Here is a 143,397-nt window from a genome sequence, read left to right as displayed (position 1 = left end):
AATGTAGCATACCAGTTAAACTACATTGCAGAAGAAAAAATCTTTATAGTACAAATGAAGTAAAACTAAAGGTAAGTTTGTTAAGAAAATACATGGATTTAGTACCAAAGGTTTTTGTAAGCAAATTGGAAGTCTTTCTTAATGTATATTAGAATGGTTACCTGCTCAGTTTCAGCATGTTAGTTACAAAGAATTCAGTACTTACAAAGATGTAAGAAAGTTTTTATATCCTTGTACTAATCACAGTGTTAGGATAAATAGTAGAATTTTTCTATGTTCTCTGGTTTTCTGTCCATTCTTGTTCTTTCTTCTAACTTTTTTATCATTTTAGATGTACATAATTTATAGTTATACAAGTAGTTAGTATATATTGATATGTATTGTTTTCCATTGCTTCATATCATAAAGAAAGCTTTCCCAACAGCTGCTGTGTTTTTTGTCACTTACAAGACACCCTTTAACTCAAATACTGAACTCAGATTGTGCAATCAAAATGCAAAGATTTGGGAACTATTTATCATTACTTAACTATAAAAATATTTAGATCCATTATGTGTATTCAAAGCAAGGCTTGATTGAATTTGTTTTAGAATTTCCTTAAGCAAGGTCCTAGAGCAATCTCTGAACAATTAGCATCTGTCTTTCAGAACTCAGAGTGAGATAGCTCTCAGGGGCTGGATAAACAGGGGCACACAACCTATTTACAAGCATCACAATAATATTTAAGTGATTTAAAAATAGAAATACACGAAATACAGAGCTGATCAAAGAGAAACTGTTTCAGACCAGTCTGATTTGTTTCTTTGACTTGAGCACTTACCTAATGTGGTGGATACAAAATAAATCATGTATTCTGACTTCAGGAAGTATTTTCACGTCCTATATGTTGTTCTCACAACTTAATTAATAAAATCTGTTCCAGATGGTAGTACCTATAAAATGCATGCACAACTGGCTGGAAAAAAGAAATAGCTAGAGGCAGCAGCTGTCAAATATTTGCGCTTGAACTCGGAAAGCATTTAATTAAAATTCTGTATGAGAATTTTATGCATTTGATTTAGGTTGGTATTTTCATTAACAGTGTAAATGATGGATTAGAGAATACTTTCAGAGTTTGCATAGGATACCAAGCTGACATGAATTAAGTTAAAATCAGAGGATGTGAGTATAGAATTATGAAAAAATGGAGAAATGTTCCAGAATCAACACATAATTGTTCACTAAGCACAGTGGCAAGTTACTGCTCTTGAGAAGAAATCAAATGCATAAATACAAGTTGCTAACCAACTGGCTGAGTAATCACTACCGTAGAAACAGACTTGAAGGATATAGTAAAAAATCGGTCAACAATTAAGATGCTAATTCTGACAAGGCAGTGTAATTCTTGGTTATATTGACAGTATTAACAAGCATATTGTATATCAGAAAGAGGAGCTAAATTACTCAGTCTTACCAAACACTGGCGAATCCTCAGCTAGACAGTGATATGCAACCAACCTGTGCACTGCATTTTAAGGACAATATAGTCAAATTGGATGGAATTCAGAAGACAGAGAGAATAACAAGAATGAGAGGATTGAAAAAGAGAAGAATGAGATGAAAATTTGATCAATCATTAAAACTGAAAAGGTAGTTATGTATGGGAAAACAGTGCATTGTTCATCATGCTTACTAGGAGAAGGATAAGAGAAGATTGCTTAGTTTATAGGAAAAAGTGTTTTGAGATTTAATATTAGGAAAAGTTGAGGATGTTGCGGTATTTCCTTCTGAATTTTAAAAATAGATAGCTGAGGTATTCTATGTTCAGCTTCAAAACGTGTAACACAAATCTCTTGAAGTTTGTTTTAGCCCACGATTTCTGTGATTTATGTTTGCAACCGATTCTCTCAGTTTCATTAAGTGTATGGAAATAGAGGTTTAATGTATAGAGAACCTGTGTGATTGAATTATAGTGATTCTGTTCAGGAGAGGTTCTAAGTTTGACTCTTTGAATTCTGTTTTACTTGGTGCACTGGACAGCTGTTGACTCATGGTTGGTTTGTTTGCTTCTGCCCAGGAAGAGAAATTTGTGCGATGATTTGGGACTCTTATTGCTTTGTTTTATAATTGCACATATTGATTTATATTAAAGGAAGTGAAATCAAAAACACATAGAGAAGGAAACTCACAAAGTTTGAAAGAGACCTTAGTTTCTCTGATAGCTCAGACTGTTTAGTCAAGTTGTGTGGAAATTCTTCAAAAAGGACTGGCTCAGTTCTCCCTCAATCAAAGGAGGAAGATTTTTAACTATAATCCTCACCTTGTAACAATTATTTTTTATTTCCTGTGTTGGAATTGTAGCACTTAGACTCCACAGAACTGGCAACAGAAATTTTGTTTGTGACAGTCTCTTATTTTCTCTTTTCCAAAGCCTAATCTTCATCTGTAATTTTGCAGCTTTTCTAATACTTGTCTTGTTCATCTTCACAGTTGCTTCAGAATTTTGAGATCAAAATTTCTCCCAAAACTGAACCAGTTCGTGCCAAAACCCATGGACTTTTGACTCCTGGAAACTCCATCAATGTGAGATTTTCTGACAGAAAGTGAGACCCAAATGTTTTGGAAATACTTAAGTGATTTTCATGGGAACAGACTTGCATCTTATGGATGTTTAATCATGCTTTTTCTCTGGTTTGTAGGTATTCGGCAAACTGATGAAGTATTATGTTCTGCCTTAGTTCTAGCAGTACATAAGAGAAATTACCTCTCCTATAATAGATAATTACACATATGAAAATATATACTGAAAAAATTCCTTCTTGCACTGGGAATCTCCTTTTACCTGGAAAGATTTCTAGTAATAACAACACATTCATTGAAAAAAACAAATCAAATTCAGACACCATTGGTACCATTCAGCGGTTTTGTTAGACTGCTTTATCATAGAAGTCAACTACTCCGTGAGTCTGTATGAGAGCAAGAGGATTGCTATATAGTATGTGAAAATTAGATGCATTTATGAGTTTGTGTTTTCCTGTTTCTTGTCCTCCAGTGTTTTTGAAAAGTTTCCATCTAACAATGAAATTATGAGATCATTTTTCTCTTGTCTGTAAAAATATTTACTCTGCATGTATTAAAAAGATGATACAGTAATATGAAAAGTAAAGATAGACAAAATACAATTTATGTCACTTTGTTTAGACTCAAAATACAGAACCATTAAAAATTTATCCAAACGTAATTGCCATAAAATGTTTCTATATAATTTTTTTTAAAAATTAAAAATCTTAAAAATAGAAGTTTAAATGTCACATTGTAGAGTTATGAACCCAGACATTGTCCTCATCACCAAAGCATAAGCTGAGTGGAATAGCACAAGCCACTTTCACTGTTCTAGCTAGTATTATGCCAAAACCAAATGTAGATAATAAAAATTAAGTAGTTGTTACATTTTTAACATTAATTAAAATACTACTATTAACTATCTTCACAGTTCTTCAACAGTAAGAACTGGAAACTTCCCATCGTAACATGCTGAACCCATAGGCAGGTTCACAGTTGCCTTCTGTAGGATAGAAATGTGACTACTGAAGTATTTGGAGATTTTTTTACGATCTAGTGTCTAATACTAAGAGTGGACACCCAAGAGTGTTTTTTTTTTTTAATTATTATTTTATTTGTCCTATGACAACTAACAGAAAAGTCTCACTTGCATGATACTTTAGTCTTTGGGTAACTTCAGTATCATTGCACTAACCTTACATTCTCATTTTTGAGAGAAACCTTATATCTTGGGTCCATGTTATGCCTTGAACAATGTTCAAACCTGCATATTCTAATATGAAATTAGCTATTTAGTTATGTATGGTTAACTGTTTACATGTCAGGCTCTGACTGTTGTCTGTGTGGTAGTTTACATACTGATGATAATTGTAAATTTTTGAGCCATATGCAGAGTTAGAAAAAGTTGTGCAACTCAGTTTTTAAAATGACAGCATTTTGCTTTGCTCATCTAGCTATAAGAAGTCAAAGACAGGTTACAAATTAGATAACACATTGTAGTTTTAATTGTGTACATGAAATTCCACATAGTATCTACTACAGTCACGTTGTAGTATTTTGGTTCCTTTTTGTAGTGCCTTTTCAAGGTCTCGACAAAAGAAAAAAAAAACGTCTCCTTTGTATGGATCTCGTATGTAAAATAATAACACTAAACAAAATTGATCTGATCTGTGAGATTAAATGTTTACATGATGACTTTAAAATGTTAATCCTGTATTGAGCATATGTAAGAAAAAGAGGTAGTCTGTGGAGGATTCACTCTCCTTGAATGAGCTTGCCTTCTGGTGCTGTTTTCCAGGGCTTCAGATTATTCCCTTTATTTTTCTTTCCCATTCTTATTTCCGATTGTCCTGATCATAAATAGAATGAAGAGAGTTGTATTTCCCAGAGCCAGCTGACAACCTAAAGGAGATATTTTACAAAGGTCTCTTTAAAAGTCTGCGGATTGAGTATTTGACTCCGTAACTCTGCCTTTTTTTGTTGACTTGGGGATGAAAGAGCCCAAGCCTTGAATCGAAATTTGGATTCTCTATGGTGCCTTCCTTTTGCATTGTCAATAGCATCATTAGAAACACCATCCATTGCTATGTTGCAGTACATTTGCTACTTGGTATCAATCCCTAAAATACATCTCTGTAGAAGAAGGAAGAGGCATTTTGAAATGCTCTTTGAAGCATTTGAATCTTTTCATGAAAACAGAAAGCCTGTGATTTGTTTTATCCATGTAAGTTGTCTTTTATACATAATAAAATATTTATACAGAATTTACAAGTCCTGGTTCTTATTTTAATTGCTGTTTATAATTGCATTTTTCTTTAGTATCTTAAAGTTTTTAACTTGTTGGATAGAACTGGAAGACTCACTGCTACATGGGAAATTACTAGTTCAGCTCGAAAAGATGGGGATTCATACAAGAATTTAAGGTGTGTAATGACCTGGCTGAAGGAGATATAATATGTGAAGAGTACTGTCATTCTGGAGGAAAGTTACTGGAAAATGTTACCCAAGAAATACTTCAGCACTGATTCTAATGTAATGTTTTGATTAATGATAATTGCTTATACATAGAAAAGTATTAATGATACAAAGAGTGAGGGCATAAAGTATAAAAAGAACTCACCAATCCAATAGAGATGGGCTGGAATTTAATAGCGAAAGAAAGACATGTATGTAGGGAGTAAAAAGAATTTATTTGAGCTCACCAGTTGAAAATAAAATGTGTAGAGAAAGACCTAGGTAATCACAGATGACTAGAAATTGCAAGTGTGTTGGCATAATGAAAAATACAGCCTAGAATGTATGCAATGAAGTATCTCTGATAGAGATTGGGGAAGAATGGGTGAGACTGCATCTGAAGTGCTATGTACAGTGTGGTTATGTGTTCAAGAAAGATGGGGTTTTATTTGAACAGGTAAGGCAACTACTAAGACTATCAGGTTAATAAAGTTCCTGCAAGTGGAGAAAGGCTTATCCTACAGTGCTTTTTGCTCTGCCTCCCTGTGGTTTAAGCAGACCACAAGCTTGCAGACCAAGCCCTGGCACATCTGGAAGCTAATGTAACCAAGGACTTAGAACTTGTTTCTTTGGACACAAAACTGTGCTGACTTGATCGCGCTCCTTCCAGTTGGATTAGATAGCAGGTAGTGGGAACATGGATGTCTGCAAGAGATTAAATGTATTCTCAAAAATATTCAGTCAGACTATTCTCTGTTTTTTCTTACTCTGTTGTAGGTATGTAGGTGTGGAAGGAATCTATGAGGTCAATGGTGAAGTAGTCACAACTCCAGCTAAACTGTATGCCGTGAAACTTACAAGCTCCTTAAATAACCCCAGCATTGATGTGGCTGTGAAGATGGAGAGTAGCATGCCTGGCAGCTGGGAACACAGAAGAAGTAGGCACTGGGGGTGTCTGGAGCTAGAAAGAAGAGTTGTGCTGTCATACACAGGGCTGGGGAAGGGGAGTGGGAGTGCCACACAGAGTGGAGGCTTTGAGGCTATACCAAATAATGTAATGGAAGCGTACATGAGATCGAAGTTAAGGAACTGGAGAGTTGAGCTGTGGACTGCATGTACGATGGGGGATGACAAGAGAAATGGGATGAGGCAAGAGCAGTTTGAGCACCTGATGTGTGTGCTATTTGCACCATATACCAAAAAGAAAAAGGCCACTAAGGCGTTTGATCATTGAGACTTTTCCTTCCTATGTTATGTTGTCACATAATAACTTCAAAAAATGCTATCATAGAATTACTAAATATTTACATCTTTGGTAATACCAAACTTCCCTTGTGTGTGCCCAGAGAAAGACTCTGAAGCGATATAAAAAAAATCACTAATTCTTGGTGTGAACAGTGTCGGTTTGCACTGGCAGGTTCCCATGGAGGCAGATGCTTTGAGGGTTTTTCACCTCCTAAAGTGTCAATATGGGATTTACAGCGTCATGTGAAAAGTAGATGTTAAGATGATTTAAAATGCTACCAAGTTATAGTCACAGCGCTGTACAGCTGCTTAGGACAGATGTAAATACATATGCCAGTACAATCACTATGGAAGACAAATCCAACTGGTCTTACACATTGGATCTGGTTTTTGCAAGGTGTGATCATCTGTGTCATGGACTGTATATACTGAAGCAAGATAAACTACACTTCACTGGAATGTGTATTGGAAAATATTACAGAAGAGGTACAAAGTTGCTGGTGTTTCTTATTCATATATAGATTTTCACCTGAATTTGACACCGGCAGTAGTAAATAATAAAGTTAGAGAGCAAGGTTTGAGTAGTAGCTATTTTAATACCTCATCATTTTAAAAATATGTTTATATATATCTATACACAATAAAAGAAAAATATTTTATCCTCTGTCATTAATACACACATTCACATACCTTTTTCCCTTTCAAAGGGTATTAACACAGAAAATAAGTAAGTGTATACCCAGAACTTGCAAATATTATTTATTCACATGAATTAAAAAAATTCACATGAATTAAAAAAAAAAAAAAAAAAAAAAACAAAACCAAAACAAAACATGCGGATGTCATGTGGGTATTTTAAAAAGAATTTCATGAGAGAGTTTTCCCCTATGGTTTCCAAAGCTGCTTCAAGGAAACCACTGAAAATACTACACTGTTTTTGGTACCACTAGGTGGTGCTGCTTTTATAGTATTCCTTAGTAAAAGTCTGTCATTATGCATCTATGGGGAAAAAAAATTACAGGTAAAAGCAATGTACTTACTATAGCTTCCTAAAGATAAAGGAGTTTTGTTATACTTGTTTGACAAGGACTCTTAGCCCTTGTATATGTAAATGTATTCAATTTGTGTTCACGTTTTGCATGTGCTTGCTTAAAATGGGAATTTGCATGTGACAAATAGCACAGTGTGTCCAAAGTATCATGTAGGTCGCGTTAAAGAAAATCCAGCCTGTGCAGTCCGGTGTGCCATCTGCTGAGTTTTATCTTTTACAGCGCTTGTTAATCATTGAGCTTTGACACCCTACCTGTTATCATGCAAAATTCAAATAAAGACAGTTCCTACTCTGAAGAGACTGCAGTCTAGGTGAGATAAGAGTAAAGAAGGTAGGAAATAATTGAGGGGGATATTTGTTGTATTTCGGGCACTATTGTAAATTTCAGTCCTGCATTGCAGTAAACAGCAGATCTTTTGATGCTATTTAAAGGGTATTGTTTGGAACATACTGTTTGCTGCAAAGTGTTTATCTAGTTGGGAAACAGTTAAATTGAAGTGTAAACTCACTGAAGCAGCCCACTTTACTCAGATAAAAGGAAGGCTGGAGTCAGGGATTTTGCAAGGAAGTGTCTAAGGGATAAACAACTGCAAGAGAATATTTGCCAGTTAAATTTCAGGATAAGATCTACCTTTTCCATTTTATTGTTTCAAATCAGTCAAATGTAGAATTGGTGTCTAAACCTGAAGCTGAAAGGTGTGAGCATATTGTTCAGTTTGCACTGCTTCTATATTTTTGAGAGGAAAAAAATGGAAAAATTTGTAAGTGTGAATGAAACATTTTTCTTAAAGGCAAAAACTTGTGTCCTTTCACCTGTGCAGGTCATGAGGTATGAAATTACCCAACTTTGCTCAAGTTAACTATTTTTCTTTCAGAAAGCAAGTTGCTCAGGCATCTTCAAGAAACCAGTAAGCAATAGTAGCTGTTTGAGAAACATTTAAAGTAGGTTAAATTTCTTTGTCTGCAAAATGCAGAAAAGGATTTGCATTCAGGTTGCCACTTGTCAGCTGAACTGCAGAAAGTTTGTGGGGGCTCTTAGCTCCTGAAAAATACAAAATAATGCAAGTAACCTGCAATAAAGAGTATTAAAGTGCAGTTGTCATGAGCCAGGAGTATGCATGTAGGCGATTACCAAACTGACCTGATATGCATTATCTTAATCATTTGCCAGAGTATTAGCATTTATGGGAGATTTGTACAGTTTAAAGTGCATGCTGGGACACAAACTGGGAAAGGTATAATAATATAAGATAAAGAGATGCCCATATGAAAGTATTTCAAATAGCACATCATACATAAAGAAAAACTCAAAACCATACAGAAGCAAGTAATTATTACAAGCGGTCTGGGAAATAGCACCATGTGGTATCTTTCCCAATAGCAAATGTTGATGTTCTTAAAATTAGAAAGCATGCCAACATATGAAGGCCATTTTTTTTGACGTGTTTATGGGAAATGTCACAGAGCTGCAGACAGAGAACATGATTAACATGATAAAGGAACTGTTGATGGAGAAATGTATAATACATCAATGTTGACACATCCACAATTTTGGCAATCTAGTCTGAAACAAAAAATGAGTTTATCTAGGGTGAAAGAAATTGTAATGTGGAAAATCAAGGGTGTGCAATTAAGTAAAACACCTATAACGTACAGCAAAGGTGCTAATTTATGATAAAAGAGAAATCTTTGACCTGGGTCTAAGGGAAGCTGATGAAACGCTTAAGAACTTTACTCAAAGGAGTTCTTAGGTAATGTCATAAGATTTCAGCCATGTTTACACTAGCAGCTAGGTTCCTTTTGGCAATTGATTATCAGCTGTTTGTTTTTCTAACTGAATTAGCGCTTACTTTGGTTTAGAATTGCAGGTGTAGACAAAGAGAAGATTAAAAAACATTTAGACAAGATTTTTTTACTCTCAGTAGCTCAGCTTGTGAAGGTCTTTGTCTCCTTTATGCAGATAGGGTTAACCACTTGAATTTGCTTGAAGATTCCCAAATACTGCAGAGACAGTCTCATCCCAGATGGAAAAAGGAAGCATTAACTCTAGATGATTAGAGAATCCAAAAGGTATGTGGGGAATTAGCTGCCCATATCTGGAAGGGCTTGGTTAAAATTTTTTATCTAAGATACCACTGAAAAAGCAATCAATATTTCACTATCACATTTACAGATGCTTCTTTTATGTTATTGTCACAAATTCAGAGATAATAAATGCACAGTAAACGTGATAACTATCAAACACCAGTTTTTTCAGATAAAGTTGTGTGAAATAGCATACAGTTCTTTTGAAACAGAAGGTAAGCACCAAATTCATCCAAGAAATGATCCCTTAGTAGTTGCTAGTCAGCTTAGTTTTCTAATATAAATAGGTATTAGCACCAGAAAGTGTAGGCAGCGATTTGTCTCACTTCTATCCTACGTTGTATTTTAAAGGTGGTTACAAAAAATCCCAACTGTTGCAGATTTCTGAGACGTTAGTCTTAGCTGGCTCATGAGCAGTGGATCAGTCACCTTCTCACCAGCTAAGACTGCAGGGAATGGACACGTTTGTCCGTTCGCTGGCTGTGTGAGATTAAGTTGGAACAGGAAAGGTCTAATTCAGCCATGCTACTCTACCAAAGCAAATGTCTCTAATGTTTGTGTGTTTGCAAGACTGTAGACTTTAGGCCCACAGTGAACAGTTTCAGTGTGTTGATTTCCACTTTCTGCATCTTCTGATGTAGGGTCATCTTGATTGATATGGCATTATTAGCAAATGTATAGTAGAGATTAATGTTTTAATCTGTCATGACACTGGGTCACACTGGAATGCAAGAGTAGTACTTGTAGTTATTGCAATTATGATGAAGTATAATTTGGTATGATGTACATTTATAAAAATTTTTTGATGTTGGCATTTCACTACCTAATACTATGAGAAAGGGGGAGAGCAAATGAAATTTATGCAATTATTTGTGCTAGAAAGAAGTTACAAATAGCACACTATCCTCATTCTACTGGCACAGGAAATAGTGGTCTGTTAATGAATTTCTGTCACAAGAAATAATAAAATATCAATTGTTCAATTTAGGGAGAATTAAGATTAATTAAATTACAGAAAAAATATATGGTGGGGAATAATCTTATGTTTCCCAGATGATGGATTAGGTCAGGGTACTAAGGTTTTTCCACTGTATCAGCTACATCTCAGTGGAGAAAATCTTTCCTAGCCCACTTTGCTTCACTTTTATGACTAGTAGTACAACTGCATAGTGTTAGAAAAAAGTTAAGAGAAAAGAGTTCATTATTTTTTAGGTGTCTTTAAGATAATGCAATAAGGAACCAATTCTTTATTCGTTATCAACATGTAATTGGCATCTAAATTTTGGAAGTTTAATGTTGGACAATTTGACTGGAAGAGTAATGTTTAGCCTCAGGACCAGGGAATAATGAAAATCCATTATTTATTTCTCAGGGATTTGTAAAGAAGGGCTAAACCAAGCCTATTGTGTCATGCTTTAATGTTTTTATGGAGTATTTTTTAAGAGGATGGCAAATCAAAAAAGGGTAAGAACTGCTAGCTAGAAGATATTTTCCTTGGTTGGTTTCTGCGATTCTGATTGGTGTTTTTAGTGACTAGTGTTTTTGTAATCAAGAGGCTAAGAGAAGCAGATATCAAAGACAGCACGATTCAGTATATTCATGATCAGCTGGACATTCCTACAGGATGGAGAGGAAACTAATTGCAAGAGAATGGGGGACTAGTACTTGTTGTGTCCAAAGAACTGTCTCTACTCTTCCATATCAATGAGCAGAGCCTGTAAAATGTTTTTTAAAAAAAGAGCATCGCCAATCTGATTAGCTTTATCAAAACACGTCTAGGGCACAGTTCCATCCCATATGGTATAAAACCAAAATCGTGTGTATTTATATATATCTTTTCTGACATTTATGTAAGATGATGAAGACTTGTTTGCTGTGAGTTTTGTGGATAGGGTAATTAATTAAATACCTCAAGGAAACATTGCATTAACGGCAAGGTCAAACCTTCTTCTTCTCCCCCCCCCCCCCCAAAAGCTTACTATATAGAATGGGAATACATAATTTCAGTAGGAAAGAATTGTGTGGTCTCTAGGATTATCACATCCTATGAGGCTATATGCAGAGGTAGGTTGGTAGGATTTGCAACTAACTCATGCCTATTTGTTGCTCCGTCTCAATGCTAGCTCAATTGCTTGCCTTGCTAGATGTTTACCATCTAAGTCTTGGTAAACCTGGAGCATATTGGCATGCTAGGAAGGAATATTCTTTTTTAAAATCTATGCTCTCAGAAGATCTGTCAGCACGTATACACCCAAGGAATAATGCTGTGCACGATTATTCTTATGAAAGCAGTTTGCTTTGTCTTGCTGTAATGGGGCTGACTAGCGTTATGTAGACCAAAAATACTATTCTCTTACAATAGTTGCCTTTTGGGTTTCTGTTGGCTGCCAATTTCTGGAAGCTAAATATGAGTAGCTACGGTATGCAGTGGCTTATTTTCTCATATCTATTTGTGGGTATGAAGTCTACTATGGCTCACAGTAGTGTGACAACAGTATTAGAGGTATAAGTAAGCTAATGACCTCAGTGAAGCAGGAGTAGATGAGGAACAGTCTCTTCCAAATCCCCAGAGCTAGAATATAGAACTAAATCCTTTGGATTTGAAAAGATCAGATCATAACAGAGATTTTGATTCCTTTTTTTTTTTTTTTAATAAGACATTCAAAATTTCTAAAATTGCAACACTGGTCTAAATGGTATCTGGGAAAAAAAATGTGTAAATGCAAAAGCCATACAGACAGAGTAGGAGAAATTAGATGAGTTTATGATTTTGATTTTTCTTTTTTTTAACAACAGACTTTATTGGATGTTTGTTTGAAATAAAATATTTGCAATAAGCAGTTTTTCTTTCATTTCTCTCTTTGCATAAGAGGGAATTACTGGGTGGAAAAACATCCTTTTAAGAAAGAGGAGCGGAACGTTAGCAGTAGCTGGAAATTTTAGCTTGTTTCAGGTTCCCATTTCAAGCAAGAATTTATCTGATGTATTTTCATGCAGGTTTCTTTGTTTCCTCAAAGGTATCAGATGGTGTCAGGGAATGGAAACATCAAAGCCTTTCCTTCATGGAAAGTGGAGTTCCTCTATTTGGATATTTCTGGTTATTTTCAGTTTGTTATTTAGATTGAAATGTGTATGTGAACATTGCAACCCATGAAATTTTCTTCCTGTATAGGGACTGGTCTTTGGGAAGCCCAGCAAACTTCCAACTAGTCAAACTCTCTCCCTTTGGCTGAAGTGTTAGAGGCTCAAGCTTCTAGCATAGACACATACAGTTTTAGTTCATGCATTCAGCCCGGGGCTGTGCACAGGAAGTTTGATCTGGTTTATCAGAATTAGCTGGTTAAATGAGATTAGTCTGGCACCATGCACTTATTTTGGACCAGGAAACTTAAGTTCTGTGAAACATCTGCCTGGATGTGGAGATGTGAGACTGCCTCTTCACTTTGTGCTGCTCTTTCTCATCTTTCTCATCACTGTATTGTTTTTTGTCAAGTTTTTGCCAAATACCAAACCAGGTGATGCTGATTGTGACCACATTCCTCTGTCACTCTTAGGCAGGAAAGAGATCCTCACTCCTTGTACACTGTCAGGGCTGTGCTTGCAATAACTATAGGAAGTCTGCATGAAGGGAGATAAATGGGGAGAACAAAGCATTTAAAGATTTCATACAGTAAAGGGACCAGCGTCTCACGTGTGCAAGGGAAGGCGCTTACTGCTCCTATTCAACACATTAGGAGCAGTGCGGGGAAGAGTAGGAGGTTCTCTGGTTGTTTTCCAAGCAATATATTTTTGCAATATAGAAACTAAATTTATCTTTACCTCCATATCCGAGAGAGAAGTATCACATCTCATGTCTTCCCTTAGCTTATGACTCAATGTCACTATCATCAAAGTATGCAGGGAAAGAAATGACCGTGAATGCCTTAAAATAAATGAACATGTTGAAGCGATGCCTTAATTCTCCCTGCCCTTCTTTGGTTTTGGGGATTCAGATTTTGAAGTTATCTTCCTGTCTGGAAACCTATTCATGTGATTCCGAAAGGTGGGGTTTTGAGAGAACATCCTGTATTGCAAAATTCCTAGTAAAGACGTTGAGATGCTGCAACATTTCCAGACTTGTTCTTTGGCTTTCAAAGTAAAGTAGTAGAAATAGCATGAGTTTCCATCATTCATACAGTGACATGTTAAGGAAAAGTTTCACAATTTAAGATGTTTGGTTAGTTTATCTGGTAGAGTTGCCTTGTTTCAAAACAGAGTTTGGAAACAGACCAGAAATTTAGCTTGACATTTATGTTTATTCCTTCTAGCATGCTGATGACCCTGATATCTGTATACACAAGGCTGTGACTCATTCAACCATCGAGGAAGCTTACTTTACCACTCTGTAAATGTTTTCTGCTAAATTTGGCAGGGAGACTTCAAGATGTCAGAGCATTGAATGATGTGTAAAAATGTCACATAATCTGTGAAGAGAAATATATCAATTCTAACTAGGTGACCCTCAATTCTAAGTCTCTATATTATTCCATTGTCAATCATGGATCAAATATTTGTCTATGAATGAAAGAAAACTGGTAATTTACCAAAGTTAGAAACAGCTAAGTATCTGCAGCAACTGAGTACGGTATTCAGACTGTAGGTAAGAATTCAGGCTGGAATGGCAAAGAGCTGTTCACATTAAAAACCATTTTGATGGGATCATCTGCTCTTTTCCTTCAGAATGGCTTACGCTTCATTCTCGGTTTTCTAAGCATGTACTATCACAACACATGGACTCAGATAAGGTGGAATATTTGAGTGATGCAGCTGGCATCTAGGTAATAGAAATTATTCCAATGCACGAAGGCTTACATACAGTAAACATATACTTTAATTCTCTTGAGACTGTTCTTTTCGTTCCACTAGAAATTAACCCTTTGGTGTGCATCAAATAATGGTATCAAGAATAAATCACAAGCGCAGTTTGACAAATTCATTAAAGTCCATATAATATCCAGAAGCATTGTTTTCTTGTATCAGATTTTTTCACTAGGAATACAAACATTTGTATTGATTTACCTTTAATAAAAACTAGTGATTCCGAAAGTGTTTTCTGGAAAGATGTATGGTTAACTTTTAAATTACTTACTGTGGTTCTTTAATTGTATTGAGGTCTTCACTGTTTTTCACTAAATCTTTATGAAATTCTTTAACAGAGTTGATAAAGCCAGCTGCTGGAAATGACTGAGCTGGTACAGGTAAAAACCATTTTTTTGCATTTGTCTGTGTTGTATTTTCTGCAGTTCAGTCCTGGTCCAGGACTATGAAAACACTATTATAAATGTCAGTAACTATTAATTAGACTAGATTGTATAGTAATGGTGTATTGAATACGTGCAGAAAACCGCACTTGCCCAAACTGGAAAGTTACCATCCTCATTTTCTGAAAAATCAAATCCCAAACACCAAAAGCAAAGAGTTGAATAATTTTGAAAACTGAACAAATCTGAAGTGATAGTTATCTTACAGTAAAGGAAGGTGAGATAGCTCTCGTAAATAATTTGTAGTGAATGAGTCACTCAATGTCGTTACCAAGGAAATGAAATGAGGATATCGGTAAAGGGAAGCAAGGAGGAAAACACTGCAACTGGGGCAACTCTTACCATTACATAAGTCTACCTGGTATGGTTATCACCAGCATGAAACCTTGTGGAGGTATGTTTTATAGACAATATTTTCTGGATTTCACTGATGTTTTGTGCTGGTATCCTGATAATATGATATCCTTTGTGTGATTCTACCAGATGGGCCACATATTCTACCATAGCTATAGATGGGGATAAACTGGCCTGTCTATTTGAATATATAATTAATTTCCATTTTTTTAATATTTTAATAAATAATAGAAGGCTTCCAGAATTCTCAGAATAATTTCCAAAGCAAGCACACGATTCACTTACCTGTTCCCTTGCTGACTGTCGATAATGAAAAACTAAAAAAATTTGTTTCATATGTGCCAAATCCCTTCTTTTCCTGCATGATGGGGCACATAGAAATTTTGGTAAACTTCTTGGAAATATATTTTTGCAAAGCTTACAGACCATTCCCATTCTTTACTCACTTCATTTCAAACCTGATCTCCTTCTATGACAAGGTGACCCACTTGGTGGACGAGGGAAAAGCTGTGGATGTTATCTACCTGGATTTTTGCAAGGCTTTTGACACCGTTTCCCATAGCATTCTCCTGGAGAAACTGGCTGCTCATGGCCTGGACAGGTATACTCTTCGTTGGGTAAAAAACTGGCTGGATGGCCGTGTCCAGAGAGTGGTGGTAAATGGAGTTAAATCCAGTTGGTGTCCAGTCACGAGTGGTGTCCCCCAGGGATCGGTGCTGGGGCCCGTTCTCTTTAATATCTTTATCAACGATCTGGATGAGGGGATCGAATGCACCCTCAGTAAGTTCGCAGACGACACTAAACTAGGGGGGCGTGTTGATCTGCTTGAGGGTAGATTGGCTCTGCAGAGGGATCTGGACAGGCTGGACAGATGGGCTGAGGCCAATGGTATGAGGTTCAACAAGGCCAAGTGTCGGGTCCTGCACTTGGGTCACAACAACCCCATGCAGCACTACAGACTGGGGGCGGAGTGGCTCGAAAGCTGCCTGGCAGAAAAGGACCTGGGGGTGTTGGTGGACAGCCGGCTGAGCATGAGCCAGCAGTGTGCCCAGGCAGCCAAGAAGGCTAACACCATCCTGGCCTGCATCAGGAATAGTGTGGTGAGCCGGACTAGGGAAGTAATCATCCCCCTGTACTCGGCACTGGTGAGGCCTCACCTCGAGTACTGTGTTCAGTTTTGGGCCCCTCACTACAAGAAGGACATTGAGGTGTTGGAGCATGTCCAGAGAAGGGCTACAAAGCTGGTGAAGGGTCTGGAGGACAAACCTTATGAGGAACGACTGAGGGATCTGGGGTTGTTTAGCCTGGAGAAGAGGAGGCTGAGGGGAGACCTTATCACCCTCTACAACTACCTGAAAGGAGGTTTTAGAGAGATGGGAGCTGACCTCTTCTCCCTGGCGACAAGTGATAGGACAAGAGGAAACGGGTTCAAGTTATGTCAGGGCAGGTTTAGATTGGATATTAGGAAGCATTTTTTCACTGAAAGGGTTATTAAACATTGGAATAAGCTGCCCAGAGAGGTGGTGGATTCACCATCCCTGGAGGTGTTTAAGAAAAGGGTAGATGAGGTGCTTAGGGACATGGTTTAGGAGTGGTGGTGTTTTTATCAGGGTAGGTTAATGGTTGGACTTGATGATCTTAAAGGTCCCTTCCAACCTCACTGATTCTATGATTCTATGATTCATTTATTAGTGAAGGGTAGCTAATTTGTTAAAAATTCGGGGCCTAAGATGACTTTGTGGTGGCCAAATGCCCACAGGCGTAAACAGAAAATAGGTACATGCAGCTGAATCAAGCATCCAAAATGGCATGTGGATGGAAAAGAAATTTGATCTGAATTTTGAAATTCAGTGAAAAACCTGCCAAATTTTTGAGGCCCCAGTAGGATGTACCATGAACACTCCATAATTATCAAAAAGTCAAGCAAGGTTGCAATCAAAGGACAATCTTCAGTGTGATATGAGATGAAGTTTTAATGTCATTTTATTTCCTGCCTCTAACCCTTTCTGAGTGAGTGAGTCTTCCTGAACTAGACTGGCCAAGCTCTCAGCTTTGAAGCCTTCCCTGTGCTCTGGTGTTAGGTATTTTTTTGTGGTTTTGGCCATGAGAATAGTCACTTACCTATCATCTCCTGTTTCTCATATAATGAGATAGTGAAGAGATTCAATGGAAGTTGTGAGTTTGAGAGATGTAGGAGAGAACACTTTCTGAACACTATTTCTGAACCAAGGATGTTTCATCTTGCTTTTGTTTAGGGGACAGAACACAAAATTATCAAGGTTTTATCTGTTATTTTTATGGCAGAAACTTCCTAAACCTTCCCAGCACCTTTTGTGGGAGAACAAAGGGAGAGTTTGCATGAGAATATAGTCAGTCAGAAAGGAATGCTAAGGCAAACTAGATAATAGTGAGACTGATGTCTGAATTACCCTTGATAATGTTATCAGGTTAAAAGGAAAGATAGAAGTCACCTTTGCAAGGTCTTCCTGAATGTAGTCCCAGAAGAATGCATGGTCCACAATGGAAAGAAAAAAGCGAGCAGGCTGTTTAAGGCAAGCAAGGTTCGAGTCCGAACTCAACTAGATTTTGCGATGTAATATGTTTTGCGTAATTTGTTGTTTTCAAGGTGTTGGATTTACTGTCTTAAATTAATCCTTCTCCTGACATCACTAAAGCAAGGGAGTGGTGCTGGCAATGAGTGAGGCCAACTGACTTGTAGTGTTATGGCTAGAGTTAGAGCTGGAACAAGACTATAGATCCAAACAACCAGAGGCTTTGGGGTTGTTTAAAATGTGAACCTCAGCTTTGAATACAAACGAGAAATCATGATTGAAATAGACCCATCTTGTGTTATATTAGTACTTGGGTGGAGAAGGGCTTTAGAGTTCTTGGAATAATTTATTGAAAATAACATTGTTTAGTATGAATAAAAACATTTTAAGAATTCAATAATGATATATTTATACTTACCATAAACATATTTAATCAACTGAGATCTACTAAATATTTAAAAACCTAAATAATTATAAACTTAAAATCAGAACTCACTGAAAAGAAACAAAAATAATTTTTTATTGAGTTTTAATCTCTGTAACTGGAACAGAGAATATACACTTCTAGTTCCATGAATAGTGAAAACCACTACTATTGTCATTTTAAAATGATTTTATTTAAATGAATTGGATTATACATGAAAGATTTTGCCACCAGTAGCAGGGAAGCAGATACATTTTGATTATCACAACTTGTAGCTCTAAACGCAAGCTACAATTAAAGGTCCTAGTCAGAAAAAGTAAAGCTATGTTAACAGACACATTGCTGAAATGACTCTTTAAAAAAAAAAAATTTATACTGATTTAAATTAGTAATCATGAAGAAAACATTCTGCTCCCAGGTGGACAAACTTGGCAAAACAGGAATAATAATTAAAAAAATAGAGAGATGTAACAACAATTTATGCAACAAAGGGAATAAATTGTACCTAAACTACAAAGTAATAGACTCCAACCCAGCAAGCACTTAAGCATATGCTTAATTGTAAACAGGTGAACAGTTCATATCTCTTTAATGAGACAATTGAGAAGTGAATGCAGTTATGGGGCTGAGACCTAAAATAGGTGGTATTGACTGGAGTATTAATCAAGTAAGAAAGCAATAAAAAAGCAATGGTAGGTATGTACACATTAAATACGTGTGTTTGTGCTATTGTGTTTGACAGATTTGCTTCTTCCCTGTGAGATGTGTAAATGAATCATACTGTCACCGGGGAGATGGACTGCAGGTGGGTTTCACAACGCACCTGGCTTTCTTAACTGTAGCTGTTTAAGCTATTCATCTAATCTCCCTTTGTAGTCAAGGGGGAAGGGAAGTGTTTCTGGAAGCTGTTTTAGCTTTTATCATCCTTTGGAAGTACTGATTTCTCTCTTTTTTACTATAAAAGGAGCCTAGGTGACTCAGCTTAAATTGAACTAGATATGTTTAGCTGGTTACAATTACATGAAATGAAGTGTCCTAGGGTTTAGTGTTAGAATAAATGAGACAACTATGCACATATTGGATCTAATGAATCTCATTGCAGGAGATGGGTATGAGCATCAAGTTCTATTTCTTTTAAATCCAGTTGTGCAGAATCTGTCACTAACTGTTTCTAAAAGGTTAGCCAGCTCTGCCTCACAATGATACAAAGCACAAATGAATACCAGCATTAAGTTGCTAGTCTGTATGTTTATTACTATGTGCAGTGCTATTGACATACAGAAGTATTTACGTTTATAAGATTGTAAAAAAACTGTAAGCTTGAGATCAGAACAATGGTGGATTGATGAAACCTCTCCTGTCCACAAAGCAGCAGCCTTCAGCATGTATCACCTGGCTAAAACAGCTTATAAGTCCATTCAGTGCATAGGCACTCATAGTATGTGATGTTCACTGGGTCACCCTAGGGGAATACCTTTTACAACACACCTGGAGGCCCACAAATGCTTTGCAGCTTTGGTGCTGATCCAATCAAGCACAGAAATAACTGGGAAATGAGTCATGCTGAGAGGTGGAATCTTGCTGTTAATCCCAGCTTTTAAAATGTACATGGTTTGTCATCATTTTTCATTGTGGTGAACTGTGTGTGTGTCTGGCCATTTTTGCTTCACAATTGTCTGATGTTTGCCATGGACTCTCTTTTCAGCTCATGTGCTGCAGTCATTTGCTTTTCACTTGGAAGGACGTAATCAGACAAAAATCCTTTCAAAACCAGTTTCACTGAAGAGAAGACCTAAGCAGGAGAAGCAAATATGGTAGGATGGAGAGGAATGCGTTCTGACCCTGAAACATCTGCTCTTTTAAACATGATGTTACAAATGTTTAACCACATGTGTATCCTTCACTCTGAAAAGCTCAGCTAAGGAGGAGGAGATGTGGAGTAAGAGACAAAGAAAATGGGATAGTAATTATGTTTCCAGATCATACTGAGCAGTGAGTATGGATGATACTGGACAAGAAAAGTAGTACCTAGTAAGGCTGAAATTGTGGGCAAAATTACATGCTTTTGGGACAAATACGCAGTTGTGTATCTACAGAAAAACACACATATGAATACTAAATGTAAAGTTAGAAAGGAATTGAATAAAACTGCAGTTTGCAATAGTGTGGCATCACAGGTATGCACACGCTTGAGTCTGAATGTGTCTTGTATCACTACGCCTTTCTGATATACAACTGAAGCACATGCCTAATATTTAATAGGAATAGTATGCCTACTAACATAATTGAAGTCTACCATGGATTTAAAACAGTTTCTGAATGAGGGCTTTTGTCATTAAAAAAAAAAAAAGCCATTGCCATTGTCATAACAGGCAAGAAATGCAGAGGCACTATCTATGAAGCCTCACAAAGAGGTGTTGACAGGTTCTCTGCCCACAGTTTCTAAGGGCTCTGGCAAGAAAATTGTTTTTATTCTAAGTTCTGAATTAACAGAAGTAGTTCTGAAGCAGAAATGGGAAACAACAAATGAAATATAAGATGAAAAATCTGGCCTAGCTCTCTCAAGTAATTACCTTCAATGTTTTTCTGTTGCTTTAGATCACAATAGAGAGTGCTACGCTATTCCCTATGTGTGTGCAACTCTGGAGATAACAGTCTTCATCTGGCAAAATAAAGACTGTGTGAAATTGTCTTGAAACACAGGTAGGTTTTGGAACCATCCTTCAATTAAAATGGGTGTAAGAGATGCAAGTCTCCATCTTAAACCAAGGCAAATGCAAGTTCCTTCTAAATATCTAAGTTGCCTGCAGAGCATTGGTTTGGTTGATACTGTACTAGGTCCTGTAAGCTCCCACAAAGAAGAAATAAGATGAGCAGGCTAGGAGGAAAGCTTCCCCACCACCTGACTGAGCCCTAGCCTGTGGAACCAACGGAAGCTTTGGGGTTGAGTATTGGGATATGAATAACGGCACTGAGGTGGCTTCCTGTATTCCAGGAAGCAGAACTTTGTCCTAACTTGTAAAGGAATAGAAATTCAGGAAAGGTATTTGCACAGTAGGTGTAGCAAAGCATGACCAAAGCCCTCTTGGGATGAATGTGGTGGCATAACTGCTGTGTACACAGTCAGGAGGTCCAGGCTCACTGAAGGAGACAAGGGCAGGCAAGGGGCAGGGTGCATATTTAGGCCAGGAGCAACAACATTGAAAAACAGTTGATTTACAAATGAAGAATAATACCATACAGACTAAGGTAGCAGGAATTTGGGGGAAGTTAGGCATATAAAGTGCTCTCTGCAGTCACGGTTGGTTTTCTTCTGGTAAATGCTCCATCACTGCAATGTCTTCTGCAGTGGAGACACACAAAGAACCTCACTCCACTGTCACCATTACTCCCTAAATGGAATAGCCATCATGTGCAGCCATGCTGAATCCAAATGCTTGTGGAAATCAAAAAACATGTAAAAAGCTGCTACCACAGCACACTCAGAGTTCTGTACAAACATTAACTAATTAGCCATCCTAATGTTCCTGCGGACAAGCTGGTCAATTGATTATTCCAGTGTTCAAAAAGACAGGGCAGAGGTGAAGGCATTTATTTACCTGGGTCCCATAATAGGTTGGTATATTAAAGGATGAAATCTTTGGAAATTTCAGCTTGCTTTTTAAAATCAGGGTTTTGATTCACTTACAGATACCCTCCCTCCCTCCCTGCTCCCCCCCCCCCCCCCCGAATGTAAATTTCTCACTTTGTGTTTGTAAAGATCTAGGAATAATTTGAAAAGTACCTTTGTTGTATACATTTAGGAGTATGGACAATCAGCATTAGCAGTTACTGGTACAAATACTCTTAAAACAGGTAAGAATGCTGTTTTGCTGCAGGATGAAAGACTACAGCAAACTCTTGCTGTCACCTATCTAAGATTAATCGCTTGTTACTGTACAGCAGTCTGTAATTGTGACTACTAATGAAGGCTGATCAGCATCTCTACGTAATGTTCCTCACTTAGCTGTTTTTAAGTGTTGGTGACTTACTGAGGGGCACAGCTCCTTTTCACCAGGAGGGCCCGCGGCATCTCTTCTGCCATCCCATCTCCATCCTTACGATGCTTTCCACCCCCTCCGCCTGCCTCCTCTGGGCCAGGCGGGGGTGGTGGTGGTGGTAAGCTGTCAGACACTCCCCTGGCTTCTTGTCGTCGTCCCCCCGTTCCAGCAGCAGCATCGCAGCCGAGATGCCCAACCGTGCTGCTGCTGCCACCTCCCGGGGCGACGCGCGGCCCCTTTAAGGCGGCGCGGAGGTTGCACTGTCCCTTTAAAAGGCGGCGGGCGGGAGGCGGTGGCCACCGGGGGCCATCGCCTGCCCGCCGGGTTTTCCCCCCCTTTTCCTGCCGGCCCGTCGTTCGCCGCCGCCCGTTAAAAAGAGGAGGCAAGATGGCCGAGCTGGGCAGCAAAGGGGTCACCGCTGGGAAGATCGCTAGTAACGTCCAGAAGAAGCTGACCCGAGCGCAGGAGAAGGTAGGGGAGAAGGAAAAAGAGGAGGAGGTGGTGTTGGCGGTGGTGTGTGTGCTGCTGCTGCCGCCGCCGCCGCCTTCCCGGGATGCGGGGGACGATGCGGGTACCGGGGATGACACCCCTCCCCAAAGCAGAGATGCGTCTGGCAGCGGGGGGGCTGGCAGCCGCCGTCTCTGCCTGCGGATTTTAGGGCCCCTTCGCATCCCGAGAATGCAGAATACCGCCGATGTGAGCTGTAAGGGTTTTACCATCCGTCTGCACGCTCAGGATAAGCAGAAACATGGCATCGGATTCAGCTGGGAGAGGGGAGGGAGGACGGAGCGCCGCACGTTTGTTTTAAATATGTAGATGCTTATTGTTTCAGCAGGAGGAGACTGTCTTTCTGTGGTGTTTAGGTTCCGCTTTATGCGGCAATTTCAAGAGCAGTACTGTATTTTGCGAGAGCGCTAAATATGTAACCTCAAAGGCGGTGAGGAAAAGGAGATGGGTACTTGCTTCCTTATCTTCTAACAGCATAACATGATAGTCTCTACTTGCTTTACTGACCTTGAGCTCCAGATTTTGGAATGGTGGTAAGGCAAGAACCATACTGTGTAACCACACTGTCGATGTAACCACATTGTGCCGATGTCTGCTGAGGGAGGGGTGTTTTTTGAATCCCGGGAGCCCTTTCGCTGCTCTCCACCCACCCCTGTGCCAGCGAAAGGTGCCAGGAATATGCAACGGATACTTTTGGTGTTCATCTCTCTGGCATGCTGCATCTGATGCCAGATGCCTGCTCTGTGTAGGGATTATCGGATGTTTTACGCAGGGACATTGATCAGCTGCTTTTATCTCAGGCACGCTCATCTTGGTTTTCAGTGATTTGCTGTGGGATGACATTGACTGAATAAGGACTGGTGCATCTTCGAGGGAGGGAGGGTGATCTGCCCACTGCTGCTCTTGTTCCCTGGGAGTTATCTTTAGCAGCTAGATTTAATCTAGGAGGTTTGGGATTGGATGCAGTGCTGGCCTGAGCCTTGTACCAATCGCTGACACTGTTACAAAATGCTGCTGGGTCAGAATAGCAACCCAAACCTGTTGGGCCTAACGTTGCATGTGCTGCTTCCACTGATTTAAGCTCATTTACTGAGATTAGAAGCATGTTTTGAACTTGCCTAACTGTTTAGAAAAAAACCCCAGGTGAACAGCAGATCCAGTATGGAACTGGCTGCAGCCACAAGGTCCTGGCTTTGCTCTGTTCACCGGAGTGAGCGTGGCCACATCTGTGGTTTTTCCCCTTGCTGCAATTCTGGGGAGGGACAGGACGGGGAATCTGGCTCCTGGTATCTGGTCTACCCTGAACTTATCATAGATGCTTAATTCATTCTGTTCTAGCCACCAGATGGCAACCATATTAATAGTTAATATTAGGTAGGTGGTAAAGACTGAGCTCCTGGCCTGCTGATGAAGTTATTGTATTTATTGGTGCAGCTTGGAGCCAAGAGTGGCTGGCCAGGCCCTTCCCCAGCTTCTTATCTGAACACACACAGGTTCTTTTCCTAGGGAGAGAGTTTTCCACAAATTCCTCTCAACTGGTGATCCAATTCACTTCCTTTCTTATTCCCTGATGGTGACTGGGGATGTGTGAACAACAATAATAATCAAGACCTTAGCTGGTAATTTGCACGATCTGAAATCAGTTGTCTCTTTACGCAGGAAAAAGCACAGCTCCCTTTCCCTCTAAGAAGAAAAGGAAAACAAAACCCAAAGGACTTTCTTAATAAGTTAACACAAATTCTAGGCCCTTCCTCTGTTACCCTAATGCAAATGAAACAACTTTGCTCTCTGAGCTCTCAAAAAAGAAAAAAAATGTCATCGCTTGCTTCGTCGTCTGACTGGGCCCTTCGTACTGCTACAGCTTCATCTCTAGCAATTCCTCTTTTGTGGAGTGACGGGTGTTTTAGCCTTGTCTTGAAGGGACAGACTTTCACTGAGGCAAGCATGTGAATGTGAATTTTCAGCTTGTGAGAAAAGATACAGCTGAATACGAAGTGAAGAGGAAGACACCAGTGGTTATGGCACTATACTGGTGTTAGTCTTGTGGTATTTTGTTTTAAACTGTGATAGGTGATATGTGTAGCAGGAAGGGTAAACCACAGGTCTGGAGATAAGGACTAGGTGTTTTAAAAAAAAAAAAAGTGAGCAGTAGCATGCAGAGGTAGATCTGGGTACACAACAGACCAAGCACTTAAAAATGTATTAGATTTTGGTGGAGGGATGCTGACTGGGGTTGAACTTTCCATTTTGAGGCAAGTGTAATTTGAGGCTTAAACAAGCTGACAGTGTTCCTTTGACGTATCCTCTTTTGATTTGAATCTAGGATAAGAATTCTTCCCTTCAGAGTGGTATCTCCCTCCCAACTTGAGCCCTGAGGCTTTGACTTCAGCAATTTCCTTCATGGTGAATTTAAGCCTTGTGTTAAGCAAAGAATGATGTCTTTTTGTTCAATGCAGAATTTGCACTGAAACACTGTACACATCCTTTTTTCCCTTCTGAGATGGCTATTATGTAAAGTATGTAAGATATTCCTTCAGAAGTACTGTTTGTTTTGAGCCTTTCAGCAAAACTATTGGCTATTTTTGGAAGACACTTTCTCATTTCTGGAGGAAATATGGGGCAGAATGGTTGATTATACTGTTTGCAAATGGCCTGTGCACACTCTTAACCTCTCTCTCTATTCAAAGATAGCCTCAAGTACAATTCTTGGCAATAATTTGCCCATTGTCCAGTGAAATGTATCAAATAAGTTGATGCCTCTGTCCAGAGGAACCCACCTAGCAGAAAGTACCCATACAACTGTTGCTAACTCGTATATCATCCTTTGCAACTATTAGGAGATTTAGGCTGGAAGTCATGCTTTGTGCATCCTGTAATTAACTGAAGGATTTTCAGACCAAGAAGTTGAGATCTGAACCTTTCATAATTCTAAACTTCTTAAAATGGAGTAAAACTGTAATGCCTCCAATGCCGTGGTGTCTTGGAGAGAGCCTAGTGTTTGCAAGCTCTTTTTAATATTGCCAGTAAGAATTTGAAGGTTTTTTCTTTATGTCTGTAATCTATCACCTCAGTTAAATTTTCTGTTTCTGCTATGTGGTCAATTTTTATCTTACATTTTTTATTTTTTTTTTTAAATCTCCCCAGTTTCCACAGTTCTTATTTTGCTCGCAGAGTGGTCCTGTTTCCAGATGTGTCAAGTCTACACATTCACAAACATTTCTGCTTTGAACAACTTAAAACAGTGTCTCAGTGACTTGATGCAATCCTGGTGCAAGGGTAACTCCTCTGCAAGGTTCCAGGAGGGGGTTGAGTTCAGGGAGCAAATGGATTGGGGTTTTGTTGCTTGACTGACAGTGAGGGTCCTTGTCACAGGATCAAGCTCTTTATTTTCCTCGAGCAGGTTCGTCAGAGATTCAGAGTGGAAAGAAGGTATTGGCTGTGCAGGCGCCAACTGAGGATTTAAATTGCATGCAGATTAATAGGCATGTCTGAGGAGATGAACTGTAAAATTGACATTGGAAAAAAAGGTTTTTCTTTGGGAGCTGTTTTTGTGTGGAGAGTAGAAAGGGATGAACTTTTTTTTCCCTTTCTAGACTTCAACTGAGCATGGGAAGTTCCTATCCTGTAGGAGTAGTGGTCTCTTGCTCTCTTAATTACAAAGCTGGGCAAAATGAGTCTGTGTTCTGTGACATGAATAGGCTGTCATAGTTTTTCATGTTTTACCCTGATGTACCAACAAACCAAGGCATCCCCTCTTCTCCCTCTGTGTCCCTAACCAAAGGGGAAGGCTTTATTTCAAGACCTGTCAAAGTTTAGTTTGGACATCCGAACTCCCATGCATTAGAGGGTATCTTTTAGGTTGTAAACTCTGTCACTAACTTGCTGTGTTGCTATGAGATGTCACTTCTGCTTTCTGTTCCTGGCTTACTTTGTTTATCTCACCAGTGTTTACCCACATCTTTCTTTGCAAAGTTTCCCTGATTAAAACTTCTGTCAGAGCAAAGTTCTGCTCTACTCTTGCTGCACAGTCTGAGGAGGCTGGTCTTTATTCCTGGTCTCACAGGGCTAGTATGACCATAGCTGTTGGTAGTCAGGCCTGCTGATGCTTATTCCCTGCCTACTGCAGTGCCAAAAAAGATTTATATGTCAGTAAACCAAAGGCTTTGCTAAAGAATTTGCAGCCTAGCAAGGAGAAATGACCAAGGACACTGGCCCTAAAAAGAACAGTGGAAAACTGCTTTTGGCAGGCTGTTATGACCTGATGTCCCAATGCTTTTTCCAATTAACTTTTTTCATGTAACAATTGTAGCAGCACAGGCTGTGTCCAGCAAGGATCTTTTCCTTTCCCAGAACCTGAGGCTTTGTTTCTTTCCCCTTATAATTCCTCAATGGACATGAGGAGGTTGTGATTTGGGTGGAACAGAGTTTGCTGAAGGCATGGCTTGCATTTTGAGTTTGCCCTGGTAAGACATGTTCCAATAAGCGGACCATAGCAGGTGAGAACAGCTAGAATGAAATCTCAGCTCTGTTAAAGCAAGTGGTAGTCTATACCAATGAGCAGCACCCAAGAACCTTAAACCAAATTTAAATACAGCTGTCTTCAGGATTCGGCTGTCAGACGCTGCCTGATCTGTAGAACCTCTGCAGATAGGGAGGGAAGCTTTATATAAAAAATGATAGATGTGGAAAGCTCTCTTACTGAGAAGGAAGTACTATATCTACCTTCTTGGAAGGGGGGAACTTCATTACTGCTTTTCCTTTGGGATCCTTCTGTTTCTTCAAAGCTTCTATGTTTTTTGCTTGGCTTTGCCATCAAACTGTCCTACCCTGTGCAATTTGCCTTGTGCCAGTGAAGTACAAAAAGCCCAAAGAGTTATAAGTGCTATTCTCTCACTGATCCGGCATGAAACTGTTGTTTGTTTGTTTGTGTCTTGTCTCTTTTTTTTTTTTTTTTTTTTTTTTTTTTTCCTGGAGAACTCCCCAGAAGACAAGGAAAGGGCCTCTTACTTTATATCTGTTAGCTTGCTTTCTCAAGAAGGCAGAGCTTAGGCAGCAGGTAGAGTCTCAAAGGTACTATGTGCCTACAGGTTGCTGGAAAACAGGCACTGGATAGAGGAGGGAGATCTGAATGAATGCCCCTAATGTACAGATGATTCCAGTGTGAGCTCAGACTGTATTACTGGGTATCAGATAATCTGCATGGGGCAGGGAGGAGGTGAAATAGGAAACCAGGCTCCACATGTGTCCTTGCCCATGGAATGGTTTGATTGGCAGGGCGCTTACAGTGCCCTGCTGAAGGTGCCCCTCTGTCTGGGTGTTGGCGACAGATTTCTTTTAAGAAGCAAAATCTCACAGATGCATGAATTTTCTGATTGGAAAAGTCCCAGTCCACTTTATCTTCTCTGTAAGTTTGAGTCTTACAGCCAGTCTTCTTCAGTGCAGTTCTTATGAGACCAGGTCCATAAAGTAGGATCTGTAAAGACCTCTTTTTAATGAATACTTTTGGTGAGGCTTTAGGCAGGCTAGAGTTACCCTTCCCAACAGACGAGTTCTGTAATGCTGCCATCAAAACTGTCTGTCCTCTCCCTCCATTGTGCATGCTGATTGTTAAGCGACGTTTTGTGTTTCCAGGCACAAATGTTTTTTGCAACATCACAAATGCTCTTGGCATGTGAGTAGCAAATGACGTGGCTAGTCAAGCCATTCAGGAAAGCTGTGTGCAGCTTGAGGTGTTCAGCATCAAGCTGGTCTGGGGTCTTTGGGAGTAATGCAAGTTTTCTTTTGTTCCTGACTCTTTGGACAGAGACACAAGACCCTGTTGCTTGGGACAAAATGTGTCATAAAGCTCTGGTTTTAGACATTTTGGAGTGAGAAGAGGGTATCTTGGGTTGACAGGTATTAGAGTGGCTATTTTTTTCCACTGTTGTGATGGTGACCAGACACCTGAGCCCACTGTATAAGTTCTGCAACTTTGCAAGGATCGTCTTACAGTCCTGGCTGTCTACCTGTACATGCGGGGATCAGACTCTCTTCCCAGAAGTGCTGTAATGACAATTTGACATTATCATGAAGATAGGCTCAATTTGCCCAAGCAGAACAGACTTGTGTCCCTGTTTTCTTCAGCTTGGCACAGCTCAGCATGCAGGGCTCCCTAAGTAGGGTGGCAAAGCCAGGGTGTGCAGACCAGCCGCTTCTGCCATGGGATAAGGCTTTATTAATGTTGACCAGGAGACTGCATTCTCTACCCCAGAGCAATGAGATGGGAACAAATATGAAGAAGGCTTCCTCTGAGAGCTGCTGGCAGGTGGAATAGAGCATCAAGGTCCATTTTGATGTCAGCCTGTGTTTTTAGCCTTCTTTTGAGGGACTGTGTATTTGCTTTTTTTCAACACCTGCAATATTGAATGCATGAGTGCCAGCAAACCTGTACTGTTGACAGTCATACTGCTGAGCTAAAAGAGGGCATCTCTCACAGGAAGGTGTTGGAAGAAAGAAGAAAGTAATTTACATTGTCTTGCTATTTAGAATCAACTTAAAATATGGTATTAGTTGCCTATTTAATATTGTCAGAACAGGAGTGAGGAACCTCTGCAGAATTGCCTGAACTGTTGGCAGCGGTGCAAGGGATGAATAAATTTGGCAGGTGTTTTTTTCAGCAGGTGCATGCAAATGACTGATGGACCTCAGACAGTTCAGGTTTCCCTTGGAACACCTCCTGGCTTTGCTAGCCACTGAAGCTTCTTGATCTTCACAAAGCTGGCAAGCACTGTAGGGCAGGTCCCCGTCCCTTGTTCCTAGAGAAAAATTTGAAATAGGTAATTATTAGCAGAAAATTGGATTAATGAATCCCTTTTTCGGTTTAGGTTAAACTTTTATTATGACAGCTTGCTGGTGTGGTTTTGTTTCTTAGCTGCTACTCATAAAGTGCTCTCTTTAGTTTGTAGTTCTGTGGTCTGAAGGAACAGCCCTGGTAAATAGGAATAGAAGCTATCCAAACTGAATAGGTTGTACAGTTGTTTAAGTTGTTTAATTACCCCCCCCCCCCTTTATTTTTTTTCTAAGTTTCTCCTTGATTATGTTGGGAGCTTAGTTTCAGGAAGGGTTTGGATGCTAGTTATATTTTGAGGAAGACTTGGAAGCCGGAGCTTGGGGCATTACACAGACCTAGACAGAGGTCTTGCAGAATCATCATGAAGCAGCTTTATGAAATTGAGGAATAGGTGCTGTGTTTACTCAGATCTCTGCAAGTACCTGTATATAACACAGATTTTTCTACTATTTAGGCTGTGCTGGAGTAAACTTTGCTCAGACCCGTGGCTGGCAGGTTAAAGTTTTTGAAAGTCAGCATTTCCAGAGGGGTGCAGTTAGGAGAGTCATAAAAGCCAGACAGTGTTGCCTTTCTTTTTGTCTCTTTCCTTAGAAGAAAGGAGAAGTCTGGGTGGCAGTTTGTTCTTAATATAGGCTGCCAGGCAGGATGGAGAGTGCAAACTTTACCAATAAGGAGGAAAGCAGTATTTAACAACAACTAATCCCTGTGTGAAAACCACTGGCTGCATTTAATCTCTTGATGATACACAGGTATCAAAGTCTGAAGTACTGTCCTCTTTGCAAGGACTTGTGGTGCAGATTCAGAAAGCTGGTAGCCTGTTCTGAAATTATTTATTTTTTGGTAATTCTTCATTGATTGTGTTTGTTTTGTGATTTTAAGTAGGTTTAGAACTCTTTGTTAAACTTGCTTTAAGAGCCACCATGGTTTCTCAGTTCTTTTCAAAGTTACCTTTTCAGGAGGGAGATTAGAGGCTGATATGGCTGAAGTAGAAACATTTTTCAAGGGACAGTTGCTAATACTCTGCTTTGAAACTGTGTTAGACAGAACTGCAATGCTTGTTTGCCAGCAGGGAGGGAAGGGGAGCTTCAATGGTACAGTAACTACAGTGTTTGAAAACACAGCTAAAAGCGTTTATGCGTTTTTTTTTCATGTTACTTGGCTTGATTGCAGATTGTATCAGGCCAGAAACAATAATGCCTGACTTAACCAACTCAGAGCTGAATTTGAAGGTATTTGCAGAGTGAATATGCAATGATCTCCTATTGGATTTATTTGGAATGGTGCCAGTGACAGATGTGAACATATACTGAATAAGGTATAAAGACTGACTTTTGAAGAAAATGTAGATCTCTGCATCTTTTTCCTTAACAGAAATCCTGGTCCTGTAGCTCTCTAGTACCATTGTAACTAATGTTACCCATTCTGTAGGTTATAGTAAGTCTTTTGATCCTACCGGCTCGGGAGTTTGAGGGTGGAAGGACCAACCTTATTTCCACTCCTACTTCCTCAGCCATTGTGGGGGGAAAAAAGGGCAAAAACTTGAGGGTAAAAAATTGTATATTTACAATATTCCTTTCTTTCAATTTGAATGTTCAGCTCATTAATTTTGAATTTTCAGGCACTTGAGCGGTGTCTTGGGGAGATACTTTCTTTCCTGTCCATCTGTGGGTAGAACATGACCCCTCTGGTCCAAGTGTTGATTCTGACACAAGAGACCAAAAAGAAAATTGAGCTATTGTGTCAGAGGACAGCATGTTTCAAAGGGTGCTTTGAAAATACATTTTGGAAAAATTCTTGTGAGAGGGATGACAGGTTCTGTGAGAGAAACAGTGCTTGGGAACAGTTTAAATTAATTCCGATAGACAAATATACTTTTTGGGTTTTGCATTGAAACACTCTGTAAGGTATAGGTTCCTCAGCGGAAGAGTGAAATGACCATTCTTCTATGTGTTGAAAGAATGTACCCACTCTGATAATATTTCCCTTGTCATGCATATGGACAGTATGATTATTTGTTGGTATCTGCAGTGTTATTGTATCATATATTACCAAAAAAGGCCATTCCCTATCCTGAAACAATTCCAATGTAAATATTGGACAGTCTCAGATAATTAAGGTACTTCTTGTCTGTTTCGGTGAAATTCTGTATTCCAGAAGACTTAACAGAGTTTTCAGATATTTTTGGAGAGGTTTGGTAAGGATGGTTTTGTAGTCAAGGGTGCAAGGTTATTTTTGAACAGCAAAATTTTATGAAAATACATAAGCTGAAGAAATTGGAAAAAGAGGTTGGCTTGCTTTGGAGAGGAACAGCAGGAGAAGCAGAGTATGTGCAGGGCTGGGAGGGGGCGGTTTGGAGACTCTGGTGGGGTGTCGGGGAAAGTCAGAGGGGTGATGTGATCAGTTAATCGTAGAGCCCTGGAGTGGTACACTACATCCAATTGCTCATGGTCTGGGACTTGTGTGTTAATGGGTAGTTGTTAGACCAGAACTTTTTGCCAAGCTGGAGGCTTCTGCTCTCTTTATTCCCAGACCCTTGGTTAACATAAATAATTCAAGGACGAAGTGTGCATTATCAGGGCTGGATGCCCTTACAATGAGGCTGTGCGTACAGTAGGTTGTAAGAGCTGTGTTGCTGTGCTGGATGAAGGTGATTGACTTAGAGATGGGGTGGTTTTAGCTGGAATATCTTCTAAGCTGTCAGTCCCAAGTCTCTGGTTGAGGTCTTAATTTTTCAGGAGGCTCTTTGGGGAGTGCATTGTTGTGCTTTTCCTTTCCAGAGACAGTGTGACCCAGATTCTCAGCAAGTACTGTGGCAAAGCAGCTGGTGGGCTTAACCCATTCACAGCAGGAGAACTTGGCGCAACAAGCCAGTTCTCAAATTTGCTGTTACTTATCCTTCAGCTCTTCTGAGGTAGGAGCAGTCCTGTCGGGCGGAAAGGAAAAAAAAGCTGTTCAAAACCAACAAGAACCGATCATCTGTGTTGCTCCATATGTTCCCACTTCGATGGGACAAGCCATGCTCTGTAACCCAACCTGGCCATGGAAGGCACCATTCTGAAGTCTTTTCCCCCATGTCTGATCCCTTGTGGCTATTGCTGTCTGGCCAAGGGAGTCCCAACTGCTGATCCAAATGTCAGTGTCTTTCCCTTTGCCCCATCATGCGTGTTACATGTTCCAGATCTGTCCTGGATTTGAGAAGTTCCCATTCTTGTTTCCGTAAGGTGGTCGTGAACCCATACAGGAGCTTTCCTAGCCTCTTCAGGGCTCTGCATCCAGCCTGTCCCTTCTGGAGTTCCCCTCTCACATCGTTCTGCCTTATAAGAGCTCCTCTGCCCCTCTTCCTCCTAGCACACACCTGCTCCTTTATCTCTTTCCCCAGCTCAGGCATGACCCCAAATGCCTTTTATGGTTGCTTCATTTTGCATTAGGGCCTGCATAAAAATAAAAATACTTCTTGCAAATGTATCAGTATTTATAATGACTGTTGCAGGGGAGGAGGCGGAGGACTTGAGAAGGGGGATTTGTGCAAACAGCACTATTTATGCTATCTATTCCTCTTACTAGTGTTACTGTTGGCTATAGATAGGGTTTAATTAAGCTATGTTAAATGCCTACCCAAGTAATAGATGTTGATGTTGCTGAAGTACTGTTGCCTGGAATGTCACATTGATGCCAGCTGAATTAAGTGATGCCATTTGGCCTTATTAACTACAGAGCTACAATGTAGCTACTAACCAACTCCAGGGTTGTGCCCACTTTTTTTTGGTCTCTGATTTGGTATCTGCTTAAGTCTGGGGCAGACAGAAAGTAGGGTGGAAATTTACCTGCTTTCTTGGAGACCTTTTGACATTTCCTGCTGCTTTATTTTCAGCGTATTGATAGGTACGTATTCTCCCCAGTCTCTGGCTTGCTGAAAAGCAGGGACTCTGGAGAATTCAGTGTTTTTACCTGCCTGCTTTGAATAAGAGCAAACCAAGTGGGAAAAAAATTGCCCAGAAATTTGTGAATTAGGCATACAACTGCATATGGCCAAGATGGCTTGGTTGCACAAGCACACCTAACAGCTGTGTGTTCAGTGGTTTGTCTCTTGGGCAGTTATGCGGTAGAATTGTAGACATGCAGCCTGTGCACCCCAGACTACAAACCAAGGCTAAATGGTGAAGATGACCCCAATAGAGCCTATATGTCCTCTGGTGAAGCTGTGAGTTTTCAGCACCTTGTGGTGTCAGGCCACCTGATTAAGGTGTCAAGGTTGAAGCATTCAAAGTCTGAAAACTCTGGCTTAAGCTTTTAAGATTCTTAATCTCCCACACTTCTTGAGGGAGGTGCCTGCTTTTGTCTCTGTGTTTGTTCTGGTGGAAGAATTCTCTACTGCTGAATGGTTATCCCGCTGTCCTGTTTTCTGCTCTGCATACCTGCTGCTGGAGCACTTTATATGAGTCTCCATCTGCTTGCTTCTAGATAAAATCTTGTCTTTGTCAGACCAACAGTTTGAACCGACCCAACTACTCTGACTGGGGCAGCAGTTTCACATCACGCTTAAACCACATCTGCCACCGAGATGTGTCGTCTCTAGCTGCTGCTTGTGTCCTCCTTTCTGCAGGCTACTGCCCCACTACCATCCCTCTGATTGTGCTGCTTTACCTGTTCTTCTCTGAAGCCTGTCCTCACAAATAGTTGCATTTGATAGTAAGTTCTGGATGGGGGGACTAGAGGGGCAGCAGCAAGCACAGATATGGGGGAAAGACTAGCAATCCAGGGTGCTCAAGCTGAGGGTCTACGCTGAGGTAAGGGTAGAGTGGAAGTAAGCCCAAGCTTGACCCAATGCAAGTATGACTGAATGAGCAGGAGCATGGGGCAGTGGCCTCTGTCCCAGCTCAGCTCAACTAGACCTATAGCTAGCACCTGATTTCTTATTTTTACGTTTTCTTTCCTTTATATTCTGACTTTCTGAAACCCCCGACTGAAGGATATAAAATAGATGAGGACAAAATTGAAAGTGAAGTCCAAATGAAGTTTGCAAGGGTTTGTTTTTATTCTCAGAAGCTTTGGTGGTGAAAAAGCAAAATGTTTCTGTGTTATTCTTAAAGATAATAGGGGGCTGAAGAGTAAAGGGTAAGAGTGGGAGATATTTGTGTTTTCTTTTTAACTGCTAGAATCTGTCAAGCAAAAGCAAAGATAAATAAGACCCAATATGTTTTCCTAATAAACTTTCATAAAGCAAGACAAACTCATGCATTTATAGAAGGGGGAAAAAATGTCCATTTAATAACACAGTGAGTTAGACCTGGAGGGAAGATTGAATGTTTTGGTGTGGGAACATAGATAAACGTAAGGAAGAAAAGAGCAAGAAATAATTTATGTTTCAGTTTCTTGTATACTGTTGGTTATACCTGAGAACCAACCCTTGAATTATGCTCGTGTACAAGCTTAGTTCATGGGTTGTACCTATCATACAGGCCAGGCATAATGTAAAATTACCTAAGGAAATGAGAGAAGAGGTATAGGTGTAACATAACAAGACTGAATCGGCTAATGCAGCAGGAGCCTTTAATACAAACCTGGTTTTGAAGGTGCTTGGATGGCCTAGGGGTAGGCAGACACTGCATGCAAGTATGTGAGCACAGCACAGGGTGACTGCAGAGACCAAGCTATGGTGTCATGTCAGCGAGAAAATAGTTTGCTTTTCTATACTGTCTGTCACAGCACCACTCCTGCTGTATCGTGATTTAATTTAGACTTGAATGATGCTGGAAGCTAAACTGCATCAACTGTGGGTGGGAGGGGGATGGACGAACAACCTAAAAATACTGAAAAGAGCCAAGGGGCTAAAATCTTCATATAAAAAGTTCTGGAATGTCAGGATTTGGGTCAGTGCTTTATGCGCACCGGGGGCCCCAGCCAGTTCACCTGCTCAAGACTGTCCCTCTTCTAAGTGCCCTCTGTAGGAGGGGAGATGGTTGATTTGAGCCCATGGTTTTGTACTTAAGAGAACTGTTTTGCTTAACTGGTTTGCCATGTGCAAAGGTGGTGAGAGATAATGCTTGCAAAACATCCGGAGAACTGAGGATTTATTTGTGTATTTTTGTAAACATGCTGTAGAATTGCCTTGAGGAAAATAGCTCTTGCATCCTGGAGATGTACTGTGTGTTTTCCCAAACTGCTAGTATGGCTTTTTTCTTGTGGAAAGCAGTCCTTCTAAAAGCTGATATTAGAAATATAGAATGTGCATTAATTTTCTCTTGCAACAACGAATACAGATTCTTAAGCTAGATCTTTGTTTCTACTCAGATGTCAGTTTCTATCAAATAACTAATATTCACCTATTTCCGCAGCTGGCTTTTTGTTGCGGTGGTGTGGGGCCAGTCTTCTGCTTGTACTGGCCTTTTTGTTGCTGTGAGAGCAATTTCAAAGAGGTTCATGCTATGTCTTGGTCATTTCTGAAAGTCACTTGAGGGATTTTTATCTGTGTTTAAGTAACCACAACCTTAATGTTAGTGCCCTACCATAACAAGTAAGGCTCTCCTATTACCCTTGTTTCTTGTTTCGTGGTTTTGTTTTTTTTTTTTTTTTTTTTTTTTTAACATGTGGCAGCAAAAATTGGTTGTTACTGTCAAATGAAAAAACTTTCTTTGTCTTGACCCTTGATTGCCAGACTGAATTCAGGGTAAATCTCAGAGCTGGAGCTGGCAGGCGTGGGTGAAAAAGCTCCCCCTCCCAGCCCGTTCATATGCATGGTAAGCTGACTGTGACACTGCACGTAAAGGGGAATGAGAAGTGAGGCTACGGCTGCACAGATTAACTAAATCTAACTGTTTCTCTTTCTGGGACAAAAGAAAAAGCAAAATGATGTCGCAGTTCCTTGCCACCTTAATTTAATTTTGTGGTATTTGATGGGTGCCAAGAGCAGCTTTCCTTTTCTGCTGGTTCGTGTTGCACCTGTGTGGTTATCCTGCAATGGATGCCAAAGCCTCTTTTTCAGTTCCCACTCAAAGGTGATTGCTACCAGGGAGTGGTTAATGCTCAAAAAAAAAAACCCAGTCTGTTTTGATGGTAAAGAGTCTGAGTGGCTTCTCCTTCAGTATCCCAATGTATGGACTTTGACCTCTGCAGTACAGTATGGATGCCAATGACCTGAACAACTTCCCAGGGAAGGAGGAGAAAATGATGCTGCTAGAAGATCTCAAGATGCTTTTTCTTCCACACAGGGATAAATGATTCATCCAAAGTCACTCTTAAATTAGGTGTGAAGATGCCCAGGGCGGTTGGGGGAGGGGACGGAACGGAACGGAACACTTCAATTCAGGACTGCAGTAAGTTGCTATCCAGCCAGGTATCCCTTGGTATGCCAGGAAACTCTTTCAGCAAAAGTGCCTTTTCTGCAGTGCTCATGTCCTATTCTGGGGAGCTGACTCCATAAACAGACTATTTTGGAGGCTCTGGAGCGTAATATTCCCAATTACATTACCTGCAGGGTCACCATGCCCTCTAACGCAGCTTGCAGCCAGACAGTGGCTTTGCCCTGTCATAGTTATATGCTTAAAGAGCATTACTCTGATTATCCAGGAGGGCGGATTAATGGGAGTTGATGGATAATTGGAGGAAGGGAGAGGTGCTCGGGAGGTGAATTTGAGTTGACAGACTTGTTATGCAGAACAGTGCAGTCTGCTTGTGAAAAAGTAAACCAAAGAAACAGGTCTGGGGGAACTGTCCCACCATGAAGAGCTTGAGGAGGCAGATAGTAAGGTGCTTGTGTGGGAAGTCGGATCATTAAAATCGTCACTAATGAGTTGTGGTTGAGATACCCAGTAAAGTCTTCTGGAATAAAATGTGGAAAAAAGAAAAGATCCTTCTGTCCCTCCAGATCTTGGCTGCTAAATTGGAATTGCTTGAAAACCTCTGTGTTCCAGCCCTCTCCCATGACGTAAGAGGAGCAGAGTCCTACCCGGTGGGATCATAAATGGGAGTCGGTTAGATGTTGCACAGCAGCCATGAGTGGCCAGTGTTGGTGAGGAGTTGCCCATCTCCATGGTGGATGGAGGAGGCCATGTGGCAGAAGAGAATGAAGGAATGACCTGGCCATCAGGAAACCTTTTGACGTCCAGTGGATGAGAACAGCACTGTGTTGGGAGTTGTACAAGCTGTTTGACGAGGAAGGGAATGGAAGTGTTCTTCTGGTCACAGGAGAAGATCTGATTGTGTAGAAGGAACAATTGTGTAGGGAGCTGAACAGGATCCAACTGCACTCAGGGTAATGAAGAATGGGAGAGACCGAGGGTTAGAGTGGGGTTTCCAGAGGAAAGAGGAAATGAGACTTTCTGTGGGGGAAGTGACATTAGTGCCAGTTCTTACCTAAAATCTGCTACTTTAGAAGGACAGGAAAAAAGTGATTGCCAAAGAAATCCCTAGAGAGGGATGGTCTGCCTTGTCTTTCTGGAGTATGTGCTTGTAGGGACTGAGTCCTAGCCTTGAACAGGTTCGTAACACCACTGCTGACCTTGGCAGGGGCTGCATGTGCAATGCTAACTGTGTCTGTTCTTAAAGCCCTGGAGACACAGATACACGTGGCCCCTGGTCCAGCGGAGTAACAGTAACACAAGTTGGTTTCCTGGGTGAGTTAAAGTTTCACCATCATGAATGGGGCTGTGAATGAAAACCAGGATAGGACAGTGGAGTGGCAGGTCTTGGAAATGAACTCCTTCCTGAGAGCCTGCAGTACCTGCCTGCCAACCTCCCGTGATGGGCAGGTGGAGGCAAAGGGACAGCTGATGGCTCTGTTGAGGGAGGCACCCTGCAGCATGTTCTTCAGGCTTGGGGATGGCACAGGTCCGAAACCAGTCACGCTGTAGATGCAGAAGGGTATTGAAAGCATTGATGGATATTTTTAGCCAGAATGAGTTAGGGGCAAGGGTTGAAGGGGACAGAAAAAAAATAGCTATTCATGTGTTTTCAGTCTTCTGATGCTAAGGAACCAGGTGTCCTCTTCAGGGGATGACTAATTCCTTGTTTCATGGAGTGGAGGACAGAAAGCAAAGCGTTTTTTATTTTTTTTTTTCTTTTCCTCATCAGATGAAACAAGTACTTGCTTTTAGAGGTGAATTTGTCATGCTTGGAATTTGTTGCCTTCAGAGGTTTCTTCTCTGTTCCTCCTTGAGCTGTTAATGGATCTGTGGTACTAAGACCTGTCGTTTTAATGTAAAACGACATTCACACATTGTAAAATCGGGCTTGACTAATGTCCCTTTCTCTTTAAATAAAAGTTAGAGTGGGGGGAACCCTGTTTAGGCAGACTGTATTGTTCAATTGCTCTGGTTTGTTATTGTAGGTTTACTTATCAGAACTGGGCTGTGAGTATTTATCTATGCCCTTCCCGTTCCTCTCCTCCCCCCCCCCCCCCCCCCCCCCCCCCCCCCCCGATCTTTTCTGTGGTCAAGCAGCAGGGGAAGATATGGGAATGGGGAAACCTAGGGTCCAAAAGATGTGTAAACTCTTGTGCCATGTTTAAGTGCTCACTTGTAAAGAGTCTCTGGATGATGAAGACTGAAAAATAGAAAAGGGGATGTGTGGCAAGAAAACAAATTCTTCCTTCATTTCTTCTACCTGCAGCCACCTTCCTTAATTTTCTGACTCTGATGATATTTTTAATCATAGAATATTGTCCTCAGTGGTAATGGTAGCTCTTCTACTTACTAACTGCGTGCACATGTACCAACCTGGATAGATTTTTTTTTTTGATTTTTTTTTTTTATTTTTAGTGTGTTATCCTTAAGCTGTGGCCAGGATAAGCAGGGATGTTAACAAGTGGCTGGAAACTTGAGGAAGATGTATGAAAACAGAATCTGTTTTTGTGGTGACAGGCTGAGAGATGAAAATTCATGTCTAATGCTCTCTGCTGCCTTTGCTGTCTGGCTGTACTGCTTCCTTACTAAAATCCCTTGATCTGCTTTCTATTTGTTACAATCATTGTCTCTAGTGTTTCTTCTAGCTGTCAGTCAGTGGTGGCTTGGATTGATTTTGCCATTTGTGTAAAGGGGGGGGGAAAAAAAAGGTGCAAGTTGGCGTATCCTCTGCTGAAGTCAGCTGTGGCTGCTCTGTGAGAGTCTTTCAGGGAGGAGAAGAGGAGGAGGACATGATGTGAGGTCAGTCTGTTCCCCTATCCTTGTGCTTTGCCTATGAGGCATGCTGGACCGATGCAACTCATTTCTTTGGGCTTCAGAACTAGTTCTAGCTAGTGACACACGGAGAGCACATGGCAGAAAAAATGAGAGGCTTGGAGAAACTGTTGTGTTAGTATATCCTGGGACTAATATTTGTGCATCCTGGATGCTTCAATCCTGTCTGTCTCAAGCAGTAAATCTCACTTTGTCTGAGAATTACTATGTGGGAATGTTCTTTTGAACCCTTTAGAATGGCTTTCACTGTGCAGCTGGTGTCTTTGCTTTTCAGAAGGAAAAGACCCTGTATGGCTGATATTCAGACTATGCAAAGCTGACTCAAGGTTGCAAATGTAAACAACAGTTTTTCATCCTGATTTCACCATCACCCAGTTCTTCAAACCTGGAAGGCTGAAAGAGAGCCAGGAACACAGTATCTTTGTCTCCTCCAGCAATAGCTATTGGGCTTGCCTATGTGTCAGAAATCTTACCTTGCAAGTGTGTACTGATAACACAATGGTCTCAACAATGGTAAGGAACAATGTTCAGGAGTTGTGAAATCATGCGCTTGATTTTTATCATGCCTCCTCAGGGTCTATGTGAGAATACTAGCCCCACTACCATAGAAAGGAAAGGTAATGATATGGAAAGGCATCATGATTTGTACAAAACCAAACAGACCATCTGTGACCAAGGCAATTTTTTCAGTGCAGCTTTTCCTGGGTTTGAGGTGAACTGTGACAGTTTCTCTGTTCCTTCAGTAATAAAGGTTAATGTTTAGTATTGACCTACATGTAATTTAGGGTTCTTCATAACACTATTGTGGACACCTTGTACAGCTGTGGGCAAGTTAGTTCTTCTCTAGAGGTCTAATTCTGACATCTGCAAATGATGAAGAGGAAACCACTCTGGGTTGGAGTGAAAAAAAAATCTTTGAATACATGCAACAAGCCATCGCATGTAGCCTGCTGTCCTGACAACGCTGTTATGATGCGGATAAGACTGTCCTGCCCTACGTAGCAGAAATCTATTAGGCTTGTGTTGTCTGTGGTGGTGAAGATTGGCAGAGACAGGCTGCCTTCGTCTTTGGCTTATGTCCCTGCTCTGGAGTCTGAGATAAGAAAGTGTTCTGTGCTTGCAGTGCACTGGGGCAGTACCAGTGCTTTTGTGTGATGAACTTGTTCCTTTTGATACAGAATAAGGTTCTGTATTTGTTTCAGGGGAAGATGTCCTAGCATTTTAAAAACACCAGCAGGTGCATGTGGAATAATAGCTGCAGCTGGATACTTGTGCTTCACAAGATATTGGTGATCAGATCTGATTCTGCATACATTTCTGTTCTTTCATCTGCTTAGCAAAGAACCTAACTTCTTGATAGCATCAGCTGTGGATCATTAAAGTTCCTCCTTCCAATCACACCTTCCTTTGAATCCCACACCATAATCTCCAGGCTTCACCGCACTTGGCAGGAAGCCAAGTGCTTAATAGCCTGGATGCCCTCATCTCACAGCTACCAAGAATAAGGGCTTTCCCCCAGTGAGATCCAGGGGAAGCCCTGGGAGCCAGCTCCTTTTTGTTGTTGGAAAAAGCGCCCCTGCTTTGACTGTATTTTCCTGCTCTTGGAAAAACTTTGGCTTACACATCCAACAACTCACTCTTTGGATTTTTTGTCCTCTGATTCTAGACCAGCCAAAACACAGGCAATCCTTCCTCTTCCAAGCTAAGACTTCTTTCTCAGGATCCATGTTGTTCCACAGTAATATCTATTTAGTTGTTCTAGATCATTCCTGCTGTAATTTTTCTTTCTCTTCTCATCATCTTTAACTTTTGCCTGTGGCAGCTGTGCAATCAGACCACAATCCAAATGAAGCTGCCTCTTTGATCCTAGCCTGCATTTAATACTAGGGCTGTGGTTGTTATTGAGGAAAGAATGTATCAAGGTGCTTTGGCTCTTCTTTCATCCAAAAGTTTAATTAGAGATTTGGGCAATATACAATAGTCTCTATTCTATGCTCTGGAGTGGTTCTATGGAATTAGGGACCCAGGATACTCAGGAGTGCATGTCCTTCTCAGTTATACCTGTTACTCTTGGTACTTACTATACCTAAATAAAAGGCACGTGGTAGATATGACACTGAGTTCATGATACCTGTGAAACCTCTGGATTTTGAGTTTTGCCTTCCCGTAAGTTATTCTGTTTTCCTGGGAGTATTCAATACATTGCGGTACACAATCCAGCCAGTTTTGGCTGCCCCAGAGCTGGATGTTGTTTCTGTGGAGTGGCTAGATGGAAGCTGGGCACACGGAAATGCTTTGGAGCTTTGCCATTACAGACTTATCCCCATAATTTTGGGTGATACTGTATGTGGCTTAGAATAGGAGATTCACACTTTTTTTTTTTTTTAAATGCTTGAGTCTCAGTGAAACCTTGAAGCGTTATAGAAAGTGTGCAAAAACTGAGGTTTGGAAATGACTCTTGGTGAGTGAAGCCAAAGTTTTCAGTAAATAAACTAGTTCCTAAAACACTTTGAATTTGAATGAGCTTGTCTGAAAACGGGGCTGACTTATCTGCATCTCCCTTGTACAATTAAGAGTTTAAAAAAATTTGAAATGCCAAGACCAGAATTTGCCAGCTTATCTTGAAATAGAAAAAGGCTTGGCTGTGATTCTTCCTCTTTAGAAATGGGAGTGAATTTTTAGTTCTGTTGGAATACAAGTTTGGCAAGTCTAAACCTCTGTTTTCTGGGGACTTCGAATAGAAATGGTACACAATTCTGTTCAAACCCAGCCACTGAATCTACTCCTTTAGCCAAAGATCCGCCCTCACAGTTGGTGTGACTTAGTGAAAACAATGGCTCAACACTTTGTAAGAGTGCATAAGTAGGCACTGCTGCTAAGAAAATAATTTCTGCCCCTTTTGAGCCAGGCTGGGACATCAGAAACCATTGGTTACTTTTAACCCTATCTGTATTGCTATTTCTAATTGAGGCTGTTTAGCATATGGCCACTCAAATTCTTCAGTTAGCACAAGAGGAGACAGTGATATAGGGTCAGGAAAGAGTGGGAAATGAGACTTTTTCAGTGGCCTTGTTGGGAAAGCTTTAAGTATTCATGAAACTCTGGCCTCTCCAAAGATTCCTCTGTGCTTTGAGGAATTCTCCAGTCCAAGGGAAATTTTCCTTTCATCGCCCGCCCTAAGCAGGATAGTTCTGTTCTGGAAATGAGGGTGGAGGAGATGCTCTGTCCATCTGTGCTGGAGAATGTACTTCAAAGGAAGGTGCTATTGTTTCTTGCAGGAGATGAATTGGAGCAGAGCTTTTGCACTTGAAGCTGTAACCATCAGATCTCTCACCTGGAAGTGATTAGGTGGTAGTACTCTTGAATGCTTTGTATATATAAGCTGTCTACAGAAGATGGCTTCCGCATCTAGCCAGTGCTGGAAGGTTTTTAGAATGGTACCCTTAAGAGCCCAGGTCCCTTCGACATGCAGCTCCCACTCAGTGCAAGTCAGAGGTGCACAGAAGGTAGGAGCAGCCCAGCCTATTCTTTCCTGCCCCATCCTGTTTCCTAGCGCTGCTGGAATCGACCCCTGTTGATTCTGGCTCAGCCATGCTAAAAGCCACAGGGGACAAAGGCTCCTTTTGTTGGGAGCTGCAGCCAGGCGCATGGACGTGCTTCTCAGCACTTGCCTCTTTCTCTGGGTATCACGCAGTGATTTCGCTGCCTCCTGGGATGCGTGTCCCTCAGCTTGGTATTGCTGCACTGGCCAGGGAGTGTTTCCCACTGTCGCATTCTGGGAGACGGAGGAGAGAAAAGGAGTGAGTGAAGTGGCAGTTAAGGTTTGCACAAGAGGAAACCAAATATTGCATGAACATGACCCTTTATAGCCAGGTCCAGGTAACAAACAGTGAATCAATAGGGACAAATAGACCTTGTTTCTTGTTCTTTTCTATCTTCACCCTTAAAGATACTTTATGCAGCTAAATCACAGTTGTGTGGGTTTGGGTTTTTTTTTGTGTTTTTCTAGAACCTGTCTTTGTTCAGGCAGTACTAGCATTTAATACTTTCAAAGCTCTGCAGGCTGCATATCATCAATACAAAAGTGCAATGGTTGCTGGGGAGAGGAGTTGGAGGAGCAGGTTGGGATGGGGAGCATGAGCTGGGGAACGCCCACCTGGTACAAGAAGTTCTCCTCCCTTCTCAGGTTTCTCTTCCCCTTGGTGGGAGCACTCCAGTTCCTGTCCTTGCTTGGCTATGGTCACAGAGCTGTTTAAGGAGGGGGAAGCGAAACCTGTGGTAGGATAGTATCCAGCAGGGAGGTTTTATTCTGTGTCCATGACTGGTGGGAAAGGGAGGTGGCAGAGGATGTCTCTTGCCAACGAGATCTCAAAATCTTACATTTAATTTTTGAAACAGCATCTCCCATGCCCAGCAGGTATCTACAGCATCATCCAGTGTGGTGGGGAATTGGGCAGCTGCTGCAGCAACTGTTGATGGCAGCCTCAGTGCATACACCTCTTTCTCTCAGGTGGTAGTAGAAGTATTTAGGTGATGGCACTTGCCTCATGGGAATGAGGACACCGAGCGGTGTGCACATGCCATGTTTGTTTTCCTGAGCTATTAGTGTGGATAGCAGCAGCCGTGGAACACTTGCTGGTTGCTGTCATGATTCATTTTTATTAGAATCATGCCAAGCCAAAATTAGTGTGTAGGAGCTGCCCAGGAGGCTGATGTGACTGTACTGGAAAGACATCTGTGTGGGTTAGCACGCGTCACGCTGACGCCCTCTGTACTGAGGAGGGAGGTATGTTTTTGCCTGCTTGCAGCAGTTTGCTGCAGTCACAACACATGTGTTGCTGAACATGAAGGTTAGTGGCTGGGTTAGGAGCCTTACTGGATGTATAACATGGGATGTGCCATGTTTGGACAGCTGTATTGGCAGACCTGGCATGGCTCTGTGTTTGGGGATCAAGAAAGGGATGTTACTCAATTCCCCTGACTTCTGCTTGGGAATTATAGAAAACAGGGAAACCTTTATATGGTTTTTGGAAAGAAAACTCCTTATCATTATGGGTTTTTTGTTTTTTACCCCACTCGCTCCAGGTTTAAGTCTTTATTCATAATTGGAGTAAATTTTTTTGTGTTAGTCTAATGAGGTGCTTGTCCTTTTGTCAGACGCACCAGGTACTGACTCCTGTTGGAGGGATTAGATCTGACAGACTGTGAGTTGTGTCTAAGGTGAAGTGTGGTGGTTTTTTTTTCTCATCCCCTTAGCTGGGTGGTTTGCGAATGTGTCAGAGGGATTGAATGAGGCTCCCTTAAAACCACAAAGAGGAATACACCTCATGAAAAAAATCACATCCGTGCTGTAGCTGAACTAGAGCGGGGCTTCAAACCTTTTCTTGAATCATGGGTCCTTAATTTTCTTTCCCAGGAGTTTGGCTTTCTCTGTAAAAGCCAAATATACAGCTTGCTTTCTATGGTTCTTCTTCATGGGCCTTGAAGTCTGCAGACCACATGCTAAAAATCACGCAACCTTCTCTTGTGTTTATTACCAGATTTGTAATTTCAGCCCAGTATCTTCTGCTCTTGCTGTGTGTTTAACTCCCTGTTCTGTTTACACTTTGAGATTCTAAGCAAATAGCAATGTGTAGGCAGGCACCTACAGTCAGTCCTTCCACACGTGTTTGAGTTGTCCTCAGCTGCTTTTCTGAGCAAAGAGTTTTCAACTTGTGTCTTTTGAAAGGGGATTTAATTTAAAAAACAAAATCTGTGCTTATGGTGCTAATTCTGTGGGCCTCCACTTGAGCTCTCTCCTGCTGCTACTCCAAGCCTGGATCTTCAGAGTAGCTCTTAGTGCACAAAACTATTCTTCCATTTCACGCAGGTTGGCTAGTAGGTACGAGCTTTTCCTTCCCTTCACCCTGCTCCCCTCCCACCTACCTCTTGTTTCAGGTGGCCTGTCACCTTGTGATTAGGACTCAGTGGAAGCAGTAGCTTACCTCCTTTTTGTTAATGTTACAGGCAATTCTTTGAACATTACCAGGCTGGGAGCAGCAGCACTTGATGGCTTCTGTAGCACATACAATGTCTGGTTACTCATTGTGCAGGGGGATCTCAAGGACAGGCAGCCTTTCTTTCCACTGCTGCTTCCATCCCTGATATTTCTCCACTCCTTTCCCTTAAATTCTTCCTTCCTAGTTCAGCTAAAAAGGAAGGAGAGAACAATGGAAGTGTCAGCTTTGCTGTCCTCTCGTTGGCAGGAGGTTTGGGGATATAGAGGTGGGCATGGCTGTAACTCTTGGCAGCAATAGTTCTTCAGAATAGCCTGATCCCTAGACAATGGTGTCTCAGAGGCGTTATCCTGACAGAGCCATGGGTGCTGAGCTGGCCAGGGATTGGGGTGAAGGCAGACATAGAGCAGGATGCGAAAGTGGCATGTGACAGCCCTGAGCATGACACATGGGGCAATGTCCCTGCTTTTGGCCTCCTTCACAAACTCTGCCATTTGGTGTGGCTTCCTTGGTCCAGGCATAAAGGTCCCTATGCTGTTCACTCCAGTGGACTTGCTTTTCTTTGCTTGCCAAATTTCTATGTACAGGAAAATTCTGGAGAGTCTGTACCCTCATGGAAAAATATTTTTAGGGGGTTGCAGTCTGGAAAAGGTTAAACCATCATCCCAAAACCTAGCATGACTGTTGCAGAGTGAGCTCATACCTTTATTTGGTTCCTAACATGGTTTCCTGCATCTGGAATCCTCTTGGCCCAGTCCTAAGGTGATCAGCACCTGATGTAGCAGATTTGTTTGTGATGATGGTCTAAAAGCTCAGTGGTTTGTGGTGGTTTTTTTTTTTCGGGGTTCCCCCCCACTCCCACTCTGGAGATGTTAGAAGAATGTTGAGAGTGTACCTTTCAAGTGTCCTTTAAGTGTCCTTTGTATTCTTGGAGATACTTGCTTTATTTAAAACCTGGTGACCCTCATTCAGGCTGTGTTGAACCGCTTGTCACTGTGCCCATCCAAACATGGGGAAAGCTAAATTGCCTGCTCAGATCTGGCTGCCAGAGTGGTGAGATGGCTTTGCACCAAACCTCATTGATCCCATCATCTCTGCTGGGCAGGATGCTTTTTTGGCAATGCATGGTGAAGGTTGCTTGGCTGATACCTATGTCTTCCTGGCTGTCTCAGTTCATCTCACCTCCTGCCTGATAATTGCTTTCAGAGACAATCAGAGAAGCAGTAACTTCCTTCTATGGCAAATCCCATGTGTCAACTGTTTCAACTTTCTGATGCTCCCTGCAGTGCCAGATCATCTGTTGCTGTTTCTGCCTTATTTCATGTGTTCAACCACTGCCCTCCCTTTTCCCCTTCAGAATAGATCTGGACTCTACTCTGTGGGGTTCATTCTCTGGGAATTTAATTTTCTGAGTACGTGAACAAAACCTTAAATCACTCTAGTCATTGAAATCTTAGTTCCCTTCTTTTTCTGGTTCTGCCTCTTCCCTGACTTCAGCAGCAGCTTGAGCAGGAACAGAATGGGGAACCACCAGGGTAAGGGCAACTGTGTCAAAACAAAAGTCAATCTCAGGCTAATGATGGAGCAAATCCACTGCCAGGAACTGGGCAAGTGCAAAAGGTCCCTGTTGTATTTCATGTATGGGACAAGGGAGGACAAACTGACTTGCACATAACATTCTGGAATAATAAATGCTTAAAATGTTGACTTTATAGTAAAGATTCAAACATGGTACTCCCTGTTCCAGAGGCAGAAGTGTTTCAAAAAGCTGTTTTGGAGACTGATTGTTGCTCAGAGTTGTACATGACTGTCTGGAGACAGTTAATGTTTAAATGAGGCAAGTTTTAAAATAGATTACTTGCCCTGTTAGGTGTAGCAAAGTGTTTAAACACATTCTGCTGGATAGCACAAAAGCTTGTCTGTTCCTTTCTTGTTATTTGGATTTCACGTTAAAACTTTGTGACGATGATCATGCAGCAGAGCGAGTCGAATGGAATGCTGTCATTTTAAGTGCTCTGATGGTGAATCTAAATCAAGGTCACAGCTTGGTGCTTTTGTCACTGTGGTGGTGAATTGGCTTTTTTTTTTTTTTTCAGTGTTGAAGATGAGCTGGTTTTAGGGCACAGCCTAGCTGGATAGTAGATATGATTGTAACATACCAAATACAAGGTAAAATGTATCCTACACTGTTTGGTCTTGTTCCAGTGTGCACAGTCAGGTCCTTGTGTTTTCCTTACAGCACCATCATGTCTTGTGGCAGCACTGAACAGAAAAGGAGTCTGGCCACCTTCCTCTTGGGGCTAACTAGCTGCAAGGCTCTGTGGGTGGCTTGGACGTAAGTGTCCATATTGCTGCAGAGTGAGTCAGGCACTAGAGATGTATTAGCAGATTCCTTGATCTGACTTCTTAAGTAGATTGCGTACCTGAATCCTTGGTCATCCAGTGTAGTGCAAGGTGTCTATTGCATGTCAATTTGACTATGTTGAATATGAAAGGAAATGAGAGGCTGTGAATGCTCTTAGATATAGAATCATAGAATTGTCTAGGTTGGAAGGGACCTTCAAAGATCATCAAGCCCAACCATTAATTTAATACTGCCAACTCCACCATTAAACCATGTCCCTAAGCACCATGTCTACCTGTCTTTTAAACACCTCCAGGGATGGTGAGTCAACCACTTTCCTGGGCAGCCTATTCCAGTGCTTGAGAACCCTTTTGGTGAAGAAAGTTTTCCTAATATTCATCCTAAGCTTTCCCTGGCACAACCTGAGGCCATTTCTTCTTGTCCTATCACATGTTACTTGGGAGAAGAGACCAACATCCACCTAGTTATAACCTCCTTTCAGGCAGTTGTAGAGAGTGATGAGGTCCTCCCTCAGCCCCCTTTTCTCCAGGCTAAACAACCCTATTCCCTCAGCCGCTCCTCATAAGACTTGTGCTCTAGACCCCTCGCCAGCTTCGTTCCCCTTCTCTGGACATGCTCCAGCACCTCAATGTCCCCCCTATAGTGAGGGGCCCAAAACTGAACACAGTATTTAAGGTGCAGCTTCACCAGTGCTGAGTACAGCGGGACAATCACTTCCCCAGTCCTTCTTGCCACGTCATTCCTGATACAGGCCAGGATGCTGTTGGCTGCCTTGGCCACCTGGGCACACTGCTGGCTCATATTCAGCTGGCCGTCAACCAATACCCCCAGGTCCTTTTCTGCTGGGCAGCTTTCCAACCACTCTTCCCCAAGACTGTAGTGGCTGCATGGGGTTGTTGTGACCCAAGTGCAGGACCCGGCACTTGGCCTTGTTGAACCTCATACCATTGGCCTCAGCCCATCGATCCAGCCTGTCCAGATCCCTCAAGCAGATCCAACACTCCCACCTAACTTGGTGTCATCTGCAACCTTACTGATCCCCTCATCCAGATCATTGATAAAGGTATTAAACAGAACCGCCCCCAGTACTGAGCCCTGGGGAGCACCATGGAGCACCTGGAGACTGCCCACCAACTGGATTTAACTCCATTCACCACCACTCTTTGGGCCTGGCCTGCCTTCCAGCTAATTTTTTACCCAGCAAAGCATATGCTCATCCCAGCCGTAAGCAGCTAATTTCTCCATGAGAAATCTGTGGGAAATGGTGTTGAAGGCTCTACTGACGTCCGGGCAAACAACATCCACAGCCTTTCCCTCATCTATTAAGCGGGTCACCTTGTTGTTAAAGGACATCAGGTTTGTCAAGCAGGACCTGCCTTTCATGAACCCACGCTGGCTAATGGCACTCAAGATGGTCTGCTCCATAATCTTCCCAGGCACTGAAGTCAGACTGACAGGCCTGTAGTTCCCTGGATCCTCCTTCTGGCTCTTCTTGTGGATGGGTGTCAAATTCACTAGCCTCCAGTCAACTGGGATGTCCTCGGTTAGCCAGGACTGCTGATAAATGATGGAAAGTGGTTTGGTGAGCACTTCTGCCGGCTCCCTCAGTACCCGTGGGTGGATCCCATCTGGGCCCATAGACTTGTATGTGTCTGAGTGGTGTAGCAGCTCACTCCCCATTTCCTCTTGGATTATGGGTGCTTCATTCTGCTCCCCATCCCTATCTACTAGCTGGGTGTTCAAGGAACAACTGGTCCTACTACTAAGGGCTGAGGTAAAGAAGGCATTAAGTACATCAGCTTTTTCCTCATCCTTGGTCACTATGTTTCTACCCTTGTCTAATAAAGGATGAAGATTGTCCTTAGTCCTCCTTTTATTGCTAATGTATTTATAGAAACTTTTTTTATTGTCCTTAATAGTAGAAGCCAGATTAAGTTTTAGTTGGGCTTTGGCCCGTCTAATTAGTTTCCTACATAGTCTCACAAAATCTTCGTAATCCTGTATGGGGAGGGCTTCTCTGGTTCAAGCACTGTTTCTGTTCTTGAGGCTTTTGGGTGTTGTTTTATGGCTGGCAGCTCCATGATTCCATGATCTTAGGATCAAAGGCAGATTTAGTCACTGGAGATAAAGATACCCTTCTGGTAGTGCTCTCACAGCCCATGTTGAGTAATAAAGGGGACATCACGCAGCGGTGCAGGTGGTGGTGATATAACTAAGGGAGGGCAACAGCGAATGGGCGTGACATCTACTGAACAGCAGTAAAGTGGTTAGAGTCTTGCTGTGATCCAGAGATGAGCTTGAGTTTTACCTGGATTTGCTCTGGCTGCCTCCTGCTAACCCTTTGTAAACAAGCTCTTGGGCAAGAGGAGATAAAAGCAACTAGATGCAGTTCTGGCCTTCCTTCTCCCATGAGTGCTGCTAGTTATAGAAACAAGCATGCTTTAACCGCAGAAGGTCAGCAAGGCCTTTAGGCTCTGGACAGACGTCTGATTTTATTGTTAGCCTGTATAACAAGATTAGCACCAAATGACTCACAAAACAAATCAGGTGGTCTTTAATCTTCTGTAACTGGGTTGGTATGAAGGCATTTTCATTATCATGACAGTGTGGCTGGAAACTTTGACAAAATCAGGTCTTCAGTGACAAGTGTTTTCTGTAGGAACTCTTAACTTTAATCAAAACTAAACACTGAAGGGGTGGGGTTTTGGCAGGGGGTGCGTGTGTGTTCAAACAAAAAGCTGAAAATTCCCACAGAGAACCCACGAGAACAATTTTGTTGTTGAAGTTTTTGGTGGGAGAGAGTGGTGCTTTCTCCTTAGCTCTGCGGCAAACCCGGGGTGGCCCTATGGCCTGAGCTTCTGGATTGAAGGGACAATGGACATCACAACTGAAGCAAATAGAGTGTGTGTTACAACACAGACATTCGCCTTTCTCTTAACTGTCTCTGTGATCATGGCTGGCCTTTATGCCCCAAGTACAGAGCGCACAGCAGTTTGTTCCCATTCTAGGCACAGGCTAGGATTCAGACTAGAATGCCTTTATTTTGTCTCCATTTCAAGCTTCCTGTGGATAACACAACTGGCAGAATCAAAGGAATAAAATGAGCCACCCTGCAAATACCAGTTTATATGTCATCTTGAAAATGTTCAGGAGTTTTCCCTATGTTGAAATAAAGCTAATCCTTTTTTTTTTTTTTTTTTTTTAATGAGAAATGTTAACCTATGTAAATACCAGGTGGCTTTAACTTATCAGGTCGTATGATGGGATGGGAAAAGGAGTTGTATTTTAAAAGGTGGAGATCCTGGCTTGTTAATGAAAATGTGACTGGAGTTAACTTCTGGCAAGGTAACTTATCCTCCTTGTAACTTTACATTTCTCCTCCCTTGTTTATTATCTGGCTGTGATTTTTACAGTTCTCCTTCATAACAGCTCAAGAGGTTTAAAAAGGACTTTGATTTGCACAACTACTGCAGGAGGGAACAGAGAAGGCCAGACTCTGTTCCCTGAATTTCCAAGAGGCTCCTTGAACCACTTCTGAAAATGTGCTGAGGGTGAAGTCAGCCATGTAGGAAGGATGTGAACTGCGTGCTTTACTCTCTTTGCAGGAGCTGGGACCACTTATAACTGTGGTGCTACTTCTGTGCACCAGGTGTGTAATAAAAGCATGTGAGGATGGTGAACAGAAGGTCATAAAAGAAAGGTTTTTGTCTGCAAGCACTGTCACAAAGCTGGAATCATTCAGCCAAAGGCGATGGGGTTTGCTTCCAAATCACCAAGAATCCATTTCCCAAAGAATTTTTTATTCTCAGAGAGCCCTTTAGAGAGACAAAAGATTGCAGGTACAAGGCTGCCTCCCTCCCACTCTGCAATAGGTTGCAGTTGCGGGGACAGGATGGTGAAAAGCAAGTGTTGGTTCTTTGCGGCACATACCTGAGTGATGGTGCAGGCTCAGCTCGATCTGCTTGTGTGTGCATTCATTCATATAGAAAACATTTTTGTTTTCCCTGAGTAATGCAGGTCTGCTTACAATTTCAAGCCTTTCTGAGTGAGGCTGTAACATGAAGTGGTGGTGTGTAGAGTAGGGCCTTGGGAGAGCTGCAGGTTGCTGACAGTTCTCTTGGTTATTAATGGCCACAGCAAGGGCTCACAGGTTCTGAGAATAGACTCCACATTTGCTTTAGAGGAGACAGCTGACAACGGTGTTTGATACAGCAATATGTCTCTGCCTGACTTTTGACTGACAGTGACACAAACTCGCTCTCCTCCTAGCCATGGCTTGAACCTGGTGACATTTACAGCAGAGCTAACTTCTCCAGTCTAAGTTTAGATGGTGATTTTTGTGTTTGTCTACATGTGTGTTCATAACAAGATAGAAAAGCAGGAGAGGGCTTCCACAAATAAAAGTGGAACAGGAATTTCAAACCATGGCTGAATATGAGAGAGGGAAGCCTTCACCCTGCATGGATTTTCATGGTCTATTTGCTGTGGATACTTGTTCAAGATATCCGAGTTCTGGAGAGTTATTACCTACTTTGGCACTTTTGGTTTGCTCTCATGAAATATGTGGTAAATATTTCTAACTATGGGGCTGTCTGCTTGACAGGTTGGTTTTGGGTTTGTGGTTTGTTTGTTGTTTTTGGTGTGGTTTTGTTTTTTTTTTTTTAGCAAGCTGCACTTGGAATTGGCTGGTAGCCTTAGCCCCACCTGTGCACAGCTATTGACATGTATTACAAGTGCATGTCCATAAGCCATCTGGAAATAGCATGTGATCTTAGCTGACTGCTGAGACTTCATTTCTTTCCATGTATCCATGTTACTCTTTCAAAAGCTTTTCCTGTTAATGACCCCCCTGACAAGAGAAAAATCCTCCTCCCTCGCGCAGCAGCCAAGCCCAGGAGACCAGAGCTGGCACCATCCTTCTCAGCCTGGCCTTGAAGGATGAGGAGTGCCAGGGGAGCCTGTCGCTGTCCTGTTTGATCCTCAAGCAAGAAGTGCTGAAGTGTAGTGTGAGTGAGAGAGCAGATCCATGCCTAGTGATGGCCGAGCAAGAGGTGTCCTGAGTTTATGCATAACTTTACGCTGTTAAATGGTGGTTGAGTGGGAATAGCTTTTGGTCACTATCACTTAGAAGCCTATTTCAGATGAATGACCTAAAAGGTAATGGTTTTGTCTCCCATTACAGACCCTCGGTAAGCCCTCATTCTTTCAGGAACATGACTTTCTTCTGATACCGTCTTCTCCAAGGCCTGGTCTGGCAGCAGGTCATATAACCCAAATAGAAATAACTGCCTTTGAGGCTTGGCTGCGAGGGCTAGACACTCTATCCTCCACTAGATGCATGAAGGATTTGCACCTACGTTCCCCTGGCATTATGATGAAAAATGGACTATGAAAGCTGTTGGAACTAAACCCTTTGTGAACATCATGAACAACTTACTGGCCATGTGTTTCTGGAGAGTTCTCCTATGACTTCAGACAGTGCTAACAGAGTTACTTAAAGAGGTCTGATGGCAAGTAGTGTCCAGAGTAAACCAGATGAACCCATTTCAAAACAACACTAGCGTTTAGAAAAGTGGTTTCGACCATCCATTGTAGGGAAGGAAAGCTCCTGGCTTTCGCTCCTTTTTCATCTAAAGTGAAGTTGCAATATATGTATGGTCAGGGCAGCAGTCCTTATGTCTTTGTGTCTACCTTACCTCACTTCTGAGTTCGATGTCAGGAACAATTGGCTACTGATGGGTGGGAAAAGATTTGCTGGAAAGGGTTTTCTTTTACTATTTTTCTTCTCTGTTTCTACTTCATTCACTTCCTGTCTTAAAGTTTGCCAAACTACACTTACGTAAGCAGTGCTAGCAGTGTTTTACACTGTCACTTGATATTTGTTGAGCTGCACCTTTTGTCTGCAGGAGACTTGGGCGTTTTCAGTTCCATGTCCTGTGCAACCCTCCTGCCCTTTGCTAAGCCAGGCACGTGGTCCGGATTCATTCTTGTTAGTGTGGTAATGCATTAGTACTCCAGCACTTCCGAAGGGTAAAACCCTGGGGTCGGGATCCCACTGTAATCAAACAAATCTGGAACAAGAAATGCCTCTTGCCTTGAGGCTGCATAGAATGAGCAATGATGCAAAGCAGACCGAGCTTGCAACTGCACTGGTGCTGTAATCAGCAATCCTGGCTGCCTGCATTTGGGATTTTCTGGAGCATAGTGTACAGGTGCAGGGAGAGATTCACTCCTGTGAATGAAAGTTGCAGAGCTCTGCTGATCTGATGAATCTTATTATTTCAGTAGCTAATCATGGAATAGTACCAAAATCCCAAGCTATTCTGTGTGACATCTATAGAGATATGCGTGGTAGATTGGTACTGCCTTTCTTGGAGGAAGATGGAATGGGAAACTTTTTTTATTCCCACACCCCATCAGATTAATGACATTTCTGAGCCATTTCACAGTAGCTGCGTACCTCCCTAATGCTGTCCTTGAGATCTTTTGCAGCAGTTTTAAACAATCACCCCTGTATTGTTTCATGGCCCCCTTTTTAACGTTGATGAATGTATGGTCAGTAGCAGGAATAAAAGCAGCCTGAAGGTCTTTTTAACAGACCCCCTTCCAACTGATTTACACTGACAAAGTTTCCTCAGTGTGCCTTTTCCTTCTGAGAGTGACAGCTCATGTCCACTTGTTTGTAATATATTCAGCATCTGTCGACACCCTTCCAGCCTGGAGTTGAGCAGAGAACCTTCTTGTCCACAGCTGATAACTGAGCTCTGAGACTGCTGTCAAAAATAAAAGCTGCTGAGCTTGAATCAGATCTGGTTATTTGAGAACTGGAAACTGTGTGAAGGACAAGCGACTGAGTTGATTAGCAGCACTTAATGTTTTGCCTTAGCTGGGAGGTCTTGATGTGAAGGTTTTGAGAGAGGATAAGCATGAAAAACTTTCCTTGAATTGCTGTCTGTGCCCTGTTTAAGAACTTTGCAAACCCTGAAGTACCTCTTCTACTCTCTGACTTCATATGCCAAACTCGTAGACACTCATGAAACCCTGTTGTTCCCTGCAAGTGTGGCAGAACTTTAGCACAGCATCCTTTCTGCCCTGGGGTGATGTTTTTAGCTGAGCTGGGCTCTCTGGGCTGCCTTTTTGCATCTTCGGTCATGTAAGAAAAAGACACTTGAAGTCTGCACAGCACTGGGTAGAGGATGTAGTCTTGATCAGCTGGGAAGAGGGGGCAACTGACCTCCTTGTGTCATTGCCTGCTGTGGGATCACATTTGTGACTGGTAACATGGGGTAGAATCCCCTTTCACACTGCTGGTAAATCCATGCCTGATGTAGGCAGGACAGTGAGGTGTGAAAGGGCCCTGTTCTCCACAAAAGGTGATATCAAGCAATGTGTCATTTATAGTGTACCTGATATGGATATGTCAGGTGTCCTTGTGCCATGTGGAGTGATGGAAGTGTTTGCTGCCAGGCCAGCCAGGTGGCCCTTGCTTAGTCTTTCCATAGTACCTTCCCTCTAAAGATGTCCAAGTTCAGTGTCCATCTTGCTGGCAGCTAATAGAACAAACCTGCCTGATGCGGATGTGTTCACAGTAGTTGGAAGGAGAGGGCTTGTGCTTGGCAACCTGTTCTTAAACTCTGAAGAAAATCTAGGGACTGGTTATATGACTTAAAAAACCTGCTGATTTGTTCAGAAATGTCTTTTCGCTGTTTGCCACTGAGATGGTGTTACTGTAGGGTCTCTCGTAAAAGAAAGCTCCAAAACTGCCAGTTTTTATCAGTCCTTGCAAGTGCATTTTGGACTTTTTTTTTTTTTAAAGACAGTTAATGAAAAATACTGGACATACTACTGTTAGGGGAGCAATTCAATTTGTGACTGTTTTCTAAAAAAAAAAAAAAAAAGATAAATTACCTTATATAACATTTTAGGTGGAACATTGTGCTTGTGGTGTAGCTTTTAATTATATCACAGTGATGTTGGGAAGATCTGGATTTGAGGGCCTGGGGATTCTGGTTTTGTATTGGTTTTGTTTGTTTGATTTTTTTTTTTTTTTTTTTTTCCCTTCTTTAAAACTCAGCTGGATCCATTCAAAAGTACTATGAATGAGTTAGGGTGTGTTTTTTTTTTTTTTTTTTCCACTTAAAGTGCTTTCTGGAGTAAAAGCTAGGGAGCGCATATAGAGCTTGCTTCTTTCTTCAAAGATCTTGTTATTTATAGGCTTTTTGCCAAAGCTGATGCCACAAAAAAAATAACAGCCCCTGGGCTTTGTGTATGCTTGAATGTCATCTTTCTCTCTTTCCTTATTTACTTGGTATGAGGATGGAATTAGCACAGATTAGCTGCATGGTACTTCCTGTGCCTGTTGGTTTCAGAACTCTGATTTGTAGAACAAGTCCCACTGCTGTTTTGTGGAAAGCCAAGAATCAACCCATCAAAGTTGCTGAGATTTTGACATTGTAGCCCAGTTGTGTAGGAAGTAGCGGTAAGCCTTCAGAATACAGTGAAGGACTATGAACATTTTTTTAAAGCCTCTCTGTACTGGCTGGGTATCTGTACTACACTCATTAAACTATCTATCTGGATGCCAGCATGTTGTGAATCTGATATAAGAGGTATAGATTAAACCATCTGTTAGTTCAGGTTCCTGATTATACCCTGGGAACTTGGAGGAAGTACTGAAAATAAGAGTAGATCAGTAAATGACCATTCTGCATTAAAGCAAAAAAAATACCCCAAAATACCAAACACTACGCTGCTCTTTGAACCCATACTTATTGGAATAAAAGCAAATTTCAGAAATCTCTGTGCGTTATGCATGTTTTCACAGATCAGATGCTTCTCATGTGTAATGCAAAACTGTTCATAAAGTAGCAGCCAGAAGCTGCAGGGGTGTTGCAGGGAGTAGTTGGCCACTGGAGGCAGGACAGGTAGGTGATAGGTTTAACCTTGGTTTCCTGCTTACTTGTGTAAAGCTTGCTAAATAGCATTGGATATAAGGTACTTTTATGGTCAAAGGTGGGAGGATAAAAAGGACTGCCTGAGAGATACTCCTATTAGGATGAAGTTTTCCAAGAAAGGGGAGAGAGAGAAATTCTTGGCTTGTCGCTTAAGAGTGCTCCAGGTGGTGTGGTAGATTAAAGAAGTAAAGGAGTACTCAAGCCTATGCCTAGGATAGAAGAGGATCATTGAAATCAGTCAGCAGACAGCTATTCTGGAACCAATCCAATTCCTGACAAAAACCCCGTTCTCTAGTGGGTACTAGCTAAATTGTGAATTGCAGCCATGTCTTGTTTTCGATTTTTCAAATGTACAAGCCTTGGACAGTTCATTCCCTGTGCTCAGACCTGTAGGCATGTGGGCTGCCAGGCTTTCCATAAGTAACAGCCCATATTTACATGCAAAGAGAGGGGGGGAAAAAGTTAAGATATCTGGAGGCTGGAGATTTTAGGCTTTTCAGTGGGTTTTTAACCTACTGTTTTTAATATATCACTCTATTTCTAGATCATGAGGATTTGCCAGGATCTGCCTTCTTTTGGAGGATTTGTCTTTCTGAAAACTGTAAACTGGCTGAATAAAATAAATAAGTAGCAATATTTTGGATGTGCAGAAGTCAGAATTACTCTGTATAATGTGCTGGAATATTATGGCTTTGCCTTCAGTAACAGTTTGCATAACCTTTCATGGGTTCATCAGAGTGTTAATAAATGCTGACAAGCCTTCTTCAATGCAGCTGGCATAGTCTGTGAACAGACTAGGTTCATATGATGCTTTGTGCGTGAGTTACTACAGGCCTCTAGACTGCTTCCTCTTCAGCATCTTCTGTTAGCAGTCACCTGGCTCAGATTGGTTAGAGCCCTTAAGTCTTGGTGAGTTCTATAGAAATGTACAAGAATTGTGTATGTGAATACTGTATAGGTGAATATATGTGCATTTAGAGAAGTTGAGCAACATGGGCACCCGTGCAGTAACTCTTGCAGCATACAGGTTTTTGCCTTAAGATAGGGGAAGAGACTACCTATGCACAGAACCTCAGCTCCCATCTTTGCTGTTTGAAGTGGTTATACTTTATCATCTGAACAATGTGACTTGAGCTTGCAAAAAATCATTTCACTTGTCCTGTAGGCAACATGTGTAAAGGCTATATAGGCAGAATGTCATAGTTTTTGGTGATGGAAGAGAAACCTCCAACCTGGATAAGTATCCAAGAATGGGTTTCTGGAATGACTCTCCTGACTTGGGGGAGCAGGAAGCAGAATGAGGCAAAATTAGGCTCTCCACCCTCTGCAGTCCTCATACTTTGTCTCTCAATAAGGAAATTTCAACTTTTGGAGGAAAATGCTCTGCTCAGGAGGTGGTGTTCTTCAACAGACTCCTTCCTCTAAGAGGGAGGGATTTTGCAAAGACACTTGTGGCAGCCAGGTATGGAGCTTTTAGCCTGTCTTATTGTGCTGCTCCTTTTCTTTCCTTCTTACTTCATTCCTTTAGTTTACTTGTTGACAATATGCTGCTATAGTTAGAGACAATGTTAGCAGATCCTGATAGTGAAGGCTTCCCAGAGTGAGTGGCATTAAGGCAGGGAAATGTCAAAAGCCCAATTTAGAAAAGTGATTTCATCACAGGGTGGAAGTTGAAAGTGAAGTGCTGAGTACTTCCCTCAGATCTGAGTACTGTCAGTAGGGTAGGAATGGGCCAGGGGAGAACCTACTACTGATTCTACTCCAGAAACAAAGAGGCTTTTTATGCTGGTCCTCAGAGATGTTGGTCTTGCTGAGACAGGGAGTGGGGTCAGCAGATATTTTTGTAGATGCTGAGAGCAGTAGAAACAGAGGAAGAGATAACCCGGGTAATGAAAATCATCCTGGCCTTTTTCCTAGGGCACAAGATTAACTGAGGTTCTAGCCTCATGTGTAGGAGGGTTCTTTATCTTGGGCTTGCAAAGCAAGACAGCAATTCTCCTAGCACAGCACGGGAGCCAGCTTCTTGAGCTCCAGGTGCAGGAACAGCTTGAGATTTGCTAGACTTGTAGAGGTAGCATGAGAGGAATGCGAGTCTCTGGGCCTTGGGCACACTTCACAATTTTGCTACCCCTGTGTGGTGCCTCAGTGCCATTCCTTATCTTTAGGCTGTGGAGTGGATGCGGGAGACTGACCGATATGCAGAGCTAAAGTACCCAGAGCTTCTCCCTCCCTTTGCTGGATGTCCTGGGCTGAACAAGTCTGAAGGTTCAGGCCCAATTCTTCTCATTGTGTTTACCTTTAGTCTTAGGACACTCAATAATGATTTACTATGTGTAATGATACACTGTTTGATAACCAGCATATGAGTGATGTGAATCCCTTGTTCGATAGCCTGTAACTTGAGATAAGTGTTTCAAAGGAGCCAAGCACAGGAGGAAGCATCTTAAGAGCGAAAGATTTCACAAGCTGGCTCCAATTAGTCTTCATAGTGAATATCCTGAAGTAATGTGTAAGTACCTTTACAGAACAGAGAATGCAAATACGAAAGTGATATCCTCCCTGTAGTAGTATTGATTAACATGTTTCTACATGTTTTTGGTTTTGTGATGTTTGTGTGGCAGCTAGCTGAGTTTTTGCATCCATTTATGGCGGATACTGGCTGCTCCGCACCATGGGGAGAAACTGAGCTCAGTAACTTTGATTTGCTTGAGGTCTTGGGTGAAAGTGAAGCACATGGTACAGTTAGGAATAGCTTGTTCCCATAGGGCTATCGCTACAGGCTTGTACCCTGCAGTTCCTTTAAGGAAGGCTTCTGAGTTTGGAACGAGGATGGCGACTGTTATAGAAGAATCTGCTGCAGCCAAACAATCGTCTTTTTATGCTTCATAGAAAAAGGGGAGTCTTCAGCAGTGTTATTCAAAGGAAAATGCTCAAATAAAGCAGTCATTCCTAGATGAGCGTGGTGCAACACACAGCTTCAAAAGTGGGACAGGTCCTTTGTGTACTCCCTTCTTGGGGATATTACTCACTATGTATGACTCAGCCTTAGGAATAAGTGACCATCATTCCAAGCCACCAGACTCAAAAGCCCTGCACCTGCTGTCCTTATTTCTATATCTCGTCTTATACCTGGCATGATCAGAAACAGGGGTATAATCTTAAGATGCTAACTTCAGCCTGGTGAAACTTGTTGCTGTAAACTCCCTCTGACCCCATTATGGGGAAGCAGGTTTCTCCAGGAATTAATTCAGGATGAGAAAGTGGAGCTCTTGTTTTTTTTCCCTGTTGACTACAGACTGAGGGAGAAGGATGAACCTTGTAAGGCAACCCAGTGTGACCACACTGAGTCATGTTAAACTTGAGAGGTGTGTCCTGAAGTTGCAGATCACGGTGAGGCTGCTCTTTAGTAGCTGTCAGAGGCAGATATTTGAGTTGAGCCTTCAAGGTGATGCAGCATGACTCTTGCTTCTACAGGAATTTTGCAATATAGTGCCATTTAGGGAAGGTGGCAGTGACGTGTTTCTTTGACGATTTGCTATACATGCCATTATTATCTAGTCACACTTGGATGTGTGTTACACTTCCAACTGTGATATGGAGGAATGAGTGAGGCCTTTTTGCAGAGGATATTTGTTCTGGAAGAAAGTAATTTACCTTCTGGTGCTGTCGTTTTCAGGATTTGGGAAGACTGGCTTTGGAAGGGACTTACAAGTACCATCCCCTATGTGCAGTGGGATCTGGCTTAAATCACACTTGAGATGCTTGTCTAACTTTTTAAAAAGTCTTTCATTAGCAAAGGATTTCTATGCAATCTATTCTAATGATTTAATTTCTTCATTGTTAGCATATTTTTGAGGGATATTCTGAGACTTCAACACTGCACTGTGACCAGAAAATTATGTTTTCAGGGTTTTTTTTGTATTTTTTTTTTGTTCCCCTCCCCCCAGTCAGTTTGGGTTTTAAAATATGGGTAAGCATGCAAACTCTCATGGACTGTAATTGGAGGGACACCTGTGAAAATCAAACGCAATGTGTCTCAAGCAGAGCACTCAAAAGTGGTCATGTCCTCTCTCTGTAACTCTCTTTCTCATTTGCCAGCTGGGGATGCCAGGGATAAATTTGGTGACTCTGTGACACACCGATCAAACACTCCTCTTTACAGATGGATGGATGTGACATTGGACATGGATTTTCCAGGTCATTCAGGAAGTCTCTAACAAAATGCCATATTGAACCCTGATTTCCCAACTCTTGCCTAGTGATTGAGGAAATGTCCTGTCTCTGCAGGATCTATTGAACCCTGTTAGTAAGTAAGAAGCAAACAAGAACCACTCTGTCTGCGCCAAGTGCGACATTGCCCTTTCCCATCTTCCAGTGATCTGAGGGTCTTGCCGATTGCTTAGCCATGGGAATAATTTTCTCAATTTAAAATAAAGCCTTAATATGTTTGCAGTTTCTTCCTCTCCACCCCCATCCTCCTTTGTCCCATTGTTTCAAAGAAAGACTTAATTGTGCCAGGCTTGCATGAGGAAAGCCAGGCTGTCCCCAAAACCAGCCTAGAGGCAGGCGCAGAGGGCAGGAGGAGGTGCCCTGCTCCTGGGGAGGGCCAGAGGGGGATCAGCACTCCCACTGCTGCTCTTGCTTTTCTCCCTGGACCTGAGTGCAAAACCAGAATTATTTCATAAGCACAAATCTACTTTGAGCAAGTCACATTTAATTTGGGCAGAAAAGAAACCGGGCTTTAAAAAAGCTTATGAAACTTTCTTTGTACCTTATTAAGTTGTGTGGCTTTGTGCTTTCCATCTGACTTGGACTATTTTCTTCTCCCTCTCTTCCAAGTGTTATGACTTCCATGGAAGAATAGGCAGCGGCCTGAGATCAAAGATTTGTTTGTTCTGTTGCTAGTTGACCCATTGGCACATGCCAATTTGTTGCAATTCAAAATTAGTCACAGTATTTACTGGCTCTGTGCCTAGTTGGTAGTTGGATATAATGCATTGGAATTGGCAGATACAGCAAAAGTCAGAGACCTCATTTAGGAGGGGAGGAGGGGGTCAGGAAATTGAGTGATTTAGGAGCATCGGGCCCATATCAGTAAGATGTAACCACAGCCCCTTTTCTGATACAGTGGGGAGTAAGATGTGGACCTGCAGGGCTCCAGATCTCTGGCGTGGGCTTAATGACTCCGCTTTCATCAGGGATGGAACACCCTAAATTCAGATGTTTCAAATGCAGATTTAGCTCTGTTAGGGACTGACAAACTACATTTATTTTTGCCTTCCTACTCATTACCTGCTTTCTCTAAACTGGTCTTTGGCCTGGGTGACCCATGTGCCATGAAAAGTAGGGGTTTATTAGGTTACTGCTTCACATAATGGGTCTACGTGGGATTTGCTGAGAATATTTGGGTTTTCAGGTGTTTTCTTGTGGCATTGATATTTCAGAAGAGAATGAGGGAGGGTGCTGAGTGAGAACTGTGGATGCATTAAGCAGCTGGCATATATTTCTCCATTAGAAAGCATAAATGTGAATCTCTTGCAGTTTTTTTTCAGAGCAAAGCAGAACTTCATTTTAGTTGGTCTGAAACTGCTTCTTGATGCTAGCTGCTGCTGCTGCACTGCTGGCAAGTGTTTATCTTTAATGGTGACTTGTGTTCCTCAGAGTGTTCAGTGGTCACATGGCTGATCTCCGGGTCTCCATTTGCTTCATGCCCAGTGCAGACCATGAGAAACCTTGTGCTAAGCAGTGTGGGTGTTTGCCCTTCAGGAATGCTTCCTCCTGTACACCTGGAAAAAAGAGGGTAAACCGCAGCCAGATGAGATGCTTCCTTTTGAGTCCCACAAAGCTGTGACATTTAGGTAATGCTCAGTCATCGAGTGAATCTTATGGTCTTGCCTTTGAGGAGAGCCTGCAGCTCAGATTTCCCTAAGTAAACCAACAATTTTGCTAGGAAAAGTTGCTGGTTTTAAAGGTGATTTCATACCTTTACTTCTCTGACCATTGCTAGCAGAATGCCAGATGTCTGATATAGAGGGTTTCCAGATTTCTCTGTTGCTTCTTCTGTGTTATCTCACTTCTCAAAGTGTATCAACTCAAAGCTTCCTGCAAATAGTTCTGCCTGCAACAGCAGATTACAAATAAGTCCATGATATGAGAGGAATGTAATCATTTACTTATTTGTTAATAGCATCTTGTCTCCTAGGATCTTAAATTGCTTTTAAAGCTTCAGTCAGGCTCTGAATCTCCTTGTTCCTTGTTGATTTTTTTCAAACACAGGGAAAACTGAGACTCCATGGGCAGAATTTGGCTCTGGAGATGCTGAAGTAGCTGGTCAAGTGCCTGTGGTCCTGGTTTATGAGAAACTCAGAGCATCTGCCGATCTGGCTAATTGTTGGAAGAGACCTGTTTCTGAGCAACACTAGAAAATGGTGTCCAGTGCTGAGGCCAAAAACTCTGGCTGGGATGACATACCCATCTTGTCATAGTGAATCCCTAGTGAGCCATGACAGGAATGCTGGAGCTCCCTCTGAAATCCATCCCACAAGGTGTTCTGTGGGATTCGTACAAAGTATTCCCTCCTTCACCCTAGCTTGCACTGTCTTGAAATGGTCCCTGTCTTTATGCAGGGCCAGGACTTCTCAGGTCAAGGGCAGACCAAGGAGCCTACCCACGGTTGCTTCTTAATCTTTTAAATGCCAGATCCATGCCTGCTGCCTGGTGTGGTTTGCCTCCAGACAGCAGCTGACAGATCACACCATCACTGATCTGCCCTGAGATTTGGGAGCTGCGGTGGGGTCCTGACTCCTATCCTGGTAAATCTGCTCCATTAATAGCTATCAAAGAGCCTGAAGTTTCCATCCGAACTTTATCTGGCTTTGCAGTGAGCTGGAGGATTAAAGACTGTCGCAGGGGAAGGGAGGGAGCAGCCGTGGCTCACTCGGAATAGCCTGACCTATGACGGCACGTACCAGCCTGGGGAGGGGAGTTGTCCTGTGAGCTCACGGGTTATTAGCAGTGAGCACAGACATGCCTGCAGTCAGCCGCACACCCAGAGCCATCTGCTCCATCCCTGGCTGATTTGGGGGGTCCAGAGGGATTTGTTAGTACAGCTTGGCTGGGAGAGCTGGGAGCAGGCTTGAGGGCCAGCCTTGTAAACCCATTGTTTTATGCTGCTCAAAGGGCTTAGAGTTTGACCGCTGGGCTGTTGGTATGGGACAGATCTGTTTCTGAGGGAGAGCAGTATGAGAAGATAACCTCTGCCCTGCTGCAGCCCAGGGCTGTTGTCTCTCTGCTGTGTCATAGCAAGTCATAAAGGGATCAGAGAGGTCTGTATGGCTGGGACTCACCTATAGGGCCAGCAGGTGTGGGGCACAAGCCTTCATCTACCAGATGGGGGAATAGCATAGGAAGCAAGAACAGTTTTGTTGGTGTAGCCAGGGATTCACTTGTCATAGCCTCTCTCTTATAACTGGCTTTGTTTTCCTTGCCTTGTTCCTCTGCTGGTGTCCTCGAGTCCTCTGTTTCACCTGCCCCATGTCAGCACTGTGGAACAATGCAGGGTTTCTTCTGACTTCCTCCCCCCTCATTCAGAGCTGCTCCTCAGCTGCACATTGCTGTTGCACCAGTTTTTTCCTTATAGATAGGCTATAAGTTAGAGCCCTTCCCAGTGCCCAGCGTTTGCAGGACTTCTGCAGAGCACCTCATTGTAGTGGAACAAGATATTCCCAGATGGCTGGATGACTCCAGACGCAGTGTGCTTGTGCCCCAAGGAGCAGTGGAACTGCATATTAGCTTCTTGGACATTGGGAAGCAGGCATGTGGCCACTGCAATGAATAATCTGTGGGTGCTGCTCAGTGTTTTACACCAGGAAGCACTGAGGCTGTTCTAAACCTTTGACCCCTGGTGACATACTCCAGATTCCTCCCAGTTAAAGGGTCTCCTTCACTCCCCTCCAGGCCTGAAAGCACTGTGTCTCCTGACTAGCCAGACAGATGCATTGCCCCATAAAAAGCTCCTTTATATCCCAAACAATTCTATTGATCTGCACATTGGGAACTTCAGTCTGCTTTGGAATTTGCAACTCCTCTACTTTATCATTGCTGGTGTTGGATGCTACTGTTGTGATGGCTCTTTGGACATCTAGGAAGTCACCCAGTAGGTGGGAAATCCATGCTCCATAGATCTGGTAGCCTGATGGAGTACAACTGAACACAAGGCCTTTGAGCAGCATCCATTCTGCAAGAGGTTCACCATACTACCTGATGAGAAAGATGAGGCCATACCAAATCCTTCTCTCCTGCTGGCATGGCAAAGAAATGTGTAGCCTCAGCAGTAGTGTTGCTATGGCATGTGCTCCCCTTCACTGGAACAGATAGAGAGGCATCAGTGACTGGTGTACGGGACTCTGCCTGTCCAACCAATGTTGCTACTTCTGCTCTCCGACAAGCTATTCTGTGCCAAGGGTTTGAGAGGAAGAAGGGAATATTTGTGCTCTCTACATCCTGCTGTGTAGACAGGTTTACCAAGCACATTAGGCACTTGTAGCTGCAGTGTTTGCTGCTGTCGCTTGAGCTGTAGAAAGTTGTACTTCTAACTATGGAGGTTTTTAGTCCAGCCCTTGGTCACAAAGAAGGGTAATCTTCATCTGTATGTGTCCTTTCCCCAACTTTTGCTGATGCTTGAATACCTCAGTGATTCCTAGAGGTGAAGAGGCTGTTGAACAGAGGGAAAATGAAAAACAGTGATTCCCTCCTAGACATTCAATCCCAGCCTAAATAAAGGGACTTACAAGCTGGGTGCTGAATGACTGCACTGATATATCGTGTCTAACGCTAGAGTCAGTTACTGCGGTCAGGGGTGAGCTGAGAATATGTGTGCTTATATGGGAGAGAGTGGAACTGAGATTAGCCAAATAGACATAACACAAATGTCCTCCACCTTGGCTGTGTAAAAAGACGAGAGTGGGCAGTTGTACTAGGGGATCGTTGTATGTCCCTTCCAACTGAAAATATTCTATTCTACATCCTGTTGCATGGACCTTCTCGATGTCATTTTGGGAGCCGAACATGAAAGGCTGATCCCTGTCCTGCAGGGAAAAAAATCCTCTTTACATTCTCTGAGAAGATTTGCAGGTAGCAAAGGGAGCTGGAGGAAGCTGATTTGGGTGGCTGTCATGGCTGACTGGCAGTCACTGAGAGCAGTGGGTCTGGAGACACTAGTGGCCTTCCTGTACACCTGATGGCAGTAACATGCACCTGCTTTTCCACCTTGACCCTTGTCTCCCCAAGAGGGGCTGAACATGAAGGCTGAGATCTGTGATTAAAGGACTGCTGTGCTCAGGACAGCAAGAGAGGCTTCAGCTTTCCAGTGCTTTCTGCCTCTTGGACAGTCATATTGTTCCTGGCCAGGGCTCCCTTGCATTTCAAGGTGTTCCCTCAGCACCCTTTCTAGCTGAACTCTGGCTCCCCAAAACCTCTTGTGATTGAGGACTGGCTGGTCTTTTCTGTTTTTATTGGCCCTGTGAGACAAGGCTGCTTTTTTTTCCTTTTTTTTTTTTTTTCCGCACAGTCAGGTTCTATTTTTGATTAATAAAGATACTGTAATCTAGCTTAACCAGATATAGTTTACATCCCTGTTTCCCCGCTGCTGGAGTTTCTGGGGCATGGCAAATAACTGCTGCCCTCTTCCATAGCTGCAGTTTGCCCAGCCTTCTTGTGGTGGACCTACCTTCCTGCCCAGAAAATGGAATGCTTTGTTCAAAGTGTGAGAGCGATCCACTTAGCTGCATGGAGAGATTGTTAAGAGAGACCGGTGATAAGGGAAGTAGTCTGATAAGGATTTTTTACAGGCTGTGGGGAGCTGTGCTGTTCAGGGAGGCGGTGAGAGGAACAGGACCGGCTGCTGACACTCTCAGAGTGACACTTAGACTGTCATGTAGATTCATGGTGTAAGGTCCCCAGTTGCTCTCAATAGCCGGCTCCTGCCAAGCATGTACATAGTGAGAAAAGGTGGAAAGAAGGTGGGACTTTCACTGCTCCAGCCATCTTCTCTCTCTAAGGAGGTCTCTGCGTGGCTTTCTGTGTTTGGGGACAGTCCAGCTGTTCTGGGAGCCAAAAACCCCACCCTGTCTGGACCAGAGACTAAATGTTAAATCAGGATAAGTGTAACCATGCAACACGAGGCATGTTAGGGATGTGGTTTGTTTCTTGCTCATCCAGGAGATAAACAACTGAGTTGCTCTTGCCTTGTCTGCAAAAAACATTAGGCCAGTGAAGGACAAACCTCAGTCATGCTCTTCTGTACAGCCAAGCATAAGAGGTCTGAGTTCATCCTGATTCGTCTGCAAGTCTGTTTACAAACTACGACTGTGTGGAGAAATAGTCCAGAAATTCTGAGTGCAAGAATAAGGGAGACTTTAACTTTCCTTCTTTCAGCATCACGAGCAAAACCTTAAAACTGTTTCTTTGTCTGCGCTTTGCTGTATCTGTGTTTGAAGTCTCCTGTCTTTCTCCTCTCTTTCTGCAGGTCCTTCAGAAGCTTGGGAAAGCAGATGAAACAAAAGATGAGCAGTTTGAACAGTGCGTGCAGAACTTCAACAAACAGCTGGTAAGATAATTGGCGATATGTAATTACACCCTGGTTTTCAGTATTAGCTTCCAGTCATCTGCTGCAATACGCAATTAAAGCCCATTAAATTAAACGATGCCATAGGCCTATTGAAGTCACCCACAGCTCATAGCTGTTCACTTAGGAGAAATTACACTGTGTTTTCCAATGTCCCTATCATGGAGTCAGTGAGAGTGTATGCTGAAAAATAATACTTGTTCTAGACCCAAGTTTAGGAAAAGAAATAGCTCAACCAGAACACTTCCTTCAGTTAGCAGCTGCTTTGTAATGTAATTTTTCCTGCTGGGCTGGTAGCAGAGATATAAGAGCAACATTGTGTGCCTTAAAGATGGATAGGATGGGAAACAGACTAGAAATCAAAAATAAAACGGAACAAGGCAGTTTTAGTTTCCTAAGTGCAGCGGAGGGGAAAAAGCAACAAAGAAAGCAAATGGTGAAAAGGAACATCCTTCCATGGCTAAGATCTAAATCTGTCTTCCTCCACATCCTTGCACAATCACTGTGTCAGGCCTGAGTCATTATTCTTTTGTGTGTCTCCTTCATCCCTATATTACAGCGCACAAAAATATTTTAACAGTGTAGCAATTTTCCCCCACCCTCCTACATAAACAGCAGTAGGTTTATATCTTGAACTGGGTGTGTGTGTGTGGTGTGTGTTTGTTTGGTGGTTGTTTTTTTTTTTTTTTATCTGGAACTTTGGGCCACCCAGAGGAGGAGGAAACATCAGTTACCCCAGGGGATTTGCACCTTGGTGCTAGGGGAAGCATTGCTTCTGTTTCATGGCAAGAAATGCCTGCCACACCAAAGCCCAGGTGGCACTGAAGAAATCTTTTAGCCCCTTTGTGCCCTGACATATTTAGGAACTTTTTCTGGAGCTATTAGTGGCAGTGTTAAGACTCAGCAGATGTGGTTCTGTGTCACAGAACCAGATGAGAAGGGATTTGCCACAGCTGAATATAATGAAAGTCTTTCAGGCTGACTTTGACTTATGTCTAACCTGAGCTGACTGCAGATTCCTGGAGACTAATGCTTATTCTCTTGGGAGTGATAGTAGCTGTTGCTCCAGAAGATCATGTGACATATCTATAGTGTGTCCACCAATGATGTTCTCTTGTACACAGAGGAATACAATTTGACTTCTTTCTAATAACATGACATTACCAGGTGTGACTTTTCAGTATCATTTTTAAGTATCAGCAATCAGGAAGTAGCCTTTTTTAAGGAGAAATACTGAAAAACTCAAATCCAAACTTCTTGATCTGGCTGTCTGGGATGCCTTTTCAGTTTCCAAAGCCATGAGTTCCAGTGGAGCACCAAGAAGCCTGTTAAAGAAGCACTGCCTCTGTACCCCTTACAGCTGAATTTATTTTCCTGTCTTGCAGGCAGAATGCCATGAACTAAATTATCCAAATAATTTGTCAAAGGAAGTAGAGGCTGCTCTGCATTTGCTGCTTGGGATCTACTGGTTTTGCTTTGGCCCTCAGTTTCCCTATTACTAAAATAAATGCAAAAAATGCCTGTTTTACAGGGCAAACATAAATGTGAATTAGCTGGATCCGGGGCTGAGGAAGTGTTATGATGCCAAGCAGACTGGGGAAAAAAATTTAAGCTGTATATTCATATATACACATTTGGTTTTATTTTTATATGTATGAGATGTGTGTCTACTTATGGCTATGTGTGAGACTTCCATGGCCTTTCCCTACAAAGTCTCCCCCAGTGGGAAATGTAAGTCTGGAGGAAAGCTGACCTTTTGCTGCAGGCTTGTGACAAAACAGGTCTCCTGTGGAACTGGCAGTGGCCTTGTTTGCTGCGTTGATTAGAGGCTCCTAATAACTGTGTTGGGCCACCTTGACATATTTTCCCATGTGTGGGCTGTCGATGAATGGAGAGCAGGTCTAAAAATCACTTACTCATTTTCAACTAAGGCATCTTGTGGTTCTCTCAAATGGTGGTTGAGTGGATATAAGGGAAAGCATTGCACTTCCCAGCTCTCTGTCCATTCAGGTTCATATAAGAGCTGAAGGTCTGACTCAGGTCTCTGAATGGTAGGAGCTTTTTAGCTCAGACAGATACATTTGCTGTGTGACAAATGAGCTGGACATAACCATGCTTCTGCAGGGCTACAGGGCTCGCCTCTGCCTCTTGAAGGCTTGACAAGCAGCACAACTGGCCCCCATATTATTCCCTCATGACAGATTATCTTTGGCAATTCGCATCCCAAAAAGTTCTTTAGAAGGCTCCCCCCTCCTTCCCTTTCCCAGTGTCACTTGCGTTTAGGCAGCAGCTCAAGGATCTGTCCTGGAAATTGTCCTTGCAGACCTGGGAGCAAGACGCCTGCTGCAAAGGTGAAACACAGCCCCTGCCCAAGGCGTCCTATGCTTTGGCTTCTCTTCCCCTGCATTTGAAATGCTCACTGGAGAGACGGAGAGTGGGAGGCTGGTGGCAGCCCTTACACCTGGCACCGTGTTGTGTTTCTGCCTGGCAGAGCGGTTGGCTTTTGATATCTTTCATGAGCTGTCAGTGGTGTGGAAGTTCTGGGTTGGTTTACAGTGTTTCACACCAAATACATGAGAGGCAAGCTGCTGCTGGCACGGGCTGCATCCATCTCTGCCGGTACCCCACAGTGTTTGGCACAGCCTCAGCCTGCAGGGCAGGCAGCATGGACTTAATCTTTGTTCTTGCAGCATAGACTTGGCTGTGGACCACTACAGCCAGTAGCTCAGAGAGACTTTCTTTCCAGGCAAGAACCCTTCGCGCCCAGCAGTTCCGATTTCAGCCTTACGTAGCAAATAAAGTTTAACAGCTTGCCTTGTACCCCAGGATGGGAGCTTCTCACCAGTTGTTCATGCTTTGTGTCTTAACAGTTCTGAAGTTTTCCTGAGTGGAGGCTTATCTGGAGCTGTTGTTTCAGTGCTCCCACCCCCCTTTCCTTCATAACTCCACAATCCGCTCTTCCAGCCCTATATTAATCTAATCTGGAACAGCCCTTCTCATGTGTAGAACATCCTTCCTGATAATAAAAATCCTTCCCATTGGAACTGCAAAACCAGGAAGGTTATGTAAAGAAAGGGTTGCAGTCTAATATTAGGATGAAAGAATTTCTTTTGGAGATTGGGGAGAAAGGTTTCCTGAAACCCCTATCTACTACCAAGAAACAGCTCTACGGAAAATCATATACTTAGCTAGGGCTTGGCAAAAGATGTTGCAAATAACAACCCCTCAACAAAACAAGAAAGCACAAAAAGATACCAAACAACTCTTGTGTTTTTCTGTAAGTTATAGATAATAGGCGATTCATTAGGTCTTTGGAGAGAGAGCTCTTCCATCCTCCCAAACATAGCACTTCTATTTTTAAATATGCATCTTCCTGTACATACTGTCCTTCATATTATACCTGGTTGTGTTATAGGCTCACAGGGTTGAATTACACTGTGATTGCAAGTATGGCAATATCTGCTCAAACAAGATGACACTTGTGTGTTTGAGCAGAACAACTTATTCTGGTCACTTCTACATCAAGACACAGTGTCATTGGCCCTGTGCAAAGGTTTTAAGTTGGTTTGTTAGTGCAGGGATGAGAAATGAATATGGGGCTCAGAATCAGCACTGATCTTCCATTTCATTTTTTTTGTCCTAGCTTTACTTTTCTTTTGTGGAGTTTATATATATATATACACACACACATATACTATTTCTTTTTTTATGTTCTTGCCCTTTAAAAATTACTATGCAATTAGATTTTTTGAACATCTTTAGATTCAACCATGCCTCCTCACACTCTTAAACTCTTTGATAACTGGGAAGTGGATTATTTTTTCAGATTCTCATTTAACTCTTCCCTATTTTTTTTACCTTTGAGTTTAGAAAGCATCTCTTAAATGTGCACTCAGGGGTGTTGAAAGCTTCTGTTCTGTACAGTATTTAACAGTGTCTAACTGCATTGTGAGAGGTATTTATGCAGAATCTTGACAGCTTGCTATAGTCTGCTTGAAGAAAGCAGGTGCTGCATGCACAGAAAGAAAGCAGTTGCTAAAGTTTCTTGGGAAAGCATTAATGCTTAAAATAATAAAAAGAAACCCTTGTAGCAAGTGAGGGAGGTATGTTACTGGTGGTAAAGAAATAAAGCAATGGAAATGCCAAAGATTGACTTGGATGGGAACCACAGGTGCCCAGGGGAGCTGGGGAAATGGGATTCATGGCAAAACTCCGAACATGGGCCTCTCTTTGAAAGTCTTTATGTCTGCAGATCTTGCAGGCTGTGAAGTCTATTCACTCTCCCTGGCAGGCTTGGTACTTTTAAGAGGCTCAGGTAACCCCATAGTTATGGAGATCAGCTGTAACTGACTTTAAATATCAACAAGAGATGACTAAGACAGACCATTCCAGCTGCAGAATGCAGCACTGCGTATTGGCCGACTGCACATCGTGGCAAGACAAGTGGTGTTGAAGACATCTGCAGAACACAGAGGGCTAGTTGTGCATTGCTGCAATGGCATGCTCCAGTGTTCAGGCCCTGACTTACAGGTTTTTCAGGTGGTCTATCTAAAAATCTCGATCTGCTGTTTAATTGTGATGCCAGTATACCTCTCTGGGGATCATTTTGTCCCTGTGACTTTGGGACCAGGTATCAAGACTTTGAGTTCATGAGTCTGGGTTCTGTCGTGTGCTGCTGTGATGGGACTCGGACAAGTATGCGCGCAATTTTAGAGGTGTTTTCTGATTTTTAGATGCTACAATTTTGAGAGTTACAGTTCTAGACATTGCAGTGCCCAAGTGTGTAGTGGGCAAGTTCTGCAGAGGACCTTACCTGCTGATTACTTTCTGATAACCTCAATGTTGTGTGTTCAAATTCAGTCATTCTTAAAAATGATACAGCTGCAGGATGATAATGTATCTGAGGGATTTTGCATGATAGTTTCTTCTATGCCGTTTCCTCTTGTGTTCTGACATCTCATGTTGCCTGTTCCACCCAGTCTGATTTCCAGCATGGACCAATTCTAGGCAGATAGCACTGCTTTCCTCTAAGCCTTTCTTGCTCCCTATATTGGGCACGAGCAACCACGTATTACAGCGTGATTGAACTGCTGGTTGTCAGCTCGGCCTCCCCGATGGTCCTCTGTGTGTGTGCTCTCTGATTACTCTGGCACCTCTTCCCTGGTGGTTTCTGATTGCACTGCTAGGAAAGTATCATCTGCCCAGGTTTCCATGTTCACCTGAAGCCAGCAAAAAGCTCTACATTTGTTTGCTCTGTTTTTTAAGAACTCCTAGGACTTTTGCAGCAGATGTGGTCATTACTCCTTTCCTCTTGTGCTCTCCTTGGGTCAGTTCCAAATGCTTCTCCAGACCAGGAGTCTGACTTTCTTTTATAAAAGTGTCCAGCTCTTTCCCTTCCCTCGTTTCCTTTGTTGATGGCAGTAGGAAAAGAACAAATGTGAACTCATCCAGAACTTTCGAGGCAAGGAAAGCAAATCGGGCCATAGTGTTGGAAGCAGATGGATTTCTCCACAAAGCTATGCTAGCGCTGCCACTTCAACAGCTGGGCAGATTTAGCCTCTGCTTAGAGAGTGCAGCTGCACTGAGAGCACAAAGGATCACAGCATGAGCTCAGTTGAGGCAAGATGTGCCTGAGTGGTGGGGAGGCCTGATAGGAAACATCTGCCTTTGAAGCTAGTAGCTCTGAGGCAGCTGTCGGAGATGTCCTGTGGGCTCCCTGTCTCTGGAGTTGTCTTCAGCTGTCAAAATTCATTATGCTGGGGGCCCCCTGCAATGGGACATGAACTGGGAAAGAATAGGAGGAATGCAGCAGGCTGTGAGGAAGGTGTGAGGTTTAGTTGTCGCTTTCCTGCATTCTTGTTTTTGGGGGTTAGTGGGGATCCAGTGAGATCCCACAGGGTAAGGGAAACCCTTTTATAACAGAGATCTTCTGTCTCTCTAACTTTTCTGTACTTCTTCCAGCTGTCTCTGCTGGGAAGAGCAAATTGCAGCTTTACCCACATCAAGTTACTTGGCACCCTGGTGGTATTGTTGGCCAAACATGCCTGCAAGTCACCATCTGTGGGCTTACCAAGTCAGAGGGCTGTGGTCCCCCTGTTAACATTTATGTTTTGTGTGGTCATAGGGCCGGCATGTAGCCCATTTGCAAGACCATCTTTTCTTTATTTAGAAATGCTTGACAACTCCTTCTTACACTCTCTTTATGTGGGAGAATAACTTATTGTCTTCTCCTTACGTTCACAGTCTGAAGGCACGAGGCTGCAGAAGGACCTCCGAACTTACTTGGCTTCCGTAAAAGGTAAGGACTGCATAAGCACAGAATCCTTTCCTCTCTAACACTTACCTATGCAGTGAGGTTTCTGCAGCCGTTCTCTTCCTGGTGTTTCCTCAGGCATGAGTTGTAGGAGAGGTCAGCTTTGTGTGGGTGGGGGATTTCTCAGAATCCTTCAGGACCAGCTGGGATGGAATGGGGTTGTGCTTTGACAAACGAATGGGTTCTGTCTTAACAGATAGACTCTCCTATCCTCTGCTAGGGGAGGACGAACACAAAGGATGTGATGCAACTGCATCCTTGGTTCCTTTCTCCCTCTGGTTACCTTCCATTTCTGTGTTATCAAGCATCAGACATTCTGTAAGGAAGAGCTTAGCATTTGTTATGACCCATTCAACACCTCCTGTGTTCCCATTCCTCAGGATAAGGGTTAAACTGTGAGGAACACACTATTTCCCTCTTTCTGAAGCAGTTTCCTCTTCTTTCCTAGCCATGCACGAGGCCTCCAAGAAGCTGACAGAGTGTTTGCAGGAAGTTTATGAGCCGGATTGGCCTGGGAGAGATGACACAAATAAAATAGCAGAGGTAAGACTCTGTCCAGGATGTGGGCACACCAGACTTGATCTGTCAGCAGAGATGAGCTTTGGAAGCTGTGTCTGTGCACCACGTTTCTTCAGCCATATGACTTTGCAGAAGAATTGGAGATACAAACTCAGCATTGGGAAGAAGGGAAAGCTGAAGGGATGTGGCCTGTATTTTTGTCTGTGTAGGCACTGTCCCCAGATGCTTGAATGCTACACAGAGCCATATGCTTACGCACACAAACAATTTGTTCTCTCAGCAGTGGCTAATCAGGGACAGAGGATGCCAAAAGAGAGTCAATAGGGTCAATTGGATGTATTGCTTATGCTCTGTGCAAGAGAAAGGGGAATCCAAATCTATGGCCAAAGCATGGTCAGAGCAGCCATCGTGTAGCTGCAACAACCTCCCACTCACAGCAGTACCACCAGCTGCCATACTTTAGTTGCCACCTTGTTTGGCTGAGCCATGTGTCACCCCAATCTGCTTTTCTTCTCATCCCTTGGTGAGGTGATGCCTGTCTGACTTGCCCAGGTGTTTTCTGTGGAGTTTAGCGCACAGCCTGTCATTTGACAGCTTGGATTCCCCTTGGCATGTGTGTATGGTGGGTCTGGCTGGAGGCAGGCACCCTGTGCTCTCTTGCTCAGCTGTTCTGCTGAGCAGCAGCTGTGGCAATTCAGCTCTGTGGATCCATCTGCCGTGAGGCTGCAGGACTGGGCTTACTGCAGCTGTCTGTGGCATTGGAGCAGTGGGGAAGGGATAGAGAGGAGAGCAGGAGTAGTATTCTTCCCTTCTCCTGCTTTCCTCTACAGAAAATATCACCTGAAATGACATCTGCATCTTGCCCAGGAAATACTGGCTTCAAAGCAGATAAATCAAACAAAACCTGAACATTTCCAGGTTAATTCTTGCATTAACATGGAAACTTTCCGTTAGGAAGTACTGTTTCGGTAAATAATGGACTTGTAATTCAGCTGGTTTGGCTTCACGTTCTCTGTTGGTCTTGTTTCTTTGTAAGCCACTGCAGTGCCTCCTGGGAGACCGTCCCTTTAACCAGATAGTTGTCAGGACTCGTGCTCCCTTTGACCTAACTGTAGCTACTCTGAGGGTCTGCAGGAATATTTCCAGCCATCCACCTTCCCCTTTAATGCATTTGTTTATATTTCTCTTTCAGGAAGTGGCAGAAAAAAGTGCTATTCCTGCAAAACAAAACAAAAAAATCCTGTGTAAAGTGGGCATTTTTCTTGAGTATGTTACCCCGAACCCTTTGTTCAAGAGGAAAAGCAGGAGAGGGGCAATTTCCACCTAATCCAAGGTGTTGATGGGAAATTACTGTGCCTAAGATAAGACCAAGGATAAACCGTGCATACGTTTGGGTGCAGGCCTTGGAAGCAGGTGCTGTGAGGGCTGAAAACTAGTGGAATAGCCTTCTGCTAATTGTTCATTATTCTCCAGAAAGCTGTGTTGTAATGAAAAGCAGAAAATAGGGCCTAGTGGTGTCAGGTATCCCATTTTTGTGGCTGCTGGGAGAAGGTGGTAAAGCCAGCCTGATGTTCATCATCCCTTCTGTTGTATGGACTTGAGCTAGCATTGCAGGGGAAAAGACAAGCCTTCAAAGGAAGGTTCACTAAGGGTGCTATGCCCTTGGAGAGGTCATGTGAATTAGCAGCATCAGGCTCTATTTCTACATTTCTGGCATGACCTCTGTTTTCAACTAACTTCTCTGCTCCTTATTTTTTTCCAAAGATATGACTACTTCTTAAGAGCTCCGGGGGACTGAAATTGTTGACTGTAGCACTCATGGAGAAAATAAAAAAGTAGAGCTCTGTGTTCTTAATAGTTAGCTCATTACTTTTGTTTTTCAGAACAATGATCTCCTCTGGACAGACTTCCATCAGAAGCTGGTGGATCAGGCACTTCTGACCATGGATACGTACCTTGGCCAATTTCCTGATATTAAAGTAAGGTTCTCTTTAAACCTTTTGATCTAGAAAGTCACAGTAGATGAAACCTCATAAGAATCAATTTCTTGCGTCCCCATCTTCTTTAGGAGGATGTGTGTGCTGTGCTGCTGCAAGATCTCCATTTAGAGCAGCCAAGATCTTTGCCTCTCCGGGTCATGTGAAAATGTTGTTTGCTTTTTGGGCTTGAAATGAGAGTGAAGAATCCAGATGCTGAAAAGAAAACATAAGTGTGAAACAGGAGGATTCATGAAATTTCCTATTGTATCACAGTGCAGGAGGGCAGTGTCAGCAATAACTCGCAAGCTCTCAGTTTCTCTTTTCAATCCTTTGTTTTTTTAACTTTGAGGAAGCAGTGAGTGGCAAATGTGCTTTATTAGGTAGAGGCTGGTATGGAAGGCAGATTTCTGTGTGTTCCCTGAAGTCCTGCTGTGCATGTAACCAGCTTTTTGCAGAGAAGGGGGAATGCTGGATAGGTGTCTTTTAGGGGGAGTTCATATCCAAGGACCTGGGTTTGAATGGTGTCCTCTCCCTTCCCCCACAGTTACCTCCTCTCCGTTCATTTTGAGAAGGTTATGCAGGAAATGTCTTCACCATATGGAAGCGCTAGTAATGATATCACCATATGGGAAATATCAGCTTGGCTTCTTCCCAGTGAAAACAACCCTTTCCCCACCACATGTCTCTTAAAACGTTTGTCAATATTTGTTGCTTCAGGAGGATGGTGCTGTATCAAAGGGGGGGGGGCAGGTCACAGGCTTGTAGAACGAGCCCGGAACAGCGGTGCCTTTGCCTCCTGGGGCTCCTTGGTTTTGCATCATTTTTCCAGCCTCTTTTGTCCCTGAAGTCTGAAGTGGGGAAGGGCGAAGAGGCTTGCTGTAGCTTTCCACCCGCTTAGGGCTGTAGAGCTGGTGTGATGCCATGTGCCTCGGTTAGCAGCACAGAGGCTTGTGCGCTGCTTCCTAAGCAGAAAGTTTTATTTCAAACTTGCTGTAGACTCAGACTTCTGTACCACTTCAGTCCGAATCACAATTTATCAGCCTTGTCGGCTGCGCACTGGGTCACCTTGGAGGGTCCTGTTTTTTCCATGCTTAGTATCTTTGGGATTTCTTAATTCTGCTGGGGTCTAGCTGAGGTTTTACAGTAGGATTTTAAAAGGAACACAAGACTGGGACCACCCGAATTCCACTAGAACTCAATGTGTTAGGCACTGAGCTCCCATGGATCCTTTCTGTCTTCCGAATGGGGCACTAAGGTGTTTATTACTAATGTCCTTTTATCAGTCTTCAGATGATGCTCTAGAAAATGGGATGTTAAAGCAATTTTATGCACAATTTCAGTAGTGCTTTAGAGAGCACTACTCACCTCTGCTTCCCTTCCTAAAACATGTGAAAATTTGGCTTTCTGTTGATTTCTACAATAAGGTACAGATATATTTCACATAGTTGATTATTTCTTTAAAATGGACTTTCAGTGGTATGAATTTAAAACAGTCAGTATGTTTTTATTGGTAGTTCAGCTGGATGCACCATCCTCCTTACCCCAGAGCAGTGAGAAATGCTCAAATCAAGTCTGGTTTCTTTGACTGGTAGAAACTCTTACAAGTACTGTTGTTGAAGGCTGCTACAGTTACACAAAAGCATAATTTGGCTTCACATAAGGAATTAGAGTTCTTGAGGGTGACAGGCAAAAAAACCCTCAGTCTTATGTAATTTACAGAATATTTCAGTTGGTTTTGGTTGTTGTGGTAATAGTTTTGTTTTGTGTTTTCCACAAAAGCAAATTTTTTACTTTTCCTGGAATTCTGGCATTAATGTGATAATGAAAGATGATTTATGGAGAGAAGATGATTTTAATTTAGTTATGTCAAGGCCTGTTTTTTCTTAACAGCCCAGTAATTCAAACATGTGATGAGTTAGATCATGCATGCACTGTTTTTTTTGTTAAATTCTAACATATTCTGAAATCTTCATTTGAAGGGCTGGAAAAATTCCCTTGAGTTTTGTGGCCTTCCAACGGGATCCACAGTGGGAATGTAAAAACTTAGCATTCCTTTAGTAGGGAATTTTTATAAATTAAAGAGAATAATTTTTAAATGTTGGGTGGGGAGGGGTGAACAAAGCCTCTCTGTCTTCTCCGACTTGAAAAACGGGAATGCAAAAAGTACTTTATCCTTTTTTTGCAGATCAGTATCTATAACTTCTTGGAGTAGGACTCTTGCATAATCTGTAATATATCTGAGTTTTTGGTTGAGGTTGCAGAGCACGCAGTAAGAGTACAGGTCTCTGAAGTGAGCCCAGAGAGGATAAACCATAAGCTGAGTTCTGAATAGCTGTGGAATTGGAGATTTTCTGTCTTGCATTGAGACTAGTGCCCTGTTTCTAATAGGTTTAAAACAAAATATCAGAAATAGGGGAGAGGGGTGTTTTGTGGTGGTGTGGGTTTTTTTTTTTTTTTTGTTTTAAGAAGGCTTAAATTAAGATGTGTTTATTGCACAGCAGTAAGTTCTGTTGGAGTTCAACTTTGACCATCAGATAGTGGTGGGTAGCTGCAGCTATCTTAGAGTCATACAAAGGAAGCTATACTGTGGCCTTCCAGGAGTGAGCTAAGTTCCATTACAGCCATCGCAGGCAATTGCGAGATCAGTGGTTATCCCAGGAGGGCTCACAGTGCATCTGTACCTCACATGGACTGTAGTAGAAATGTGAGGGTGGAGTTAGAAGATTGGGGGATGCTAAAAAGGGCAGAAGAGATGGGTAACATTGAGTTAAACTCCCTGGTGCGGTGGCAGGGAAACCTAGAAGTGGCTGTTTGCCATGTCACAGAGGTGAGCCGAAGTCCAGCTACCTCTACCAGTTTGACCTGGGGGAAAAAATCCTATCTCTTGAAACACATGGCCAGATTATGGATTTATCTGGTGTGTGTGGAAGATGGATTAGCTAGCATCTCAGAGGTTGTTGTATTGCTGAAAGCCCCCTCTGACACCCTGTCTACGTGCCCGGCTGGCAGCGTGATGTTGGGGAGGTATCTTCTAGTGACCTCAACTGCGAGGTAGCTCGACTTCTTCGTGATTCCTCTCTTGAAGTGAACTGAGCGCTTTGAAATCAGTTTGGGTGTGTGTGTGGCTGAGATCCTGCAGATTCGCTGTGACTCACACAGAGCTGCACCGACGTTTGCTGAAAGTGCAGAGGAGCATGTGTGGGAGATGTGTGAACTGGTCCCAGCTGCTCTGGCAGAAAGATCAGCCCTAAGTGCGGTTTTGCAGCTTATCTGCAGGAGCCTGGGGAGAGGAGACCACGTCTCCCTGCCAAGTGCAGTGGAGGGGGGGGGATTTTGCTTTTACAAGTAAATTTCAATGCTGATTCTTCATCTTGCACTTTCCATTTCCCTGGGTGCTGTGGTTAATTAGAAACCCTCCTGGCTCCTTGCCATGCTTATTCACTCCAGTTCTCCAGCCTGTCTTTAGAATGCTCATCACTGACACTGGACCAGGCTCTCCAAGCTGGAGTGGTGCTAGGATCAGGCTGGGAAGACCTGTGCTCCAACCCAGGTAGTCTGGAGTGTTTGTAGAGACCATGGGGGTGAGGGTCTAAGGGGGGTGGATGACTTTTAATCCAGCAGGCCTGAGCCTTGCTGAGGTCAATCAATGCTACGGGAGAGAGCCTGAGGCACCTCAGATGAAAAGGGGTAATGGAAGATCAGGCCACAGGCCTGTCTATTCTGAATTCTCGCCCACAGACCTGTCAGGACTCCATTCCTGAACAGAAGTCTGGTGCACAGTTGGCACCCTCCTCACATTTGTTATGGCTTCAGTGTGTATTGCCTACTAGTGACATGGTGCTATGGGTTTTCCCTTACAATTGTCTTGCTTGATAGCTCAATACAATGGACCGCTGCTTGTGGCTGTGGTCACTTCTGTCTGGACCTCCTGTTGCAGGGTCCAAACTGCTGTCCTAGTAGTATCCTGAGCATGTGGATGAGTGCTTTTGCTGGCCTGGCAACCAAAATGCCTTCTTTTGTTGAACTTAATCTTTTGAGCTTCCACACAAACTAGGGCTGTGAGCTGGTTGGTTAGAATCTGGCTGCAGCCCTCAGAAGGCCCTGAAAATGATGATGCAGGTGCCTGTAGGATGCAGGTACATGGGGAGGCTCAGGAAGCACCAGAGCTACAGTTCTGAAAACATTAATGTCATCCAGAGGTGGGGCCTGTTGTTGATTAAATCCCTTTGCTTTCCCTGGCTGGGTCTGCTCTCTTCCTGAGGAGCTTCCTCTAGAATGGTGGTTGTCACAGGTGGCTCCCAGGGCTACCTGTCTGGGCAGCCTGTGTGGAGTATCCAAAGAGTGTCCTTGTGTGGGCAGAGCGCGGAATGCTCTGGGAATTGGGTGAAGGAGGGTTTTTTTTCCCTTGAGAGTTTTGGCTGCTGGGGAAAATTGTCACAACTCTTTTTCTCCATCTTTCTTAGTCTCGTATAGCCAAGCGAGGAAGGAAGCTTGTGGATTACGACAGTGCCAGACACCATTTTGAAGCCCTGCAAACTGCAAAGAAGAAGGACGAAACCAAAATTGCAAAGGTAAAGCAGGCAGAAGGGTGGGTAGCCAGTTTCATTTCATGAGGTCTGCATTTGCCTACTGAGCAGTTTCTAAGTGCACCTCTACCTCTTTGGGTGTGTTTTAATCAGAGAGGTGTTATGAACTGGTGAAGTTTGGCTAGGTATTTCCTTCTCATTTGTTTAGTTCTAGGAAGCAGGATGGTCTCTGCGCTCGTTCAGACTCTCCATCATCAGTGAGCATCTCTTGGAGGCCAAGGCCTAGGTGTGCATTTCTTCAGATGCTGCAGGACCATAACCTCTGTCAGGAAAGCCCGTGTGCCTCTGGGGGAAGCAAAGCCTTGTAGTGCCCCTGCAAAATTTGCCTCTTTGGCTGTTTGTTGGGGCTCTTTCTACCCATCTTACAGCAGTGGTACAAATAAGTGTTTTGAGTGTTGCTTGAGGTTGGTTGTGTTTGTGAAATCCTCTGGTATTCAAAGATGGAGACCCTTAGAAGTGTGAGTAACAAGTTCATTGGTGGAAATGCACACTTGATGACTGTGTTCGGTTGTCTGTTGGTCGCAATTACTGGAAAATAAATATGGCTGAAAGCAGGAAAATTAGTTTTCCTGTGTCAGGGTGTGGTTTCTTTCATGCCTGTGAACAGCTTGATCTAGGGTTAACCCCAGAGCATGCCCAACATGCAAGTGCAGGTTTTTTTTTTATTTTTTTAAAATTAAAATAAATGTCATTAAAAATAAAATTTAGGTTTTCTTTTAAATGTAGCTGAAGAAAGGTGATAGTACTAACTTTGTTCTAGAGGAGGCGCATGGTTCAAATACCTGTCCAGAAAATACGCTGTGGATTACTCCTGTACCCTGAGTGGATTTGAACCACGTGCTCCGCTCCACAGGACAGGTCTTGACACAACAGAATAGTCCAGGGCTGGGGAGACATCTTTAATTCTCTTGAATGTGGGCCACGACACACCAGGGCTCTTCAGGTTAGAAACAGTGCAGGAGAGGAAGAACTGGGGTCTTTTAACCAGGCTAAGAAGGGTTGTCATCCTTTGCTTAGAGTTACTTCTGGTAGGGGGAAATATGGGCTTTATGAGAGATGCATCTCTTCCCTGGGCAAAAGATATGCATTTAATGGCCAACTGACAGTACTTTTATTTTTAAGTTGCAAGTCATCGGTCATCTGCTCACCCAGTGCATGCACTGTGATTTGACCTTGACAGACAGAGGGGGGAGAGAGATTGATGGCTCAGGTGTCATTGCATCATTTGCGTGGCAAAGCAAGTCTTGGTTCTGTATGCAAGGCATGAGGCCCAGCTGGTTGTGCCTTCTGTTCAAAGCTGTACTTCACTGTGTTTAGGGGTAAGAGCAGAATTTCCCTGGGGCGTGGTATTATTATTGGTGTGTGTCTGTGGGATCTGTGCTGTGGTGGGAATGTTTTTTGTAGGAACTTGTCTACTCAGGTTGGTACCTGGGGATCTGCACCAAAGAGGCTGGCCACCTTTGTCATTGCTGCACTCACTTGTGTTGCCCCAAATGCACACACAAGGGATTGTTTGTTCCTCTTTTGTTAAAGTATGAAGAACAATGCTGTTTGAAGAGCGAAATGTTGAGATTTAGAGAGTTGGTGCTCTGCCCCTAATTCAGCCTGTGCAGATGTCTCTCAGTACTTGATCGGATTCTTCTCATTAGCCAAAATGTGCACTGGATCAGATCTTTCTACCTTCTGTGCTTTAGGCCATAAGCTCATGCATGGGATAATACGTGACACATCACGCTGTCCTGATCCTGTAAAGATGGGAGCAGCGAGTCCCCAAAAGATGTGTACGTATGCTCTTCCCAAATGGGCAGGTTTCACAGCCCAGCCTGTGATCCCACACTTGCAGTCACGCAGCTCTGCAGGGCTGTGGGCAGTAGCCAGCGCTCAGCGTGTGCTAGGCTGATGTAGGAAGTTCCTGTGACTGTGATTTTGCTCATGTGACCTTTGAAGTAGGGTTGTTCCAGTGTAAGGTACTTTGGAATATGATGACAGGTCCCTAGGAAAAAGAAATCTTGTTTATGACACAGCATACAAATGGGAACTGACCTGATTGATGTTTCATGGTATAGTAACACAAACAGCAATGCAAATACTTTTTGGGGCTATATGGTCTCTATTTTTTTTCTCTAATACATGGATGTTCTTTCCTCACCCAGGACTCCTGCCACTTATTGCTAAACTCACAACTCGCCATTAAAATAAAGCACTGTGGACTTTCAGCTGATGCATGCAAATAATTAAGATGGTTAATTAATCCTGACCTCTCTTTAAGGGTCTCCCACTTCACAGCCGTGACTCAAAGTAGGGTTGTCTGTGTGCAAGGTCACTAACAACTATATCTGTTGCTCTTTGCAGCTGCCTGGCTGGTCTGCAGTATCCCAGCCCACACTGGAGCATTAATTACTGCTAAACTTGGCATGCTTCAAAGGATTCATAACTGATCGGTCCTGGGATGTTTGTTTTTTTTCTCTTGCCTTGGTGATACTGGTTTGGCCCAACCTCTAAATACACTCTCTGTTGTGATATTTTTTTTTTTTTTTTTTAATCCTAGAAGATGTATGTTTGTGTCTCTCTTGTTCTGTTTATTTCTTTTTCTCTTTTCACTCAAACATGCTCCCTCCCCCCAGCCTGTTTCGCTGCTTGAGAAAGCCGCGCCTCAGTGGTGTCAAGGGAAGCTACAAGCTCACCTCGTTGCGCAAACTAATCTGCTCCGAAATCAGGTGACTGCTGATCTACCTGGCTCTAACCCTGCATGCGCTATTTTGGGCTCTAGATTGTACCATGCAACTAATCTCTAGGCAACGTTCACTCTAGTCCCCTCTGTTAAGTGTGTCCTTGATATTCCTGAGCCACAGTGGACACATGGAAGTTACTGACCAATGAATGAATCTGTGCCTGCCCTATTGACTGATTTCTAATCAGGTGTGTTAATGCTGGACTATTGTTTTCTCTCCCTAAAATGAAATGAGGATGAAGGAAGGCCGTGGAATAACGCCAAGGCAGAGGGTGGTGTAGTGTAGTTCCTCCAATTATTCCTTTCTCTTTCTTCTAAGAGAAGCAGTCAATTTTTATTGTTGCTGTTTAAAAAAAAAAAAAGAAAAAACATTGGAAAAATTGGCTTCTGCATTTCTGCTGTTGAGTAAAACCAGAATAAAACATACTGCTTCAAAAGCAATTTCTGTGGCTGCTGAGTTAAGTTTCAACATTCTCCCATGGTAAAATCCAAGTTTCCAAAACGGGCACTGTCCTGGCTTTTGTGGTCTAAATGAGGTGTTTCCAGGTATACAGAGGTTCAGTCTGCATAGGAGAAGAGGTGCGCCCAGCCAGGGAATTTGCACCCCCTGTAATATATTTAAACAGCTCCAGGTTGAGGTCATGATTGCATCATGTGGCAGAACTTGACTGAACATTTCGGTTATAGCATCTTGAGGGACATAAGAGCAGTTCAGAAAAACTGCTGGGGCTAAGAATTTAAATCCTACTTGTCATGGGAGAAGCGTGGGTTCCTGATGAAATCTCCCTTGGTATTTACCTGGGAGCTCCTTAAGGGATAAGAGCGAGCTGACAGAAAACAAGTCGGTGAGAAGAAAATACTTTCAATGGGCAAGGGATAGTAAATCATTACCCAAACTGGGAGAGCGCCAGTTACCTGCTTACTAGTTCCTGGTGAGCTCATCTGTTCTCATTCAAATGCTCCTACGTTTTTACATTCCTTGTCAGAGAATGAATTGCAGTTTAGAAACATTAAATCGCTCTCACCTTATAAAAGCACCTGGGTTTTTCACGGTCAGTTTATGACTGCGGATCAGGGAAAAGACTAGATTACCACATCAATAAAGCCTGGGGAAGGAGCAGCTGTTAGCAGCCCTGCTCAAGATGCATAGCAAAGGGAGGAAATATGTATTCATTCCTGATGGAAGGGAGAAGGACATTTGGCAGGCTGCCGGGGGCTTTTCCTGCGCCTCTGCAGTGCTGGGACTGATCCGTGGGATTGTGGTTCCTGACTGGTCTGTTTGGCTGGTGGTATTGCTGGAGGACTAGAAAGCAGGTACAGAAAGTTTCTCAAGCCGCAAATAAATAAATCTGCTCTCGGGCATTTTTCCTCTTCTCAGACTGGCTGGGGTGACTGGGAGTAATACCACTGCTCACAGATTGCCTAGAGAAATAGTACCTATGAGTGCTTCTCATCCGTTTCACTAATCTTAGACAGGCGAGTCAATAGATAATTTCACTGTACTGGGTGACTTTGCCCTAAAGCAGGTGACAAGCGGGTTTGTAATCTTTCCACCCGTTGTGCTGCAGGGGTGTTAACCTCCTGCTAAGTGTCGTTAATATCTTCAGTCACCCCAGATATTTTCGAATCAAGTTAAGTCCTCTTAATAAGTTTTTCCTCTTTCATTCTTGAACTAAATAATACTATTGCCAACCTTATTTTTTTTTTTGTTTCTACTTGTGTGAGTCTTTTGTTCTTAAAATTTTTGATTAGGGACTACCAAAAAAAAACCTCAATAAAGATTAGGTTGTATTCTGAACCTGTAAGCTTTCTAGCTTTTCTTCATAAACACGAGCAGGCAGGAAAAAAAGGCTTCAGTTTTTATATTTGCATGACTTCAAAACTGAAGGTGTTACTGACAACCCTAAATCTCATTAAGCTCTAGATAAAAGCAGGAAGGCTGATGACACTGCATTTATTGAAAAGATTCAGAATGTTAAGCATAAGAAAAAAAAGACTCCTTCCCCTTACCAGCAGCTGTGTTGCTGTCTCTTCTTGCCTGGTAATTTTGCAACCTCCAAGCAAAAATGGGGTCAGCAAGACAGTCAAACCAAGTCCCTCCTTCCAGTGTGCAAACTGCTGGCTTTTTAGGCGTTTAGCAGATACCCCCACTGTATTGTTTTTGTTAGTTTTCTTTAAAGCCTCCTGGGGGGTTTGTTATTTCACACTCTCAGTTACAAATTTTGGTGACTGCAAAAGGGAACAAAAGGGAAAATGGCTTAGACCAGCAAATTCTTGCCTTTTTGCCAAGCTCCCCTGAAATGCTGAATAGAGACTAAAAAGCAACATCCTTGGTGCTGCAGTGATAACAGAATGATATCTCTGTTGGGGAAAGTGAACAAGTGGAGTCCTGGGCTATGCTGCCCTTCCAAGTGGCAAGTCTGGCTGGGCCTGGTCAGGGCTTGGGCCTGGGGGAGCCATCTCTCCTCCTTACCCCTGCTTCATATGCATGTCTAAACTATGTACTGAGCAGTGCGTAATTACCACAGTTCACAGCATAGTGTTTGGAGAGAAATGGTTACCAGATTGCCGGAAAGCACCAGACTGGATATTGCCAGACACTCATGAGTGCTGGGATGCATGATGGTAGGAAACGTAATGGGGCATAACTGCACCCCTATCACAGCTGAACTGGTGGTGCTTGGCACTCTGAGCCTTGGCTAGGGGAAAAGTCAGGAAACGACTTGTTTTGTCCAGCTCCTGCTCAAACCTTCCCACTTTCAGGCAAGAGAGGAGAGGAAGAATTTTCTGAGATCACATTTCGTGCACCTGGGCATTATGTCCTCTCTGTTCTCCATCAGGTTGGCAAGGGTGACAGCTAAAATAAAGTGCACAGATGTGGTAGCAACGGGCTCTGTCCCTGAAACCTATATCTTTCCTCCTTTCCCCACCGGACTGCATGAGATGGCTTCTCTTCTATCAGGGCTCATGACAAAGTTGATGTCTGTCTTCAGCTCTGGCTGGAAGAAGTCAGGGCTATCTGGTGTCAGGACCCCTGCTTCCAAGCAAAATGAATCCCATGGTGAGAAGAACCCTGGATCAAAGGAATGCTATACCTGGGACTGAGAGCACTAGTTGAGCCACAGGCACTAGATGGACCCCTGATTCCTACAGCTACTCTAGAGTGAACGTTGCCTGTTGCTGTTTTTGCCTTTTCCTTGGGATGACACAATATTCACACGTTGCTTTCTAGGTTTGACCTTCTGAACAGGTAAACGAGAGAGGGGAAGACTGTTATTAATAGTCACCATATGTGAAAAGCTAACAGCATTCAATGGTGCCTCCTCTCCCAGCTGTCCTGTCCTCCTGGGTTGCTTCTGGTTCTAGGCTAATTTGGAAATTAGAATAAGATAAAGCCAAAGGATGGACCCTGGGGTTGTGGGGTTGTGTGTGTGTTTTGGTTTTTGTGTTCTCTCCCCCTCCCCCCTTTAAAACTGTTACATTAGAAACATTCATTCATAGAGGGATTTTAAGGCAGAATGAGTCTTTGTGATCGTTGTCTCTGATCCAGCATAAAATGTGCCTCTCTTTAAATGGGCTTTTTGTTTGTTTTGTGCAAACTGTCTTGAATGTTGGGTTTTTCAGTGAGTGTAGCAGTGAAATACAAGGGTTTCTGGGGGGAAGCGTAGTGGCCCCTTTTCCCCCTGCCTGTTCCTCACAAGTTCTGCTTAACTTTTTAATACCTCCCAGTTGTGTCTTTTTCTGGGGGAAACTTTCTCTTCTGATCTTGAGTACAAAGTCTTAGCCTTGCCTTTGGCAGCAGTGAGCAACCCTCTGGAAGGTGGAGCTAGCTGCAAAGTAGGAGCTTCTGTGGCTTGCTCATAAGTCAGGAGAGAAATGGAGAGTGTAAGAATCCTCCACAACACTGAGGAACAGGACTCTGAACCACAAAATATTTTCATGTCCTTTCTCCCATCAATCCTATCTGTGCATATACCTGTTACTAAGGAGCATTAAGCTGGATTTCTGTAATTAAGCTGGCACAAAGAAGATAAAACTTCCAATTCGTAGAAGGGATAGGAACCTGGCTGCAGGCTGATAGAGAGATACAGTTCCCCAGTGGCTTGTGGGCTCTTTGCAGAGCCCTGTGGTGGTGTGACATTCCTGCTGTTGTCATGCATATAAGTAGGCACTCTTGCTGACCTTCCTGTTAAGATGTGCCGTCAAGTGTCACAGGGTTATGAGAGAATGCTGTGCTGTTGCAAATTACAGAATAGAAACGTTTCAATTAGCAAGCTTTCAGTTTTAAGCCAGGGCACTGAAAAGAGGAAGAGGTCACCTAGGACAAATATGGGACAGAGAATGTGCTTGCTGCTGGTGTCTGCCATCAGCAAGAGAAACCAGGATCGTCCTTTTCGTCACTGAAACCTGGCAGGATTCATGCATCAGCGTTGGAGTCTTATCAGTGTCTAGGTCAAATAAACAGATTAAATTTAAACTCTGAACTGGGAGAAAGAGGAGCTGTATGAGGTATATTTCCTTTGGTGTTGGTGGCCAACAGCCAGCGAGGGATTGCTTTTGTTTTAGATCCTCACCAGTAAGAGTATGTGAGACTGCTGAAACCGAAACCTGCTGCTCAAGCACTCCAACCTGGCCTCCTGCTGGCACAACTCATGCTTTGCATACCCTTCCTTGCTTCTCCAGTCAGCTTTGTGAGAGCTGTATCAGCCAAGGATGCAGACCTCCTCCCTTCCTCGGAAGAGATGGGGCTTTGGCATGACCTTACCTGAGCAGAGAGAGTCCCCATGGGGGAGGACTCTTCTTCAGTCCAATTTGGGATGGATTTCAACTCTTTCAGAGGCCTGGCAAGAGCCAGGGGCCACTGTTATCTTCATCTGTATCCAAGCTGGAGGCTGAGCTGCCTGACCAGCTTTGTTCAGATTTTGAAGCCAGGGAAATTTATAGAACTTAAAACACATTAGTGGATGTTTGAATTACTTTTGGAGTATCCAAACAGGGAAATCTATTGAGAGAAAGCCTGAGAGTAACACATGCAAGCTGAGGGGGCATCAGGTCATTTGTGATGCAACCCTTGTTCCTGGGAGACTCATTTGGGATGGGGAATACCCCATGCCAGAATTTTGCCTGGTCTCCCAAAGAAGTCAAGAGTCACAGTTGTCCCAGCCCTGCAGGGTATTTCTCTGTGCTGGAGCTGACAATCTCCCTTCTCTGTTATTAAGGCTGAAGAAGAGTTAGTAAAGGCTCAGAAGGTGTTTGAAGAGATGAACGTTGATCTGCAGGAGGAGCTGCCTTCACTATGGAATAGGTGAGTGATGGAAGTTTTCCCCAAGGACTGGTTGGGAGGAAGCAGAGACCCAAGCTTTTGTATCGCTGTTCCCCTTAGCTTGGCTTGGGTTTGCTCTTGTGTTCTGGATTGTCTCAGATAGTCTGTCCTAGGATTACCCCTAGCCTGGTTCACCCTGGGCTTTCTGTGCTTTGCTTCATGATCCTCATGAAAAACTCAGTTTTAACACAAGAAGAACCTGTGTTTCTATTCTTTGTCTGATTAATCCCTTTGCCTCACCAACTTTGCCCAACTTTCCTGTCCAGCTTCTGCTGTGGACAACAGACAGAGCAGGCTGATCACTAAGATTTTGGGTGTGGAGCTGGCTGGCAGGAACATATGTCAGCTGACTGATTAAGGGAAGATGAGATGTCGGGGGGGTTTTATACAGTCACCAGGGTTGGAGAGAGCCAAGAGGCTTGATCAGTGTGTCTCACCATGCAAACTTATGAGCACCCGGTGAAGCTGCATAAGAGGGAGGATGAGAGGACAGGGTGGATGCCACTTTCAGGTTTGGGCGGTTGGGTGAAGGAAAAGTAAGGCAGGATCCTTGTGTGTTTGCTGCCTTCTGCCCCTAAACGTGCTCCTGGCTATGTGACACAGGGCCCAGTGAGGAACTAGTAAGTGGTTATAACTGTCCTCTTGTGCTGTATTTAACAAAGCATAGTCTGGGCAGGGGAAAATGGACTGAAAGAACAGGAAGACTTGAGGGACCATGGATTTGCCATACCAGTGATTATGGTGATATAAAAGGGGGAGAAAAAAACAGACCAGCAGTTAGCTTGGAGGATGAGCTGGAGGGCAGCAGAAGCTGATGTGTGGGGAGGGCACAGTGGAAAGCAGGCAACATCTTCCTAGGAGTATCCCAGTTTCTTGTCTTTAAATGCAGTGATCATGTCTGGGTTGGGAGTGCTGATCTGTGGGGGATGCATAGAGTCGGGGGCAGCAGGGAGGGAAAGCAAAGTGCTGCTGTCTGCCCTCACTCTCTTTTCCTCTCGGCCTGGGTCAGGGCTCTTTACTTGCAGCAGCAGGCCTGGATGAGGAAGGAGCTGGGAGGGGTACAGGCATCTGGGAGGCTCCACATGCAGAACAGGTGATGCCGCTGGCCTTAGAGAGCATCTCACTCCTGCTGTTGCTACTCCAGCTCGGTGCTGGTACGGCACTCTGTTGGCAGCTGGCAGGCTAGCTAGAGGAAGGAGGGTGGCAGGCAGCTGCTGGGATTTTAAGGTGCCACAGGTTGTTCACGGGCTCCTGTTATCCAGCTGATCCTTCTGCTTTCCTCTTGCTCTCTGTGCCTATCCTGTGCTTTCTTACTCTTCTGCCCCTGAAGCAAACAGTTCATGCTTTTTTGCTTCCCATGGTGCTGAGGGACTTCAGAGTGAATTAATATCTGTCCTCCTGCCAATTCCCCCAGCTCTCTCCACACTCCATCTGCGTCACAGCCTCTAATTGTCTCTCTTTTTTTTCCTCCTTTCCTTTTTTTTTTTTTCTTTCTTTCTTTCTTTCCCCCAGCCATGCACCTCCCTCTCCCTTTAGCCAGCACAAATTCAGATCCTATCCCACCTGGCTACCTCCTCACCTTGGTCATGTTTGCCCCATACCTGGCCTTTGCTTCATCACCCTTTTCATACTTCTCTGCCGCCCTTCTCTTCCAGCATGTACCGGACCTGACAGAGTTGAGTTTGAATGGGAATGGTGGGTGGGAGGTAGCAGAAGGGGCAGAATTGAAAGTTTCTGGGAGAGCATTGTGTCCATTAAGTTCTTTTGTCTCATTTTTCACTTGGCAGTCGTGTTGGTTTCTATGTCAACACATTCCAGAGTATAGCAGGCCTAGAAGAGAACTTCCATAAAGAAATGAGCAAGGTAAGGCAACTAACAGCTTATCCTACTAATACACAGTCTCCTCAGTGTTATTAAAAAAACAAAAAACAAAAAAACAAAAACAACCCCAAACCCAAAACAAATTGAAAAAAATGACTGGAGAAAACAGAGCATTTGCCCTAAGTCAGAGGGAAATGTTAACACTTAGTTTTTTCTGAGCCGCTTAGGAGAAAGACTGTCTGAGATAGTAATGTAAAGGGATGGAGCACAGGGAAGAGACCATGGGGCCATGCAGCAGTGGGGAGTTTGTGTCACTTGGCAGGGCTCATTTGCAGAGTCACACAGGGAAGAGAAGCCACTTTCAGGCCTGTCTCTTGCTGCCTTTTTTAGTTCTTCTACATTATGGATCTGTAACCTATAACCTGGGCACTCTCAGCCCAGTGTCTATTTGCCTCCGCCTCTGCTGCCTGGTAGCAAGTTGCTGTCAACTCTCATCTCTCTAGCTGTGAGGATGAAAACAGCAGGCAATCTGCCAATCTGCAAGTCAGCTGAAGACTGAGACCAGTCTTGCTCCAGTCCCTCAAGAAGGCACTTCCCAGCAGTACCTCTCTGCTTTGGCTTCTTTCCTGCCCTGTGACCCAAAAGAAGGCATTTAAGTGCTTAGCATGGCCCTTGCATGGGCTACCAGTTGGCTATGAATGGGGAATCACAGCAGTAAGCAGTGTTGTAACCTGGTGGTGGCAGGCTGGGTCCTGGTGCTGTGTGCCAACACCCAGCAGATGCCTCAGGAACAATCAGTGAGAAATGCCCCCCATTGCCCCTTTCGTTTACCAGTATGTTCTTGTTCTTTCACTTAAAAGCTAGAGAAGTCTTGAATTCCTTAGGTCTGTACGTTGCTCCTAAGGGTTGCACGCCCTCTGTAAACGTTGCACTAATCTTGATGAGCAACTGAAAGCCCAGCTGGAAAACTCTTGTATTCCCTCCCTTTCCCAATATCATCCTGCAACAAGACAGCCGCTAAGCAACAAGCAACATCATAGTCTTTCAATTCCCAGCAGTCAGGGGCCCTCTGCCTTGGTGTAATGCATCATTTTTGAGCCCTGCTGACATTTCATGGGGACCTTTCCAATTAATAGCCTGCTCTTCTCCACTGAGGGATGAACTGATTGTTAAGAATAGGGGGGGATTGTTATAATTATCAGTTTGTTGCTGTTAACTTATGTTCAACAAAACATGTGAAACATGCTTGTTAGACAGGAATTCTCTTGTATCATGTCTTGGATTTTTTTTCTTTCCTGAGGAGTTTTGTATGAGAGCAGGCTTTTGCTTTGTTCCATAGGAACCATCTGTTTCTTATTACTGCTATAGCATCCAATTAACTGCTGGTGTTGCTGGCACGGTGCCTCCAACATTGATTGCATTGGATCCCTCCTCCTACCAATGATAAATCTGGCATCTCATCTTGTTTATGAATCGGCTGCTTCAGAGTAGGAGTGTCTGGAGTGAATATTGGAGTCTTCAGTGCTAGCAGGAGTTTAACCCCTAATACTGCGTTTCTGCACAGATATCCAGGTCCTGCCCAAACCTAGATGGCCCAGGCAACCAGTGAATTCAAGGCTTGCTGTTGACTGGAAGTCCAGCTGCCTTTGGCTCCACAGTTGAAATGACCGTATTCCAAGTTTTACAAGCAGGTCTGAGGAACAACTTTGGCTACAAATTCGGAGTGAAGCTTCAGTTCTAGCACACAGATCCTTCGGTAAACACTCTGCTGCTTCTGCAATGGTACCTGGCAGGACACCGGTGGGGGCAGGTGATAAAGAAGCAAAGAGGATGATGTGTAAGGGAGACAGAACATTCCCACAAGGCACCAGCAGCTCTTCAACAGTTTGAGTGCTCTAGCATTTCATACCCCACAGAGGAGTGGAAACAGATGTAGGGCTGTCCTCTCTTGGGATAGCTGAGTATGTGCACGTGTCTGGGCACAAGCCTGTGTTTGGTAAGCCTGTGCAGGCCAGTCCAGGCTCCCTCCTGGCACTTGGGGCTCTTTTCTCATTCTTTTTTTTTGTTTTGTTTTGTTTTTGTATTTTGCAGTTGAACCAAAACCTTCATGATGTCCTGCTGGGTCTAGACAAGCAGTACTCAGGCAATGCCTTCCCGGTTAAAGCACAGCCCAGGTCAGTAACTGTGGAAGTAGTGCCTTTCCCTTGGCAGGGGAGGAGGGGCAAGGCTATCTCTACCAGTGGTATTGAAACCTCCATGTTGTCAGTTGTGGAGTGATGTGACTACTTGCATATAGCCAGCCAGTGCCCTCCTGAGACTCCCTAGAGCACGTCCAAGGTCGCACTTGGGGCTGGGTGACACAATGCAATACCTCTTACCTTTCTAGAATAGCATCTGGAGGCCTAAACTTTCACTAGATGCTGATATTTAGGCAACTGACTCTCAGCTCTGCTTTTTTAAAGTTAAATTCCATGCAGTGACGTGTAATACTGAACTGCCCTTCCTTCTGGGTCCAGTTTGCCCAGCATCTGTCTTGTTCTTTCCCTCAAAAGCTTCCACCATGTACCTGCATCTTGTAAGCTTGAGCACCAAGAGCCCATTGGTTTCCCCAGCCATCCTCTTTGGCCCTCCAAACTCGAAACCACATGTTTGCCAAAGCCTTATGGCCCTCCTCTGTACCCAGCTGAAGTGTGTTTCCTCCGTGTGTGTTGTGGAAGTAGTTGCAGCCTCACTAATATGAGGCCTCCTGATGTCAGAGCACTTCCAGTCTGCACGTATGCAAGGAGTGAGTGTCCTCCAGGCCTTTAGTTTTCTTTCCTCAGCTGGGTCCGGTCCTGTATGCTTAAGTGCAAGTCTGCACATTCTCTAGCCCTGAGAGGGGAGGGAGTGGTCGGGCTCTGGATGAGGCTGTCTGGCTCCCATCCACATGCGTGAGTGATGAAACAGTGTCGGGCTCTGGCTTCCAGCTGCTGCTAATCCCACGTGCCGGGTGAGCAGGAGCACAGCCCAAGTCCTCAGTTGGTGTATTGACAGAGGGAGGAGGTGAAGTCAGCATGAAGTAAGGGCAGGCTGTAGTCTGAGTGCATTGATTTGGAAGGGCTAGATCAGCTGTTAAGACCTCTGTGCTCCCTTGTCTCTCCTCCCAGTTTAACCTTCTGTTGCAGTTGTGCATAGACGACTTGTATGTCTTGTTCCAGCAATGTGTGGTGTTTGCCAGCTCTAAAGAAAGAGGATGTTTGAGTTGAATTTGGCCCCTGAATTTTGGGTTGCTAAGACCAAATTTCCAAGATGCTAGTAGGAATGCTTCTTGTGAAAATAATATCTTCTTCCCGAGTTATCTTGTGGTGTCTGTTGATCATCACAACCCAACAAGACCGAAGCCTTGTGAGGAGGCCATGGTGCCCATCTTCTTACTGCCATGTGCCGTGTTGTCTCTGATAGCAGCATCCTCCAGGGCCCTTAGAAGAGGATGAGGTAACAGGACAGATGAAGGCTGTGGCCATTGCTTTGTCCAGCTCCTTCCTTCTCCTTCCTTTCTTCCTCAAGGAAGTGATTGCAGGCGGTAGAGACAGCCTGCCCAGACATGTTCATTGTTGTTGTGGCATGAAGTTTCTAGCCTGGAAAAGCTTCCAGTGAATAAATTACCTGTCTTCATGATTCCCGCCCCCACAAAGTGCTAGCTTCATCTGGGGCTGTAATTGGTATTTCAGCTGCAGTTCTGTGCTCGTTGACTGGCTGTGAGACCACATGGCCTTAAAAACCAAACATGAGTGCACACACACAGACATCCCTGGGCAGGTAGCAATCTGAGTGCTGCCGCTTCATCACTTACTCCCTGCATCTCAGCTGAGATGCCAGACCTGCCCCGGAGCGACTGTCTTCCTCCTGAGCACAATGGAGCAGGGTGTTGTAGGAGGATGTAGCAAAGGTTTGCCAGGGCAGTAAATATGTTTTGCAGTGACTAGGAAATGCTGTGAGGCAATTCTGTCTCTCCTGCACATCTGGCCTCTCGTTGTGGCGCAGGGCTGGAGTGAGAGTGTGCAGGAGGAAGTAGCCCTCACCAATCTGATTGCTCATTGTGATCTGCAGTGGGAGCAGATGCTTCCCTAACCCTTCTCTACTGGGAAGGAGATTGGCGATGGATACAATGGCAGGAAATGAATGGGGAGGTGTGAGAAGAGAGGCAATTATCTGTGTACATCATTGTGGCATTCATGTGAGGCCTTATGGAAGTATTACTGTGGCTGACGAATCTGATGCTGGCTGTGTAATACGGTAGCACAAAGCAGCTGATGTATTTCTGGGAACCTCAGACATATGTTTGGGATTTGTTTCTGAAAGAGTTTGAACTTTCAGGGCTCAGATGCCTAGACGATCTAGGAGATCTGTAGCGTTATGCTAGTGTGATTGGACAAACTGGAAAAAGGCATAGTAGGAAGGCTGCTGGTTATGTTCCACGTTTAAGATCGCATAAGTAAAGGAGAATGGGGAGCTTGTTTCTTGTGTACCAATATTTACAGGGGAGAGCGAGGAGCTGTGATTACTTATGAAAAAAGGACATTTACAGTTCTCTGCTGGTCTATACAGTTTCCTTTTTCTTCTCCATGTGCACACTGGCCCCATATTCCAAAGCAGAGGGAAAACACTAGTTTACTCACATGTATGTACATCTTTGACAGGCATAAAAAGCCCTCTCCTACCCTCTCCAAACCAGGAGGGCTTTCTAGGAACCCAGGGAAGTGTGTACATATATCTCTGTGTGTGTGTGTGTGTGTGAGAGAGAAAGAGAGAGGAGATCTTGTCATCTTGGTTACAGTGAGTTTTGTGGCACCAACTGAATGGGTGTTTGGAAGCATAACTTTTCCTCCCTGGTTTGACTGTGCCATCCTGTAACGGAAATGATTTGCGTGCCATCCTCAACAGAAAGAAAACTAAACTGTTCGCCAGGCTGAGGAAAAAGATGAGCAGGTACCGGTACGGAGAGCAGCATTTCGATATGTGTTTGATTTAGTTCCTAAAACTGGAGAGGCTGTTGCTGGACTCTTAACAGCCTGGCACGTGTTAACCCTGTGATGGGAGAGGGGTCCTTTGCATGATACAACGTGTTCATGGCCTGCTGGGTCCTGCTGAGATCTCTCTGTGTTTGGATAATCCCATTAACTGCTTGTGTGCTTGGTTTGAATCCTTGCTTCTTTTCCTGTCTAAGAAGGCAGTGTGAAAGCTCAGGCATTGTCTGTTCGGTTGTTTTTTTGTGACTAAAAGCACGGTGCTGGGTTTTCCATGGGAAATATGGGCAATTTTGGTGATTAACAACTTCTAGTTTTACCTAGTGGGGCTTGCCCTTTTGAACAGGTCTGAAATGCTGCATTCTCATTCCCTGTCTGGCCCGGGAGGAACATGAGGCAGGTCTTTCACACTCAGAAGTCCTGTCCTTTCTACTTGTTGCAGTTGGGAGGATGATGAGGTGGGAGAAGGATACTTCCAGTTTTGCTCCGTACTGCTCTGTTCTTGAGGATCCTCACTATCTTGCTCCATCCATTTAAAATTTTGTGTAGGGCTGAAGGAAAAGCAAACTTGTCTTGTACAAAGACTAATGTCAGCATCTTGCCTTTCAAGACAGTGATGGCATTGAATAGCTGGATTGCTACAATGCCTAGAGTTACCATAGCCAAGGTCAAGGACTCTGACAAGAACATGCTCTGGAGCAAAGTGAGAATCGCTGCATAATACCATGGAAACTTCCTGTAATTTTTGTTTTTCTTAGTCTTTGTGTTGGTATTCCCTCTGTGGGGTTCTTATAGGAAGAAAAAAAAAAAGTGACCAAGATGATGTCCTGCCAGCAATAAAAGAAAGTGCTGGTACATTGGGATCCTTGCTTTTCTGATCCTGCCTTCCCACTGACCAAAGCAAGTCACACAACCCTTCTCTCTGTCTCTGCTATGCATCCTTTGTAAAGTGGGAGGTTAGAGGGTGGAGAACGGTAATTTCACAGGGGAGTTGATGGGCAAATCTCAATTTTATATCTTCAAATGAAAAGTAGTGAAGGAATGTTTTGTGTTGTTATTATTCTGAGGCTTTCTACTGTAGGAAAAGGGGGATTCACAGGAGTACTTCTCTGGATGTCTGTCTCTGGTCCTTGGTTGGACCAGTGTTGTAGATGCACCAGGCAGGAGGTCTAATATTTCCAGTCACTGAGAATAGATGGATGCTACAGCAGAGGGAGAGCTAGTAAATCTCATCTCAATGAGCTCTAGCTACAATGTCCTCCTGCTCTGCCCTGATAAAGTCCAACTGGCTCAGCAGTTAAGGTGCCTGACCTGGGCTGTGCTGGGGGTTTCTGCTGTCAGAGCAGCTGCTGGCGTCAGAGAGAAATGTGCAACCCCATGTGCAGGGATCCTTCCCTGGGAAGGTGTGGGACTTGGTCAGTCTTTGATACGCAGCAAGAAGGTGGCACGTTTGTGCCACCGTATGTTTGGGTATATAGGTGTATAGGTGCTTTTTCCTCCTTTCTCCTGACCCCCCATCCCCCTTTTTTTTTTTTAAGTAATTATGCAACCTGCTTTGGTGCTAAAAAATAAATTACTTTTGGCTAAAAGGCCCTGCCTGAGCTTTAGCTGAGATGCCAACCTTTTTTTCTTTTTAACTTGAGAACTTGGCAGGAGGTGACGGGTCTGTTTTTACCATGTTGGAAAGTAGGTTTCATCCTCTAATGCAGGATAGTTACAAGCACACGGGAACCCCATCTGCAGATGTTACTCTGCTCTTCCAGAACAGAAGAGGCAGCCCAACGAGGGTTATGGGAGCTCAGCAGCTAGGGGATTTTGGCTTTCCCTTCAGCTGTAGTAACTGCATTAGACCCTGTTACCAGCTCTCTATTTGCAGAAGAAAGTTGACACCCCCTTCCCTTCCCTGCCTGATATTCCTGGATTTGGCATCACTTGCCAATTGCTCATGGGAAGGAAAAAGAGAGCAATGACCTTGTTGTTCTTATATGCTTTTACTGTGGTACTCGCATTTGGTCAGTGGGGACAGTCCCCCCACTCTTGCTTTTCCCTGTGTTTCCTGGAACAAGCAGTTGGGTTGGAGACAGGACTTTGCTCTGTGTGGGCAGTGTTTGCTCTCCTGGGACCTGTGAAGGACCAGGGGATCCTGGTGATAAGCTCGCTTGATGCTGGTTGCACTGGCTAAATGCACGCAAAGCAACAAGTGCAGGAATGAAGGTGCTGCTCAGGGGGCTGGAAAAGTCTCAGCCAAAATTAGCACTGGCATTTTCCTAGGGGGATCAGCCAACACATCAAACAAGCTGTAAATAGTAGTGACTTAATGAAGGCTTTAGTGTGGGGCCCTCTCAGCCCTTGTAGGATGAGGGGAAGATACTGGGCTGCCACTCATGTGGGAACCTTTTACCAGTATATCTCCAAATTAAGTCACTGCCAGGCACCAGAAAGAAGGCACTAAAAAGCTGTTTCATGGCCTTTTGAAAATAAGCCTGAACTCCTTTCTCGCTGGGAGAAAGGGCATCTTCAAGTCCCTAGAAGGAAAAGCCTACCCTTGTGTTGGTAGGCCAGCTGATAGCCAGTGGTCCCAATATTCCCAGTGTAGTCTGGGTGTTTGAGGAGTCCTGGCAGCGCACCTGTAGTCCCCCATCTTCTCCAAAGTGCATCCAACTCTAGGGAAGGTCACTTGTATTTTTTTCTCCCAAACGCAGTATCAGAAGACGTTTTCTGTCATTTCCTACTGTTTTATGGTGACTCCCATTTAAAGCAGGACTCCCTCACCTTTGCCCTCCAACCATTACTTCTTTAATCTGTAGCATAACCTTGTCAATTTTGCAGAATCCTTCACACAACTCACTGTGTTGAAGTGATTTCTGGGGACCTCTGAGGAAGGACACTGTAGGCATATCCAGTCAAACGGAAGAGCTGTAGGTGTTGACGTACATGTTCTTTAGTCCCTCCTCTTTTTTCCTCTTCCTTTCCCTCTTTTTCCCTTGGCGTGTGTGCCCCTGGTTGAGAGCTTCTGGCAGAGAACGTCATTGGGTTTGTTGCATCATGTTGGTGTGCTGCTGGCATCAGTGTCATCAGAAACATTGGACCTGCATGCAGACCTGAGAACAAGTGCTTTGTGGGGAAATGTGTGTGGGGGGTGTGGATATGGGGAGAAAATGGTGGGGAAAAGGTGAGGGTGAAATGAATGAAGAGGGAATGGGATGGGGGGCTTGAAAGCTGGAATGCTGAGCAGGGGGAGATGCTTGCTTGGAAGGGGAGATTTGTTGAAATGCCTTGCTGTATCTTCTTCGTCTTGCTGTCCCCCTACTTGTAAGTGTTTAGGAATGAGGCCATCATGCATGTTAGCCAATGACCACCACACCTCAGGCATCCAAGTGTGAGTAGATGTACATGTCTGGAGCTCTGGGCTCTCTTTGGACAGAGCAAAGAAATAATCAACTTGACGTCCCTGCAGAATTAGGTCTGCACTGCTCTAGTCCCGCCTCTGTGCCAGGATTTATTGTCTCAAGTTGTAGGAAAAGATCTGTTCCTTTCAGCCTTCTCCCAAGGCCTTTAACTTTGCAAGAACTGCAACTTTATAAGTGGAAGCAAATATCACTCCCTGTAGATGAGGTTGCACAGCCCTTTTGTAATATCTGTAATACTCTGGTTTCAGCTGTGTATAGTTTTGCCAAACTGTAACCACTTCTGCTAAAATACCCCCTACCATTGTCTGTGCTTCTGCATGACTTGAGATAAATTGATTAGTTGCTTTTTGGGGAGCTGAATTTCAGCCAAGATGATTCAGCTGTTCCTGAGAATTAGGCTGGGAAAATGGTTTTACCTTTATCCCTGTTGAAATTCTCTGGTAACGAACTTTTTACTAAATCTCTTATAATTCTGTACTTTGAAGCACAGACTTGACACTTGGCCAGGGCATGCCCTTAGGGAAAGGCGTGAGCCTCTTGCCATTCCTTTGAAAAATCTGTCCAAAACTGGCCAAGTTATGAACCAACAAATACCATTGGCATATACTCCTTGCATTTAATTCCCTCTTGACTGTGTGTCAGAAACAGTCCTGGAATAAGGGTCAACTGGAAAGGCAAGGGCAGAAAGGGTTTATCATTGAAAACAAGGCTGGGGAGACTTTCCATAATAGAGAAATCTTTATTAGTAGCCAGAATCTCACTGTTTCTTTGCTGTCTGGAATGATCTGTGAAACCTCTGACTGCAGTGCCACTCTTCCAGCTTAGCCAGTTTGTACCACATAGAGGAATATGATATTGTACGATTACAGCCTTAGTTCAGGTGTTGCGAATCTATTAGTCATAACCCCTGCAGGTGTCAGTACACCACCACGCAGAAAAATTCTTATCTGTAGAATTTAACATTAAATGAGCTGCACAGAACTCCTTCCCCCATCTGCTTCCCCAGTATTAAAAGACTACGACTTAATGGCAGGCACTTATGTTAGAGTCTAGCAGAATTAAGGATGCCTGGTTAGTTTTCTGTTTTACTTTTTCTGTGTCTGAGGCAAAGCATATCCATGCAGTAGGAATTTAGTGAGTAGCCTGCTGTGCAGTAATGCTGCTGCAGTGTGTTGGACTGCAAGTCACTCGGCAAAGATGCTTCTCAGAAGCTTGTAGAGGCTTCAGATGTCTTCACATTGTCTCTGGGGAGTGAAGCAAAGAGATAGTGGAGGCCACTGATCTGTGCTGGTTAGCACAACTCCTCCTAGGCCTGGCTCAGACTTCTCTTCTCTCTTTCTCTCTTTCCCTCTCTCTCCCTTTCTCTCTCCCCATCCTTCAGTGACAGCACCCCAGCGAAAGCAAATAAAAGCCCCTCGCCTCCACCAGATGGATCTCCCATCACCAGCCCTGAGACCAAGACTGTCAACCATGAGCTCGAACCGTCTGCTTTGGAAGCGCCTGGGGCAAGCATCCCAAAGTCACCGTCTCAGGTAGCGTCCCCATGACATTGACCATGTCTCTGCAGTATTACCGCTGATGGCACAAGTTCCGTGAGTCAAAGACATCCACCAGTTGCTTTTTTGGACCTCTTCCTGCTACTGAGCACAGAGAATATGACATGACAGTTGTTCTCCTTCACTGGTTCCTGAGCGGTTCCTAAGAATGCAAGTTGCTCATTGGTCATCTCTATGTCATATAGGGAAGGTCAGTAATACACTTTACTGTCCAGTAGGATAGCCAAGAAGATCCAGGGAGGATGGAGATGTAGCTAGGTGAGGAAGTTTGTTCTTTACGTTTGAATTAACCTGTGGAGTTCAATGGTCCAGTTTCTTCCCAAGAACTTACATAACTGAGGAAGGTTCAAGAAAAAAGCATAATATTGATAAGGAGAACATACGTACTTTACATGATGATTTACTTTAATCTCAAAATAAAATATTATGCTCAAAATAAAGGCATTATATTCTTATGCTGTGAAGAAATTGGGTGGGCACCGGGAAGAAGACTGTCTGCTGTATGGAGTTTGATACCTTCCGTGTGATAATTGTTAGTTCTTTCCTCACACAGGAGACACCCAGTGGCATTATTAAAATAGCAGATGTAGCTCCTGCTACTCAGCATAGCTGTTTTAGTTTGGGATTTAAGGAAAATAAAACATTTACTTCCTCTTCCCCTCCCTGTATTTCATGGTGGGGGAAAAGCTTAGTAGGGAAAAATAGTAACTACGCCAAATTTATGTCTGGTGCCAATCCTTGCATTTCAGTAAGTGGGACACCAGGGAGGATTCTTCCAGGAAGAATTAAAGCTGAGAGAGGTTCTGGCCGAACTGGTAAGAGAAAACTTAGCACTTCTAAAAAGAGGCGGATGCAACACAGAACTGCCTTGCTGCTGTCATATGTAGCAGTGTGATTCCAAATCCAGGCCTGTGGTGTAGGCTGTCTTCTGTTTTTGGATAGTCTCTCACAATATTTTTTTCCTCCACTGCAATTTTATTTTCAGGATTATCTCGGGACAAAAAGGGGATGTTTGTACATTGGCAAAAGGGTCTTTTCCAGCCCTGTGAGATGTACGGATGCCTGACAGTGTCCAGGGTCTCTGCACTGCTCAGCATTGCACAGCCTAAAGCAGCTTCGCCACCGCCCTGGCTAGAACCTTTAAGGAGGGTATGTGTATGGGGGAGAGAGGATAGTGCATATCTATCCAGAATTGCCTTCCTGTCTTTTCCAGAGATTGCCATAACTTGATTGAAACCTGGAACAAGAGATAGTACAGATTTATTGAGCTGTTCACTGCAGACTTCACTCACCCTGCCTGTGGACTTGTCTTGCTGAGTTTGGCTTCTTCCCTTTCCTTTAAATAGCACACATAAGCCTTGTTTTTGCCAGGCTGCAAGTGCTTGCTCATTCACTTGCTGCTTTCCTGCCCACAGGAATGGGACTAGAGGCACCCCTTGTCGTGCACGCAGAATATTCCAGCGCAGCCCTGGCTGGAACCTCAGATGGGCCACAGGCAAGGCCGAAATGGTATTTGCAGCTAATGCTGCCACCACCTGGCAGCTCTTTCCCAATCTACATTGAATTCATTCTCCCGGGCTTCACTACAGTGAAGAACAAGAGCTCCACTCCGTGTTCGTACTAGGTCCTAAGAGATGGAGCCTGGCTCCAGAGGGAGGGAAGACAAGGACTGGGGTTTCATACCCACAGCCAAGCCTGGTGTCTGTATGGATAAAGCCTAGAAACTGGGTGCGTGTCAGCTTGCCAGCACACTGGAAAACACAAGTGTGTGCTCTCCCAGCTGTGCTCAACTTTAATACTGAAAGCTTCACAGGTGTCATTACTTTTGACCTATAGGTAAGTGATTTGTTCTAGGGTCCTCCTAGGGAAGCTAGGGGCCATGTCCTCTGGGGGAGGATGGAGAAAAAGCAACAAGCAAGTACAATTCTCTGGCCTCTTCCTGTCTGAAATACTAATGCAAACAGTAAGCAAAGGTTGTAGAAAGGCAGCAAAACAGGAGAGACCAGATAAATACTAACCAAATTTTGAACTGTTGCCTATGCCAAAAATAGTTATTTTACTGTCCTTTAATTCTTGAAAATAGCCTTTTTCTGTCTTTTGGAAGAAGCGATTGCTATCAGCACTGAGTAATAGCATGATGATACAGGACTTCAGGGGTCTGCGAAATTTCCAAGGTCAGACTTTTGCTCTCAGTTACACTACTGAAACACACTGATTTCCAAAGTGTCATTACAGTAACTGTGTTGAAGTTAGATAAAGCTCTGTGGGATCCAAGTCAGCAGAAAGATTTTAGAGGATTCTAGGCAGCAAAGTTGTTTGTGCTTGATGAATTTCCAGGTATAACCCAATGTCAAGATGCAATCACGTTGCTTTTGAGATGTGGTTTTAGACTGCTGTTGGAAGTAATGCTGTGGAAGTGGTGGTCTCCAAGGCACTAATGCGTTGGAAGGAAGGAGACTATTTTAGAGAAGTAAATAGCAGAAGGGTCAGGATCTTTTTTACGTTAGAGTTTGTAATTGGAGCCTCCCATTTCTGCAGATGGTGGCTCTGTTCTGAGAATAGATTTTCCCTGAAATTTCTGGTCCCTTCTTGCAACTAGCGAGCAGGGGATTTTCAGGAAGGGTTTGTTCTCAGAGAACGTGGACACACTGCCTTCTGCAAACAGTGAAAAGTTGGAAGTGAACACACTACTTTCATTATTTCCCCTAGCCAGCTATTCAGTGGAAAATGTGTGTTTGCATACTCACTCACACTCTCTAAAGTAGGTTAACCCCATAGAAAACTGGGCATATACTTAGCAATCTGAATAAATGCCTTGTAGAGCTCAGTTATATGCTGGAAGAACACAGGACTAGGAGTTGGGGATTGCTGTGTTTCAGACCTGGGCCTGACACTGATATACTGGGTGCCTGTTGTCAGGTCTCTGATTCTTGCTGCCTTGGGATCCTAGGTATGACGAGAAGATCAAGTAAACATCATTGTAAATGGAAAGCATTGTCATTGCTGAGCATTGCTGTGGTGCTGGGAACTTGTATGGCTGCTCTATTCCAACACAGCAGCAGCTTCCCAAAGTTTGATTTGATCTAGAAGTGATCACTGAGCCTTGGGCACAGGGAAATGTGAAAAGGATGTGGATGGTTTGATCTAGGGAGGGTCTACCACAGTTTCCCATGGGGTTGTGGATGCAGTGCCAGGCTTGAGGCCTTTAGCATGATGTTAGGTATTAGGGTGGGTCAAGAGTTACAGGGTCAGACTTTGTTATGCGTTCTATGGGATCTCCCTTTGGGAAACATGACTTCATTAGTGTCAATGTTCATTGGTGAAACTGAGAGCAGAGTTGGGCCCACAGCAGTCATGGCTTCTCAGGAGTTTGAATTGTTCTTACCTAAAGCTGAGAAGTGGTAAGATGCCGTCAAGAGCTGCTTCATACTGATAACCAGTGCACCAGGGAACTAGTACTGGGCAGATCAGAGTCTGTCCTCATGGTCCCCTACCCATAATAGGACAAATTGAGCCTGATCTCTCATTCCCCTAGGTATGGTAAGTACGGCAAAGGGAGGCAGTGCTGGCCTGGTCTATTGAATCGTGTTCTCAGTAATTGATCTGCTCCCTTCCTAGTGGTTCTTTTGAAGGTTGCACATGCTTTAATTATGTATGCATGTACTGTCAATGCATATTAATTGTGTTACGCTTCTCCTCTGCAGAGGGAAACTTGCCCACGGCTGAAGTGTAACTAATGATGCCAAACCTTCTCTGGAGGCGTGTGGTTGTTTTTTTGTTTTGTTTCAATTCAGCCCTTCACCCTCCCTCCCTCTCTCTTCAGATGGAATTGATTGGACCCTGCTATGTGCCTGTGGTTGTGATTTCCCTCACCTTCAGTTTTTGTGGCTAACCTGGTTCCTGTCTCTGGTTTTTTTGGGTGTCGCCGTCTGTGCTGTGGCCGTGTGCTCACTTGCATGCAGTTGAGGAAAGGGCCTCCGGTGCCTCCGCCTCCAAAAGTCACCCCCTCCAAGGAGATCAAGCAGGAGAACATCATCAGTCTGTTTGATGACAATTTTGTCCCTGAGATAAGTGTGACAACCCCTTCGCAGGTTAGCTGCTATGCCCTGCCTTATATTTGTCTGCCTCTGAACTTTTCCTTTTGACCTTTCTTCTCTTTGGAGGTGTCAAGCCATGAAACCTGGTCAGGTGAAGGAGGAAGAAAAGCTCAGGACTGGACCTTGGAAGGCAAAGGGATAGATAGGAGGCCATCTTAGAGGGGAAGGGTGGCTGGAAGGCAAAGGGATAGATAGGAGGCCATGTTAGAGGGGAAGGGTGGCTGGAAAGCAGCTTTGACCAACACATTGCCTTTTGAGAGCTTTGATTCATAGAAGAAACAGGAGAGATGTAAATGGTGAAGAAGCCAGAAAGCAGCAGTGCACGTGGATTATGGCTCCCCTCATATCCCGTGGTATGCTCTCTCCAGACCCACTCATCCTGGGTGTGGGTGAGGCATGTGTTTTCTGCTCTTGTTAGGATCAGCTTTTGAGGATGTACATCTGTGCCAGTTCCTGGGAGAAGGCAGTTTCATGGTCTCTATGCCTTCACACATAGGCTTTGTGGTAACATTTAAAGCCCACACCTGCACAGGAAAGGCCAACAGAAATTGTGTGAAGTTATCTTTGCAGAGAATAGGTGCCTCCAGTTTAGATGGGCAGGACTAGGACTGTCTGTTGTGAATTCAGGACTGCTGACACAGTCTGTCACTCTTCACTATCCAGCAGTTCCCATCAGAATATTTTTCTTGTGGCACCTTTTGAAGCCCTGAAAAAAGAAAAAACATTTTCAGATTATATATTTTCTTCACTTCCCTTTTGATTTACATCACTGTAAGAGAGGATGCCCAGGTGGGGAACTCAGTGTTGGATCTAGGTGAATGGCAGTCCTTATGTATATAGGAGCCTGACCAGATTTCTGGCTGTATCATGAGATGCCTGCATCTACTTTTTTTTTGTAATAGATATACATAAATATATTTTTTTTTCCTAAATGCATGTTAAAGCAAAAGTAGTCTCTCTATCAACGCTCATCTGTGACTCATTTCCTAACTTTTCCTTGCATCATGATGCTCCATTGCCTCTGGTTTGCCACCTTCCACCCAGCTGCTGAGTAGCAGAGGTGGACTGGGGAGGGAAGAAAGTCTATGTCAGATTTTTGCATTGCAATAGATAAAGCTTGCAGAGCAGAGAGATAATTTGACAGCAGTGTTGGAAGGGGGGGACCACAGGCATCTGAGCAACCCTCTATCATTCTCTGTGCTCCCTTCTCCTGTATCATAATGGACAGATCTATCTGCCCCATGGTTTATATCATGTGTTTCCGTGTGAACACCAGCCCTTAGCCAGCATACTCTTCTACACCTGATCAGTGTCCTGACCCAGGATGGGATCTCCTGTGACATTCAATCAGATGGGAGTTCTGAGGGAGGCCTCTGATTGCCAGAACAATCTTCACTGAAGCACCAAAGCCACTAGCATTAAGCGCGTTGCCCAGGGCCGTTCCTGTCAGATGTCTTGGCTCCAATGAGCTGTCTTGTGGGAGGTCTGGGTAAACGCAAGGGGTGATAGCCCTTGTGTGTAAGTCTTAAATGGCAGGTAAGATTATTCTATGACTGGAGCCTTTGGTGTCTCACCACCAAACAAAACTAAAGACTTGGGTTTGAGCCTCTCCGATGCCCTGGATATGCTGGAGGAGTGTACTAGAATGCAAGCTGGTTTTAGCATACTGGTCAGGGTTTATTGTTGTGAGATGGGAGAGCTTGGTTCCTTGTCCTCATGCCTGTCAAACTCAAAAAGAGATGCTCATAAGTGGGAGAAAGATCTGTAAGAAAATTGGAGTAAGAGGAAGTTAGAAGATGGTGGTGTGGGTTGTGTGCAGAGGACTTTCTCTTAAATGATGCCTTCCAAGAGTTTTTCCATGGTGGGACTATGATATAACTGTGGGGACCAACCTGCCAGAATTGGTGTGTTGTTGGAAACGTAGCTAAAGCAGTAGGGCCAGCAAGCTTGGGAGGTCGGTGGAAATGAAGGCAAATCTTCCTGGGCTTTCCTGGAGAGAGCAGCTTCCTCTGAAGCTGAGCATTAAACAGTCAAAGGGAGTTAGTCTGCTGACTTTGAAGAGAGTAGCAAAGCCTTTTGAAGTTATGCTTTGTTAGAAGACTCGTGTGTGCATGTTTCTGGGATGTCCTGATGGAAAGCATTGGAAACAGCATTTTTTGGACTGGGGAGTGATTAAAATCCCTCAGCTAGTGTGAGGTGCCATATTCTGTGTTTCTGTCTCAGGAGGCAGAGGGTAATTAGGAGCTTTGGGAGTTAGCTCTGAGGTCGCACAGACTTGCTTTTCAGAAGTTTGAGTGTTTTTCTGCCTGGATCCATGTTCCTGAGATAAGTTGTGCGGATGGTGGCTCTTCTGTATGTGGCTGACATGTCCTGGGCCTTCAGTACAAACACAGCTGGATGAGCTATAGGGAATAGATGTAAATAGAAGAGAAGGCCTTCTGGGTCAACAGTGGCAGTGATCCTTTTGACCACAGCAGGTCAGGTGCTTACACCACGTCAGCTCATTTGGCCAGGTAAGAAGATGACTTGCCATGCAATCTGCCTGTGATTATAGGCACTAAGCAGTCAGGAGTCACATCACGTGTTTGCATTCCCACCATGTCTTCTGCGCTTGCAGCCTTAGCTTCTGGATATCACATATCCTTCCTCTACTGTGCGTGCGTGTGTGTGTGTGTCTAATGCTCGTACTGCTTTTCTTCCTTACTGCTGCCAAGTTTGATGCCCCTGGGCCCTTCCAGGAGGGAGCCAGCCTGTTGGATCTGGATTTTGATCCCATTAAACCAGATGCCACTGTGGGGAAGACCCCCACACCCGCCTCCCAGGTTGGTTCATATCACCATTCATTCTCCCTTCGTAACTGACTTGTTGCCAAGTGTGGCGTGACCTCCACCCACGTGAATGATAACGTGGACCTGAGCTTGGGTGGCTGGCTTGGGTGCGCAGACCTGTGCCTTGCAGATGGGTACCTTGGTCTTTTCTGCTGGATGTGTAAGTCCAGTGGGAATCAGGTGGCTGTTAGCCAGGCTGCAGTCTGGCACTTTGTGTTTGTGGGATGCCTGTCCTTAGCTCTGATGGTCTACTGATTGACAACTCATTCAACTTAATGTATGTCCCTCCCTGGATTATCATCCTCTGTATGCTATATGGATTTAAACTATTACTCTATGGATGGCAATTCAGTCTGTTCTGTGCTCTGCTATAAATTATTCTTAAAGGGATTTGTAATAAACAGACTTCTGATAATATGCAGTTACTTAAGGTGAATAAAGCTATAGAAGGATGTTCCAGTGATGTGAAGCCCTTCTTTTTCTGGGTATAACATAGACTCTGTTCACAGTCAAGAAGTAGGTTCCTCTCTGACCATAGTGCTGTGCAGTGCAGTATCAAAAAGGAAGATGCCTAATTCTGGTCTGGCCCATACCTGGTCCTGTCCACTGTCAGAGGCAGGTGGACTGCGCTTCATTTTATGTCTAAATGGCTGGAGGCTTTGAAGTGCATCCTGAATTTGGCTGTTGTCCTCACTGAGACTTTCCATTTCATATGTATGAAATGTTATTTTTTGCTTGTGGTTGCCCTTAAAATTTGTAATAAACATAATTGGAATGTTTACAGTATTTCTCCAGTATTACCCTGTCAAGTAGGCCTGTATGACGTGGATTTTTGTAGCAGTAAGACCTCTTTTGTTAGAGAGATCAAACATTAAATTAAAATACTGTATCTGCAAAATACTAGTTATTTCATATTTTGATACACACCAATATGGCAGGCTACCACTTTCTGGAACGTTAAGTGGGCAGAATGGCATTTCATGTCTGCTTGCCTGACAGAACAAGCTGCATGCCAGGATAAGCTGCCTTTTTTTTTATTTACTGGAATTTTTTTTTCTGAATCATCAGTTATAACTTGGATAATTGAGTATACTGGCATAGGATAACGAGTATAAATTTAACTTAAAATAGAATTATTTGTTACCCTTCCAGCGAGCAACAAATATTACACTGAGTGAGTTTTTCAGAACTGCTCACCAATAGCATATTTGGTGTTCTAATGTACTTATTAGCTTCGGAAGTCACTAAAAGAAAGAATCTGAAATCAATGCTTTCTAATGGTAACCACAGTACAAAACCTAGTGAAAACCATGTAGTTTTCAAAGCAGTCAAATTTGTTTCCTATAGGGTGGGCACTATGGTAAAGAGGTTAAGATATTTCACTACTGGTCCAAAGACACCAGTTGAAATCTTGTTCTGAAATCATGCTAACTCTGTTGGTGTGGATATATGGGAGCATATTTAACCCTAATGGACCACAAACTCCTGAGGGTTTTTTTCTGGCTATGTTGTCTGCCACTGATAACTGAATGTGGCTTGGCTGTCTCCCTTCTTACCAGAGGTAAAACAAACCCTTGCTCAAATGCCTTGCTACTTAAATTTGAATATGCAGTGGGGAGGGGTGTATAAATGCAGGTACTAAAAAAATGTTTTTAAAACTTGCAGAGATAAGTGCTGTTGAATGTTTGTCTGCTTCAGTCTGATCAGCATCTGTAATGTTTGTACTCACTGAAATAATCACGTATAAACATGTTTTATTTTTGTTGCTCTTTGACATGCTTAGTCTTTACCTTGGGATTTATGGGAGGTAAGAACTTCATATGGCTTTCATCTCTCATCGTGTACTGTGCATACCTGTCTCCTTTCCCTTGCTGCTTTTCCTTTCTGCACTCCCCAAGCCAAAGTTGCTCCATGTGCTGCTGAACCCACTTTTGCACCTTCTGTGAAGCCCCAGGGGCAGCCACATGTTTGCAAGTCAGGTCTGGTACTCTGAAACTTATGCCTCCACCAGCAGACAACCCCATTGCCTTTCCCTGCTGACTCACTCATCTTTCCCTTGGCATGATGCTTTGATGTTCTCCTCAAACTTAATCCCACTGTGGCATCATCCTCACCCTCCACTCCCCAGTATTTCCTAAACTCTGTACATCCTGTTGGTCTTGTGTGCAATGCATCAATGTCTCAGCTGCTCCTCGTCCTTACTGCCTGTACCATTGGGTATCCATACATGTTTGGCATTATCTGTAGTGTTTGCTGTTCACTGTCCATCATTGCCAGGAAGGCTGATGTGAAATAGGGTCAGCCTGTGTCTACATTGAAAGTTAAATGCAGGCCCAAGACTTACCTGGCATCTGCCTCAACCTCGGCTTTGGAGCTTGCTGACAAGGGAGACCCCATACATGCTTTGCATCTGAACCAAAGAACCAAAGTCAGACCCTCATTTGTGCCCTCTAGATATATCGGGCCTGGGAAGATCTCAAGGTTGCTGCAGATTAGCCCATTGGGAGATACTTCAGGCACAACTACTTTTGAGCCCCTCTGGACAAACAGCCAGCAGTGTGAACAGAAAACGCTTGGTCTCGGCACTCAAGCCTGCTACTTCGGCTGGTTGTATCCCATAGTGTAGCTGTAAGAATATGCCCTTGGCTGATGCTGGGAATCGAGTCCTGCCAACCTTTCCCTTCTCAAGGACCAGATCACCACCTAGAGTCAGTACTTGGGAGGACATGACTTAACCCTTGCTGAGAGCCTGGCCTAAGCACTCACTGTGTCCACTGCTCTCCTTCACATGAGCTTGGCTCATGTCAAGAAAGATGTTTTGCTGTGTGTTTTATCAGCCATCAGTGTTCAACATCTGTCATTCCCCTGTATGTGCATTGTCAGTCTGTCGTAGTAAGAAAGAAGAAGTCTCTGTTTTTGCAAGGAACGGTCTCGCGCGTTTCAAGTGGATGGGCAGGGGTGAAGTATGACTGTATCTGAGCTGTGCTTACAGTCAGGGGTGTAAAAGTGTTTTTGGGCCACTTCTCCCATTCTGGAAACTGATTTAGAATCATAGAATGGTTAGAGTTGGAAGGAATCTTAAAGGTCATCTAGTTCCAACTCCCCTGCCTTGGGCAGGGACACCTTCCACTAGACCAGGTTGCTCAAAGCCCCATCCAATCTGGCCTTGAACACTTCCAGGGATGGGGCATCCACAATGTCCCTGGGCAGCCCAAATGACAATTTAATCAACCGGGGAGTGCTACTAGACACGATGTTCTCACCTTGGCATATCATACATGATTTAAGAACAGAGCTCCCTGTAGCTGGGGAATCCTCCTCTTGCTCTTCAAGCTTTCTGCAGTGTTTTTGCTATGATGTTGTTCTTAGCTGTTATGAGAGGACACTCGTTGCATGCCATGAGGTTAACAACTGCATAGGAACTTGGATACAGAACTTGCTTAGTTTTGCAGACTAGGAAACCTGCATTTGGTGTGTATGACACTGTTGTTGGAATAAACAAAGCTTTCAAACCTGGCAACAGCAGTGAGCGATTCTATCTATTCCTGCTATAGTATCTTTCCACGAGTGTAAATGTCTTTATAGACCTTGGGAAGCTCCACAGGTACATAAAATAGAAAAATAAATAGCTGACACAAAAATGCCCTTTGAAATCCAGGGGATTAATTTAGATTCATTTTTTTTCTGGTTATTAAATACTGTTTTTGCAAATTAGCTGCTATTAGAAAAGGAGCTTGCCTTGAGCTCTTTTTCACTTATCCACATAAAAACCGTTCATGGCCAGATAGAAGTAGGCAGATGTCTGTTCCAGTTTCATGGAATCCAAATAAAAAACAACCTGGGAGAGAATCTAATTAACCAGGGGAAGCCTTTGTAGCATTTCATATGCATACATTTACCTTAGCACCACCAAAGCTTCTGTGGGAATGCTCTGCAGGATGGGAACAGCTCTGCTGTTTGTAATATCCTCCGACAATATAGGCATGTGGACACGGTGATGGGGAGACATGAGGAAGGAGGTGATAGAGGAAAGCATGTGCTAAATAGCACTACTGGAGCAGCTGAAGGTAAAGTAATGTCTTTTTGTTAAATCAAGGATTTATTTCTTCGTTACTGCTGCTGTTATTAGAAAACTACTTGGAGCATTGTGCCAGTGCTTGGCTAGCAGCCAGATGGGTGTGAAGTTGAAGGTTACCAAGGTCGTTGCTTTACACTGGGCTTTTGTGGAATTGGGTCTATGAGAAGTGCAACATTAAGAAATCTGGACAATGCCTTGTTTTGAATGTAGTTGTATTCAGGGGTATATATGTGTTTACCAACTGTGCGAGGCTTGTAGGCATGCTTAAGCTGGTTTATTCACGTGTATTAAAAATAGGAAATCTCCGTATAGTGATCTCTATTGCACAAGTATAAAGTGGGTATCTGGCAAGATTTTACAGAGACGTGTGTGCTATCTGGTATAGAGAACAAATGGATATAGACTGACCATGAAGACACTTGGCTGCAAGTTAGACCCCTGAGATTAGGAGTCTTCCCAGCTGCTGCCTGGCCAGTCTCCTAAGGGGCTGATCTGCAGCATTGATGCTACCAGATCCAACTTAACTTCCTGCGTTGCTGCAGTTTCTGGGAGGGCCAAATGAGTATCTTTAATTTTGTGTTAAAATAGAGTTAGCTTGACTTCAGGCAAGGGAGAATAAAAACCACTGGAAGTGTATCAGAGATGTTTGGTTGGTCTTTTGCTATGCACAGAAACCCCTGTCCCCGAGCTTCCTAGAACAGTCTCTGCCAGGCAGTGATTTGTAGGTGATGCTGAATATTTCTCCTTGGTGGTGGCAGCTTTTGTGCATTAGAAACTCCCCTCCACCAATAAAAATGTGTGCGTGTGTGCACACGCCATGTGAAATATTTATAGCAAATTCTTACTAATAGAATATTCACAACAGAATCCAAATTTGTGACTCTTTGGACCTATTCAAAATCAAATTGGGTGAAAGTTAGCACAGTTTTCAGTTCAGTTTGATTCAGTGTTAATGTCATGTAGATCCTGGGTCCAGACTAAGTTCCATATCTGGACACATTATTATCATGCTCTTCTGTTTCTGGGAGTATGCAAAGGAGGCTTAAATATTCCTTGATTGTTGGTCCTTGGAAGTAGCCTATTGGGAGATCCTCATCCCTTGGCTTGCAAGCAGACTTGTATTCACATCCAAGTGGGCAATCTATATGTAATAATAGGTACTGTGCATGTGTAAAGTATTTAGAGAGTGAAAAGAAAGAAGTGCACGGGACTTTTGGTGTTTCATTGATTTCCTCTGGACTATTGCCTGCTGTGTGGCTGGAGTGAGGGAATGTAGGCTTCACTGTGATTTCGTGTGTCAGAGAAAGAGGGAGACACAAATTTAGCAGCACCCTGAGGTTTCTCACTTATTTGTCAGCAGATGGCAGCAGTCAACAGCATAGAGCACTTGGACAGACTGAGTTGCACTTTTCTGCACACACATGTAGCTGTAATAAGCTTAACTCTCCGCCTGGATGGTTTTTGTATTGCAGCCTGCAGAAGCAGCCCGTGCAGGAGCTGAAGCAGCTGGATCAGAAGCAGCAGCTGGAGCTGAAGCATCTAAAACTGAAGCTGATTCAGGATCGGTAAGGACCTGAATGGACAGCAGTCCCTTCTCTCCATCTCATCCCTTTGTAATACACAGATGTGGGAGGCTGGACTAGGAAAAGAGATGTGTGGCTGCTTAGAAAAACATGTCCCCGCCACCCCAGCAGTTACAATGCTCTTATTGAGAGGCTAGACTTAGCTGTTGGTTTTTGTCTGTGTAATGCTTAGGGAGAGGCTGTGTTGGAAGATCCACAAAAAGAACTGTCCCTTCACCCACGTTGTGAAGCCAGCCCACAGCCCATGCTGTGCTAAGCTTGTATTGTCTGCTGGATTTTTCCTTGCTCACCACTTACTTTACCTACCATGTCTTCTGGCCTCTTCCTGTGTCCCCTGAATATCCAGGGTTCCTCTTTTTCTCCTGACATTGCCACCTTTTTACGGGACTGGAGTAGGTCCCGTCTCATGGCCACTTGGTTCCTATAGGCTGTCACATTCAAGTTGTCTGTTCCACGAGGGCTCTACAAGAACTGCGTTGTCACCACAGTGAATGGGAAATGCCTGGCATTACGGTCCCAGAAAAACTCTAAATTGTCTCTGTTCTTCTGCACCCTTAAGCAAAGGAAAACAGTGGTCACCTCTCCTGCCTTTTCACTGCTGCCTCTTCTATGCTTTAGGGTGTTTTTGTCACTGACTGGTGTGCTGGGAAAACCCGCCCGAGCCATGGGTAGGGTTGGGGTGTGGATCCTCCAGGGTGGACTTGGTGCTGTAATTTTGGATTCTGTTTTCTCAATGGTTTTTTTCCTTTCCTGGCTGCTGCTGCCTAGCAGAGCTCTCTGCCCGCTGTTGTTGTGGAAACTTTCCCTGCTACAGTCAATGGCACTGTGGAAGGAGGCGCTTCGTCTGAAAGATCTGACATGCCCCCAGGATTTCTGTTCAAGGTGAGTGCCTGGTGGTGGGACACAGAGTTCCTGGTGATTTTCCTGTAATGCATCAACTACTTTCATAACTGTGAGCTATGCCTCATTGAGAGGGAGAAAGGAAGTTGAAGGAGATATACCTTCCTGTCCAGCATCCCAGCTTCATGCAGTTCCAGATACTTCAAAGGACTGTATGAGAGCATCGGTGTCTAAAAGTCTGGCTGTACTATATAGAAAAAAAACAACCTTCTTTTCTGTGCTGCAGTTATTTCTATCTCTGGTGGTGTGGTAGCATCAGTTACAGACTCTGGGTGTTAGATAAGAAGTTGTGCTCCAAACTGGAAAGGTTAAACTTTAATGCAAGTAGCAAAAGAAGAATTGAAAACATCAGTAGGGACAGAGAACTTCATGTTTGGGGAAATTAGAAAGCCAGGATGACCAGAGAAAAATATAAGATTAGATAGGAAAGTATGGTGAGTATTCTGAATATGCCAAAGATCACTTGCAGCTTGTTTTGAAGGGGTGATTCTGGGTGAGGATAGGCCACAAATTTAACATGCATAATGGAATATGGTAGCAAGACAGCACAGATGCATCATGCCCTGAAAGTGAGAAATGAGTCTCTTTTGTTTGTTGTTTAACCTGCTATGGGAATGCTTTTTCTTCTGCTTTAGTCATGTCCGTGCATAATTTTTTTTTTTTTCCTGAGAGGTGTACTAAAAGCAGAATGACAAAACCCTGAAGAACAGTAGCAGGCTCATCACATTGTCGCTGGTTACACGCAGCACTGTAGTGTTTGAAGTGAAGAGCTGTGGTATGAAGTAGAAAAGCTGTAATGCAGATGTTAATAGGAATTAGGCTGAATACCAAAGAGAAAAACATGGCAGGATATCACAGAATTATCAGAGTTGGAAGGGACCTCTAGAGATCATCTAGTCCAACTCCCCTGCTAAAGCAGGATTGCCCAGAGCACATTACTCAGGACTGCATCCAGGCGGGTCTTGAAAATCTCCAGAGAAGGGGACTCCACAACCTCCCTGGGCAGCCTGTTCCAGTGCTCTGTCACCCTCACCGTAAAGAAGTGTTTCCGTGTATTTGAACGGAACTTCCTGTGTTCTAACTTGTGCCCATCATCCTGTTACTTGGAACCATTGAAAAGAGCCTGGCTCCATCCTCCTTCAACCCACCCTTTAGATACTTGTACGCCACATGATCACTCGAAGATCCAAACTGATACTTTTCCCTACATTTCCTCTCCCTCCTTGCTGTGACAGATATGGGAGGCTACAATCCCTAATACTTCAGCTGCCAGAAAAAATACAGGGTGCCATTTGAGTGAATATAGGCTTTCTACCTTATGAGGTTTTTAGGCCCATACCATGGGAATTCAACCCTCCTAAGGAAGGTTATGCATCAGCTCCTCCCCAACAAGTTGAATGAGACCCATCATGATGCCCCTGTGGCAAAGGCAAGCTGTATGTCGGGCTGTATGAACAAGCATGTAGCCATTAGATTAAGAGAAGTGGTTATTTTTGTCGATGTGGCATTTGTGATCCAAGCTTGCCCTGCCTCGAGCAGCAGGTTGGATTAGATGGCCTGCAAAGGCGCCTCCCAACCTGAATCATCAAGTGAATGAATGAAGTGGAAAGCCTCTGTTACAGAGCTGGGTGAGAGAAGGCTGGCCTCACCCAAGCTCTTCTCTCCTCCTCCCATAGGTCCAGGCCATGCATGATTACATGGCCACTGACAGTGACGAGCTGCAGCTGAAGGCTGGGGATGTGGTGCTTGTGATTCCATTTGAGAACCCTGAGGAGCAGGTGAGTGGGGAAGACAGCGTGTGAGCCTGGGTTGGGAGGAGCCAATGGGATTTCCAGAGCTGCTTCTTCCTCCACTAACAGTTGGCTGGTTGGATGCAGAGCCATCAGTTTGTGGCTGGGAGCTGGTGGGAGAGCCGATTGTCCTTGAGCTTGAGGTTGGCTTCCTGCAACAGAGGAGGACTCTGCTTGTGATTGGAAAGCAGAGACATTATCCTGCATAAAGCATGTGAACTACTCATGGCTTCCTGTCCCTACCAGGGCATTTGAGCCAACGTAATGGCTTCCTTGATCAGGGAGCCTGACAGGGCCTATACTTTGCCTTCTTACTGCTCCTGATCTTGATGTGCATTCCCTGTGACCACTGCAGTGCAGACTGCAGCATTGGCAGGAGTGACCCACAGCTTATGATGTTTTTCTTCCCTATTGAGAAATGCTGGAGCTCTGAGAAAGCAGCTTGCCATGGATGATGTCTCGCACTTCAGCATAGCAATGCCTGTTTCCAAAAGACAGTGTTTGGTCAGGAGATGGCAGCAGAACCAAAGGCTGGAGCAGGTTGCTCAGCCCCAGAGAACAGTCTTACTGTCCATCTCCAACCTGAATTTAATTGGTGATGTTTTTCTTTAATCTGAGCTATTTCTAGAAGCCTTGAGTAAATCCTCCTCGCTTGCTGTGTTTGAGGGCTTCCAGCTGATACAGTCTGCAGCAGTTTTACTACTTTGGCTGAGGGAAGTGGTGATTTTATAAAATTCATGCTCGTGCCTCCAGGTTTTTGTTTGGAAAAGGAAGGGAATTCTCCAAATTGATTCAGTAGTCACCAGGTCATTGGGTTTGGCCAAGCCCAGACACGATCTGGATTCCACAAGGGGTAAAGGGAAGGTGATGTAGCACACTGGCCACAGAAGGTGTGGATGCTCTTTGTGGCTCAGCTGTTGGCTTTGTGAATTCCAGAGGCAGATCTTGCTGCTGCTTGTGAAATGGGAGTGGTAATGTGCTGACAGTTCCTGCAGAGCTGGGTGCTCCGGGCGGAAGGGTTGTATGGGGAAGAGGCAGTGATTCCTTCTGCAGACAAGCTTCTGAGTGGGACTGCTCTGCACAAGCATTTGTGAACATTTCTTTCTCAGAAAGCTTTCTGGATAGGAAATGAGTGGCAGCTCCCCTAGTTTCTGTGGCAGGAGATGGCATTTGTGGAGCAGAGTTTTTCAATGCCCTATGTTTGCACTCTAGCTGGATGTGGGTGCAACAGCCATGAACTCGAGACTCTCCAAGCTGCAGAGGGTGAGCTCTGAGTGTTGCTAACATGATGCTGTAGCTGCACTGAAGCCCTCTAACCCTCCTACAGTGTATCCTGTGCTACAGCTCGTTTCCCTAACCCCGACCATACCCAGCCAGCAAACATTGGCTGTTAACATGTGCATGAACTGTGCACGTGAGTGGAGGAAGCTTAGGATAACAGGCTGTGATCTGTGTCCCCATCGTGTAGCTTAGGTGTCGGTTTGTGGGTACATCAGCCAGGCCTGGATTCATCTCTCTTGATAGATGAAGGGGTTGAGGGCAGCAACACTTCAAAGCTGGCACCTCAAGTGATGTGGTTCAATATTTGGCAAGGGTCAATCTGGGTCCTCATGTCTAATCCCTACAGCTGAGGAGACCCTTTGTAGCAGGATGCAGTGGGAGTGATGCATGCTGTATGGCACGGACGCTATGTGGATGAGCTTTTGTGCTTGCTGTGCTGTGAGCTGGAAGCTGCCTTCCAGACACTTGGGCCCAGCATCTTCCGCCTAGTTGTTTGTCTTCCTGATTTATGGCATGTCAGTCCTTCCTCAGCCCTTGCAGCTGGCTGCTGCAGATGGGCTCCTGTCTCATGCCGTTCCCATGACATCTCCTGAATGCTCAAATCTAAGGTAGCAGCAAGGGCTAATTGAGCCTGCAAGGATCAGGGAACTTGGGTACAGTGGCTGGGCTGAACTGCAGCCACGTGAAACGTGCAGAAAACAGGACAAGAGAGTAGAACCTGCAAAATAGCAGTAGAAAGCATCATACCTGGCAAGGGCTGCATCACTCCTGAATTGTGCAGGTATGTTTTTAAAGAACAAGTTTCAAGGGAGGCATTGCTTGCCCTTGGGTAAATACCCAGGTAATTCCTGCCAGTTCCAGGAAAGGAGAATTGTCAGAACAACTATGTGAGCTGCACACACACATGCCTCGTTTCCCCACAGCTTAGAGCATCTGTATGCCTGAGCATTTATGCCCTGACAAGTTGTGTAGCTGGATGTGATGACATGTCTCTAAATGAGCCTGCTGCATGCTCATCCGGAGGGGGGGATGCAGAGCAAGCTGTCCAAGTTTGGAGGTGGCAGTCCCCTGTGCAGTTCCATTGCCTCGTGATACAATCTTAACCCATAGGCTGCCTCACTGCAAATGAGTTGGCACACTTGCATGTTGAAGGGGAGCTTCCATGGTGGCAGCTCCAAGGCATGCAGCGAAATGAGCTCCACATCTGAGCTGCAAGAAGTGCAGCTTTCCCAACTTGAATATTTTGTCTCCCTCATGTGCTTCAGATAGAGCAGAAATCTTGGTGCTGGACACCCTGCAGAGAACAGGGAGAGGGTAGGAAGTCTGGTTCTCATCCCGAGCAGGTTCTACCAGTCAGGAATCCATTTGCATCCCTGCTTACAGGTCTATAGGTTTAGTGGCTAGGGAGGACCCTTGTGAGAAACCTGAAGTCTTACATCATGTGTAGCACAGGTTGGGGAGTTTGGTCAGCCACATCTTGCATCAAGCCCAACAAACAGCCTGTTGGATTTTGGGAAGATGGGTTGAGCTCCTCAGCTCCCAGTTCTCATAGGCCAGATTTTCAGCATAGCACACAAGACTCATTTTTGCCTGTGTCATCTCTCTAAAATGCTAATCACCAGGTGCCACGATCAGACCAGGGGATCAGCACCTCCAAGGAATGATTTATTCTTTCCAAAGAGCCGTGCCCAAGATAAATGGATGAATTATATTGTGGAGGTGCCTGTCTCTTTTCTGACTATGGAGAATGCTAGACCCCCTCATATTTAGGTGGTGAAAGGTGTGGCAGGTGGTTCCCATCCTGTAGCTCTAGAGACGTTCTTTGGCAGAATTTCTCCTGCTTCAGTGGGTGTAAATTATGACATGTTTCTGTTACACTTGCTAATTGTTTAGAATTTCACTGTTTCTAGTCACTCTGGGTCAGATAGGAGTTTTGGTACCGTCTCTGGTGGGATATAGCTTTTTCCCTGTTTAAAAGGGAATGAAGGTGTTTTTTTCCTTCTCCCCCATCCTTTTCCTGGATTGTCTCCAAGCCAACTACAAGCATGGCTTCGGTATGCCTTGACACCTCCTTGGCCTGCACTCTGTAAGAAGAAAAAAAAAAAAAAAAAATCCCTGCTCGCATCAATTCTTCAGCATCTGATCTCTGTCTTCTCCTCCAGGATGAAGGATGGCTGATGGGTGTGAAGGAGTCTGACTGGATCCAGCATAAGGAACTTGACCAATGCCGAGGAGTTTTCCCAGAGAATTTCACGGAGCGGGTGCAGTGAAAGCCCAAGCCCACCAGCTGCATTTCTGCTGGAAGAAAGCAAGTTTTCTGGTAGATAATTGACAAAGAACAGCAAAATGAAAAGAAGAGAATTTTAAAGGAACAGAAGCCTGAAAAAAAGTCAACTTTTAAGGGTGTGTTCTTCTCAAAGGGCAAGGTTTCAGAAGTAAATTGAAATTCAAAGTGTTATCAAAATATATACATATTAATAATAATAAGGCAAATCAAATACCCTCTTCCCCCTTTGGTTTTAACAGCATTTGGATTCAGGGGACTGATGCAGAAGCAACTCGGTGTGGTTCTCTAAATACTGCATTGACTGAATTTGCCGGATGTCAGTCTGATCCCTGGAAAGGCAGTATTTGTCTAATGGTTTGAGAGTAGAAGCTGCATTTGTTCTTGGGTGGGTTCATCTGTTTTGTCTTGAAGGTAGCTTGCATGGCAACCGTAAAAATTCAGCCTTCCCTACATGTTCAACCTACAGTAGGCCAAACTTTCTGTTAAGCTGTTGGAAAAAAAAAATATTTAGTGTATAGTGTTCACCAATACAATGTACGTGTGTGCGTGTGTGTATTTTATTTTCTTCCTTTAAAACAGTGTTACACAAACTGATTTCGTACGTGTAAAGACAGAAGAAACTACATGGAAAGGGCATGGAGAAGATGAAAAGTGTAAAGCTGTGCTCAGTCCAAAGTTCTTTCAAATGCAGATACCTACATTCTCGAATTAGTACTGGCCTGTGAAATGCTAGGGGGAATGGACATATTCAAGAGGAGAAATGAGACAAAACAAGTGGGTGCCATTTAGACGGCTCTGAAATTTAGGAGAGGGAATCCTCTGCCCCCGAAATCTTGTAGGCAGTTTCAGAAAAGCTTAGATTCATGTAGAAGGAAGGTAGCTGTCCAATCTGGCTGGTTAGAAAACTTGCTTTTAAAGAAAGAGATAAGGGAAGAAAAAATTTTCCTCTGAAAGAATGTCCAAGAAAAAACAATTTGCTTTCTGTGTTTTTAATTGGCATTGTTATTTGTGGATTTGTATTTCTTATTTTCCTTTGGAGAGTTCTCTAAGTGAAATATTGTTAGAACAGCTTTCTCCAGTGCTGTGCTGGTGATCAAGTTAACCTCTACAAAAACTGGACTCTTGAAATACTCATTTAAAATGGCTGCATGACTTTGTGATATTTTAATTCATTAGAAAGGAAGGCAAGAATATCAAAGTGTCAGTGTCAAGAAGACACTCTGCAGTCTAATACTGATGCTGAGACCTTTCCTATACCTTTCCTTTGCTCCTGTTTGTTTTTGAGTTTTGTTTTTTTAGTTTAGACAAGCAGATGACAAGGCTGTTTCAAAGTGCATATTACACTTGTTAAAATAAGCCAGTCTGACCCTCCAAGACTCTGAAGTCCCACAAAGGTACTTTAAACTTTACTTGAATACTGATGCAGCTGGCAAGCAGGTCGGGCTATTATCGTTTTTTATGCCCTCCTCCCCCACCAATCTTTTTTTCTGGAAGGGATTTTGAACAGTGAAGTTACCCCCTGCTGTAAAGGGACAGGATCACTCTCTGAAATAATCTTCCTAACTGTTAGGAGCTGGTTTTGTCAGAGATGCACAGAATGCTGACACACGCTATGGAAAATCCCACCTTTTCCAATCTGTTTTGATTATTTGTAGGACAACAGGAAAAAAAAAAACAAAACGTTGTAGGGCAAAAGTGGATTTTTTTCTTCTTTTTTAATTTTAGTTCAGAGGGACAGATCAGATTTTGATCAGAAAATGTATTCTTATACATGCAAGAATTGCTGGTGGTCCTCCTGCTTTCAGCTTGGGAAATGATCTCTGTGCTAGTTATTTACAGCAATGTAACAGGCATCAAAATCTGTCCTATATACCCAAATCCCTTCTTTTTTTTTTTTTTTTTTTAATACATGTGCAGGAATGTGTATTTTGCATCACTGTTCCAAACCCCAATAGTATTTAGGAGTAACTGCTCACGATACAGAAGGACTGGACTCCACAAGTTGTAGTATGGTGAGCCATTCTTTAGAATACTGCCCTGTTTGATTTTATTTTATTTTTTTCTTTTTTCACCAGGTTTGTCTTTATTATTACTCTTTTCCAAAATATCTATTTTTATGCATTTGTGACTGCATTACTCCTTTAAAGAATATTCATAGAAAAATATACATTTAAATATACATAGAAATATATATATTAAAAAGCGGGTTGATCCAATTAACATAATGCTGTCAGCTTAAAATGTTTATTTTTATGCAAAACCTGTGGATTATTGTTTTTTAAAAAAAGACAAGATTCTAAGTACCAGAGCTGTGATTTCTTTTTTTTTTTTTTTTTTTTTTTTGTCTTGCAAGTAATTGTTCTAGATCATTTAGAAGGCTGTGCTGATATCTAATTTATTGTGGGGTTTTTGCTGTTTTTGTTGTTGTCTTCTGCTGTGTTTGAACCAGATGACTGTCCCAACAAAAATCCTTATAAGGCCTTTTCATTTTACTGAGCTTGCAAAGCAACTATCCAGTACTGTATTGTCCCTGCAGAAGTCGTAATGCTCTGCAAAAAAGGGATGTTGTTTTCAGGTCACGTGAGTGATGCTCCAATATTGCTAATGGGGAGGATGTTGCGTCTCTCTCCGTTTTGCTTCCCCCCCAATCCCAACCCCTAAACCCGCTTGCTTAGAGCAGGTAGGGTGGGTTACCTGGATCTTGCATTGCTCACAAAGAAGTGGTGTCAGCACATCTCGGTCAAATGCAGGATCGGACCCACAGTTTATAAATTGCCTTATATGAGAGTAGGATGGCATAGCAGGAAGCTTGTAGATGGCAATGTTTTTTTGGAGCTCGGAGATCTCTTCTCTCCTGGGTCATGTTCAGCCCATTGTAAACAGCCACAACTCCTCCCATTTTTCAGTATTTTTACATCTGCTAAATATCTTGATTCTGGTTGGTATTACCTGGTGAAACGAACTCCCCATTTTCTTTGGTTTAGGACTGATTTAGATAGAAAGAGGGGCAGTAAAACTCCCAAGTAGGCTGTGCCCACAGTGGTTTTTCAGTTTGCGGGCTGAACTGAAAAATCTGGGGAAAAAATTTGTAAGGGTGACCTGAAGTTGCAAGGGTGACCTGAGACAATTTTTTTTTTCATTTTCTCAGTGAAATGAAGAAGGGAAAAATTGAAACATAAAAAAAGAAATAAAATAATCCTTTCAAACCAAAACCAAACATTTAATTTGTAGGGTTGCTTTTTCACTTTTTTAGAAAACATTATGACTTGGGCTATAACAAGTTGCTTTGAAGCAAAAATGTGAAACCTTCTGTTTTGAAAATGCTGAAAGAAAATGTTTTAATGTTAATAGTCTTTTTGCCTTTGCCTTTTTTTTTCTTTTTAAATCTGATGACTGGTTTCAGTTAACTCTAAACTGTATTTTATGGTGAATACATTACCCACTGAAGAGAACCCAAAGAAGCCTGTTGCCCAGTTCTGCTCCACTGACAGGTACACTGGACACATTTCAGGGATTACCTGGTATCTGGCCCAGCAAAGCTGCTGTTTCCCATCTAATAATCTTCCACTTGATTGTTTGACTGGATGAACAATAAAAGCATCTCTCATCCCGTGCCATTGACTAGTTTTGTAGCCTGGCTTAGAAAGACATTCTTGCTCTATCGGTCTCGGTTTGGTCACAGATTTATGACTATAGATTTGTGATGCTACTCCAAATTGAGCCTAATCTTATTGTGCAGTGGGAATTATTGTTTACCCAACTGATAAGAAAGAAACAAGGTATTGCTTTTTCTCCCTTTTTCTGTCTTGGCAATGTCAGTAATATATCTTTATTAGAATTAGGGAAAGGTCCCAGGGTAAAGATGAATGAGTTGTTCCAGGCAGATTCCTGCATACTTTGTGCTGCTTTCCATGGGCATTCCTCAACTGTCTGCTTTTACCACCTTTGTGTAGTTTGGCTGTGAAGGCGACGCAGTAAAAGGGATTGTGCAGGCTCCATTCCAGGAGCTCAGAGCTGGTCCTGCTTTGTAATCCATTTGCCATGATCCTTGAAGCCTTGTTCATCATTGCAGGACACTTTCCCATCATGCTATCCAAGGACTGTGGCCAAGGCAAACACCCCCAGATCAAAGGGGTCTCTCTTTGCTGACCTGGAGCAGGTGGAAGGGCTCCATATTCTGCTTGGAGTTGGGATGATGGCTTAGTTAACTTTGCAACAGCTTCTTGAGGAGTAAAAGGCCCAAGGCTAAGGAGATACATAATCTTTTTCATTTTGGGTTGATGTGCTAACTGCTTCACCTCTTGGTCCCAGGGAGGTCCAGAACCTCTTTATTTAGGGCTGAGAACAGAATGCGAGTGGTCAAGATGTCCATGGTCAACATGGTAATGGGTGTCTCTCTCCTGCAAAGGGCACTGAGTTCAGAGTTTCCTCTTTCCTGCTCTGTGCCGGACAGATGAATGCTCTCCACCACTAATTGTAGATGTTTTGGATGCTGTGCAGTCCATAGCCCAAAGCAGTGAATGTCATGTGCTGGAGGATGCAGAGATGTTTCTCTCAGCCTTTTCAGAAGAGCTACTGATCTTTCACAGACGAGGCCTGTGTGCTTCGAACGCAGTAGCCTGTGATTTCAGTAGCCTCTCTGTCTTTCAGCGTCTGGCCCTGCTCTCCAACTCCTCCTGCTTCCCAACCTCTTCCATGCTTTTTGAGGATGACAGTAGCGTAGGGCACTTCCCAGCAGCCTAAAATGCAAAGCTAGAAGATGCACAAACGTGTCCATCAGCAAATCCTATGCAGTGCAGCTTGATAATGCTGGTATCGGGCAAAACAAGGAGCAGCTTTTCTTCTGTGGGCTGCCAAAGGGATGCTATGCCTCACCGCACAGGAACCATCACACCTGACGCTGGTGCAGACAACACTCTGCTTGCATGCTCTGGTTTAGATGTTTCTGAGTAGTAAACTCCTGACAGAAAGGGGTCTTGTGTGGGCCCCCAGGGCTGGACTGTGCCACCAGCCCTTGCGGAGCTTGGGGTCTGTAGCTGGTGCACGGGTGCTGAGAATTAGAAGGCCATTTCAGAAATCCTGTTTATGAAACTAAATGGGGAAGCTACAGCTTTGAAGACGGGTCTGTATAAACTTGTACTTTTATGGCTATAATTCCTTCACCTGTTTTTACAGTGTATTCTGCTAATCCTGTCCCTGGTATGCATTTCATGTAGATGGTCCCTACTTGGAACTTGCCAGATGCAGTCCTGGGCTTATTGCTTCTCTTTAACTGAATCAAATGGCAACAATTTTGGCAATGTACTGGCAATCTCTTTTCCTTCTGTTAATTCGGTCTGTGAATTTAACTGCGATGACCTGAGAAATGTTTGGGTTTTGAGTGTTTTTCTAAATATTTTAATTTTTGTTTTGTTTAAACAAAGCTGAACAATTCCCACTGTATTCAGAGCTGTGATGCCCAGTTCCAGTGACAACTACTAGATGGATTTGTCCCATTTTGTTTCTTGGCGATGTTCAGAAATATAATTTGTGTCATCCTGAGTCTTGTGTCAGTTTTTCTTTTTCTCTCTCTCTCTTATTTCCCCCCCTTTATATTAAGAAGTTGAAACAATTGAAGGCTGCTTTCTCCTAGAAGTGGTGAGTAGCTTCAGAAAGATTTGGTTTGTCCAGGCACCATCGACACTGGGAGTTCTTACAAACACATGGGATGGAGAGGGAGATGCTGGTCCTCCCTGCACGAGTACAACAGCAGAATAAACTCTTCTATCAACTCTCTCTCTTCCAGTCTGTTGTGAGGACGTGACACCAAACAAATGCAGTGTATGGAACGATTTGAGACCTTTGCTTTTTAATAGCTCCTAACCCCAAGGTGATGTGATCTTCATCCTCTAAGGCAAGTTGGTTGATGAGAGTATGATACCATGTGGGCACACTGCCCCATCTGACCAAACATCTCCCACCTCCCTTCTCCATGTTGGCACACCTGGGTGAGCTCCTAGTTTCCAGGCTGGCTTTGGGGTCTGCTCTTTAATGGGGTGTTTTCTTCAGCTGTAGAAAGGGCTTGTTTCTGCCCTTTACCAGAGTGCTTTGGGATCCTGGAGGAAAAGGATTAGAGGGATTCACGGTTCATAACCAACTGTTTTGGGGTCATTCCCTTGGGTGCCTCATTCCAGCCAGGCTCGGTGCAGCTGCACGTGGGACATGGTGTGTAAATAGCAAGCGCCGGCCAAAGGTTGGAGTATGATCTGATGCAAATCGGTGCCAATTAGCACTTTGATGAATGGTCTGCCAGAGTCCTCTGCTTTAGCATGTGGGTGTGCAAGCCTCAGCCGGCCCGGGGAGGTGGCCAGACTGCTCACACGGTTCCTTCATTTCCAGATGCCTACGGAGTTTAGTGCCTTTTAGCCTCTGACCGTGGTGGCACTTGGATGGACCTGAACCAAATCCTGCAGCGGAGGGAGGGACAGAGGAAGGCTGTGACCCTGAGACTATTGCTGCAGTCACTGACTGGGGTTCAGCTTGGCACCGTGTCTCCTGCCAGGCCGGCTCTGCTGAGGCTGTGAGCGCAGCTTGCAGGGCAGGAGCAAAACCCTGAGGTGTGGGAGGCTCTGTCCATGCCTTCTGTTTGCCCTTCCTCGTGCAGTTCCATTCTCATCACCCAGAAATATAAAGAAAACAGGGGAGGGGAGAAGGCGGCCGAGGGGGAGCAGTGTGCATAATTCATTGTCAGCCGCCTCTGCTCAGCTGCATAATTCATTCCCAGTGATGTCGTCTTGCCGCAAACAAGCGGTGCTCGGGCTCGTTGGCCATGTGCAGGCTGTGGCTATGTCAGCCCTGGCAGCACGTTTGGAGCAGAAACAGGCTCACGGGCACCTGGGTCTGGCCCTGAGAGCCCTCCCCACGCTGCAGGGAGAGCTGGGCTGCCCTCCGGGAACATGGCTGGAGAAGGAAGCCTCTATAGATGGAGGAGGCACACATAGCATCAGGGGAGGCCGGGGTGCCTGCGAGTGGGTGAGGTGGAAGCCAGGGTGTTATGTGCTGCAGGGGACTGGAGTTGGCTGGTGTCAGTCCCTCTGTGGCATCCCCACACAAAGGGAGAAGTTGGCAGCAGGGCTGTCCTTCAGTGTCAGGCCATGCCACCCAGGAAGACCCCATGAACAGGGAGTTTGAGCCCCAGCAGAGCTGGGAGTCACTCTGCAATCCTGAGGAGAAGTACATGAGAGTTTGGGGCAGCTCTCAGCAATTTTTCTGGCTGGGTGAAGCCAGTGCCCTTCGCAGAGCAGGATTGCTGCTTCAGCAGGTGGAGGAGCCTCTGCTGCCCGTCTGCCGCACGGCCCAATCCACAGAGCCATTAATAATGGTGCGGGAAGAGGCATTCAGCAAGTGCCCGTGATTAATTAGTTCATCAAGGGCAGTTAATGGCCAGCCTGCTCTCCTTGGCCCTGCGGTGCAGGTAATGGAGTTGGCATCACTTCTCCCTGGGCAAGGTGCAGCCCTCTGCCAGGAGCGACGGGCAGAATTTGCAAGCTCTTTTGATGCACCGCCGATAGGTATTTGGTGAGACTGTTTTTTCTGACGCTGGGGGGATAGACCTGTAACGGGACTTTGCAAGTTATCGCAGCCAGGTACCTAACGCTCTGGCAGGGGCCCAATCTAATATCAGCTTTTCTTTTCCTCACAGTGGCGTTATGCCATGTCTTGCCTCTTGACTTCTTCACATGTACTCTGCTTGTCTCAGCACTTTCTCATGAATTAATGCATAGAAATTCAGGTACCACCTGTGCTGCATCAGGCACAGGGGAGGGGTGGTGGGTAGAGCCGTGCAGTAATGAGGACATGCAAGCAAGGCTGTTTTTTTTTTTTGAAATCTAAGTGGGATGAAATGATCTGCTCCACAGGTGACCCTGCCAGGCAGGGGGCTGAGCTCCACCAAGTGCAGGTCATCACCTCCATCCAGCTGCTTTGCAACATGGTATGGGAAAGAAGAGCTCTAGCAGGAGTGTGAGGTATTAAAATTAAATTGCACACATTCATGGTGTTTGGTCAGCATGAAACAGCCCAAGGTGTGGAATTAACGCAATGGGACTTGGGCTGCTGCTGTGCCAGTAAGAGGAGCAGTGCAAGCCTGTTGTCCTGTACCTTAAAGGGGATCATGTTCCCCTTTAGGGCACCTTTTGTGACTGCCACAATGTTGGCTATTATGGCAGAAGTCAAGTATGTTTGGAAACCCCTCTGCCGCAGACTGCAATTTCCTCCTATCCACAGTTTGGAGCCTGTGAGAGCCTCCTGGAGTGACTTCCCCTCTCTGATGTCCACGATTGCCACTGTACATCTCTATTAGAGGCTGCCAGGAGAGACCCGACTATGGATTTAGCAGAAGGGGCTGTATTTGCTGTTGCAGGCGATGCTGTGGTTAGGCGTGTAGAGATCCAGCCACACGGAGGCACTTGTGAAACCTGCAAGTGCCTTACCTCAGTACCAAACATCCGAACGTCTGGTGAGCACCTTCCTTATGCCAGACTTCTGGCCCCTCTAAGGAAATCTGAGGAAAGCTCAAGCTGAGCGCATCCATGCTGGGAGCAGGCAGGGTCTTTTAGCCACCAGGCTGTGGCTTTGCTCTTGCTGATCACATGAAGGACCGCGTTAGCCAGAGATGCTTTCAGCCCTCTAAGAGCTTTCCGCGTAACCCCACCAGAGTCTGGCTTTGCTCTGTTTCGCCTCTGTGAGAAGCGGCCAACTTCCTAAATCCTTAGCAAGTTGCTCCTGGAGATGTCTTGTGAAGTCTCGTGCTCATCTCCTGCCTCCTAAGCCCTCTATCCCATGGGCAGGCATGGCTGGAAAGGCTGTACATCCTGCCCCACAGAAGTAGTGATGTGCCAGATCAGCAGGACAGGTATTTTATTTCGCTTTTCACTCCCCTATCTGGCAGCTCTCAGCATTGCTCACTGTGGCTCAGGCTTTCTGCTGTGTCTGCAAAGGATTCTTGCTCTTTTCCATTGTCGTGGTTTAGGCCAAATAGGCTACTGGGGACCTGGGGGACCCCAGATGGGACTGACAGATGCTCTCCTCTGCCTCTCTCTTTGAAGAGGGTGTCCTCAAACCAGGACACCCATATGATACAGATGTTTTTTCAGGATTGTAAATTACTCCCATCCAGTAACTCTTTTATGAAACACTTTTCGTCTGCATAGTGAAGAAAAATGCAACTGAAATTGGTAATTAAATGTTTACTGTTAAGTACTTTATATATTATGTACTATAGATCATTCCATCCATTAAACAAACCATTTAACTCCCCTTAACAGCATTATAGTCTATTATTAGGTTAATCAGCATTCACATCCTGTAATTCTGCATTTCTATCTAATTAGCCTTTCTTTCTTACTTCATATTTCTATTTAATTAAGCTTAGCATCAGAGCTGAATTCCCTGTACTCAGCACTAGGAGAGGACCACTGCATCCACTCCCACTGCCCAGGGGGGCCGAGGGGCCCAACTTTTAAGCAGTCTCCTTGGATGTCTGTTAAGGTTTCCTTCCCTGAGTCAGTCCCTGCTTAACTGTAGACAAATTTTTGTCCATGTAAGAAGCTGTAGGTTTCCCACCTTCCTGATTATCTCAGATTATCAAAGAGGTCCCCTAGGCGTGGTGGCTGCAGCTGGTATAAGTGTGCTGCAATGATTGCGAGGAACATCCAGCCACAACTCCAGCAAGAGGACGTGGTGGGTTTGCTGCTCTTGCCTTTGCCTCCAAGTCTTTCTGGCCTATGGATATTCTACTAACAAGTCACTGGCAAATTTAGTGTCATACAAATGACTCCCTGCGTGGCATTCCTGGGTAAAGGCACTGCGAGTTTGCAGTGGTGGAAGTCTGACAGATGCCTGTTGAAAGCTCTCCTGTCCGGTCACTGAACCAATCTAACCTGCTATCATAACCACTTAAGATTAACTTAACATTTAACCACTGTTCCTTACTATCCTCACTGGCAGGTGAGTGAAATCTTTGCGAATTCATGGCAGTGCTGGTGATTGACCTGGTATCCTCTCAGAAGACCTCACCCTGAACCAGTGCGTGCTGGTGTTTAGAGGACCCATGTGACAGAGGGTTTTGGCACTTCTTTCCCCCCAGGGAAGAGAAGTTTGTTCACCAGAAAAGAAGAACAACTGAAAACAAATCAAAAGGAGGTTCACAGATTTTTAAATCTGGATCATGTTACCTCACTGAGAGTTTCATTCAGGTATATGTTGGGTAAGGAGTTTATTTTCTTCCTGGCTAAAACAGCAGGGAGTTTGTGTTGTGAGGGGCTCACACTTCACTCTGGATGTCGGGGTAAGGATCAGCAGCTGGGAATACCTCGTATCTTACCTGACCAGGGCAAAAAAAGTGCATGCTGGTGCTCTACCACTTGCTCTTAGGCTCTGGCCATGGGTGAGAGCTGGGGCTGGTGGGACAGGCCATAATACCTGCCTGCGCATGGGGATTTGTCAATGAGCATCAGTTTTGTATGTAACTCTACCGGCTCCCTTTGACAAACCTTTGCGGAGTTGTTCAGGCTTTGATCTCTGGAGGGATGTGCTCGTAACGGGTGTGCTGGCTGGCCGATGGCACTGACCCATGGAATTGTTGGGTTACGAGGAGGCCACGACACTGTGCACCGGGCTGCCTGAGGCTGGGCTGGGTTTTGAGCCCAGTTGTGACACTGTAGCTCTTTCATGCCTGCTGATAACCTGCTGTTTCGGCATAAATGCGTGCTCTGTTCTCCCACTCCCCAAGCCCCGGGGCCTGCTACAGGAGGCTGTCAGTTGTAATCTCTCCCCCCTCAGACGTTTGGGGGGATACCCGAGGCACCCAGCGCGACAGCATTACTGGAAAGCAGATTAAATGGCAGGCGGGGAACACCTTGCTTGTCACCACTTAGCATCCGAACTGCAATGGCTTTGAGGAATTGGCTAGGCCCCTCCAGAGTCCCTGAGCAGCTCTTTTTGCTAGTACCAGTCCAGAACAATCAGCAAATTGAGTTCTTTTTATTAACTTTAAAAGAAGACATTAGCCTCAGCCAGGAGAATAAAACCAATTTATGAGGCAATTAGCTCTGCAAAAACATTTCAGTCTCCCCAGAGCAGCCATCTGAGGAGCATCTTATTCCAGCTGCACAGCTTCTTCTGGCCTTGGGTTTACAGCACATTCCATTTATCATAAATAATAATAATGTATAAACAAATGGTTTCCCCAATGTGTGTGTGAGACAGCCAGGAAGGTTTTCTCTGCCTGAAACTAAACCGTTCTAGGGCTTCCTCCCTTCAAGTGCCATTTCTGCGGCCTGTTACTTGATTGTGACTCCTTTTGGTGCTCAAGCTCTTTATAAGCAGCATTATTTTACGTGGGCTTTTCGTGGGATCTGCAACAGGTTTAGTTGCAATCCAAAGAAACTGAACTACGTGAAGAGGCCATAGTAGCAGACTCGGAGAGCTCTGTCTAAGGCGCTTTGCAGGAATTGTAGCTTTCTCAATCCACAGGAATTGCCTGTTAATGCTGGAAGTTTGGGCAAAAGCCAAAAATGGGGTCTTCCTCTGCCGTTATTGTCCTGATCAAATAAGTTCTGGATGATGAAGGTGGCGCAGGGATGGATATGGTTTGGAGTGGATGCAAAAGTTTGATTTGCTACTTGTGGGCTAGCGCTGAGACTTCCAAATTTTCCATAAAAGCAAATTGAGAGAAAAGTTAAAATTCAGTTTCAATGAGCTGATGCAAAATAATATTCTGCCAAACGCAGAACTCCTATTTTCTGTATTTTCCTGTTTTGACTTTTTCATTTTATTATCAACATCTGTTTCCTGATTTTAATTACTTGATGTTATTGTGGAAGCGAAAACTGTACTATCAAACCCAAAACACTAGAGCGTAACATTTTTACTACAAATATTCTCAGCAAAGTTAGTGAAGTTCTACAAAACTTCACAATTTTGTTAAATCGACATATTTTTTTTTGACGTAAGGTGATGCAGCTGGAGCAGTGCTGACCAGCTTTGGCTTATAAAAGGAGCATTCCTCAGAAGGAGAGCACCAGGTTTGCACCATTTTTACCTCCATCAGCAGGAAGGAATCCTGCAGGGCTTAGTGTGCGTTAAGAAACTCAGGGAGAAAGACAGTGCAATTGTCTGCTCAATTACACGTGATCATATTAAAACAGCCAGAAAAAGAAATGTTTAAACCCTAAGCCTTTCAATATGAATCAAGATGCCCCAAAGAGACTTTTCAGGTGTTAAAATAGGGGTTTTCTGTTCCTTTTTCTCTCTGAACCCTGTTTCTGAACTTCAAGAAGGATGTCCCCAGCCCTGAAATGCAACAGTCCTTATATTTATTATGCTAAAGGAGAAAAGCGATGAAAGCCAATGTTCGGAGTCACACCAGCACCAGTTCTGTTAGTCACTGTGACTACTGGATGCAGCATAGAAAGCGCGAACCCCGGGCAGCCCTTTCTAACGCCCTTGAACGTCCACTGTTGCCTTTGGTCGGTGAATTGAAGACCTCACAGGACCACTGCCTCAGGTGTGGTGGCTGCAAACCCTGGGGAGGCGAGCGGCTCTGAAGGGGACTGTGTCGGTGACCCAGCACACTCAAGCTTTTCGTAGCAACTTCCCACACAATTTCCAGTTGTGCATTTTGCTCATGCTCCACACTGCAGATTAAGCGTGGGATTTACTGCCACTTAGAAGTACTGCTATCAGTAGCTTGACCAGCCCAAGTCTATCAGTGGCTTTGAAGGGATTTTTTTCTTCTTTATTTTTTTAAAATCCTCTCCTGCCCCACTTCTTTCTCCATCATTGAGTTAAAGGTCTGGTTAACATCTCCTTTGGAGTAATTCTGCCTTTAAATTTTGATGACTCAGTGAGTCCAGTCAAGGCTTTTTAAAAGCTTTTAATTCTAAGCTTTGGGGGTTTTACAGAGCTGCTTAAATCTGTAATGACTTTTCTTCATTCCCATTTGAACTTTCTACTGTTCTGATGCTCTTTAACTCCTGCAAGGACTCATTTAGGTTACGTCAAGGAACTTGCACGAGGAGAGGAATGGTTATCCCCATAGCCCCTTTTTATTAATGTGTGGGTGTATAAATGATGCTGCTACTGAAGGGATTGAGCATAGCCTGGAGAAAACGACCTCCTAAGGTATCGGCTGTCACGGCTGCATCTTTCTGTATGGAGCCTGCAGCAACTGAAATGCTTCCTCTATGTATGTGTCTGTGTGTGTATGTATGCAATACACCATGTACTTGCAGCACCAAATTAATTCCTGCTTCTGCCCATGGATAGTGCAGTTTATTTCACATCCAAGCAGTTTTCACATTTTAGCCTGTATGACCAGTGACATGGATGCTTCAACAAGCTGGAGGAGCATCGCCGGCCTCAGAGGAAGAATTGGACTCAGCCTGGTTTTTAAAACTGAGGGGTTGGTTTTATGGTCAGGGCTGGTGCCAACCATCCCACCTGCTGAGCAGAAAGATCTTGAGCTGCAGAAAACGGAATTGTGCTCTCCGTGGCTAAAGGCGAAGAGACACATTGGCACAACAGTAGCAAAGAGAGCAATTTTTCAGCAGCCCTTCCCTGCAGGACAGATAGCCAGGGCCAGCATTTGCTGGCCTTTGCTGGCCTTTGCCACGCCTGCTGCTGACAGCCACGGGGTGTCTCACGGCAATGGCAGTCCTAAAGCACCTCTGCTTTCCCTGCCTCCAGGTGTGAGATAGTCACTAGGCAGTTGCTTGAGTGGAAAAAAAGAATAAAAAATAGCAAAGAAAACAGGGGAGAAAAGGGTGAATGACTACATTGTGTTGCACTTGGAAACCATCTTCTGTTATCTGTGTTGTTAAATGCATTGGCTTTGATAGGCTGCTTAGTCGTCTTCTGGCCAAATATTCCTGTGCTGATGTACAAAAGCTGTCCCACTTTGATACTCGCTCATACAAACGTTAGCAGTGCTGTAGTGGAAGCAGCTGTCAGCTGGATAATTGCACGGAGGCTGCTGGGTTTTCGTGCTGATTATGAAACGGTTCAGACATCCTAGTGGGAGGCTACGGCGCGATGTTTGGGCTGGATTTTCAAAGGTGTTTAGGTGCTGGAAGATTCAGATAAGTGCCTGAGGGGATTGACAATGCCTGAGAAGCCTCTGTGCCTAAATCTTGCTGAAATCATGGGAGTTTTGGTGTTAGAGCTGCTGAGATGCTTCTGGAAAGTCCTCTTTGTAACAAGTGTTGGTCACATACCTTGTGTCATGGGGAGGTGGCAGCTACAAAAACACCCAATGCCAAGTTAGAATAAACAAGATAAATGTATAATTTGATGCCCTTGCCATTGAAAAGGGATTTGGATCAGGGATTTGAAACGTGAGAGATCATCTACGAGGAAGGGTAGATGGGTCAGGAAAGAAAGTTCAGCTGGAGCAGGCTTCAGGAGAGCTAGCTTCGGTCTTTATCCTGCCCCAGACTTGCTGTGGGATCACAGGAGGTCATGGAGGTCCAGCCTCTTGATAATACAGCAGCTGAGGCTGGTTTAGAGGTCTCTTACCTCATGTGCTCTTTATTCCCTGAACAGGTTTTGATGACCACTGTATCCAGTTTCCATCAAGAGTAACTAACATGTTGACCTCCTTTAGACATTTGGGTAAAACGTGGTTTTCTGCTACAGAAGATTTTATCTGCCCTGTTCCCCTGGTCTACAGGGGAAAGCTCAGCCCCATGCCTGGGCTCAGCCCAACTGGGCAGGCAGTAGCCTGAGGAGCCACTACGCACGTGCAAAACCTGCCCTTGAAGGCCACGTACCCACACGACAGCCCTGTGTAGGAAGTAGCTGCATGTGGCATCTGTCACTGGTGCATTCAAGGGTTTCGCATCAAAGTGGACCTGGTGTTCCCTGCTCTGGCACCTTCTGCTGTGGGTGCAGGTTGAGGGCTGAGGGTGATGGCTACTCTGTGCTGCCTGGCACTGGGCAGTAGCCAGGGGCTTCTTCTCATCTCCAGAAGAAATACTGTTCATGTTTTCTCAGCAGGAAACCTGTCACAAAAAGCCCTGTACCACGCTAGGTTGATGGGTGTCTCCGAGGGGTTGATCTTCCTTTCAGAACAGGCTGGAAGAAACATGTCTGTATTGTAAATGCCATTGCAGAAGGGATAAAATGTCTTTCAGCGTCACCAAAGACAGCACTGTATGACTTTGCTTCTTCAGATATGAGGTTACAGGGCAACAGGCCATCTTCAGCTGTCAGACATGCAGAACAAGCGGTGCCCTCCTCTTCTGGCTTCTTTCAGGCTTGATTCTTCCTTATGACATTCGGATCTTGCTCTCCTCTTGCTACAACCAGGTCATGGCTGGCTCAGGAGCTGGGCTTTGACAGGGGTAAGTCCTTGCTTGCAAATAGTTCCTTTACAGCTCTTGTAGGACTTGCTGCTGTGGCATTTGGGGCTTTTGCGATGATCCTGCTGCTGCCACCATGTTGCAGTTGCCTGCCTTCAGCAGAAACATCTCACGCAGATCTCAGCTCTGCATTATCTCAGCCTGGCTCTGTGTTTTGGGGGGGCAGAGGGGGAATCAGAGTGGGAGGGAGGCTGTGGATCCCCAGCAAGAGGCACACTCCCCACATCCAGCCTCATGCTGCGGCTGGAAATTGTCTTGCAGGTGTCACCGGTCCGTGGGATGGGATGGGGAAAAAACTAACAGGCCTTATCTCAGCTGGGGAAAAGAGCTCTGTAATTAGGATAAAGCCCTACAGCTGCCAGCTTTGTAATTTCTTTTCTGCTTTCTTATTACGGGGAAGTGAGTTGTGTCACCCGCTCCTCAGAGGATGAAAGTTTTGTTGTCTGAGGCTGGATTGCACCCAGCAGTGTGGTCCGGCCATCAGATGGAGAAAAGGGCAGAGGATAATGACAGCTGGGCATTTTTTTCAGCAAAAAATAGAAGACGAAGCCACCTTTTCTGATGAAAAGGAGGGAGATGAGGAGCTGGGGAGTATGTGTTACAGTCATTAGCACGGAGTTTAAAAGAAACGGCAGCGCCCTGTGTTTTAAAGTCCGGTCAGTCGCACTTAATAGCCCTGGCTTCCCGCAGAACTCCCTCAGCCTGTTTGCAGTTGCTCCCGGCAGCGAGACTGGTAGATTTATATGATTTTACGGGGGTACAAAAGAGTTGCTTCGCAGCGCGGCACCGTTTCCCCTTAATGGACTGTGTGACAAAACAAATTTCAGTGGTGTAAAAGTGCCCAGGCTGCTGGACCACAGTAGTCCATTTGCAACACCCCACGGTGAGTGAAAGCTACAGGACTAGTTATAGCCATGCTGAAAGGTAGCAGAAGAGCTGATCGCACCAGGCACTTATAAAAGGACAGATTTATTGCACTGGCCTGTGCATTATAAAGAATATCGTTCTTTCGGCTCCTGAACTCAGCCGAATATTAAAGAGGCTGTGTGCTGAGTGTTGCACAGGACATTGCAGACAGGGTGTCTCCATCAGCCACCCTTCAGGGAACCTGTGTGTGTTACTGACCCGCTTGTGCAAGGGCATATTTCTTCCTTCAAAATGGTTGAGCCCCTGCGAGGAAGCAAAGTAGTTCCCGGGAGGTGGCCAGGTCCCCTGGGAGCAGCGTGGCCTCTCAGCCACGGGGAAGTTGTAGGAGGCAGGTTGTGAGCAGGGAAGGATGCATGAAGGGTGGCCCTGGCAGAAGAGGAATAGCACCCTGTGAGGGGGGAGAGGAGGTCTTACAGTCAAGGCTGAGACACAGCCACAGCTTGTAGATAAATGCCCAGGTATGGGTAAGGACCTTTATGTCATGGTGTCAAGCAAAGTCTCTTTCCCTTAAACATTTCACGTTGCATCTCTTCTGGAGCTGCAGGATTTCTTCCCTTGAGGAAGGCTGGGGGATTCAGCAATGGCTCTGTCAAATTTAATTTTCACTTTCTGTCTATGCTGAACAACCAGGGAATCTGGATTGATGGACTGGTGTTACAGCTGACACCTGACAGGCTTTTATCTAGACGGTGCAGATACGGGTGCAATGTCTGGTTGACATATTATTTGGACTTTAGGAATGAGATACATCTATTCCACTTTTGTAACTTATTACAGAAGATCTCTGCAGCTAAGCTAGCAGTCCAGTGCTCAGGCGGGGAGAGGAAAAGCACCTATAGGTTACAATATATTTTATCTGGTGGTAGATGCCTAATGTAGACCAGACAAAGGTGTCCCTGTTGACTGAAGAGGAATTGAGCCAGCTAGCTCAGCTATAGATAGCACCAGCAAGGTGGGCTGGGTTAGGTGTGGGGAGCTGAAATGCACCATGTGGACAGAAATGGTTTGAGTTTTCCCATGAGCTTGAAGGAGGATTGAAGTTCAGATGATACCTCCACACTTTCTTAAGTACGTGCACTCACACAGAGCAGGAGGGCAGTCACTCTATCTTTGTGGACACATGACCAAAGCGGAAGTTAGGCGTGTCAGGTCTATCCAGATCTAAATCAATTTGGGCTTGTTCTCCCTTCAGCCCTGTGTTTATCATTGGAGAAAGGTGTCTTCTAATGCTCCAGTTTAGACTCCAGTTCAGCCACCTGATATAAGACCAACGGTTTTGATATTGAGCTGAAATCTCCATGCATGAGTGATCAGCCATACACAAGTACCCTCAGAGGGCAGAAAATCAGCCGGGAGTATGGTGTTGGGATGACTTTGAACAAGTGGGATATACGTAGAGGGGCGTGATCCCTGCTCAGGTCTCCAAAACAACCCAGTCCGTAGATGCAGATGTGTAAGAGTCTGCAAACTGTGAGTGACCAGGCTGGAAACATTGAGTACACCCACACTGCTGCAAGTCCATGGGGGCTGGAGTGTCGTTCCTGGGGTCCCACACCATCTGTGGCTCCTGTGGTGTAACCCAGGGGTAATGCAGCGAGGAAGGGAACTTGCTGAAGCCAGAAGTCTGAGCTTTCTTTGTGGCTACAGGAGCTGCTGCCTAAAGCAGGCAACACAAAGATCCTGTTGCCTTATGCAGCTAAACTTCTTGCTCTGCCGTTCTGGTCTGCATATCCACAGGAACAGCTCAGGGTGGCAGTGCTGCCTTGTGGTTTGAACCATTCCCTGGATTGATTTCCTCTTCTTGCTGACACGGGGGGAGTTGTATCCCCAGAGTGAGCATCAGGGGTTTCATATGGAAAAAAACACAGATGCAAACTGCAGAAATCTGCGTCCCGCCATGCTGGGTTTAATTAAGGGCATGCTGAAAAAGTCCCTCTTCGGTAACACCTCTCTGCAGTCACACTGTGTTGGAATTCAAGTGGCTTTATGGCAAGGCTGAGTTTGGGCTCACATCTGGCAATATTAAATCACAGCCCTGTAGGGAGAGAAGGTTATTTCTATTTTCTGCATTTGGAGTGACTACGTGTGCCAAACACACGTTTCTGCTACAACTGGTAGAAAGACAAAACTGTGTAACCTCGGTAGGAAGCATCAGAAAGGAGCAATGTGAAATGCCACGCCATGGATCGTTAGCGCTGCCTAGTCCCGAAGGAAAGCGTAGCCTTTGAAGGACAGCACTTCATCTCAACATCCTCTGGCTGGGAGGTGGCAGTGGCACATGTATCTGGTACGGACACGGCCTTTTGGTGCGCGGTTTGCTATTCCACCTGTGCTCCCTGCACTGACCCATCTCCTGGGAATGATTGACAGTGTCTCCTGTGTTTGAGAAACTTCAAGCAGCTGATATATGGATGCAAAATCTGCCTACTAAATATGTTTCATTTATTTTCCTGTGTAATTTTTTATCTATGAAATCTATTTATCTAGTATAATCTACCTACCTAATTAGGTACAGTTGTATAAATAGAGGTTATGGGACATTTTTCCTAGGCGTGTCCGCTTTATCTACCCCAAAATCATTCTCCAGCTTGATTTTAAGAATTTCTCTTATTTTTCCTGGATTTCCAGTATCGTCTGACTTAAGGTATCTATGCTGTACAGTTACCTTTCCCCTGAACAGCAGATGTGGTGCTGTGTGGATGCTCTGTGCCTTTTGTGTGGAACCTGTGGCCCACGTGCTTAAAAGCACATATACTCGTCCAGGGGCTCCCTGATGGAAATAAGGCAGCCCTCAAGGTGTATAAAGAGATATAGAAATACATTTATGTATCTATTTATGAATCATAAATCCAAACACCACCCCCACCCCCCCTATTTACAGTGGCTGGCTGTCAGTTTTGTGGTGGGGGATTTCAGGAGCCCTGGTAGGATGGTGTCCAGTCGCAGGCAACCTGCCGCGTGGCACGGCGTATAAGTGAGTACGTATACACAGCTGGATGCTCCCTCTCTGTAAGGCATCACTCAGGATTATTCCAGCCTCGGAGGTAACATCCCATCCTGGCACAGTGGCAGATTTAAGGCCTGAAATATCCTTGAAGCTTTGTTGATTTGGGAAGAAAAGCATCTCTGCTTGTTCTAGGCAGCATCGAGGCTTCCCTTGAGCTTTGGCAATGCCCAGGGCAGGCAGTTGGCTTTCGAATCATGGCTTCTGCTCCTTGTCCAGCTGGAGGCTTCCCTCGCCAGCTCCTTCCCCCTTGCTGTGCTTTGGATCTGCTCTTTGTGCAGTGAAGTAGTAACCCTGAGCCATAAGGGGATTGATGGTTGTGCTTATAAAGCAGAGTGCTTTAGGCAGAGCAGGTCGTGATGGTGGATGACCATCTCCACTTGTTTCCAGATCTGTTTTCTACAATGCTATGGTTATGTGGGGTCAAACTTGGTCTTGCCCAAGGGGAAACAGCTCCATCGGAGAGAAAATCTCCTTTCTGTTCCTGCCCTCACTTTCCGTAAGTGTAAAACAGCAGAGGTATTTTGCCAAGGCTTTGGAGACTCTTTGGCTTGAAATAAAAAGAAGGCGAAGCACAAAGAACAAGGAGAAGTAGCAATGTGTAAAATGGAGCCAAACACCATTTTCCTCGGATTTGCAAACCCCACAAAATCCAGGCAGGGCATTTTATCCCTCGGAGCAGAGACAGCATTTGGTGTTTTGGGGGATGAGAGATTCTGTCGACTGTGTGCAGCACAAGTCTCTGCTGCTGCGCTGCTGCTAGAAAGGGAGCACAAAGGCTCCTGTTTAGTAGACATGGCCAAGAATTTCTCCGAAGCATCAGATGTCAAATCAACATTTTCAGTCTCTTCGCTCTGCCTGAGTTGCTTTTCCTTCGTGTTTCTTTCACTGCTTTTCTCCTTCTGAATCCTCCCCCTCCTTCTCCCTGATCAAACCCTTTCTCTCACGGCAAACATCATTACTACAGCAGGCAAGATGAAATACGCCTCAGTCTACCTCAATCCCAGTGCAGACAGAAACCCAGGAGAGAAGGGCAAAGAACAGCAAATAAGGAGGTTTGCAGAATGCCAACACAGCAATGGCAGCGAGAAATACAAGACAGAGCTGTTAACCACACAAGGAAATAAATGCTCCTGTGGGAAAAATCATACACTAATGCCTATTAGCTTAATAGCCCTGTGGTTTAGGCAGAGGGCTGAGGAACGGGGGGTCTGGGCTCTGCGTGCTGCTCTGCCGCAGCCCGGCTGTCGCCTGGGAGGCTGGATGCTCGCTCTGCCCTTGGTTGCCTTTGCTTTCGGCTTTGCCACTTGCCAGTGTAAAACAGGAACTGGTTTCTTCTGGAGTTGTCAGACACAGGCAGAGGCCAGCAACACCGTGAGGAACCCCTGCTGTTGGGTGAAGGAGTTACCGTGTGTGTGTGTGTGTGTGTGTGTATCCACTTGTGCGATGGTTAGGTCTCTCCCCACATATGGTTCCTCCTTTCTCATCTCGCTCTCTGTCCAGGCTGGAGCTGAGCGAAGGTCTCCAGCACTTCTGTTTCGAAAGAGATTGCACACAAAGTGCCTAGTCCAAAATCAAAACGCTCCGCAGGTGTTTTGTCGGTTGGAGGGAGTTTGGGGACTGAGCCTCAGAGGAAAAAGGCCATGGAGAAAATAGAATTAAATGGAAGCAAATGGCAAAGCCAGTGCAACGGAGAGCAGGAGATAATCAACACTACCAGTTTACCAGGAAGGTTTATGAAGGAAGGAGAGCAAAGCTTCCCTTGGAGAAAAGATAAAGAGGCAGATTATGATATACTTTATTTCATAGTGCTTCCTGAAAAAGAGCCAAGGGCATTGTTTTCTACTTTAATATTTTGTGTTAAACATTAAAGGGACGAAGGCAAGGAGCCTGAGTAGCTATGAGTTAATCCGAAAAGCAGAGATTTTTAGGCTGGGGAGTAGAGGGACTTTATTGGTTATTATTAGACTTTTCAGCTCACAATGGACAAGTCAATATTTTTTTTTTTCTTTTGACTGCTGCTGTTTCCTCCTCCGGTTGTTAAATCCCCTCTCTGCCTCAAAATGCCCTACTTTGAACAGAGTCGGCTTGTACCTAGCAAATGGCCAAAGGATGCTGAGAATTGAGTCACTGGGGCCTCAGCAGGTGAGTAACTCAGTCTGACCACTACGTAGGCTGGATTTGGGGAGGTACGGGGTTAGTAAGGGATAAACACCCTGCTCTAGCTGTTAACACCAGCTTTTTGGGGCAAGAATGTATCAGCTCCCAGCATCCTTTTGCTGTGGGAAGGATGAGAAGGAGAATGAAATTCTGTGTTACGGGCTATGAATGTTCTGGGCAAGAAATTTTAAAGAGTGGTTGAATGGAGCTCCTACTAGTAACTCAAGGTATGAGACTTTTCTCATTTCAGATTTAGCCTTCTAAGGCTGCCAGGAGTTAACGCAGAAGTAATTATCGGGCAGTGGGTAGATGGTGATGTGATGAACAGGCTCAGGCAGCCCAGGGGAAAGACGGGCCTCTAATGACAAGGATGTTGCCAAACACTGCAAAAGACTTCATCAAGCCAATGTTACAATCAGCTGTTGTTTGCTACTGCTCCCTACATTGCTTAAAAAGGAAGGGCAAGGTTTCCTACACCTGGAAACTTATGCAAGCATGGGGGTGAATTTTGAATAGACATAAAAAAAAATAGGTGAAATATAATATTTTTCCTCTTATGACCATGTCATGTCAGATTTACTGCCTTGCAGTGGCTGGCAAGAAACTTATTAGGAAATAATACCGCTACCTCAGAGCTGGGGTATTAATTTTTAATCGATTGCTTCTTTGTGATGATGATGGAAGTAGAATATCAAAGATGGGCGAATAGTGTAGCACATGCCCTTGCTGTTCTGGAAGCACACACTGAGCCTTAAGCTGTTCTCAAGGCTTTTCTTTCCCAGCTGGCTGAAATAAGCCAGCGCCAGCCTTCTGCATCCTGTTAGCGTGTGAACATCTCCCAGTCTCTAACGCGTTCATTATCACGGTGCCACTGCAGGGTGATGGATGAGGAAGCAAAGGCAGGAGGGAGACTTAAACCCTTTGGTTCCAGTGGGAATGAATCACTGAAAGATGGTTTATGGAGTTGATGAAAATGAATAGAAATCCCCTGGCAGAGGAAGGGAGCTGGATCTGCATCACTCCATGATCTGAAAGGAACAACCAAAGCACAGCACGGGACACCCATTGCATATAGGTATGTGTTGGGAGAGGACTGTGGTGCGCAACTACTACCAGAGCAGCATGAGCACGCGTCTCTGGATCCTGCCAATGTCTCACCACGGCTGCTGCACTGACATCCCAGTGCCATTCACTTGTGTGCATCACCAGGATCCTGCTCTGCCATTCCAGTCTCTCTGGGCTTTCACATAAGGTGGATACCCAGGGCTCCAGCCTGCCCCAAACCCTCTCCGAGGGCTCTGGTTGGAAAAGGAGCTGCTCTTTCCCCCAGGCTGCCCTCTCTACCAGCCAAACATATTCTTCACTGCAAAGTGAAGCATCTGTTGCCTACACATGGTAAGACTGAAAAGCCAGCACCTGAGGATAAAATATGAAGGGGAAAAAAATTGCTTCAGTTGCAGCTGCTGATGGGGAGCAGCACGTAATCAGGGAGACTGAAAGCTGGTCAGAGGAATACCAGCCCTCAGGCCCTCACTGGGTAACGTCACCGGCAAACCATGCTTGCCACAAATAGTCAAATATCTTGCTTTTTAATATCTCACCTGCAGAAATGGCCCCTCCATGCCCCCTCCCCCTGAAAAAATTTTGCCACTAATGTGAATCATGAGTGTTATTTTCCGGCAGCGAGCTGTATTTCTCCTTGGAAACTTCCCTTGCAGTCTTGAAGCAACAAACTTTGGCTTTCAAATAGCAGGTATGAGCAGAGCTTCTGGTGGTGGGAGGATAGTCACATACATACATATATGCACAGATGTTACTTACAAACAAATTAGGGTTTGTTTTCCAAAAGGACTTAATGCCTGATTTTGGTGTGTTTGGCTTTGTAAACTTAACACATCTTTCTAATGTGATAATTCACAAAAAAGTTTTCGATTCACCTTAGTCTAAATCTGTTATCTCGGCTACATTGCTGCTTGCTTCAGTGTGGGCTGGGGACCCCTTCTCCAAAAAAACACAGGAGGAAAGAGCACGCTGCAGTTGACAGATGCAATGGATTGGCACTTTGTGAATGTGTGTGTCTACGTCCACTTCATCCTCAGAAAACACGGATCTGCAGCCTATTTGATGAAAGGACTTTGTAGCTCAAATAACAGAGGCAGCGAGCAACAACAGGAAGTGTAAAACAATTTTTGTTTTCCTCTTTTTTTTTTCTTTTGGCCTTTCTGATTCATAAAGAAATTCTCCAGTCAATCCAAGTGCATTTGTATAAACCTAAGTTGGCAAGGAAAACACAGGTTAAAAGCAATGCAGTGAGTCGCTGGCTG

At 44.1% G+C, this 143,397-nt stretch overlaps 2 protein-coding genes across 10 annotated transcripts in view; both read left to right on the top strand.

The window, feature by feature from the left end:
• CYP27C1 (cytochrome P450 family 27 subfamily C member 1) overlaps nucleotides 1-2,586 on the top strand; it is a gene marked incomplete at both ends in the record, with an annotated part of 20,753 nt that extends 18,167 nt beyond the window's left edge. The window contains one exon of the mRNA XM_082484092.1: nucleotides 2,470-2,586. Within this exon, the coding sequence (XP_082340218.1) occupies nucleotides 2,470-2,586 (117 nt within the window). The remainder of the gene's footprint in view (nucleotides 1-2,469) is intronic.
• Nucleotides 2,587-22,431: 19,845 nt separating this feature from the next.
• BIN1 (bridging integrator 1) lies at nucleotides 22,432-125,122 on the top strand. Of its 9 annotated transcripts, none has more exons than XM_082484724.1 (17): nucleotides 22,432-22,517; nucleotides 67,395-67,475; nucleotides 73,737-73,791; nucleotides 74,255-74,349; nucleotides 76,209-76,304; nucleotides 80,768-80,875; nucleotides 88,841-88,926; nucleotides 90,732-90,807; nucleotides 92,857-92,939; nucleotides 95,689-95,733; nucleotides 100,563-100,713; nucleotides 104,700-104,828; nucleotides 113,213-113,305; nucleotides 114,092-114,205; nucleotides 115,900-116,001; nucleotides 117,226-117,276; nucleotides 119,457-125,122. In XM_082484724.1, the coding sequence occupies exons 1-17, from the start codon at nucleotides 22,434-22,436 to the stop codon at nucleotides 119,562-119,564; spliced, it is 1,557 nt and encodes a 518-aa protein (XP_082340850.1). In that variant the 5' UTR covers nucleotides 22,432-22,433; the 3' UTR covers nucleotides 119,565-125,122. The 9 variants fall into 9 exon arrangements, with proteins under 9 accessions (XP_082340850.1, XP_082340849.1, XP_082340848.1 ...); XM_082484723.1 differs by having other exon boundaries at nucleotides 95,689-95,739; nucleotides 114,095-114,205; XM_082484722.1 differs by having other exon boundaries at nucleotides 95,689-95,739.
• Nucleotides 125,123-143,397: the final 18,275 nt, after the last annotated feature.

Source organism: Vanellus vanellus (assembly GCF_965231255.1).
Source record: "Vanellus vanellus genome assembly, chromosome: 5".
Classification (NCBI taxonomy): Eukaryota; Metazoa; Chordata; class Aves; order Charadriiformes; family Charadriidae; genus Vanellus; species Vanellus vanellus.
Note: the sequence above shows the minus strand (reverse complement) of the source record. Positions and strands in the feature narration are given on the sequence as shown.

Bases quoted from the DNA above. Each gene is read 5' to 3' on its own strand.
- BIN1 (XM_082484722.1), top strand. From the start codon at position 22,434: ATGGCCGAGCTGGGCAGCAAAGGGGTCACCGCTGGGAAGATCGCTAGT. The intron at 67,476-73,736 runs GTAAGATAATTG...TTACGTTCACAG, and splicing joins AGAACTTCAACAAACAGCTG to TCTGAAGGCACGAGGCTGCA. The intron at 90,808-92,856 runs GTAAGGCAACTA...TGTATTTTGCAG, and splicing joins TCCATAAAGAAATGAGCAAG to TTGAACCAAAACCTTCATGA.